Consider the following 120,246-nt stretch of genomic DNA (forward strand, 5'->3'; position numbering starts at 1 on the left):
TGTGAGGCAGCAGTGCTAACTTCTGCGCCCCCGTGCCGCCCTCATGTTACACAGGTTTCACCTACTGGTGGGGCTACAGTTATATGATACACTACAAGAAGTACTGTCCTTTGCTGCTGTCATTAGTATGCAGACTTCAGTACAGTAGTGGAATAAACAACTAGGTGGTCTGTTGAGTCGTTCAGATAAATTCGGACGTGTAGCCTCAATTATTTTTTTAAGCTTCCTAATGGTGCACACCAAAGTTAGAAAGTATAATTGTACGAATTAATCAAATAAAAAATGCTAGTCCTTAGATTACTTCAATTTGGAAGTGTGATTTAGCACTACATTACCCAATTCCACTAGTTTTCTATGTATTTCTGACAAACAGACTTTGGAGATAGCCAAGTTCTTTGCAGATGTCAATGCTGTTAATATACACCCTCTGGAACACAGCAATATGGGCAATGAACTGCAACACCCACTGGTAAGGCCAGCCCTGGACCCAGCAGTTGTTTAAAAGTTAATGTCCATATGGCACTCAATCGTAGAGCTGGGCAAGCAGTAACTGCAAGGTGGAATATTTTTTCTTAAAACATTCACCCAATGCAGTAGCAAAGATATCCTTTGGAAATTTCCGGTCCTCAGAAGATGTTCATCCCAAAAGCACCGTATGGGCGGCACGGTAATACAGTGTTTAGCACTGTTGCTTCTCAGCACCAGGGTCCCCCGTTCGATTCCCGGCTTGGGATTCACTGACTGTGCGGAATCTGAACGTTCTCACTGAGTCTGCGTGGGTTTCCTCCGGGTGCTCCAGTTTCCTCCTAGAAGTCCCATGAGACGTGCTTGTTAGGTGGACATTCTGAATTCTGCCTCCATGTACCCGAACAGGCGCCGGAGTGTGGCGACTGGGGATTTTCACAGTAACATCATTGCAGTGTTAATGTAAGCCTACTTGTGACACTAATAAAGATTATTAAAATGGGTGCCGACATGCTTTATATTAATTAATCCACCTCAAGAATTTGGGATGCAATCGAATGCCAAGGTAAATTAGTGGATGGCAAGTAAAGTCCTGCACGACCACATTTCCAAATGCCTGGCAAAAATTTGGGGTATGTTTTCAGTATTTAGTATCATCAAGGAAAATAATCTGAACTATGGTTTAATTTGAGCCATTTAGTTAGTTTATAAACTACAGGATGTAAAATTAATCTTTTCAATAACAAAGAACAAAGAAAAGTACAGCACAGGAACAGGCCCTTCGGCCCTCCAAGCCTGCGCCGACCATGCTGCCCATCTAAACTAAAATCTTCTACACTTCTGGGGTCCGTATCCCTCTATTCCTATCCTATTCATGTATTTGTCAAGCTGCCCCTTAAACGTCACTAGCGTCCTGGCTTCCACCACCTCCTCCGGCAGCGAGTTCCAGGCACCCTCTGTGTAAAAAATCTTGCCTCATACATCTCCTCTAAACCTTGCCCCTCAGACCTCAGCAGAAAAGTTAAATCACCACCAGTTAGCTCTCTCTCTCAAAAAGGGAGAGCAGCCTGAGGCCATCTGGGACGATTATTACTTTCATTTCACTCTAAAGTGCTTTGTTTGGTGTTGTTTCTTTCTTGTTGGTAAATATTGTTAAACAGATATAACTAAATCACTGTTCAAAGTCTTGTCTTCCTGCTTATTCATTTATTCTTGCTTATGAAAGCAATGTTGCATTTTTATCTACCTTGAAATGGGGATTAATGCATTTTCTAATTCAAGAATGTTCCTCTCAGTTCAACAGGTTATAGAGGCTCATTTGCTGAAGTTGCTATTGAAAATTCGGGACTGATGGCCTGACACCTCTGGCAGTCAAATAAGAATAAATTACTTGAACCATTACACACTTCCTCAAGGGAATTATCCAAACGGTTTATGTTTGACAATATATCAAGCGACATACTGATTGTTGTAATTTATACATGGTAAAAGAAAGAAAAGATGATTCCTGATCCAGGTTTGCTTGTGATGGTGATAGACTCGCTGCTGGTGAACATGGTTAAAGGTTGGCTTTATAATACATTTATTTTATATACCAACATCAGTAGATTAGAGAATTCCATAAAGAATCCCACTTGTTAAGGGACAGAAGGATTAGTTAGACACCAAGATAACTGGCGTGGAAAAAGGGATTATACTTTCTACAGGAGAAGGAATTTCCTTCATCCTGCCTGATTCATTAATGAGTAGGAACCTTATTGAATGATTATCAAATTATTTTGTAAGCTGCTAAGGATGCGTGAAGTTTAGAAGACCTCTGAACTAAATTTTGGGCAAGAACAGCATTGGAATGACTATCCCTGTATCTCCTTTCAGGTTCCGAGTGAGGTGTAGTGGGTCTATAGGTTTGAGGTGGCTCCAGACAGATAAATCTGGGAATAGAAATTTAGAGCTAATTCGTCCATCAGTGTCAGACAGGTATTCTGATACGTGAGCTTAGCAAGTCTGCAATATTAACCAGTCAGCTTTTCTCCCTGGATATAAACCTATAACAGTTGGAGAGGGCAGAAACTGGCATTCTCAACACTGCTCCAGAAAGTCCCATAAGCCAGTACCCTAATGTATAGGTTGGACCTGGCTGGACAAGCAGTGAGAAGTTTACCAACTTATGCTGGTAGGCTTGGTAACCATCGCCAGAAGAACTCTAGTTCCCAGTGGCAGGCCTATTCCTCCCAAATTCCATTAAGAAGTTGGGTTGGCTGGTCAATCAACAACACTCGCCAGGGGTATTATGCCGAGCTCAAAACCTTCACTCTAGGTCAAAGGTATCTGGAAAGGGTGTTTGCCTATAAAGATAGTTCCCATTCTGGCCAAACAAAAATTGAACTTTGCTTAGAATTTCTTTAATTTGGACTTTCTGATCATTTCAGCCATCTGACTGACACCCAAAAATTGCACATTTGGAATTTTGTTTCTATTTTCAAAATTGTTGTCATAACTTCTTATTATGCTCTCCTAAGTAGCATGCAATCATCTAAGGCTGGAAGAAGGTCAGTTCTCCATCACATTATTGTGACTTGTTTTTGGAATCGAGTGTTGTTCTCAAAGTGGGCCATGTCTATTTGACCTGAGAGCAGTCCTGCTTATCTGCTTACTGAACAAGTTGATTTTGGAGTTAAGAAAAGATGTAGCAGCTATATTGTTTATATCGGGGGAATTATAAGATGAAATGTTTATGTAAGTTGCACTCATCTGTATTTAGGTTAGAGTGGTATCTCTCACACCAGGTCCAGTAAAGATTTCAAACCAGACTATTCTGTTGCATTATTGAAGAGTTGTAAATTTGTCCCATTCTCTAATTGACTCAAACTGTCTTTGAAAGCGACATAAAAAGAGTGTGTTTGGAAGTTTGCATTTTGTACACATCTTGTTTTATAGTATTATGTACTTAAACAATGCTTATTAGTATTGTAATCTGTATTAAGCTTCAAAACATTTTCAAAAGTTGAAATGAGGAACAATTTTAGTTCTGAGTTTTCTGAACCAAGGTGCTATACAATAAGGAATATGCATGCAATCAAACATCACCGACCATTCTGTTTAAGATAGAACATATATACTGTAATGCCTTCCGATCTAGCCGCACCACAGAGCTTGCTGCTTGGCACATGATTGCTTCTTCTGTTTAGGCTCTTTCCATCAAAGCTGCTATCATCATCTCCTGCTTGCATGGCCAATTTTCGATTCCACCTTCTCTTCCAATTGCCAATCTCTCAAGTTTTTCTTCCCTCCTCAGATTACCAAATATAAAAAAGAAAGACTTAGTGTCTGTCATGACCAGCAGACATCACAAAGTTCTTTGCAGCTAATTAAATACGTTTGAAATGTAGTCACTGTCACAACATAGGAACCCCAGCAGCCAATTTGTGCGCAGCAAGCTCTCAAAAACAGCATGGTGAAAATGACCAGATAATCTATTCTTGTGATGCTAATTTAGGGGTAAATCACCAGAAAACTGGTGATAACTCCCCTGCTCTTTCTTGAAATAATGCCAGGGAATATTTTACATCCACATACAAAATATTTTACATACAACTGCCAATGCTCATTTTAGTCTTCCTGCCCAGTTCACTAGGGCCAAATCTGTCCTCATGCCTATGTAATTACCTTTGTTTAACTCCAGAACACTAGTGTGGGACTCCAGTTTCTCATCCTGCTATGATCACTCTTCCTAGGGGATCCTTAACTATGAGGTCATTAATTAATCTCTCCTCATTACACAATACCAGATCCAAAAATCCTGCCTCCTAGTTGGTTCCACAACATATTATTCCAAGAAGCATCCTCTAATGCATTCAATGAACTCTCTCTCCCTCTCTCAGCTACCCTAGCCGTGCCAATTTGATTAACCCATTATTTATGCATACTAAAATCACCCATGATAATTGCCGTACCTTTCTTACAAGTCCCCAGTATGTCCTGGTTTATACTGTGCCCCTCTGCGAAACTAATGTTTGGGGACCTATAGATTACTCCCACCAGGAATTTCTTGCCCTTGCTATTTCTTATTTCTTCCCAGACTGATTCCACATCTTGGTCTCCAGTGACTATATAATTTCTCACTACAGCACTGATCCCTTCCTTTACTAGCAAACATACACTACCTCCATTTCATTTCTGTCTATCCTTCCAAAATACTGAGTACCCTTGGATATTCAACTCCCAGACCTAGTCTCCATGTAACCATGTCTCAGCAATGGTTACATTGCTCATGTCTTAGACGGAATTAGTGCATTAAAGCATGTCTAGTTCGTGACTAGTTGAATGTTTATTGATTAACAATAACGTGTCAGATAACAATATGAAAACTACTAAAACCATTAACTATTAAATTACTATTCTAAAATTATCCAAGAACTACTACAAATGCAACTATCCACTACGACAACTATCTCCAGACTCCCCGAGGTTGCAGTGATAGGTGGTTGTTCTTTACTGCCACCTGCTGGTTGGAGGTCATATATGTTAATATATTTACATAATTGCTTATGCATATCATAACATCCCTTTCTTTTGGGAATGAACAATATTTACATGCATTATTTAAATTCAATACACAATATATATGATATGCATAATACTTCAATTATTTACATATTCAATGTCCATCACAAATTCAGTCTGTCTGACTTTCTTCTGTGTCTTGTCGACTTCTGAGCACTGTTTGAGCTTGTGAATTTGACTGGCATTCAGATGTTTCTGAAAATGGTTCTTGCTGTGTTTCTGTGCTTAGCACATCTTCAGCTTGTTCTGTTTCTGTGTGCTGAGGTAGCATTTGTTCAGGTGTCCTGAGATTGTTCCCTACATCATTTAGTGATTCTGAGACAATGGGTTGCTGAACCTTCAGCAAGGCTTTCCTGTTTCTTCGTAGAACTTGCCCTTGATCCGTGACGATGGACCTGATGGTTGTATTACCTTTGCATACTTCAATCATCCATCAGGATCTTCTATCCTGACTGTATCATTCTTTGCTAACAGCTGAAGACATCTTGTAGATCTTTCATAATATTTCTTCTGCCTCCTTTTTTGAAATGAAAGCTTCTTCATGAGTTTCCGATTGGTTGGCTGCTTTGAAATACGTGGTACGGTGGTTCTGAGTTGTTGATTCATTAACAATTGTGAAGGTGATAACCCATTAATCAATGGTGATGCTCTATCGCTAAGTAACACGAGATATGGATCTTCCTGGCTGTCCATTGCTTTTTTGTTGCTTCACAATGTGAACATCTTTTTCAGCCTTCCCATTGGATTGAGGATAAAGAGGATTCGATGTCATGTGCGAACTATGTCCATTCATGGCTGCTGAAACATGGGCCATTGTCGCTCATGACAACTTGTGGTGTGCCGTGACGAGCAAAAATATCCTTGGCATGTTTGATGACACACCTGGCTGACGAGCTGGATAGTTGTACCACTTAGAGAAATAGTCGATCACTAAGAGATATTCTTTTCCTACCGCGCTGAGGATCCGAGTTCGATTCCGGCCCCGGGTCACTGCCTGTGTGGAGTTTGCACATTCTCCCCATGTCTGCATGGTTTTCACCCCCACAACCCAAAAATGTACAGGCTAGGTGGATTGGCCATGGCAAATTGTCCCTTTTAAAAAAAAAAGTATTCTTTTCCTGCTTGATGAAAAAGATCTATTCCCACTTTCTGCCGTGGGATCGTTATTATTTTGCCCAGTTGCATTGGTTCTTTTCTTTGCCTCTACTGAAATTTCTGACAAGTTGCACAGTTTTCTACCATCCTCTGAATGTCTTGATTTATGCCTGGCCAGTATACCAGGGGCGCGATTCTCCGCTCCCGCGACTAAGTGCCCACGCCGTCGTGAACGCCGTCGAGTTTCACAACGGCGCGAAACGACCCTGATTGCGATCGATTCAGGGCCCGAAAATGGGCTAGGAGTGGGGCCGCGAGGAACCCGGGGGGGGGGCGTGGTGCGAAAGCAGCGCCATAAGCGCGCGACGCCCGAATGACACAGCGCAGCGCCATAATTGGCGCGATCCATGCATGGAAGGACCCAGGAGAGGGAGGAGAGATGGCTGAGCCCCGAGGAGCCGCACCGAGGTTCCGGGACACATAGAACATAGAAAAATACAGCACAGAACAGGTCCTTCGGCCCACGATGTTGTGCCGAACCTTTGTCCTCGATTAATCATAGATTATCATTGAATTTACAGTGCAGAAGGAGGCCATTCGGCCCATTGAGTCTGCACTGACTCTTGGAAAGAGCACCCTCCCCAAAGTCAAGACCTCCACCCAACACTCAGGGCAATTTATCATGGCCAATCCATCTAACCTGCACATCTTTGGACTGTGGGAGGAACCGGAGCACCCGGAGGAAACCCACGCAGACACGGGGAGGATGTGCAGACTCCGCACAGACTGACCCAAGCCGGAATCGAACCTGGGACCCTGGAGCTGTGAAGCAATTGTGTTATCCACAATGCTACCGTGCTGCCCTTAAGAACAAATAAATCTACACTATATCATTTTACCTTAATCCATGTACCTATCCAATAGCTGATTGAAGGTCCCTAATGTTTCCGACTCAACTACTTCCACAGGCAGTGCATTCCATGCCCCCACTACTCTCTGGGTAAAGAACCTACCTCTGACATCCCCCCCTATATCTTCCACCATTCACTTTCAATTTATGTCCCCTTGTAATGGTTTGTTCCACCCGGGAAAAAAAGTCTCTGACTGTCTACTCTATCTATTCCCCTGATCATCTTATAAACCTCTATCAAGTCGCCCCTCATCCTTCTCTGTTCTAATGAGAAAAGGCCCAGCACCCTCAACCTTTCCTCGTAAGACCTACTCTCCATTCCAGGCAACATCCTGGTAAATCTCCTTTGCACCTTTTCCAAAGCTTCCACATCCTTCCTAAAATGAGGCGACCAGAACTGTACACAGTACTCCAAATGTGGCCTTACCAAAGTTTTGTACAGCTGCATCATCACCTCACGGCTCTTAAATTCAATCCCTCTGTTAATGAATGCTAGCACACCATAGGCCTTCTTCACAACTCTATCCACTTGCGTGACAACTTTCAAAGATGTATGAACATAGACCCCAAGATCTCTCATCTCCTCCACATTGCCAAGAACCCTACCGTTAACCCTGTATTCCGCATTCATATTTGTCCTTCCAAAATGGACAACCTCACACTTTTCAGGGTTAAACTCGATCTGCCACTTCTCAGCCCAGCTCTGCATCCTATCTATGTCTCTTTGCAGCCGACAACAGCCCTCCTCACTATCCACAACTCCACCAATCTTCGTATCGTCTGCAAATTTACTGACCCACCCTTCAACTCCCTCATCCAAGTCATTAATGAAAATCACAAACAGCAGAGAACCCAGAACTGATCCCTGCGGTACGCCACTGGTAACTGGGATCCAGGCTGAATATTTGCCATCCACCACCACTCTCTGATTTCTATCGGTTAGCCAGTTCGTTATCCAACTGGCCAAATTTCCCACTCTCCCATGCCTCCTTACTTTCTGCAGAAGCCTACCATGGGGAACCTTATCAAATGCCTTACTAAAACCCATGAACGCCACAACCACTGCTTTACCTTCATCCACATGCTTGGTCACCTCCTCAAAGAATTCAATAAGACTTGTAAGGCAAGACCTACCCCTCACAAATCCGTGCTGACTATCCCTAATCAAGCAGTGTCTTTCCAGATGCTCAGAAATCCTATCATTCAGTACCCTTTCCATAACTTTGCCTACCACCGAAGTAAGACTAACTGGCCTGTAATTCCCAGGGTTATCCCTAGTCCCTTTTTTGAACAGGGGCACGACATTCGCCACTCTCCAATCCCCTGGTACCACCCCTGTTGTCAATGAGGACGAAAAGATCATTGCCAACGGCTCTGCAATTTCATCTCTTGCTTCCCATAGAATCCTTGGATATATCCCGTCAGGCCCGGGGGACTTGTCTATCCTCAAGTTTTTGAAAATGCCCAACACATCTTCCTTCCTAACAACTATTTCCTCGAGCTTACCAATCTGTTTTACGCTGTCCTCTCCAACAATATGGCCCCTCATTTGTAAATACAGAAGAAAAGTACTCGTTCAAGACCTCTCCTATCTCTTCAAACTCACGACACAATCTCCTGCTACTGTCCTTGATCGGACCTACCCTCACTCTAGTCATTCTCATATTTCTCACATATGTGTAAAAGGCCTTGGGGTTTTCCTTGATCCTACCCGCCAAAGATTGTTCATGCCCTCTCTTAGCTCTCCTAATCACTTTCTTCAGTTCCCTTCTGGCTATCTTGTATTCCTCCAATGCCCTGTCTGAACCTTGTTTCCTCAGCCTTACAAAAGTCTCCTTTTTCCTCTTAACAAGACATTCAACCTCTCTTGTCAACCATGGTTCCCTCACTCGACCATCTCTTCCCTGCCTGACAGGGACATACATATCAAGGACATGTAGTACCTGTTCTTTGAACAAGTTCCACATTTCACTTGTGTCCTTCCCTGACAGCCTATGTTCCCAACTTATGCACTTCAATTCTTGTCTGACAACATCGTATTTACCCTTCCCCCAATTGTAAACCTTGCCCTGTTGCACGTACCTATCCCTCTCCATTACTAAAGTGAAAGTCACAGAATTGTGGTCACTATCTCCAAAATGCTCCCCCACTAACAAATCTATCACTTGCCCTGGTTCATTACCCAGTACTAAATCCAATATTGCCCCTCCTCTGGTCGGACAATCTACATACTGTGTTAGAAAAGCTTCCTGGACACACTGCACAAACACCACCCCATCCAAACTATTTGATCTAAAGAGTTTCCACTCAATGTTTGGGAAGTTAAAGTCACCCATGACTACTACCCTGTGACTTCTGCACCTTTCCAAAATCTGTTTCCCAATCTGTTCCTCCACATCTCTGCTACTATTGGGGGGCCTATAGAAAACTCCTAACAAGGTGACTTCTCCTTTCCTATTTCTGACTTCAACCCATACTACCTCAGTAGACTGATACTCCTCGAACTGCCTTTCTGCAGCTGTTATACTATCTCTAATTAACAATGCCACCCCTCCCCACCTCTTTTACCACCCTCCCTAATCTTATTGAAACATCTATAACCAGGGACCTCCAACAACCATTTCTGCCCCTCTTCTATCCAAGTTTCTGTGATGGCTACCACATCGTAGTCCCAAGTACCGATCCATGCCTTAAGTTCACCCACCTTATTCCTGATGCTTCTTGCGTTGAAGTATACACACTTCAACCCATCTCCATGCCTGCAAGTACTCTCCTTTGTCAGTGTTCCCTTCCCCACTGCCTCATTACACGCTTTGGCGTCCTGAATATCGGCTACCTTAGTTGCTGGACTACAAATCCGGTTCCCATTCCCCTGCCAAATTAGTTTAATCCCTCCCGAAGAGTACTACAAAACCTCCCTCCCAGGATATTGGTGCCCCTCTGGTTCAGATGTAACCCGTCCTGCTTGTACAGGTCCCACCTTCCCCAGAATGCGCTCCAATTATCCAAATACCTGAAGCCCTCCCTCCTACACCATTCCTGCAGCCACGTGTTCAGCTGCACTCTCTCCCTATTCCTAGCCTCGCTATCACGTGGCACCGGCAACGAACCAGAGATGACAACTCTGTCTGTCCTGGTTTTTAACTTCCAGCCTAACTCCCTAAACCCGTTTATTACCTCCACACCCCTTTTCCTACCTACGTCGTTGGTACCAATGTGCACCACGACTACTGGCTGCTCCCCCTCCCCCTTAAGGATCCTGAAGACACGATCCGAGACATTCCTGGCCCTGGCACCCGGGAGGCAACATACCTTCTGGGAGTCTCGCTCGCGACCACAGAATCTCCTATCTGCTCCCCTAACCATTGAATCTCCTACAGCTATTGCTTTTCTATTCTCCCCCCTTCCCTTCTGAGCCCCAGAGCCAGACTCAGTGCCAGAGACCTGGCCGCTAGGGCCTTCCCCCGGTTGGTCATCCCCCCCCCCAACAGCATCCAAAACGGTATACTTGTTTTGAAGGGGAACGGCCACAAGGGATCCCTGCACTGTCTGCCTGTTTGTTTTTTTCCCCTGACTGTAACCCAGCTATTCTTGTCCTATACCTTGGGTGTGGTTACCTCCCTGTAACTCTTCTCTATCACCCCTCTGCCTCCCGGATGATCCGAAGTTCATCCAGCTTCTGCTCCAGTTCCCTAACACGGTCTTTGAGGAGCTGGAGTTGGGTGCACTTCCCGCAGGTATAGTCAGCGGGGACACCGGTGGTATCCCTCACTACCCACATCCTACAGGAGGAGCATGCAACTGGCCTAGCCTCCATCCCCTCTTACCTTACAGAATATAGCTGCCCTGTGGACCAACTGGATCTCCGCCCTCCGACTCTGCTCTCAGTCAGCTGCACTCTCGGTAAACTCCTGGCTCTCTTCTCACTCTTTGCGGAAATGTAGGAAACAAAATGAAAGGAGCACCTTACTCTGTCCTCACCTAACTCCCTCAGTCACCAAACTCTCACTATAGCACTCAAATGCACCAAATTCAGCACTCCCTCAGTCACCAAACTCTCACTATAGCACTCAAATGCACCAAATTCAGCACTCAGTGCAGAGGATCACTTTTATACTGTGAATCTAGCCTCTGAAAACTGGCCTAATCCAATTAACTAATTAACAAGCTCCAGCTGCAAGTACCTACAAGTAGAACCTTTGTTTAAAGCTGATTGAAAATTCACCTTCTAAACCAAACAGCAACTTTTAAGTGAATTAACTAAATAAAAGAAAGACTAGACTTTAGATAAAAATGAATCCTTATACTCCCTCAGTCACCAAACTCTCACTATAGCACTCAAATGCACCAAATTCAGCACGGACCTGGACACTCTCTTCAATAAGGTTGAAAACCGAAGGGCCACCCTCTGCCCAAGATGTGGGCATTGCCAGCCGTCCAGCACGGTGAGGCGTGAAGTTGGCACCGCTGTGGGGCATACCCCCTGGTCCGGGGAGCAGTGTAGGAAGAAGCTGCACAACCTCAGTCGGGCTGCCAGGGTAAGTGCCATGAGGGTGCCCCCGGGTCACAACCAACCCCCCTCGGGCACGAGTGGGGGGGGAGGGGGGGGTTCAGTGTGCACAACATTGTACTCGACACACATGAGCACCGGGACCCCCCCCCTGGAGAGATGCCATGGCGTAGCTCCAACTGTCTCCCCACCCAGCATTAATATAGCCTATATCTGCATGTCCTGATGATACCCGCCTAATTGTGATGCTTTATCCAACCCCCCCCTCCCCCAGGACAAAACAGCTCACAACCAACGTGAGCGTCTGAGAACCGGAGGGGGTTCTCCTGTGCTGCACCCCCTAAACGTTCACGGGCAGAGGGCCCTGGACCTCGCTGGGGGATCCGCCACCTGGGAGGTCGTGACATGCCAGGTCGGAGGCGCAGAAGCAAGTGAGACAACCCTGCATGTCCTCACCCCCCCCCCCCCAACCCGTTGTAGCCACCTGGGTTGGCCACTTCCCGACTTAAAATGGAGAACTGCAAAGGCTGAAGGGAAATTCAGCCAACACAGGCAAAGACTAGCAAGTGCAGAAATCATGTATATTGAAATCTGCAAAACAACCAGACAGCACGGAAACCAGCAGCCATCTGCATAGTACTGAGCGATTCCAGGGCACAATGGCAACAGTTAAGGTGAATAAAGCCAAGCCAGATTCCTCGGCGCCAGCAGGAGCCAAGACAAAGGAAGGCCAACGGACATTTAGGGACCGCCCAACGATCAGGGAACAACTCCAGTATTGGAGAAATCGATCCAAGTGATCGGAACGTAGTCCAATCACTTGGAACCAGGTACGGGGTCCGCCCCGAAGGGCGGGAAGCCCCTGGGGACTAGAAAGTAAAGCCCCCAAGTTCAAATCGTTCTTCTTTGGCAGGGTCATTCAGCAACTTGAACCAACCCTTGACAGTGACCTGCCTCGCTGCCTCCAACCAAGTAAGTCTCAAGTCAACGCACGCTACGAGATAGACGCTCCTAGCTACCAGTCCATACCAGCTTTTGAATCCTGCAGACTCAGGACCTGAACGAAAGGCCATTTGTTCCCCTGACCTGGTGGGCCAGTCCGAAGCTAAGTATAGGCCTTTTAGTGATAGGAATAGCCTAGAAAGTAGAGTTTATGCATGAGTAATGATTTACTGTGTATAATAAATGTGTTTTGATTTGAATCTTACTAATTGGTGCGTTGAGTTATTGATCATTACTTGAACTTGAACCTCGTGGCGGTATCATAAAGATACCTGGCGACTCTCGAGCAAAGGTTAAACAAACAGAGCAAATTACGATTTAAGAGCCAACCAAAAGTTAGCAACCCTGTCATCGCCCCCCTCACACCCTGGCCACTGCACCCCCGATCCTCTCCCCCCTCACTCTCTGGCCACTGCACCCTCTATCCCCTCCCCCCTCACACTCTGGCCACTGCACCCTCGATCCCCTCCCCCCTCACACTCTGGCCACTGCATCCTCGATCCCCTCCCCCTCACACTCTGGCCACTGCACTCTCGATCCCCTCCCCCCTCACACTCCATTTGTTCCCCTGCACCCCTGGTCCCCTCCCCCCCCCCTCACACACTGCCCCCACCACCATCATACACCCGGCCCAGCGTGTCTAACGAACCCCGTATCGTTGTGTCCCCCAGGGCCAGCCGCCGAACGTCCAGGGTCGTCTCGGCCAAGACACAGCCGACCATCTCCAACCTCAAGCGCACCCAGGGACACACGCCAGAGTGTGGCAGTCGGTCGGACAGGAGGGCCATCCTCTCAGTATGGGACGCTGGACGGGGACGTACATACGACGGACAGAGACAATACTGAGGGGCACAGGACGGACAGTGACAATGGCACACAGAGAACGGCCACACAGTCCACGGAATCACCTGGAGGGCAACATGACATGGGCCGCATACACCTTGCGCTGGGCCATGAGGGGGACCAGTACACACCAGACTTCCTAACGGACGATGACCTCGAGCTAGCGGCACTGCTGTCTCCCACACCATCCACCACTGCAGAGACACCTCGGTTGGGCAGATAAGTGATGAGGCTCCCGGGTCACGGTCTGGTGTGCACCACACAGCCGAGCCGGTACAGCAGGTGGAGTTTGGAGCAGCCGAGGGGCTGGATGGTCAGAGGGCAGCCCAGGCCCAGCAAACAGCTGCCGCCCAGATGGTTCCCGGGTTCCTGGATCTACTTGACCCACCCGGACAACCGATGCATGTGGACACCCAGGGACTGAATAACGGGATGAGAGCCATCTTCCAGGACCTGCACACACAGTTGGAGGAGTCCAATCACGTCCAGGAGCAGGGAGTGGTGCCGCTCATCGCAGACACCCAGGCCGACACCGCACGGGTGGGGTCCGCGGTGGAGGCAATGGGTGAAATGGTTTCGGCCATTGGTCAGGTTCTGCAAGGCGTTGGGCTTCATGTGCACGCGTCATCCATGGTCCAGGAGAGGGCTGCCCTCTCACAGGCAGCCATGCGCCAGAGCCAATACGACATTGCCGCCGCTCTCCGGGACCTGGCCGAGTCTCACCATGCCATGGCCCGGTCCCAGCAGGCGATGGCACAGTCCCAGCAGTCAGTCGCGGAGAGCATAGACCACCTGTGTACGTGATGGAGGCGTAGCGCGCTCACAGGTTGAGATAGCACAGTCCCTGGCAGGAATGTCGCACTCCCTGGGCTCCGTCTCTGCGAACATTTGGACCGTGGTTGATACCGCTGCAGGCCTCCAGGACTGGCAGCGCCAGATGTCGGTGGTGCGACGGGGCATGTCTCCGTTCGCACCTCCGTCCCACAGTGAGGCCCGGGGGCCACCGGGCCCCCCGAGGGAGGATGAGGTTCTGAGGCCCGTCCCGGTACCTCCAGCAAGGGACGTCCCGGTACACTCGGCCTCCCCCCGTTCCATCCCTGGCGCATCTGGTGGGCAGCGGGCAGGACAGGGTGGCACCACGCCATCTAGCATGTTCGCTGAGCAGCCTGGCCCATCGAAGCCGGACCACCACAGGAAACGCGTGCCGATGGGGAGTCATGTCGCAGGGCGTGATTCTCAGCAGTCCGCCTCCACTCCTGCTGTACCATCTGGGGAGGCACCTAGACGTAGTGGTATGGCCCGTAAGGCAAAGAAGTTAGGAACATAATAAGTTGGCACAGGTGCAGGGCACAGTTTAGTTGTCGGGGGTAGGACATCTGTATGTGAATGTCACAAATAAACTCACTGTTGCACTTAACTTGTAAGACTCTGTGCTATGTCCCGTGCCAGGGGGCTCGTGAGGGTGACCGAGTGGCGCTGTGGTTAACGAGCGGTTCAACGTCAGTGCCGGATGTGCTGTCCCTTTCCCCCCTGCCTCCCAAAATATGACACCGTAGTCCTCGGCACTCCGACAGCAGCTACCCCACACGGGCACGTGATGAAATGTCCGTTACGAAGGCTGTGACCACCCGAGTTCATGGTTCAGCTATAGCCATGAGTCAGACCTTGGCTGGCGAATCTGAGCTGTCATCGTTCAACATGGCTCTGATCACAACCGCTAACACAATCATCAATGTTGTGCAATCCCGTAGTGCCGCAGTGGTGCGGGAGTGCGGAGTGAGGGGGGGGGGGGGTTGGGTGCTGTGTGGTGCCTGTGTGCAGGACTGATGGTGCAAGTGGCAGTGTTCAGCGAATCCCTCCCCCACGGTGCGTGAGCCGTGCACGCTGTCCTCGACGGTGCTGTCGTGCGGCCTCCTGGACGTAACCAGCACCCGGGCAGTGTCTGGGTCCTGCGCCCCTCCCCTCACCCTGATGCACGCCATCCTCCACTTCCACCTCCTCCTCCCCTTCATTTGCATTAGCTCCGGTGCCGTCGGGTCCTCCCTCCAACTCCCCCACCAGGGCATTTCCCCTCTGCATGACAATGTTGTGCAGCGCACAGCAGCCCACAACTATGCGACTGACCCTGTCGGGCCAGTACTGCAGGGCCCCTCCGGAACGGTCCAGGCATCTGAATCGCATCTTCAGCAGGCCGAAGCACTGCTCCACCACACCCCTGGTTGCTGCCTGGGCCTCGTTATATAGGCTCTCCGCGTTGATCTGAGGCCTCCATATTGGCGTCATCAGCCATGACATCAACGGATAGCCCCTGTCGCCCAGCAACCAGCCCCTCAGCCGGGTGGGGCATCCATCGAACATTGCGGGGATGAACGACTGTGCCAGAATGTAGGCGTCATGCACACTCCCGGGGAACCTTGCACACATGTGCATGATCTTCATGTGGGGGGCGCAGACCACCTGAATGTTCATGGAGTATGCGCCCTTCCTGTTCATGAACACTTCCCTGTTGTCTGCAGGTGGGCGCATGGGGACGTGCACACCATCGATGAAACCCTGGACACCTTGGAGAATCCACGTGCCCGTACTTCCTGCTGTGTTCGGTCCTCGGGGAATTTAATGTACCTGTCCGCGATGGCGTACAAGGCGTCGGTCACAGCCCTGATGCACCTGTGGACCGATGCCTGTGAGATCCCGGATAGGTGCCCGCTCGGCACCTGGAAGGAACCGGTAGCGTAAAAGTTTAGGGCCACCGTCACCCTGACGGAGACTGGTATAGCATGTCCTCCACCCGTTAAAAGTGGTGTGAGGTGCGCCACGAGGTGGCATATATGTGCGACCGTCTCCCTGCTGAACCGAAGTCTCCTCCTGTATGTGATGTCCGGTAGGGCCTCGAACGACATTCTGTCACCGTACACCCTAGGCCTTGCTGGACGCCTGTGGCGCCCTGGCACCACTATCAGTGGCTCCTCCTCCTCCTCCTTCTCCTCCTCCCCCCCCAAGGACTTCGATATCAGTGCCCGCTTCCTGTGCATTCCACGCCGTCGGGGGGTCAATGTTCCCCTCGGCATCCCCCTGGACATTCCGGGCCTGGTGCCTGTGGCCTGCACGGCGATGACGGGCCATCTCCTCTGCTAGCAGCAACCGCTGCAATGGCAGCCACTGTGGGCCGTCTGAGTCTACGCTGCCGGATGGCCACCTGCAGTGCTGCAGCTCCAACCACGGCAGTGAACATCGCTGTCTGGTTGGCATACATGGTGACCTGCAGGAGGGTGGTGGGGGGGCAGAGAGACAACATGTTACACAGAGGTTCTTCCACACCTCGTCAGCCGGGCTGCATGGGATACCTGTGTGTCCCGGTGGCCTGGTCGCGCTGCAGATACGCAGCCAGCCTAACACCTGGTCACTGTGTGCGTCCAACGGTCAGTTCACACCGTCCTCCTCACCAGTGTGCCAGTCGCCTGTGCCCATCAGCGACACGACAACCTGCGGCCGTGTCCTCGTCACCGTCCTGCCATATCAGGGCGGCTGACATGTGGCATCCGCGGATGGACGACACCCTCCACACTCTCCCTCACCCCTCCTCCCACCTCCACTCCCTCCCTCACCCCCCTCCCACCTCCACTCCCTCCCTCACCCCTCCTCCCACCTCCACTCCCTCCCTCACCCCCCTCCCACCTCCACTCCCTCCCTCACCCCGCTCCCACCTCCACACTCTCCCTCACCGCCCTCCCACCTCCACTCACTCCCCCTCCCAACTCCACACTCTCCCTCACCCCCCTCCCACCTCCACTCCCTCCCTCACCCCCCCCCCACCCCCCACCCCCCACCCCCCCCCCACCCCCACCCCACCCACCCCCCGTTGGCCGCAGTGTTCTCGGGGAAGCCGACCCGGTCTGCAGGAGCTCCAGAATAGTCCGCTCACCTCCTCACTGCTCAGTGCTGGCTGACGACTTTATTTACCAGGTGTGAACGGCGACGGCGTGAACTGGGGTCACGCCGTCGGGACTTCGGCCCATCAAGGCCGGAGAATAGCGGGGGTAGCGGAGAATCGCCATTTTGGGTGTCTCGGGCGATTCTCTGGCCTTCGCCGCGCAGAACTCGACGGGGCCGATCTCGCCGCTTGGGTGAATCGCGGGAGGGCGTCGGACCGGCGTCGCGTGGAAAAATGGCGCGCCAGGCGATTCTCCCAACCGGCGCGGCATCGGAGAATCGCGTCCCATGTCTCTAGCTCTTAGTTTGCATTTTCAATGCCTAAGTGCCCCTCATGAATTTTCTATAGAATGATAGATCTTAAAGATTGTGGTATGCCAATCCTGTTTTGCCTGAGCAAATACCCATTGACTGCATTTAGTTCCGCTCGAATGTTGTGATATTTGGAACAGGATCCTTTTGGCCATCCCTCACTGAGATGTTTTCATAGATCATAGATCATAGAATTTACAGTGCAGAAGGAGGCCATTCAGCCCATCGAGTCTGCACTGGCTCGTGGAAAGAGCACCCTACCCAAGGTCAACACCTCCACCCTAACCCCATAACCCAGTTACCCCACCCAACACTAAGGGCAATTTTGGACACTAAGGGCAATTTATCATGGCCAATCCACCTAACCTGCACATCTTTGGACTGTGGGAGGAAACCGGAGCATCTGGAGGAAACCCACGCACACACGGGGAGGATGTGCAGACTCCGCACAGACAGTGACCCAAGCCGGAATCGAACCTGGAACCCTGGAGCTGTGAAGCAATTGTGCTATCCACAATGCTACCGTGCTGCCCTTTGTAGCATCCTTCTTGGTTTCTTCTTTGATCAACTTTGATTTTGCTTTGGTCATTGGAAGTGTCTCTGTCTTTATGTATATGGGGGTGGGGGGGGGGGGGGGGGAGGGGGGGGGGGGTTTGTTCTTTTCTTTCTGTATTTGATTGTTGATATTTTGTGAAAATTTGACTAAAAATGATTTTTTTTAAACGAAGTGTCTCTGTCACAAGATTTACTTGTACTTGGACATCCTCATCCGTCATCGTTCTTCCACCATATCCGTAGCTCATGAGAGTGCATCAGCGACTATAATTTTTCCTGGAGTATGAATAAAATTGAAGTCATCCTCTGGAGTTTATCCATCATTCTCTGTATTCGCGGTGATATCGCATTCAAGTTTTTCTTTATAATTGCTACTAGTGAAGGGCAGCATAGTGGCGCAGTGGTTAGCACTGCTGTCTCACACCGCCAAGGTCCCAGGTTCGATCCCGGCTCTGGGTCACTGTCCTTGTGGAGTTTGCACATTCTCCCCATGTTTCCGTGGATTTCACCCCCACAATATAAAGATGTGCAAGGTAGGTTGATTGAACATGCTAAATTGCCCCTTAATTGGAAAATAAATAAATTGGGTCCACTAAATTTATTAAATGAATAAATAATTGCTACTAGCGGTCTATGATCTATTTCAACCAAGAATGTTGGTAGGCCATATACATAATTGTGAAATTTTTCAAGCCATTGATCAGACCTAAACATTCTTTCTCTATTTGAGCTTATCTACACTCTGTGTTAGTCATTTGACCTAGAAGCATAAGCAATTTACTTCCAATTTTCATCACTGTCTTGCTGCAATAACACTGTTCCTAATAAATATTTCAACGCATTAGTCAAGATTTTCATCTTGCTTGTAGGGTCAAAGAGTGTCAGCACTGGAGCTGTTGTCAATGCTATCTTCAGAGTTTGCCACTCTTGCTCATGTTTTTCGGACCATTGGAAAATAGTAGCCTCTTTGACTATTTCCCACAAGCATGTCGTTTCTGCTGATAAATTAGGAATGAATTTACCTATGAAATTTATCATACCTAGCATCCTGAGAGCTTTTTTGCTTTGTTAGACGTGGCATGTTTAAAATCGCCTTAATTTTCAACTGGGCTGGTTGTACACCTCGAGCAGATAATATGTCTTCCAAAAATGTAATATCTTCAACATCAAACTGGCATTTGGCTTTATATAACCTGAGACCATTTTTTTAATGCTTCTTAATACTGTAATGAGCCTATTGTTGTGTTCTTCTTTTGTTGAACTCCAAATGATGATATCATCTACCTATACTCTGAACACCTGGAATTCCTTCTACAATGTGTTCCATTGTCCTTGCCCTATGAAGAATTTCAGATGCTGAAATAATATCAAATGGCATTCTGAGAAAACAGTAGCACCCGAATGGAGTATTAAATGTGCACAGCTTTGTGCTTTCCTCATCCAATTTAAGCTGCCAAAAACCCTGCGATGCATTTAGTTTGCTAACACCGCTCCTGACATCTCACTCATAATCTCTTCACGTTTCGGAATTGGATAATGTTCTCGCTTTGTATTTAAGTTGAGGTCTTTAGGATCCATGGAGATTCTCAAGTCTTTGTTTCGTTTCTTCACTCACACCGTATTGTTCACCCAATCTGTTGGCTCTTCAAATTTTTTTATCATCCCCTGATTTGTCATCCTCTCCAGTTCAGCTTTCAGCCGATCCTTTAATGGTGCTGGTACTCGCCTTGGAGCATGTATAATGGGTTGCGCATTCTCTTTCAGTTGGATCCGATAAGTGATGGCAAAACTCCAAATCCTTGGAATATTTCTGGAAACGCTTTAATGATTGAATCCACCAATGTATTGTGCGTGGTTAAAGTACATTCAGCTTTAACAATATATTCTCTTTACCAATTCAGGTGCTTCACATGCTTCCACACCCAGTAGTGATTCACGATCTGCTTCCACAATCGAAAATCTTACTTTATGAATCCTGTCCTTCACTTCACCGTCCATTTCACATACACCAAGAGTGTTGATTTGTTTACCATTATAATCTTGCAAAAGTACCGATTTAAATTTTCGGTTTAACTTTAATTTCTTGAATGTCTGACAAACGTATAAGATTAGCTCTCGCTCCCGTGTCGAGTTTAACAGTCACTAATGCTTGATTAATCATGAGAGAAACTATCCAGTTATCTTTATGAACAATCGCAATTTCATTACTATTACTGCAGATTTGGTTCAAAGATTTTTCAGTTTGCTTCGGTTTATAAACCTGTCTTCGCTAGATACAGCATTGATAAAAAACGTGTCTTCCAGATTTATCTCATCAACAACATTTATCGACGTGTGCACTTCTATTTTTTATTCGTAAAGCACTGTTTTGCAAAGTGATTCTAGCCTTTGTATTAGCACACACTTTTTCAAAACCTGGACATTGCCTTTGCACATGCCTGTTGCCGCATCGTTTGCACAAAATGGTGGCATCGGGTAATCATTTAAAATGGGCGCCACTGTTAAGACAATCTTTCACGACCATTGTCATTGCTGATACCGAACACAATCTGATCTGGGATCATGGAGGCTTGCAAACTTCCATGTTTGAGCCTTTAACCTCAAGTCTGTTTGGAAGCTGTTGAACAATTTGCCTGCCCGTTGTGAGCATGTTTGAAAAATGTACCATCCAAACATTTCGTTCTTTTTAGGTGTACAATGTTGATCAAATTTTTTTATGACTTCGTCAAAATTTTTCTTATCAGCTTCGCTATCAAATGTAAAGGTATTAAAGATTTTGATCACCTGTGAACCTGCTACAGTGAGTAGCAATGCTATTCTCTTCATCGGGCTGTGCCTGAAGATCTAGAGCTGCCATGTAGAATGTAAATTGCTGCTTAAAAGCGCGCTTATTCACATCTACAGTACCAGTAACTCGAAGCTGTGTGTCTTCACACCATCCATCATTGACTTTGATGACTAGTAGTGCATTGAGCTATATCTGTCAAATGCTCTTAGTGGTTAGTAGAAATTCTTCTTTGTTACCTTGGTCTTTCAGATCTTCAGATCACCAATCCTGGTACCATGTTACATTCTGGTGCTTGGCCGAACGGAATTAGTGCACTAGAGAACGTCTAGTTCATGACGAGTTGAATGTTTATTGATGAACAATACCATGGGTCAGATAACAATATGAAAACTACTAAAATCACTAACCATTAAATTACTATAATACAATTATCCAAGAGCTACTACAAATGCGACTATCCACGACGACGACTATCTCCAGACACCCTGAGGTTGCAGTGTCAGGTGTTTGTTCTTTACTGCCACCTGCTGGTTGGAGGTCATATCTGTTAATATTTACATAACTGCTTATGCAAATCATCACAAAATCATACCCCTTTTTCTCTATTTGCGCTATTAACTCATAATGCTTCAACTATCACCAGATGCCCCCCCACACATCTTGATTCCCCTCTACTACCTCAACTACCACCTGACCATCCTCCACCTTGGACCACTCCCTGTGACCCCCTGACAAGCACCTACTTCCTGATCCCCAACCCCTACCAATTGACTACCTCCCCCCCCCTGTATCCATATCCCCACCCTCTGACTATACTCTGACTATAACCCCGTACCCACAACCCATCTAACTACCTCCCCCGACCCATCCTTCACAGAAGATTCGACCCAACATGAATAGGCAGCACCAATGACTACATTTTCCAATGGAAAGCCCATGATGGGCCATCTGTTCCAGGGGTAAGTTGGATAACATTTAAGATTTTGCACTCACCTGACTGCTCAATACAGCCCCAATGCACAAAAGCAAAACCACCGATTTCCAGGCTCAAATTAACCTTCCTAATGGCCTTCCTCATATCCGACTGAATCATCCAACCAATTTTGGGCCTGTCTCCACCTCCAAACTATTTCCAAGGTCAGCGGCCACCACTACTATTGCACTCCCATTCACGGACTGAAAATGTGACCATCTGGGTCAGTTCTTCAGGAGTCACGTTCATGGAGACGGAAATTCTCCTGACCCTGGTCATCTGACATGAGAGCAAAAATGCATGGAGGTTACTTAAAATGTAAATGAATTTTCCAGATGCAAATTGATCACTTTCACCAGTTCAATGGAAGAGATTTAACAGACGATGGTTGCAGTCGTGGCAGGGTCATGAAGATGGAATATCAAGTAAAATCTTCTTGTGACCTAATTGTAACTTATATATTGATGGGTTATGAATCATTTCACCATTTTGTATAAATCCCCTCAGCTCCAACCAAATATGTGGACAATGAGAGGCACTGAAGCATGATCAAAACTAACTGGAGAGGGGTTGAGACCTTGGGCGGGATTCTCCGTTTCTGAGACTAAGTGTTGACGCTGACGCAGTATTCATGGAGTTTCACGACAACAAAACTGGTGCCGAACCTGAATCGATTCAGCACCAGTCTAGCATTGGTGCCACTTGGAACACAATCGATTCCAATGAAAAACAGTGATGGATTTGGAGGGTCCATGATTGACACTCGGGTGGCTGACAAGCTGCTGCCGCATATACACATTACAATCCCCACACACACTCATCCCAGCCGACAAATGCCCTGGTTGTGCTGGAGCGCGCCCATACAGCTGATGGGTCGGCTGGGGCCGGAGGGCATCTAGGCAGGTGGCTTGGGGGGGGGTGTGGGTACCTATACAACCCATGGCCCCAAGTTCAAAGTAGACTTACAGCGGCATGCGCAGTTGCATGGCTGCCTTTCCAGCTGCAGCAATTGTGTCCCGTGCCCATCCACCCCAACTCCACGGCCCACCTCCTGGCCACCCCCTGCTACTCCCTCAGCCCTGGCAAAAGCCCCCCGGCCTGCGGCACAACTGTGAGCAACCTATGGCGATGTTGGACACTTTCCGTACCCCCTCTCCCTCAACAGCCACGACGCTGGTTTCACAATTCTTAAAAGCAAAAGTGAACCACGCCATCGGGAACCCGCCGCATCAGAGGCAGAGCATGGCGGCGGCCCTGGAGAATACCGGGTCAGGCGCTCATGATATGTAAGCAGTCTCTATGTGCATTCTGGACCACATTGACACAGTAACTTCATTGCAGTATTAATGTAAGCCTATTTGTGACACTAATAAAGATTATTATTAGAAGACTGAGACACCAGAAAGATATCTGAAGTGATTTTCAGGTTTGTGAGATTTTACTAAACTCTTTGGAACGTGAATTAAGTAACTATGGAAATTGGTGGCTGGATCTTGGAGTTTGTGTAAAATAATAATAATCTTTATTGTCACAAGTAGGCTTACATTAACACTGCAATGAAGTTACTGTGAAAAGCCCCTCGTCGCCACATTCCGGCGCCTGTTCGGTTACACAGAGGGAGAATTCAGAATGTCCAAATTACCTAACAGCACGTCTATTGGGACTTGTGGAAAGAAACCGGAGCACCCGGAGGAAACCCACACAGACACAGGGAGAACGTGCAGACTCCGCACAGACAGTGACCCAAGCTGTGAATCGAACCTGGGACCCTGATGCTGTCAAGCAACAGTGCTAACCACTGTGCAGCCATGCTGCCCACAAGTCTGCTTCATGTTTATTCCTGAATACTCAAAAGGTTTAAAACACATCCTCTAAAATGCATCTTGTTGAGGACAACTGAAAGGTGAGGAGAAAGATTATCCCACAATCTCCCTCTCTCTCGGCAGTTAAACTGTATTGATGTGCTGTTTTAACAGAGGGTTTTTGAATAGCAAATTCAAACAAGCAAGTCTTTATTAAAAGTAAATCTGACAGATTAGAAGGTAATTATTGAGCTGATCACAAACTCTGTTCCCTGAACACTGACTCCATTCCCCTCTGGCCACTCTTTGAGGCTGAACAGACTATTTTCAACTTCCCCACCCAATGTGACCCTGTGCTGAGCTTCTGAACCTATATCCTCTCCTTCACCAAAACCACCTACTTCCGCCTTGCTAACATATTGATCTCTGCCTGCCTCAGCTTGTCAGCTGCTGAAACTCTTATCCATGCCTTTATCACCTCTAAACCCAACTTTTCCATTGCTCCCTGACCAGAATCCCATCTTGCAATCTCTGTAAAATTGAGTTCACACAAAAATGTGAATTTAATTAGCACCAAGATCTGTTCACCCATCACCACTGGGCTTGCAAACTTTCATTGGCTCCCGGTTCAACAACGCCTCAATTTTACAATTCTCAACCTTGTTTTCAGGTTCTTCTGTGACTGTACTCCTCGTCTCTTCGACTTTCTCCTACACCTTCAATTTTCTGTACTCATTGAATTCTGATCTTTTGAGCATTCCCAATTTCCTTCACCCCACCCTCGATGGTCCTGTCTTCAGCTGCCTAAACCCTTAGTTCTGGTTTCCCCTCCATAAACAACTCCACCTTTACACGTCTCTGGGCTTTTAAAAGCTTGGTCACTTATTCTAATATCCCTGTTGTAGCTTCATGTTGATTTTGTTTGATAATGCTAAGGTACTATATAAATATATGCAGGATTTTTAGATGGAATGCAGTAACAAATTACAATGGATCAGATAGAGCAAGCATAAAGAATGAATTAATAAACTGATGAAATGCTTTATTTTCACAAAGTGTCTCGAACGGAGTAATTAATCCACACTGAGCAATATATCAAGCCTTACTGCAGACAACTAGACGGTACTGACTTTATTTTAATTTGGACCTAGATGCAAGTACAGGAATTATATTTCACATAAATAAGTTTTAGTTCTTGTTCATCTCTATTCACCCCTAGTAAGAGTGACTACTCTTGATATCAAGGCCGCATTTGACCTAGTGTGACATTAAGGGCCCCGAGCAAAACTGAAGTAAATGGGAATCAAGGGGGAAACTCTCCACTGGTTGGTGTCATACCTGGCACAAAGGTAGGTGGTTGTGGTTGTTGGAGGTCAGTCATCTCAGCTCCAGGACATCACTGTAGGAGTTCCTACTGTAGGAGGTGGGCAGCACGGTAGCACAAGTGGATAGCACTGTGGCTTCACAGCACCAGGGTCCCAGGTTCGATTCCCCACTGGGTCACTGTCTGTGTGGAGTCTGCACGTTCTCCCCGTGTCTGCGTGGGTTTCCTCTGGGTACTTCCGTTTCCTCTCACAGTCCAAAGACGGTCATGTTAGGTAGATTGGCCATGCTAAATTGCCCTCAGTGTCCAAAAAGATTAGGAGGGGTTATTGGGTTACGGGAATAGGGTGGAAGTGAGGGCTTAAGTTGGTTGGTGCAGACTTGATGGGCTTCCTTCTGCACTGTATGTTCTATGTTCCTCATGGTAGTGCCCTAGGCCCAACCATCATCAGCTGCTTCATCAAAGATCTTCCTTCCATCATAAGGTCAGAAGTAGGGAATTTTGCTGATGATTGCACAATGTTCAGCACCATTCGCAACTCATCAGATAGCGAAGCAGTCCATGTCCAAATGCAGCAATACCTGGGGGCTGACAAATGGCAAGTAACATTTGCGCCACACAAGTGCCAGGCAATGACCATTTGCAACAAGAGTGAATCTGACCATTGTTCCTTGATATTCAATGACATTACCATCACTGAATCCCCCCTATCGACATCCTGTGGATTACCATTGACCTGAAACGAAACTGGACGAGCCACATAATTACTGTGGCTACAAGAGCAGGTAAGAGACTAGGAATCCTGCAGTGAGTCACTCACCTCCTAACTTCCCAAATCTTGCCAACAATCCATAAGGCACAAGTCAAGAGTTTGATGGAATACTCACCCCTTGCCTGGATCAGTGCAGCTCCAACAATCATCAGCAAACATCCCCACTTCTGACCTTATGATGGAAGGAAGATCATCGATGAAGCAGCTGATGATGGTTGGGCCTAGAGCACTACCATGAGGACACTCAAGAAGCTTGACAACAGGCAGCCCAGTAGTGCAGTGGTTAGCATTGCTGCCTCACGGCCGCAGGTCCCAGGCTCGACCCCGGATCTGGGTCACCTCCGTGTGGAGGTCTCAACTTCTCCCTGTGTTCGCGTGGGTTTCGTCCCCACAACCCAAAGATGTGCAGGGTAGGTGGATTGGCCATGCTAAATTGTCCCTTAACTGGAAAAGAAATGAATTGGGTACTCTAAATTTATATTTAAAAAAAGAAGCTTGACCCATCCAGGACAAAGCAACCCATTTGATTGGCACCCCATCCACAAACATTCCCTCCCTCCACCACCAATGCACAGTAGCAGTAGTGTGTGCCATTTACAAGATGCACTGCAGGAACTAACTCACCAAGGCTTCTTAGGCAGTACCTTCCAAACCCCCAACTTCTACTATCTAGAGGGACAAGACAGCAAATACATGGGAACACCACCACCTGGAAGTACCCCTCCAAGTCATTCACCATCCTGACTTAGAAATGTATTGCTGTTCCTTCACTGTTGCTGGGTCAAAATCCTGGAACTCCCTTACTAACAGGGTGTACCTACACCACATGATTTGCATTGGTTCAAGAAGGCAGCTCACCACCACCTTCTCAAGAGAGTTTAGGGATGGGCAATTAATGTCAGTCAAGTCAGTGAAGTCCTTATCCCTTGAATGAATTTTTAAAAAATGACTTCAGTGCAGAAGACATTTCCCTTTAGTAGGACAGTGCAGCACAGTATGATGGCACAGTGGCTCAGGCACATCCACTAGATTGAGAACAGTCACGTGCCTAAGGGCTTTCTGTATGATGAGGAGCTGGAGCCAGCTAGGATGTCTGATGTTCCACTTCAACGATGCTTGCAAAGGTGACATGAAAATGTTGATTATCGCACTTGGGACCACTAACTGATGGCTGAGGAAAATGGTGATGTCTCCTGTGGGTGTGGCAACAGTTGCCATTGGTGAAAACAACAACCCACAAAAACACTTGGTAGCTTCACGTGTGGCATTTGTGGTAGAACCTGTCTCACAAGCATTAACCTCTCCGGCCAGCAGCAAAGGTGAAGGCACATGAAGGCACCCCACCTGAAATAGATTTGTTTGCTGTTCTGTATTTTCAAAGATTGAAGGATGCCAGAACAAGACAAGATTGACCAGGACAAGAGAGCTAACTCCCCTACTCCTCTATGAAATCTTGCAAAGGAATCTTTTTCATCCACCGAAGAGAACGAACAGTTTACATCCCAGTCAAAAGATGGCACCTCTAATAGTTTGGTGCTCCAGCCTCGGGAGTGAAATGTGAACCCACAGCCTCTGAGTCAGAGGCAAAATGCTACAAACTGAGCCACAAAAAGACAAATCTTTCTGCAAGCTTACTTTCTGATGCATGGAAAGGTAAAAATGCAGATAAAAGTTATCTCAAACAAGTGCTGCAACTTTCTAATGTCCTGCTAAAACAAGGGACAGCAACCCACCTGAAGAGCCATTTAAAAAATAATTGACTAAAGTAGAAATTACTGGGAGGCGCATAAGGTGAAAGTTCTGCATTTCTAAACTGTCTTTGGTATAATGCATTATTTGCATCTATAATAAATAAAGTACATGTATCGCATTAATGGATCAACAGAGCATAATAAAATTAAAATAGACATAACTGAATTATTGCTTCTTTGAAACTTTTTTACTGTGATTTTGTCAATACAGTAATCTTTAAAACAGATGTCATCTTTTGATTTAAGATGTATAAACTTGAGACTATTTTGTCAACTACTGGTTGTGGATTATGAACTGAACTAACAGGATCGGGCTAGAAATCAGGGCCAGGTCTCCTCAACAGTTCTTATCTGTGGATTAGATTTACCGTCCTGCTTGTTTAAAAAGCAAAAGTTCGAGTGTTTTAATTTGGATTTCATGCTCCTAATGAACAAACTTTGTAGACAACACCTCGGACATGTCACAAGCCTCAGTGGGAGATATTTGCTCTTTTCAGCCACCTCTTTCTCCAATGTTTACCGTATCTTTAACGACCTTGTACAGGTAAGTGATATTATGGAGAAGTTTTTTGCGTTGCTGGGCGACGAATAAAAGTAGGTTTCTTGTCAACGGACTTGGGTGGGGTTACCAGTCGGCTGAAAGTTCAAAACCCGCAAATCGGTACCACAGCAACTTTGACAAGAACTTGTAACATGTTGTTCATTTCTCCTTAGTGCCACACACTCTTGGCAGCGTACATCGGCACACAGGTGAAATGACTTCAAACAGAATCTACCCGTCGCGACTCAAGGTAAAACGCTTTTATTTCAAAAATATTCGCGGAATTTTATTTTACAACTTTCAAAGATGGACAAGTTTTCCGTGTTGGAAGAGGTGTTACTGTTTCAATCAGAGCTGATATATGAATGAACATAATTATCAGTGGATTCCTTCACTATGGCAGACTTGCAACGCCATGTTATAAATGATCAATTCGGTGGATTGGCCGCTAAATTGCCCCATTAATGTCCAAATGTTAAGTGGGGATAAAGTAGGGGATTGGGACTCGGCGGAGTGCTCTTTCGGAGGATCGGGGCAGACTCGACGGGCCGAATGGCATCCTTCTGCACTGCAGGGATTCTATGACATTCAGTTAAGTTTAAAAAATATATTTTTATTACGAATTTCTTTCCCAATATAACACTTTCAGAAACCTACTTATCCAACAATTACAATTTCTACCCACCCCCTGACATCTGACCGTGGCCCACTCCCTGAAATAGGAAAGGAACAGCTGCCATCCTTCCACCCTCTCAAGATAGATTTGACCCTTTCTAAGTGTAAGAACTCCATTAGGTCGCTTAACCACACTGAGATACTGTGCGGAACCGGAGATCTTCACCTGAAAATAACTCACCTTCGGGCTATTAGTGAGGCGAAAGCATCTGCCTTTGCCTCAGTCTGCAGCACCTATAAGTCTGAAATCCAAAGATAGCCATCAAAGGGCGAGGTTCCAACTCAACCCCAAGAATTACTGACATGGTGCTGAAGAAGGAGACTCAAAAGCCCATAAGCCTAGAACAAGACCAGAACATGTGCTTGCGATGCACCGGACCCCCTGAACACCTCTCGCACCTCTCATCTACTTCCGAGAAAAAAACATTCATCTGTGCCCTGGTCAGATGTGCCCTATGACCCACCTTGAACTGAATCAGGCTGAGCCGAACACACGAGGAGGCGGAGTTGACTTTGTGTAGAGCCTCGCTCGCTCTCTCTCCCACATCCTTTTAACCTCAACCAGTGGAATGGATTGTTTTCCAGTCTCGGGAGTGGAACTAATTGACTAATTTGCTAGAGTTCTTCGAAGATGCAACAAGCAAAGTGGACAATGGGGATCCTGTAGATGTAGTATATCTGGACTTCCGAAAGGCGTTTGATAAGGTGCCACACAGCATGTTAGGATACAAGGTTAGATCACATGGAGTTAGGGGTAATTTATTAGCTTGGATAGACTGGCTGACGGACAGAAAACAGAGTTGGGTCTGTTGGATAAATGCGTCTTTTTCTGGATGGCAAGATGTAACTAGTGGGGTACCACAGGGTTCGGCTGTTGGCACCTAACTATATACACTCTATCTTAATGACTTGGGTACAGGGATAGAAGGTTCTACAGCCAAATTTGCAGACAACACAAAAATAGGTGGGACAGTAAGTTGAAATGAGGAAATAGGAACCTTACAAATGGATATAGATAGGTTAGGAGAGTGGGCCAAAATGTGGCAGATGGAGATTAACGTGGATAAGTGTGAGGTCATGTAGTTTGGTTGGAAAAATGGGAAGGCAATTTATTGGCCGGGATGCTCCCAGCCTGCGGCGGGACGGAGAATTGCCGGGGGGGGGGCGCGAGAATCCTGCCACGCCGCTCCGATACCAGGCCACCGATTCTCCAGCGACCGGAGAATCTGCACCAATCGCACCCGCGCAATCGCCGGTCGGGTGCCCTTGAAACGCCCCCCCGCGGCGATTCTCCACCCTCGACGGGCCGCGTGCCCGCCAAGTTCCTCTGAGTCCCGCCGGCGTGGTTTACATATAGTTCCACCTGGCAGGACCTCAGCGTTCTGGCTGCAGGGGCCGTCCTGGTGGGGGTGGGGGGGCAGGGGGATCCAACTCTGGGGGGGCCTTCATGGTGGCCAGGTACGCGACCGAGGCTACCGATTGGCGGGCGTGCTCATTCCGGGAGGGGCCTATGTTCCTCCGCGCCGGGCCCAAGTAGGGCTCCGCCATGGTGCGCGGGGGCCAGTGCGGAGACAGCAACCATGCGCATGCGCCGGCGTGGAGACGGCCGTACCCACGCCGACCGTCCAGGCCAGCTTACGGTGCTGGAGCAGCGCACGGCACTCAGGCGCCATTCTAGCCGCCGAAGAACAGGAGAGTTACTGGGCCTGGAGGCCCGTTGACGCCAGCGTCGCTCACGCCGGTTTTGACGCCGGCGTCAACAGTTGGCCGCGATATCGGAGTATTCCGGCCATTATTTAAATGGGAAGAGATTCAGGAATCTGATTATCCTCGTGCATGAGTCGCAGAAAACTAGCATGCATTTTCAGCAGGTAATAAAAAAAGCAAATGGAATGTTTGAATTTATAGCTAAAGGAATAGAATATAAAGGTAAGGAAGAGTTGTTGCAACTATACAAGGCATTGATGAGATCACACCGGGAGTATTGTGCACAGTTTTGGTCCCCTTATTTGAGAAAAGATGTACTGGCATTGGAGGCAGTTCAGAGGAGGTTCACTAGATTGACTCCAGCGATGGGGTATGTTGTATGAAGAGAGATTGAGCAGTTTAGGCCAATACTCTCTAGAGTTTAGAAGAATGAGGGGAGATCAAATTGAGGTATATAATTCACCATGTACATATCTGTATTACGCTGTTGCCCATGTGGGCTCCACCTATGGACCATTGTAAGGTATTACCTATGATGTAGCATGTTGGGGCCTGTGTGGGCTCCGCCCCTGGCTCCTCCCTTTGTGGGGAGGTTTAGGAACAGTCGCCCTGTAGGCGGCTCCCACTAACAGATCAGTCGCAGGCAGGCACTGCTCTAGTTGATTAAAGCCACAGTTTACTTCTACTCCTGGTTTCGTGTGGATTGATGGTCGCATCATAGACATACTTGCCAAAGGTGACAAATTCAATGTAAAACTGGAAAAGAAGAAGTCTGTACTCTCGATCTGGCTAAAACTTTGTTGGCATCTTATTTTCAAGATGTGTGATGAGTACTGTTCCTTCATCACTGATTGGGTCAATATATGTGAACCAATAACTTTCCATCTTAATGCATCATAATCTACCTTCACAGAAGCTTGTGACTGTTCTAAAAATGCAAGAATTTGTGTTTATATAGTGTTTTTTATGAACCCAGAATGTTTCAATGCAATTTATAGGCAATAAAATACATTCAAGGTGTCACTGTTGTAAAGTAGGATAACATGGCTGTACGATACCATGAAAGTATAATAAATTACCACACAATTTGTTTTAGATTGTGTTGGTTGAAAGATAAATATTGGCCAGGACATTAGGAGAATTATTCTTTTGCTCAAAAAGTGACATGTTTTTCTAAATCTATGCAAGGAAAGCAGAGGGTGCTTCAGCCAGTGTTATAACCCACACAAGACCTATGGGGTGGAGCAATCAGACTCCCCATGAATCACACCGAATACGATCTCTTCCGCTAAGGGGACGGGGAAGCCCGAGGACATTCATGATTGAGATCTGGTTAAAATTGACCAAGTTTCGAACCGACAGAGCAGACCAGCTGGGATCTGTTGTATATTATAAATATAATTGCATTGCAATAAACCAGGTTTTCTTTTGACCAATTCGGTTTGGATTTGTTTGTGACCTACTAAAGCCAGCATCATTAACAATGCAGCACTTCCTCCTAATTTGTCCAAACCAATGGAGTAGCATGATTCTTCAATGCTACAAAGCAACAAAGTCCCAACAAATATTTTTAGTTTTTAGTGTCAAATACCACTTGAAAATATCACAAAGTAATTTAACCTCCAACATTATTTTCCAAACTGACATAACATAATAGTCCAGGTTTTACATGGTAAAACAGTTGGATTTCTTGCCAATGCTCCTCTGAAACTGACAGTAACTTCAGTGGTCTGCACATATGCAGTAAAACATGGAAATCCAGAAGTTGTTGCCAGTGATTCTGTTCTCCACAATAGGATACGCTATTGATGTCTCACTAGCCTGCAATCAAGTCGGAACCACAGCACTGATGAGAACTGGCCCGTATATGCTATTTGTCTGTCTGTAAAAAGGCATTGAGAATGTTACACCTTGCTGAATCAAGTGTAACTGGATTTAAATCCAACGTTCATAATTATTACTGAACAACGTCACTGACTCTGAAAACCTAATTTTATGTTTGTCACACATTTTCATTACAATAAACAAGATCACATTTTTAAAATGTTACAGTTTGTTATTTCACCTTCTACCGTAATCCCTTGTATATGTCTTAATCATTTATTTCACTCTTCATAAAACGTGAATTGAAAATGACAAATTTAATTTACTTTACTTGCTGTTATGTTGTCTTTGAGATCACTTGAATATGATCGACTGCTTACACTGCTGTATCCCATCACTGTTAGAGGATACCTAGAGATTCCCGGAACATAGCTCTAGTTTCACACTTGCATGGGAAAGGGGGCATCCATATCACAGGGATTGCTGGATCTTTGTGAACAGCTTTCTTTAAGGTTGGCAACGAGCTCTGTCATCTCATCATTGCCCAGGACAACATATCCTGTAGCACCTACTGGATGAGGCTTGACGGAAATTGGGGACAATATATGGCTTCATTCTAGGGTTGCCAGGAGAGCAAGTGCTGCACTGAAACGTTAAGCTATATGACGAACTTCAGTCTCTAGAACAAGAGCTCACAACCGCCTGACTCAGTTGAGTTGTGGCTCTGAGCCATGGCTGACATTTAACATCAAAACCAGCAAGTATTAGTTTAGAGTTTGTCTGGTTTCGCTAACAGCTGTTTTTGCTGTTTTCAGTGGCTAGTTCTCAGTAGATGAGCAATTAGTGCCTCCGGCTTTAGATTATTTAAAGAAGGCATTCTCTGTTGACCGTTTGGCCACTTTTCAGACTTGGTCCCAGGGACCCTGTGGTTGGCAATATCCTTTTTGTAACTGAGTGCCTTGGATTCATCACTTGCAGCACAAAAAATCGTCAACTGTCCCAAACTGGCAGATATACATTGTCAAGAACAAAGAACAAAGAAAAATACAGCACAGGAACAGGTCCTTCGGCCCTCCAAGCCTGTGCCGACCATGCTGCCCGTCAAAACAAAAATCTTTTTTTTTTAAATGTGTTTATTCAAATTTTCCAACAAAATTTTTAACAACCCCCCACCCCCAATAACAAAAAGAAAGAAACGCAAACACAAGTCAAAAATTATACAAAACTTTTACATTGGGTTTCCCCGTATACAGTAACCCCCCCCATATGACATTCAAAGCTACTCACAGGGAAGCCCCCCACCCCCCCCCACCCACCCGAATTCCCCCCCCCCCGAAAGAGACTCCCCCCCTCCTCCACCCCCACCCTTGGGTTGCTGCTGCTGCTGACCTCCTAACGCTCCGCGAGATAGTCTAGGAACGGTTGCCACCGCCTGAAGAACCCCTGCACAGACCCTCGTAAGGCAAACTTTATTGACTCCAGCTTAATGAACCCTGCCATGTCATTTATCCAGGCTTCCACACTGGGGGGCTTCGCATCCTTCCATAATAGCAAGATCCTCCGCTGGGCTACCAGGGACGCAAAGGCCAGGATACCGGCCTCTTTCGCCTCCTGCACTCCCGGCTCATCCGTCACCCCAAATAGTGCCAACCCCCAGCTCGGCTTGACCTGGACTTTCACCACCTTGGACATAGTCCTCGCGAAACCCCTCCAAAACCCATACAGTGCCGGGCACAACCAGAACATGTGAACGTGATTCACCGGGCTTCCCGAGCACCTCCCACATCTGTCCTCCACCCCAAAGAACCTTATCAACCTCGCCCCTGTCATATGCGCTCTATGAATAACCTTAAATTGTATTAGGCTGAGCCTGGCACAAGAGGAGGAAGAGTTAACCCTACTCAGGGCATCAGCCCACAGACCCTCATCTATCTCCTCCCCAAGCTCCTCCTCCCACTTGCCCTTTAACTCCTCTACCGAGGCCGCCTCCTCTTCCTTCAGCTCCTGGTAGATCGTCGAAACCCTGCCTTCTCCAACCCATACACCTGAAATCACCCTGTCCTGAGTCCCCTGTGCCGGGAGCAGTGGGAATTCCCTCACCTGCCGCCTCACAAACGCCCTCACTTGCATATACCTGAAAGCATTTCCCGGGGTTAACCCAAACCTCTTCTCCAGCGCCCCCAGGCTCGCAAACGTCCCATCTATAAACAGGTCCCCCATTTTTCTAATCCCTGCCCGATGCCAGCTCCGAAATCCCCCATCCATCCTTCGCGGGACGAACCGATGGTTCTCCCGAATTGGGGACCAAACTGAGGCTCCCACCTCGCCCTTGTGTCGTCTCCACTGCCCCCAGATCTTCAACGTCGCCGCCACCACCGGACCCGTGGTGTACCTTGTCGGCGAGAGCGGCAGCGGTGCCGTCGCCAACGCCCTCAGGCTCGTGCCCACACAGGACGCCATCTCCAACCTCTTCCACGCCGCCCCCTCTCCCTCCATTACCCACTTACGGATCATCGCCACATTGGCTGCCCGATAATAGCCGCACAAATTCGGCAGAGCCAGCCCTCCCTGTCCCTACTACGCTCCAAAAACACCCTCTTTACCCTCGGGGTCTTATTTGCCCACACGACACCCATGATACTCCTACCTACCCGTTTGAAAAAGGACTTGGGAATCATAATGGGAAGGCACTGGAACACAAAGAGAAACCTCGGGAGGACCATCATTTTAACCGACTGCACCCTGCCTGCTAGTGAGAGTGGCAGCACATCCCAATTGTGTTTATGCAGGGCCCCCCAACTCCCAGCCACCTGGATCACTAAGTACTGAAAGCTCCTTTCCACCCTCTTCAACGGCAGGTCGTCTATCCCCATTCCCTGGTCCCCTGGATGCACCACAAAGAGCTCACTTTTCCCTACATTAAGCTTATACCCCGAGAAGTCCCCAAACTCCCTTAGGATCCGCATGACCTCCGCCATCCCCTCCACTGGAGCTGCCACATACAGCAACAGGTCGTCCACATACAGAGACACCCGATGTTCCTCTCCCCCTCGGACCAGACCCCTCCATTTCCTGGACTCCCTTAGTGCTATGGCCAGAGGCTCAATTGCCAATGCAAACAGCAAGGGGGACAGGGGGCACCCCTGCCTCATCCCTCGGTACAGCCGAAAGTACTCCGTCCTCCGCCGATTCGTAGCTACACTCGCCACCGGGGCTCTATATAGCAATCTGACCCAGCCGATGAACCCCTCCCCGAACCCACACCTCCGCAACACTTCCCAAAGATACTCCCACTCCACCCGGTCGAAGGCCTTCTCCGCGTCCACAGCTGCCACTACCTCCGCTTCTCCCTCCAACGAGGGCATCATAATCACATTGAGGAGCCTCCGCACATTAGTGTTTAGCTGCCTACCCTTCACAAATCCTGTCTGGCCCTCATGAATCACCCCTGGGGCACAGTCCTCAATTCTTGTAGCCAGCACTTTTGCCAGCAACTTAGCATCCACATTGAGGAGCGAGATCGGTCTATCCGACCCACATTGCAGTGGGTCCTTGTCCCGCTTCAGGATCAGAGAGATCAGCGCCTCGGACATTGTCGGGGGCAAGGTCCTCCCCTCCCTTGCCTTATTGAAAGTCCTCACTAGCAACGGGCCTAGCAGGTCCACGTATTTCCTGTAAAACTCGACCGGGAACCCATCTGGCCCCGGGGCCTTCCCCGCCTGCATGCTCCCCAATCCTTTAACCAGCTCCTTCAGCCCAATTGGCGCCCCTAGACCAGCCACCTCCTGCTCCTCCACCCTCGGGAACCTCAGCTGATCCAAAAATCGTCGCATCCCCTCTTCCCCCGCTGGGGGGTCAGATCTGTACAGATCCCCTTGGAAGTTCCTAAATACCTCATTTATTCTCACCGCACTCCGCACCGTATTCCCACCGCTATCCTTAACTCCACCTATCTCCCTCGCTGCCTCCCTCTTACGAAGCTGGTGTGCCAGCATCCGACTCGCCTTCTCCCCATACTCATACGTCGCCCCCTGCGCTTTCCTCCACTGTGCCTCTGCTTTCCCTGTGGTCAACAGGTCGAACTCCGTCTGGAGGTTCCGCCGCTCCCTGAGTAGTCCCTCTTCGGGGGCCTCTACATATCTCCTGTCCACCCTTAAGATCTCCCCCACCAGCCTCTCCCTCTCCCTGCTCTCTCTCTTCTCCCTGTGGGTCCTGCTGGAGATTAACTCTCCCCTGACCACCGCCTTCAGCGCCTCCCAGACTACCCCCATCTGCACCTCCCCGTTGTCATTGGCCTCCAAATATCTTTCAATGCACCCCCCGCACCCGCCCGCACACCTCCACACCTGCTCCCCCATAACACTCCCGTAAGTCAGCTGACTCCTGCTGACCCCGGCCTCTCCCGCCATTCCATCGACCCCCTCCAATGTGAGAATCCCCCCTCCCCCTCCCACAGCGGGCGCTGGTCCCTCTCCTCTCCTAACTCCAGCTCCACCAGTGCGGGGCGTGGTCTGAGATGGCTATGGCCAAATACTCCGTTCCCTCCACTTTCGGGACTAGCGCCCTACTCAAAATAAAAAAATCTATCCGGGAGTAGGCTTTGTGGACGTGGGAAAAGAATGAAAATTCCCTGGCCTGGGGCCTGACAAACCTCCATGGATCCACTCCCCCCCCATCTGGTCCATAAACCCCCTGAGCACCTTGGCCGCAGCCGGCCTCTTACCTGTCCTGGACCTAGAACGGTCCAGTGCTGGGTCCAGCACCGTGTTGAAATCACCCCCCATTATCAAGCTTCCTACCTCCAGGTCCGGAATCCGACCCAGCATGCGTTTCATAAATCCGGCATCATCCCAGTTCGGGGCATATACGTTTACCAGTACCAGTACCCGCACCCCCTGCAACCTACCGCTCACCATCACATATCGACCTCCATTATCTACTACAATATTCATTGCCTCAAATGACACCCGCTTCCCCACCAGTATTGCAACCCCTCTGTTCTTCGCACCCAACCCTGAATGAAAGACCTGCCCTACCCATCCCTTTCTCAGCCTAACCTGATCTGCCACCTTCAGATGTGTCTCCTGGAGCATAACCACGTCTGCCTTCAGTCCCTTTAAATGCGCGAACACACGGGCCCTCTTGACCGGCCCGTTCAGGCCCCTCACGTTCCAAGTTATCAGCCGAATTTGGGGCCTGCTCACCCCCACCCCCCCCAACCGACTAGCCATCTCCCTTTCTAGGCCAGCCACGTGCCCGTGCCACCCGCAGCCCCCAGACCCCCAGACGGCGGACACCCGCCCCGACCACCTCTCCTACTTCCAACTCCCCTTTGGCCAGTGCAGCAGCAACCCTATACCCCCCCCCTCCCCCCCTCCCCCTGCTAGATCCACATCTAGCCTTTTTGCTCCCCCCATAACACTCCCGTAAGTCAGCTGACTCTTGCTGACCCCGGCCTCTCCCGCCATTCCATCGACCCCCTCCAATTGAGAATCCCCCCTCCCCCTCCCTGGCAGTCAGTGTGCGCACCTCTCCAGCACCGCCCATCCCCCCTGGCCCCCACCCCCGTCCTTCCCTCGCGCGGGAAAAAGCCCGCGCTTTCCTGAGCCGGCCCCGCCCCCTCTGGCGCAGCTCCTTTTGCGGCCTTACCCCAATTCCCCATCCCCGGGCCTCCACTCCCCCTCTTCCCTCATGGGGGTCTGCCCCTCCAACACCGACGCCCACACTCTCCCACAGTCTCCCCATCCAATCCCTTCACCCATCCCCATCCAGCACCCAAACCAGAGGAACATTCCCTAAACGTAATAAACACTATATACACAGTAAACATCCCCACAACAAACCCTCAATTTGAGTCCAACTTTTCAGTCCGTATAAAACTCCATGCCTCATCAGGCGTTGCGAAATAGTGGTGCCGATCCTGGAACGTGACCCACAATCGCGCTGGCTGCAGCATACCGAACTTCACCCCCTTTCGATGGAGCACCGCCGTAGCCCAATTAAAACCCGCTCTCTTCTTAGCCACCTCTGCACTCCAGTCCTGGTAAATTTGGATCTCAGTGTTCTCCCACCTGCTGTCCTGCTCTTTCTTGGCCCATCTCAGGACACTCTCTGTCCATAAAGCGGTGAAACCTCACCACTACAGCCCTTGGTGGCTCGTTGGCCTTAGGTCTCCTTGCTAGGACCCGGTGAGCCCCATCTAGCTCCAGAGAACTCGGGAAGGCTCCCGCGCCCATCAGCGAATTGAGCATCGTGCTCACATATGCCCCAGCATCGGGCCCCTCCACTCCTTCGGGAAGACCCAGAATCCGAAGATTCTTCCTCCTCGACCTATTCTCCAGGTCCTCAAATCTTTCCGCCCACCTCTTGTGCAGCGCCTCGTGCGCCTCCACCTTCACCGCCAGGCCCAAGATCTCGTCCTCGTTCTCCGAGGCTTTTTGCCGCACCTCCCGGATCGCCGCCTCTTGGGCCTTCTGGGTCTCCACTAGCTTCTCAATCGCCGCCTTCATTGGCGCCAGCATCTCGGTTTTCAGCTCCTCAAAGCAGCGTCTAAGAAACCCCTGCTGCTCCTGCGACCACTGCGCCCATGCTGCTTGGTCTCCACCCGCCGCCATCTTGTTTTTTCTCCCTCTCACTTTTTGCTGCTCCAAGATCACTTTTTTCACTGCTCCACTCCTGGTCCAATCCATATAATGTCGGGGAGACCTTGCTGTCACCTTCCCACACTTGTAATTGCCGTTGGGGCCCCACTAGAGAGCCCAAATGTCCGCTCCCGGCGGGAGCTGCCGATCGTGCGACCTACCTAGACATAGCCGCAACCGGAAGTCAAAACTAAAATCTTCTACACTTCCTGAGTCCGTATCCCTCTATTCCCATCCTATTCATGTATTTGTCAAGATGCCCCTTAAATGTCACTATTGTCCCTGCTTTCACCACCTCCTCCGGCAGCGAGTTCCAGGCACCCACTACCCCTCTGAGTAAAAAACTTGCCTCGTACATCTACTCTAAACCTTGTCCCTCGCACCTTAAACTAAACCCCCTAGTAATTGACCCCTCGACCCTGGGAAAAAGCCTCTGACTATCCAGTCTGTCTATGCCCCTCATAATTTTGTAGACCTCAACCTCCGTTGTTCCAGTGAGAACAAACCGAGTTTATTCAACCGCTCCTCATAGCTAATGCCCTCCATACCAGGCAACATCTTGGTAAATCTCTTCTGCACCCTCTCTAAAGCCTCCACATCCTTCTGGTAGTGTGGCGACCAGAATTGAACACTATTCTCCAAGTGTGGCCTAACTAAGGTTCTGTACAGCTGCAACATGACTTGTCAATTCTTATACTCAATGCCCCGGCCAATGAAGGCAAGCGTGCTATATGCCTTCTTGACTACCTTCTCCACCTGTGTTGCCCCTTTCAGTGACCTGTGGACATGTACTCCTAGCTTTCTCTGACTTTCAATAGTCGTGAGGGTTCTACCATTCACTGTACATTCCTTACCTGCATTAGACCTTCCAAAATGCATTACCTCACATTTGTCCGGAGTAAACTCCATCTGCCATCTCTCCGCCCAAGTCTCCAAACGATCTAAATCCTGCCGTATCCTCTCACAGTCCTCATCGCTATCCGCAATTCCACCAACCTTTGTGTCGTCTGCAAACTTACTAATCAGACCAGTTACATTTTCTTCCAAATCATTTATATATAGTACGAACAGGAAAGGTCCCAGCACTGATCCCTGTGGAACACAACTAGTCACAGCCCTCCAATCAGAAAGGCACTCTTGCATTGCTACTCTCTGCCTTTTATGACTTAGCCAGTTCTGTATCCATCTTGCCAACTCACCCCTGATCCCGTGTGACTTCACCTTTTGTACCAGTCTGCCATGAGGGACCTTATCAAAGGCCTTACTGAAGTCCATATAGACAACATCCACTGCCCTACCTGCATCAATCACCTTTGTGACCTCTTCGAAAAACTCTATCAAGTTAGTGAGACACGACCTCCCCTCCATAGTTAGGGGGATAGATAGGAGATTCTGTGGGAATGAGAGAGACTCGCGGTTGGTGTGTTGCCTCCCAGGTACCAGGGTGCGTGATGTCTCGGATCGTGTTTTCGGGATCCTTAAGGGGGAGGGGGAGCAGCCCCAAGTCGTGGTCCACATGGGTACCAACAACATAGGTAGGAAAAGGGGTAGGGATGTAAGGCAGGAATTCAGGGAACTAGGGTGGGAACCTAGATCTAGGACAAACAGAGTTATTATCTCTGGGTTGTTACCCGTGCCACGTGATAGCGAGACGAGGAATAGGGAGAGAGAGGAGTTGAACACGTGGCTACAGGGATGGTGCAGGTGGGAGGGTTTCAGATTTCTGGATAATTGGGGCTCATTCTGGGGTCGGTAGGACCTCTTCAAACAAGATGGTCTGCACCTGGGCCACAGGGGTACCAATATCCCGGGGGGGGAATGTGCTAATGCTCTTCGGGAGGGTTTAAACTAGTTCAGCAGGGGCCTGGGAACCTGAATTGTAGCTCCAGTATACAGGAGGTTGAGAGTAGTGAGGTCATGAGTAAGGTTTCAAAGTTGCAGGAGTGTACCGGCAGGCAGGAAGGTAGTTTAACGTGTGTCTTCTTCAATGCCAGGAGCATCCGGAATAAGGTGGGTGAACTTGCGGCATGGGTTGGTACCTGGGACTTTGATGTTGTGGCCATTTCGGAGACATAGAGCAGGGACAGGAATGGTTGTTGCAGGTGCCGGGGTTTAGATATTTCAGTAAGCTCGGGGAAGGTGGTAAAAGAGGGGGAGGGGTGGCATTGTTAGTCAAGGACAGTATTACGGTGGCAGAAAGGACGTTTGATGAGGACTCGTCTACTGACGTAGTATGGGCTGAGGTTAGAAACAGGAAAGGAGAGGTCACCCTGCTAGGGGTTTTCTATAGGCCTCCGAAAAGTTCCAGAGATGTAGAGGAAAGGATTGCAAAGATGATTCTGGATAGGAGCGAAAGCAACAGGGTAGTTGTTATGGGGGACTTTAACTTTCCAAATATTGACTGGAAACGCTATAGTTCGAGTACTTTAGATGGGTCCGTTTTTAAACAAAGTGTGCAGGAGGGTTTCCTGACACAGTATGTCGGTAGGCCAATGAGAGGTGAGGCCATATTGGATTTGGTACTGGGTAATGAACCAGGACAGGTGTTAGATTTGGAGGTAGGTGAGCACTTTGGTGACAGTGACCACAATTCGATTACGTTTACTTTAGTGATGGAAAGGGATAGGTATATACCGCAAGGCAAGAGTTATATCTGGCGGAAAGATAATTATGATGCGATGAGGCAAGACTTAGAATGCATTGGATGGAGAGGAAAACTGCAGGGGATGGACACAATGGAAATGTGGAGCTTGTTCAAGGAACAGCTACTGCATGTCCTTGATAAGTATGTACCTGTCAGGCAGGGAGGAAGTGGTCGAGCAAGGGAATTGTGGTTTACTAAAGCAGTCAAAACACTTGTCAAGAGGAAGAAGGAGGCTTATGTAAAAATGAGACATGAAGGTTCAGTTAGGGTGCTCAAGAGTTACAAGTTAGCTAGGAAGGACCTAAAGAGAGAGCTAAGAAGAGCCAGGAGGGGACATGAGAAGTCTTTGGCAGGTAGGATCATAACCCGAAAGCTTTCTATAGATATGTGAGTAATAAACGAATGACTAGGGTAAGAGTAGGGCCAGTCAAGGACAGTCGTGGGATGTTGTGCTTGGAGTCCGAGGAGATAGGAGAGGTGCTAAATGAATATTTTTTGTCAGTATTCACACAGGAAAAAGACAATGTTGTCGAGGAGAATACTGAGATTCAGGCTACTAGACTAGAAGGGCTTGAGGTTCATAAGGAGGAGGTGTTAGCAATTCTGGAAAGTGTGAAAATAGATAAGTCCCCTGGGCCGGATGGGATTTATCCTAGGATTCTCTGGGAAGCTAGGGAGGAGATTGCAGAGCCTTTGGCTTTGATCTTTATGTCATCATTGTCTACAGAAATAGTGCCAGAAGACTGGAGGATAGCAAATGTTGTCCCCTTGTTCAAGAAGGGGAGTAGAGACAACTCAGGTAACGAGAGACCAGTGAGCCTTACTTCTGTTGTGGGCAAAATCTTGGAAAGGTTTATGAGAGATAGGATGTAGAATCATCTGGAAAGGAATAATTTGATTAGAGATAGTCAACACGGTTTTGTGAAGGGTAGGTCATGCCTCACAAACCTTATTGAGTTCTTCGAGAAGGTGACCAAACAGGTGGATGAGGGTAAAGCAGTTGATGTGATGTATATGGATTTCAGTAAAGCGTTTGATAAGGTTCCCCACGGTAGGCTACTACAGAACATACAGAGGCATGGAATTCAGGATGATTTAGCAGTTTGGATCAGAAATTGGCTAGCTGGAAGAAGACAAAGGGTGGTGTTTGATGGGAAATGTTCAAACTGGAGTCCAGTTACTAGTGGTGTACCACAAGGATCTGTTTTGGGGCCACTGCTGTTTGTCATTTTTATAAATGACCTGGAGGAGGGCGCAGAAGGATGGGTGATTAAATTTGCAGATGACATTAAAGTTGGTGGAGTTGTGGACAGTGCGGAAGGATGTTACAAGTTACAGAGGGACATAGATAAGCTGCAGTGCTGGGCTGAGAGGTGGCAAATGGAGTTTAATGCAGAAAAGTGTGAGGCGACTCATTTTGGAAGGAATAACAGGAAGTCAGAGTACTGGGCTTATGGTAAGATTCTTGGCAGTGTGGATGAGCAGAGAGATCTCAGTGTCCATGTACATAGATCCCTGAAAGTTGCCACCCAGGTTGAGAGGGTTGTTAAGAAGGCGTATTGTGTGTTAGCTTTTATTGGTTGAGGGACTGAGTTTCGGAGCCATGAGGTCATGTTGCAGCTGTACAAAACTCTGGTGCAGCCGCATTTGGAGTATTACATGCAATTCCGGTCGCCGCATTATAGGAAGGATGTGGAAGCATTGGAAAGGGTGCAGAGGAGATTTACCAGAATGTTGCCTGGTATGGAGGGAAGATCTTATGAGGAAAGGCTGAGGGACTTGAGGCTGTTTTCGTTAGAGAGAAGAAGGTTAAGAGGTGACTTAATTGAGGCATCCAAGATGATCAGAGGATTGGATAGGGTGGACAGTGAGAGCCTTTTTCCTCGGATGGTGATGTCTAGCACGAGGGGACATAGCTTTAAATTGAGGGGAGATAGAAAAAGACAGATGTCAGAGGTAGGTTCTTTACTCAGAGAGTATTAAGGGCGTGGAATGCCCTGCCTGCAACAGTAGTGGACTCGCCAACACGAAGGGCATTCAATGGTCATTGGATAGACATATGAACGATAAGGGAATAGTGTAGATGGGCTTTAGAGTGGTTTCACAGGTCGGCGCAACATCGAGGGCCGAAGGGCCTCTACTGCACTCTATTGTTCTATGTTCTATGTTCACAAAACCGTGCTGCCTCTCGCTAATACGTCCATTTGTTTCCAAATGGGAGTAGATCCTGTCTCGAAGAATTCTCTCCAGTAATTTCCCTACCACTGACGTAAGGCTCACCGGCCTGTAGTTCCCTGGATTATCCTTGCTACCCTTCTTAAACAAAGGAACAACATTGGCTATTCTCCAGTCTTCCGGGACATCACCTGAAGACAGTGAGGATCCATAGATTTCTGTCAAGGCCTCAACAATTTCCTTTCTCGCCTCCTTCAGTATTCTGGGGTAGATCCCATCAGGCCCTGGGGGCTTATCTACCTTAATATTTTTCAAGACGTCCAACACCTCGTCTTTTTGGACTCAATGTGACCCAGGATATCTACACACCCTTCTCCAGACTCAACATTCACCAATTCCTTCTCTTTGGTGAATACTGATGCAAAGTATTCATTTAGTACCTCACCCATTTCCTCTGGCTCCACACATAGATTCCCTTGCCTGTCCTTCAGTGGGCCAACCCTTTCCCTGGCTATCCTCTTTCTTTTTATGTACGTGTAAAAAGCCTTGGGATTTTCCTTAACCATATTTGCCAATGACTTTTCGTGACCCCTTTTAGCCCTCCTGACTGCTTGCTTAAGTTGTTTCCTACTTTCCTTATATTCCACACAGGCTTCGTCTGTTCCCAGCCTTCTAGCCCTGACAAATGCCTCCTTTTTCTTTTTGACAAGGCCTACAATATCTCTCGTTATCCAATGTTCCCGAAATTTGCTGTATTTATCCTTCTTCCGCACAGGAATATGCCAGTCCTGAATTCTTTTTAACTGACATTTGAAAGCCTCGCACATGTCAGATGTGCCCGTAACAGCCTCCCCGAACAGGCGCCGGAATGTGGCGACTAGGGGCTTTTCACAATAACTTCATTGAAGCCTACTTGTGACAATAAGCGATTTTTATTTCATTTCATGTTGATTTATCCTCAAACATCCGCCGCCAATCTCGGTTCTTTATTTCCCACCTAATATTGTTATAATTAGCCTTCCCCCAATTTAGCACATTCACCCTAGTACCACTCTTATCCTTGTCCACCAGCACTTTAAAACTTACTGAATTGTAGTCACTGTTCCCGAAATGCTCCCCTACTGAAACTTCTACCACCTGGCCGGGCTCATTCCCCAATACCAGGTCCAGTACAGCCCCTTCCCTAGTTGGGCCATCTACATATTGTTTTAAGAAGCCCTCCTGGATGCTCCTTACAAACTCTGCCCCATCCACACCCCTTTCACTGAGTGAGTCCCAGTCAATATTGGGGAAGTTGAAGTCTCCCATCACAACAACTCTGTTGCTTTTACTCCTTTCCAAAATCTGTCTACCTATCTGCTCCTCTGTCTCCCGCTGGCTGTTGGGAGGCCTGTAGTAAACCCCCAACATTGTAACTGCACCCTTCTTATTCTTGATCTTTACCCACATAGCCCCGCTGCCCTCTGAGGTGTCCTCCCCTAGTACAGCTGTGATATTCTCCCTAACCATTAGCGCAACTCCGCCACCCCTTTTACATCCCCCTCTATCCCGCCTGAAACATCTAAATCCTGGAACGTTTAGCTGCCAATCCTGTCCTTCCCTCAACCAGGTCTCTGGAATGGCAACAGCATCATAGTTTCAAGTACTAATCCAAGCTCTAAATTCATCTGCCTTACCCTTTATACTTCTTGCATTAAAACATAAGCACTTCAGGCCACCAGACCCGCTGTTTTCCGCAACATCTCCCTGTCTTCTCTTCCTCAGAGCCATACTGGCCCTATTCCCTAGTTCTCCCTCAATGTTTTCACCTTCTGACCTATTGCTCCGGTACCCACCCCCCTGCCATAGTAGTTTAAACCCTCCCGCGTGATATTAGCAAACCTCGCGGCCAGGATATTTATGCCTCTCGAGTTTAGATGCAACCCGTCCTTCTTGTACAGGTCACACCTGCCCCGGAAGAGCTCCCAGTGGTCCAGATAACAGAAACCCTCCCTCCTACACCAGCTGTTTAGCCACGTGTTTAGCTGCTCTTTCTTCCTATTTCTAGCCTCACTGGCGTGTGGCACAGGGAATAATCCTGAGATTACAACCCTAGAGGTCCTGTATTTTAACTTTCTGCCTAGCTCCCTGAACTCCTGCTGCAGGACCTCATGCCCCTTCCTGCCTATGTCGTTAGTAACAATATGTACAACAACCTCTGCCTGTTTACCCTCCCCCTTTAGGATGCCCGCTACCCGTTCTGAGACATCCTGGACCCTGGCACCAGGGAGGCAACATACCATCCTGGAGTCTCTTTCACATCCACAGAAGCGCCTATTTGTGCCCCTGACTATCGAGTCCCCTATGACTATTGCTCTTCTGCGCTTTGATCCTCCCTGCTGAACATCAGAGCCAGCCATGGTGCCACTGCTCTGGCTGCTGCTGTTTTCCCCTGATAGGCTATCCCCCCCGACAGTATCCAAAGCGGTATACCTGTTCGAGAGGGGGACAACCACAGGGGATTCCTGCACTGACTGTCTGCTAGGCAGACACAGCTCATCTAAAGTGCACTGAACCTGTCCAGGTATGGCTAAGCTTGTACTCAGTTGGATAGCACAATTCTCAGCATACATTGGCTCCTTGGCAGTTGCTTGGGATATAAAGGCGAAGGTCTAGAATTAGATCATCAACTTCTCCTCATTCTCAATTAGGACATAGCATGTGACAAAGGGTTATGATAAATAGAGGTGTGCTGACAGGCCTGGGTGCAAGCTTTGGACCTTCTGGCTGCAGTTGGAAAATATAAACCTATAGGCGTCTCAGGTCTGAAAGTCAATGAAGAAACTGGGCCAGGAAGGTAGTAACTTTTTTTCAGCCTCCCTTGCCTTGCTGCCCAGCCCCTCTTATCAAAGGAGATCTGAAAGCCAGCACACCTTTTTCTGGAGGCCTTAATCTTCCAATGAAACTGGTGATTTGAAGGGTGAAAGGAAAACCTTTGTCCTGCAACATTTTCCTGCCTCCTCCTATCCAACAACTATTGTAGATGCAAGCCCAGTACCATCTCTCCTTCAGGAGAAGCATTGGAAATCCCATAGCAATGTGTAGGAGGTGGAGATGTCACCAGATTTTACACCTATTAACATCCCAGGCTCAAATCCCAGGAAGAATGGCCCTTGAGTCTAATGAAAAATTGTCTTTTTTATACATTTTATACAGATTTTAATGCACAACTGTCCAAATGTTATTAATAGAGTCCAAAGAGCAGAGAGTTCCAAATGAAAACATATGTTCTGAATAATTCTGTTTCTCTCTCCACAGATGCTACCAGACCTGCTGAGTTTTTCCAGCACTGTGTTTTAGTTCAGTTTTTGGGTTATTTTCATCTCTTCCTCCTCCTCCTTTCTATATTAATCAAAATATAGGAGTGGTGTCCTCTGGGAAAGGCAAAATGGATGTAAATGTTTTTGTCAAATGATATCAGGATATTCCTAAATAATGCTAAATTTGTTGGACCTCAATTTAATTGATAAATGGAAATAATGTATTCAAATCTTAGGGTGAGACTTTGATCAAGTTAATCAAGTAGCACACCACCTGTCAGCCTGTACATTAGTGGGCAGCACAGTAGCATTGTGGATAGCACAATTGCTTCACAGCTCCAGGGTCCCAGATTTGATTCCGGCTTGGGTTACTGTCTGTGCGGAGTCTGCACATCCTCCCCGTGTGTGCGTGGGTTTCCTCCGGGTGCTCCGGTTTCCTCCCGCAGTCCAAAGGTGTGCAGGTTAGGTGGATTGGCCATGATAAATTGCCCTTAGTGTCCAAAATTGCCCTTAGTGTTGGGTGGGGTTACTGGGTTATGGGAATAGAGTGGAGGTGTTGACCTTGGGTAGGGTGCTCTTTCCAAGAGCTGGTGCAGACTCGATGGGCCGAATGGCCTCCTTCTGCACTGTAAATTCTATGATTCTATACCTGACAGATGCCAAGTGCTCCATCTTTTAATGTTAGTAAGGCCCAATGATCGGTTTCAGGCCATCCTCAGGCATGACGGGAGGGCACATTTTGCCCAATGTCAGGCCTATTCAACACTCTGATGTTCACTCTGATGTTCCCCGCTGTTACCAGACTCCTAAACGACCCTCTCATGGACTGATCTGATAAATTCTACATTCCTCTGTGCTTCACCCGATGCTTGTGTGTATATATTTACATTGTGTATTTTATGTTTGCCCGAAGTATTTTCTTTTCATGTACGGAATGCTATTTTTGAGCCGCGCACAGTACAATAGTTTTCATTGTTCCTCGGTATACGTGACAATAAACAAATCCAATCCAAACAAATCCAATCCAATTATATCAGGTTGTCCAGCAGAGGGCAACACAAATTGCTTTTACTCCTAATGCTTTTTAAAATTATCAAATTCAGCAATTTGAACTATTCTGCTGAAAACACCTCGATGCTGCCTGCTGATTTATTGTTCTCATAATGGTAAGTGCTTTTAACAAATGGTACACATGCTGGTGTCACCTCCTGATGCACGATCAATGACCACTAATGCGAGGTTGTAGTCCAACTGAAGGCTTTAATAAGCTAGCTGTTTCTCCCAGCAGCTCAGGTACAGAATGAAGGCTGCTGGGGCGGCACGGGCCCTTATACCCCGCCTATCAGGGCGGAGCTACCATACATCTTAACCAATAGCAAGCATACAGTTTCCACCAATGGTGCTCCAGCCTATCAGGTACCGTAATACCTCTAATACCACATTCACCCCCTGTTAAAAAAGAGTCTGGCGGGGGTGGTGGCCTGATACTACAAACATGGCAACGTGGTAGAATTAGTTATGGAGGTACCGGAATACCTCCGTACAGCGTTTTGTAACTATTTACAATTCTGATAGCTATTTACAATCGATGATGTAAATTTACAGTTTACAGTTTACAATTTAAAATGAAGCAATCAGTCGGTCGGGGGCCCTGTTTGTCCTCTGTGATCGTCGGAGCTTCGGCGGTGACTCCGGTGGAGGCAAGGGCATCTGTGACTCTGGGAGCGTGGCTTCGATCTCCATGGCAGCTTCGACACCCCTAGACGGCGCTGGTGGGGAAAACGGTTGACCTGGGAAGGGAGCGCCTGCGGGGTGCGTCGGTGGGTGGGGGAGGTGGGGGGGGGGCGGGGATAGACGGGGCCGGCGGAATGACCAATCCTCCTGTAAGGTGCCCTGGTGGAGGGGAGGGTGGGACTGGTGGCTGGGGTGTGCGTGGAGCTGGGGTGTGCGTGGAGCTGGGGTGTGCGTGGGGCTCCGGCGGGCGCCAGGACTCTTAGGGAGACCGTATTTTGTCGGCCGTCAACGTAGGCGTACTGGGGGTTAGCATGGAGCAGATGGACCCTCTCGACCAACGGGTCCGATTTGTGCGCCCGCACGTGTTTTCGGAGCAGGATGAGTCCGGGTGCTGCCAGCCAGGTCGGGAGAGGAGGACTTCCTAGGGAAGACAAGGAAGCGTTCGTGAGGTGTCTGGTTGGTGGTGGTATAAAGCAGTGACCGGATGGAGTGGAGGGCATCTGGGAGGACTTCCTGCCAGGGGGAGACTGGGAGGTTCCTGGACCGTAGGGCCAGTAGGACGGTCTTCCAGACCGTTCCGTTCTCCCTCTCTACCTGTTCATTACCCTGGGGGTTGTAACTGGTCGCCCTGCTTGAGGCGATGCCCTTGCTGAGCAGGAATTGACGCAGTTCATCGCTCATAAAGGAGGACCCCCTATCACTATGTATGTAAGTGGGGAACCCAAACAGTGAAAAGATGCAATGGAGGGCCTTGATGACGGTGGTTGCGGTCATGTCGGGGCAGGGGATGGCGAATGGGAACCGGGAGTACTCGTCAATCACGTTCAGGAAGTACGTGTTGCAGTCGGTGGAGGGGAGGGGGCCTTTGAAGTCCATGCTGAGGCGTTCAAAGGGACGGGAAGCCTTTATCAGGTGTGCTTTCTCTGGCCGGTAGAAGTACGATTTGCACTCCGCACAGATTTGGCAGTCCCTGGTGACTGTCCTGACCTCCTCGATGGAGTCGGGCAGATTGCGGGTCTTGACAAAATGTAAAAAGCGAGTGACCCCCGGGTGGCAGAGGCCCTCGTGGAGGGCTCGGAGGTGGTCCACTTGTGCGGTGGCACATGTTCCACTGGACAGGGCATTAGGAGGCTCATTTAGATTCCCGGGACGGGACAAGATCTCGTAGTTGTAGGTGGAGAGTTCGATCCTCCACCGCAAGATCTTGTCGTTTTTTATCTTGCCCCGCAATGCATTATCAAGCATGAAAGCCACCGACCGTTGGTCAGAGAGGAGAGTGAATCTCCTGCCGGCCAGGTAATGCCTCCAATGTCGCACAGCTTCTACTATGACCTGGGCCTCCTTTTCGACTGAGGAGTAGCGGATTTCGGAAGCATGAAGGGTACGTGAGAAGAAGGCCACTGGTCTGCCCGCTTGGTTGAGGGTGGCCGCCAGAGCTACGTCAGACGCATCGCTCTCGACCTGGAAGGGGAGGGACTCGTCGATGGCATGCATCGTGGCCTTTGCAATGTCTGCTTTGATGCGGCTTAAGGCCTGGCGGGCCTCTATCGACAGGGGAAAAGCTGTGGATTGGATCAGGGGACATGCCTTGTCCGCATAGTTGAGGACCCACTGGGCGTAGTAACTGAAAAACCCTAGGCAGCGCTTCAGGGCCTTGGAGCAGTGAGGGAGGGGGAACTCCATAAGGGGGCGCATGCGTTCAGGGTCGGGGTCTATAACTCCATTTCGCACTACGTAGCCGAGGATGGCTAGGCGGTCGGTGCTGAACACGCATTTATCGTTATTGTATGTAAGGTTAAGGAATTTTGCGGTCTGGAGGAATTTTCGGAGGTTGGTGTCGTGGTTCTGCTGGTCGTGGCCTCAGATGGTAACATTATCTAGAGACAGGTTTGTTGCCCGTAAACCGTACCGGTCAACCATTCGGTCCATCTCGCGCTGGAATACCGAGACCCCGTTAGTGACACCGAAGGGAACCCTTAAGAAGTGGTAGAACCGCCCATCTGCCTCGAAGGCAGTGTATTTGCGGTCACTAGTGCGGATGGGGAGCTGGTGGTAGGCGGACTTGAGATCCACAGTGGAGAAGACCTTATAATGCGCGATCCTGTTTACCAGGTCGGATATGCGGGGGAGAGGGTACGCGTCCAGCTGCGTAAACCTGTTGATGGTCTGACTGTAGTCGATGACCATCCTATGCTTCTCCCAGGTCTTTACCACCACTACTACAGCTCTCCAGGGGCTGTTACTGGCTTTAATGACCCCTTCATTCAGTAGCCTTTGGACCTCTGACCTGATAAAGATATGATCCTGGGCACTGTACTGTCTGCTCCTGGTGGCGACGGGTTTTCAATCCGGGGTGAGGTTCGCAAACAGTGAAGGCGGGTCGACCTTTAGGGTCGCGAGGCCACAGACAGTGAGGGGGGGTATTGGGCTGCCGAATTTGAAGGTTAGACTTTGGAGGTTACACTGGAAGCCTAAACCCAGGAGTGTAGCCGCGCAAAGGTGGGGAAGGACATAGAGAAGGAAATTTTTGAACTCCCTTCCCTGGACTGTGAGGTTTGCTACACAAAACCCCTTTATCTCCACTGAGTGTGAACCGGAGGCCAGGGAGATTTTTGGATTAACGGGGTGGATGAGGAGAGAACAGCGCCTTACCATGTCGGGGTGTATGAAGCTCTCCGTGCTCCCAGAGTCGATTAGGCAGGACGTCTCGTGCCCGTTGATAAATACAGTCGTTGTAGCAGTTGAGAGTGTTCGAGGCCGGGACTGATCCAGAGTCACCGAGGCTAATCGCAGCAAAGAACAAAGAACAAAGAACAAAGAAATGTACAGCACAGGAACAGGCCCTTCGGCCCTCCAAGCCCGTGCCGACCATACTGCCCGACTAAACTACAATCTTCTACACTTCCTGGGTCCGTATCCTTCTATTCCCATCCTATTCATATATTTGTCAAGATGCCCCTTAAATGTCCCTATCGTCCCTGCCTCCACTACCTCCTCCGGTAGTGAGTTCCAGGCACCCACTACCCTCTGCGTAAAAAACTTGCCTCGTACATCTACTCTAAACTTTGCCCCTCTCACCTTAAACCTATGCCCCCTAGTAATTGACCCCTCTACCCTGGGGAAAAGCCTCTGACTATCCACTCTGTCAATGCCCCTCATAATTTTGTATACCTCTGTCAGGTCGCCCCTCAACCTCCTTCGTTCCAGTGAGAACAAACCGAGTTTATTCAACCGCTCCTCATAGCTTATGCCCTCCATACCAGGCAACATTCTGGTAAATCTCTTCTGCACCCTCTCTAAAGCCTCCACATCCTTCTGGTAGTGTGGCGACCAGAATTGAACACTATACTCCAAGTGTGGCCTAACTAAGGTTCTATACAGCTGCAACATGACTTGCCAATTCTTATACTCAATGCCCCGGCCAATGAAGGCAAGCATGCCGTATGCCTTCTTGACTACCTTCTCCACCTGTGTAGCCCCTTTCAGTGATCTGTGGACCTGTACTCCTAGATCTCTTTGACTTTCAATACTCTTGAGGGTTCTACCATTCACTGTATATTCCCTACCTGCATTAGCCCTTCCAAAATGCATTACCTCACATTTGTCCAGGTTAAACTCCATCTGCCATCTCTCCGCCCAAGTCTCCAGACAATCTAAATCCTGCTGTATCCTCCGACAGTCCTCATCGCTATCCGCAATTCCACCAACCTTTGTGTCGTCTGCAAACTTACTAATCAGACCAGTTACATTTTCCTCCAAATCATTTATATATACTACAAAGAGCAAAGGTCCCAGCACTGATCCCTGTGGAACACCACTGGTCACAGCCCTCCAATTAGAAAAGCATCCCTCCATTGCTACCCTCTGCCTTCTATGGCCTAGCCAGTTCTGTATCCACCTTGCCAGTTCACCCCTGATGCAGTTGAGTGTTCTCGTCGGGCAGTGCGTGGTCAGCCGAGCTGGGGTCCTGGGGGTTCATCCAAGGTGGCAGCTCCCATTGGTCGCACATGGCTGGGGGTGCACAAAATGGCGGCGGCCATCCCTCTAACGTGGCGTCCACGGGACAAGATGGCGGCGCCCGGGGTCCGCACGTGGCCCTGGAGTAGGAAGATGGCGGCGACCGCTGGCCGCACGGGGACCGTGGAGTGGTTTGTGGTGGTGGTCCGCATTCGCCACTGGAGACCGCGGCAACCGCACGGGCCTGACATAGCCCCACGAAATGGCCCTTTTTGCCGCATCCCTTGCAGGTGGATGCGCGTGCTGGGTAGCGCTGGCGGGGGTGCTTGGCCTGCCCGCAAAAGTAGCAGCGGGGCCCCCCGGGGTTGCCAGGCCGCTTTGCAGCACAGGCTTGTGGGGGGATGGGTGATGTCTCGGGGTTGGCTGCGGAGGGGTTTCACGCTGCCCAGGGGGCTGCCGCGCGGTCGAGGACGTAAGCGCGGGCGTTCCTGGAGGCCACATCCAGGGAGCCTGCAAGGGCCCGTGCCTCCTTGAGACCCAGAGTGTCTTTTTCTAGTAGTCGCTGGCAGATTTGTGAGGATAGCATACCTGCCACGAAAGCGTCCCGGACGAAGAGTTCAGTGTGTTCGCTCGCCGAAACTTGCGGCAGCTACAATTTCTCCCCAACACCAGGAGTGCACGGTAGAATTCTTCCAGCGATTCCCCAGGGGTTTGTCGCCTTGTTGCTGGTAGGTGCCGGGCGTAGACCGGGTTTACCGGGCGAATATAATGTCCTTTTAGCAGCTCTATTACTGCGTCAAAGTCTTCCGCTTCCTCGATGAGGGTGGAAATCTCCGGGCTCACCCTTGAGTGCAGGACTTGCATTTTCTGTTCTCCCGTGGGTGTGTTTTCGGCCGTCCCGAGATACCCTTTAAAGCACGCCAGCCGGTGCTTGAAGATTGCCGCTGAGTTCGCCGCGTGGGGGCTGAGTTGCAGACACTCCGGCTTAATTCGGAGTTCTATCCTTTTAAATCTAGCTTATTAAATTGATGCACAGTCAATGACCACGAAAGCAAGGTTGTAGTCCAACTTTAATAAGCTAGATGTTTCCCCCAGCAGCTCAGGTACAGAATGAAGGCTGCTGGGGTGGCATGGGCTCTTATACCCCGCCTAGCAGGGCGGAGCTACCATACATCTTAACCAATAGCAAGCATACAGTTTCCACCAATGGTGCTCCAGCCTGTCAGATACCGTAATACCTCTACTACCACACCTCCAAAACGATCTTCTGAGACTCCACATTCTTTACTTTCAGCAATTGTATCCCTCGAGATTCTGAGGGCCAACAATGGGTGCAATTCTCCGGAAAAATTTCGAAGAGTGGTAGCGAGTGGGAATTGCCGCAAGCTTCCTGGGACTCGGCCCAGTGAGGCCAGCAACACTGTTCAACATTAATTGGTCCACTTAACGCAGCCTCATGGGCTTCTTGTTGCAAATGAAGGCTCGCCAGCTGATTCGACAGGACCGCGCTCGCCAGCCATCCGCTAACAAGGTAGAACAGCATTTAAGCTGTGCTTGCTCAGCCAACCCCAGCCAGCTCGCAATAAAGGCGCCCAGGAGACCTGCCCCAAGGACTTCAGTGCCGTAAGAAGGTCACCAGGCAGCACGAGCGAATAGACACCAATGCCACAAGGCCCCCCCCTCGCCCCCCCCCCGCCCCCCGCCAAGGGAGCACCCACACCCCAGCTAACCATGCAACCCTCAATCCTCCCTCCATCCCCTCCCACTTCAACCGCCCCCACCACTGTGAACCACGTGTGGCTAATGATGCCTTCTCTGTGTCTTCGCAGGAAAAGCTCTCCCATAATCGGCGGGAGAGGGCCCAGACTGGCGGTGGGTTGCCGGACTTAAGAATCCTCACCACCTTTGAGGAGCATGCCCTGGAGGTGATCAGTGTGGCCGAGGACAGGGTGGTCACCGAAGCGGAGGCTGACAGAAGCCACAGAGGTGAGGAACCACCAGGCTCCACCCGGAGGACCTGTCAAACGTGAATTGTTATTGCCTTACTGACTGACCCTACCCTCCCATTGTTCACTTATCCATTCTCCCGCAGGTCCACCTGCCGATAGCGCTGGCCCATCCCGGCGGAGGGTGGGGATGACCCTGTCCTGACTCCAAGGCGAAAACCTCGGTGGGGAACTCCGAGGATGCAACTGTTATAGTTGCGGCACAGCTGTCATCCCCACCCTCCACCAGCGCAGATACACACACCTCAGTGGGGCATGTTAGTGGACAGGCTTCTGGGGCACAATCTGGTGAGCACCACACTGCTGCTGATGCACATCAGGTGGAGGCAGGAACCCCCTGGCGAAACTGCAGTTGGAGGACTGCTGGATCCCAGGATCCAGGTCTGACGCTGAGCCTGTGGTACAAAGATAATGGAGATGAGAGGGTGCGTCTGGACATTCAAAGGGAGATGTCAGTGTCACTCCAGCAGAGGTATAGCCACATAGAACATAGAACATGCAGTGCAGAAGGAGGCCATTCGGCCCATTGAGTCTGCACCGACCCACTTAAACCCTCACTTACACCCTATCCCCGTAATCCAATAACCCCTCCTAACCTTTTTTGGTCACTAAGGCCAATTATTCATGGCCAATCCACCTAACCTGCACGTCTTTGGACTGTGGGAGAAAACCGGAGCACCCGGAGGAAGCCATCGCAGACACGGGGAGAACGTGAAGACTACGCACAGACAGTGACCCAGCGGGGAATCGAACCTGGGACCCTGGTGCTGTGAAGCCACACTGCTATCCACTTGTGAAAATGAAATGAAATGAAAATCGCTTATTGTCACAAGTAGGCGTCAAATGACCACTAAAGCGAGGTTGTCGTCCAACTTTAATAAGCTAGATGTTTCCCCCAGCAGCTCAGGTAGAGAATGAAGGCTGCTGGGGCGGCACGGGCTCTTATACCCCACCTAGCAGGGCGGAGCTAACATACATCTTAACCAATAGAAGCCCATGAGGCTGCATTAAGTGGACCAATTAATGTTGTGCTACCGTGCTGCCCTTGGAGGAGTCCCAGAGGCTGCGGGCGTAGGAGATGTCGCCGGCAATGTGTGACACCAAGACCAACACTGCTCGAGTGACAACCGCAGTGGAGAGGCTGGTGCACGACGTCGGCAACATGAGTGAAGGTGTCCAAGGCGTCGCTCAGTCGGTATCGGCTATGTCTGAGAGTCTCGGCAGAATGTCCGACTCGCTGGGGAATGTCCCCCAGTACCAGGCCGAACTTGATGAGATTCTGCGGTACATGTCCCGATCTCAGATGGGCATGGCAGCGGCTCTGCGGAGTTTGTCCCAGTTGCAGGTGGGTATGGCTGAAGCACTGCAGAGCATGTCCCAGTCACTGAGGAGCATCGCTGAGGGCGTTGGCACAATGGTGCAGACCATGGGGAAGCACCAGGGCTGGCAGAGCCAGATGTGCAGGAGCAGCTGGGGCTTAAACCAGCTGCCCCTCCATCCCAAGGTGAACACCAGGACCCTAACGGCCTCGGGAGGAAGAGGTGCCGAGTACCAACCTGGACCCATTGTGGAGTGGCGAAGGTGGCCATTAGCTCCCCCGAGTTCCACCCCTCTGATGAGGCAGTGTCTCGAGGTCAGCACATGGGACAGGATGGCACGGCTGGGTATGTGCCGTCGACTAGTGAACCGGGGCCCTTCGGCCTCAGAGCTCCCAGATAACATCCGGCAGGGGCATCGAAAGTCATGGGACGAGGTAGGCAGCTGGCAGCTTCCATCTCATATGTGCAACCTGGGGAAACAGCTAGAGGTAGAGCTAGGAGAACCTAGCACGTTGAGGATCACTGAGGGCCCCAGGGGAGGGGGTGGGTTGGGGTGGGGCCAGCACCATTGAGAGTGAGCTTTGTACAACACATTAAATACCATTTTGCACAACCATTATGATGCCTCTGTCACTTCCTTCTGCAAAGCGGGCTGACCACGGGTCCCTCTGCCCATCTCTCCAGGCACCCGCCTGCCCACGGGAGTCCACTTGGGTTGTGTGAAGTGCTCACTTAAACACGATTGCCAATTCCCTATTAGCAATAGCCTTCAACCGCCCGGTGGGGGTTGTAGGTGTTGCCCCCCCCCCTCCCCTAAAAAGCACTGGGGTGGAAATTCCAGCACCCCCGGGCTCTTTGCCTGTGAGAAAAGATGGCTACTTACCTCTTCGGCTTCCACAGGAGCCCTTCTGCCAGGTTAATGTTTTTCAAAAGTGCTCCAGGCGCCAGCGTGACCACTTGCTGGGGAGGCTACTGAATGACAGGAGGCCGTTGGATATGGGGTGTCTCCCGTTAATAGTATGGAAATGGAGATTAAGTGGTGATGATTGGTTTCTCGCCACGCTATAGCTAGATCCTGATTTTGCCAATGGGAGGGGGCCGGTTGCATCGCAAACTGTTTGGCACCTGGTGCAGATCTCGTTTTTGGCCTCTGCCACTATTCCCTGGCCCCGTTTCACTCGAGCGAGAGTACAACGAGATCAGAGAATCGCACCCAATGTGTTTGTTCTGCCTCAGAGATTCTTTAAAATGATTTTGTTGGATCAGACGAGCAGCCACAATCATCATGACTTTTGATTTGAGCTCTCCAATTTGACCCAAAGGTGCCTCCTTCACCACTGCACTTCCTGAATACCACTCGGCTTAGGCAATCTCCTTTCTGTTTCATGCATATGTACCTAAGTTGGCTTCAGTGTCTATCTGAAATGAAAATTGCTTATTGTCACAAGTAGGCTTCAAATGAAGTTACTGTGAAAAGCCCCTAGTCGCCACATTCCAGCGTCTGTTCGGGGAGGCTGGGACGGGAATTGAACCGTGCTGCTGGCCTGCCTTGGTCTGCTTTCAAAGCCAGCTCTTTAGCCCTGTGCTAAACAGCCCCTCAGTGAGAGGCTTCATTGATCTCATCAAAACTGCGTGGTGTGGTGGTTGGAAAAGTCCTATATAAAGGCAAGGCTTTCTTTTTGCTTACCTAACAAATGCTGCAGCACATTGCTGGCACAAACCTGAGTACAGAGACATTTTGTCCATACCTGATTCATGCAAATTAACATTTTTGAATCAAATCACAAAGCCTATTCTACTCGTTAACTGATGTGTTTTTCTCCTGTAGGATGCGGATATGACTTCAGTCTTGTCTGATGGATATTCTCAGTTCGGATCCGAAATGTCTTTAAATCATGATAAGCACAAAGGTACATTGTAGTCTATTATGTGTTCCAAATAAGGATTGTGAAATTAATTAATTTTAATTTGCCATCAAAGTGATTGTATACATTTTCAGAACCTGGAAATCTGAAAATGCAACGCTCTCCGGAAGATGTTAATTCCTTGCTCAGTTGGACCAAATTGTTATTCGTCAAAAGTGAATATTGGCAGCCTATTCAACTGTGATGAGAATCATAGCCAACCATGATCTGCCCTCATTCAACTTGTGAACATCTTCCAGCAGAGATCATTAGATAAATTGCATCTTTACAGTTCTGGGATCTAAACTGAATAGTGCTTAAGAGTGGGAAATCTGAGTCAGTTTTCCAGGAATGCTGAGACCAATTGTAACTCCCCTGCAGTAAGTGCTAACAGCAAAGTAAACCTCCCCAAACCTCACTTCAATCTGCTTTAACTGCTTACTGAACTATTGAAGCCTTTGAATTTCTGATGCTAGACATATTTATGGCCTTTCTGAGTATGGCAGTTGGTTAACTGTCAAGAGCTGAATTATGAGCTGGTTTGTGCAGTGAACTCCTGCACATTGGGAACTACATTAAGATTGCTTGAACTCATTTTAACAAGAGCTCTACAGTGAGGGATTCTGGATGGCCTCAATTTCAATATGGATCCCAGAGGAATAAGGGCATTTATTTCCACCAGTAACTCCTACAAACTAGTGACTGGGTTGATGGAAGAATCATGTTGGTAATTTTCACACAAGTGAAATACCTAAGGGATTTTTATGGAATTTATTTAATGGATTTATTGCCCCATGTTCCATACAGTATCGTGGCATAGGCTACAGTTTCATAGCATCACAGAACACATCCATTTGTCTAATTGAATCCAGCAATGCAGCAGAAGTGCAGTGCCTCTGACCATGAGTCCCAGCTCGCCTTTGAGTCTGTCAGTAAATGTATTCAGCAAACTTATTTGAACAGTTACAAAACATAAATAATCTGAGGAACATGCTCCCCAACTCACAGTTTTACAGTCTGTACAAGTTTTCCCCCCATTTTGGGTGGCACGGTGGCACAATGCTTAGATTCGATTCCAACCTTGGGTGACTGTGCAGAGTTTGCACATTCTCCCCGTGTGTGCGTGGGTTTCCTACGGGTGCTACGGTTTCCTCCCACAGTCCAAAGATGTACAGCTAAGGTGTATTGGCCATGCTAAATTGCCCCTAGGTCGGAATATGGGGATGGGGAGGAGCATTGGGCATGGGTGGGGTTCTTTCGGGGCGGGGGGGGGGGGGGGGGGGGTTGGTGCAGACTCAATGGGCCAAATGGCCTCCTTCTGCACTGCAGGGATTCTGTGAGTCTATGACTTTTCACTCTGTTTCCCTCTCTTCCCCTCCCTGTCCACAGCTTTGATATTGCTGATGTTAGAATCGATCATTAAGAGATAACAGCTGGGCACTTGGACAAGAAAGGTCATTGGGAAGGGTTAGCAGCTTTTATGGAAGGGAAATCATGTTTAACCAATTTATTGGAGTTCTTTGAATGAGTCACATGTCTGTTGATAAATGGGAGCCTGTAGACGTACTGCACATGGATTTCCAGAAAGCATTTGAGAAAGTGCCACATCAAAGGTTATTGAAAAAATAAAGCTTATGGTGTAAGGGGGTAACATATTGGCCTGGACTAAAGATTGACTGGCTGGCAGAAAACAAGAGGATATACACAAATGGGTCTTTGTCTGATTGGCAGGATGTGGTGAGACCCCACAGGGGTCTGTGCTGGGGACTCCACCTTTTACAATGTACATCAATGACTTAGATGAGGGAGTGAAGGCATGATAGCTCAATTTGCAGATGGCACAAAGATCGGGAGGAAAGTATGTTGTGAAGTAGACATATGGAGCTGGATTCTTCGCTGTCGGGGTTCGCCTTTGCGCCGGCAGCTTAGGGACTTCCCAATGGCGTGGGGCTGCCCACAATGGGAAACCCCATTGACCAGCTGGTTGTAGTGATCTGCATATCTGTGTATATACACAAGGTGTAAATGTAAATGCAATACAACTAAGCAATCACTAGAGGGAGCATGGGAGATGTATAAATACAGACAGATGGGAAGTCAGGGATGCATCACAGGAACGGCAGCTGGTGAGCAGGATACAGACAGGCAGCTCAGACGTAATATAGTATAAGCGCTGGAGAGAGAACAAACTCACAATAAAGCATTTACTTCAACTGTCAGACTATGAGCTTTATTCAGAGACAAGGAATAACACATGGTACCAGGTGACTTCAGAACACTTCCTAGAAGATTATACAAGATGCAGACAAAGAAAGATCAAAATGACAAGAAAACTCATACTGGACATTCGACGTGGGAAGACTTTGCTGATTTAATTAAATTTGTTGGAACTCCACTGCAGCTGAACACAATTTAAGTTATACCTGGAAAACTTTTAAACAAATGTTCGAAACCCTAGTAAGGAGTAGGCAATTCAATCCTTTGAGCCTGCTCCTCTCCTCCATTCATTATGACCATAGCTGACCATCCAACTAAGTAACCAGTTCCTGTTTTCCACCCATATCCTTTGGTCCCAAATCCTTTGATCTTTTTAGCCCCAACAGCCATTTCTAACTCCTTCTTGAAACATGCAATGTTTTGACCTCAACTGTTTCCTGTGGTAGAGAATTCCATAGGTTCACCATTCTCTGGGTGCAGAAATGTCTCCTGATCTCAATCCTAAATAGTCAACCCGGAGATTCTGACCCAATTCAGGACCCCCCCCCACCCACCATCGGAAACGTCCTGAGTCTACCCTGTCTATTCCTGTTAGAATTTGATAGGTTTCTGAGATTCCTCACAGATTCTTCTAAACTCTAGTGAATATAATCCTAACCAACTCAATCTCTCCTCATACATCAGTTCCACCATTCCAGAAATAACTCTGCTAAACCTCTATAGCAAGACCATCCTTCCTCAGATAAAGGAGATCAAAACTGCACACAATATTTCAGGTGTGGACTCATCAACGCCCTGTATAATTGCAGCAAGACATTCTGCTCTTGTACTTGAATCCTCTCGCTATAAAGTCAGCATACCATCTCCTGCCTTCACCACCTTCTGCACCTGCATGCTTACTTTCAGCGACTGGTGTACACGGACACCCAGGTCTCGTTGCACATTTCCCTCTCTCAATCTTTTGCCATTCAGATAATAATCTGTCTTCCTGATTTTGCTACCAGTGGATAGCCTCGGATTTATCCACAAGATACTGCATCTGCCATTCATTTGCCCACTCACTCAGCTTGTCCAAATCACACACTGAGGTATCTCTGCATCCTCCTCACAGCTCACCCTCTCACCCAGCTTTGTGTCATTCGCAAATTTGGAGATATTACATCTAGTTCCTTCATCTAAATCATTAATATACATTGTGAATAGCTGAGGTCCTGGCACTGTGGTGCCCACCAGCCATTTGGCTATATTCAAACTTAGTTTCCTGTCTGCCAACCAATTTTCTATCCATCTCAATAAACAACCCACAATCTCATGCACTTTAATTTTGCATATTAACCTCTTATGTGGGACATTGTCGAAAGCCTTCTGAAAGTCCAAATAAACTCCCACTCATCAACTCTACTGGTTACATCCTCAAATAATTCCAGTAGATTTAACAAGCATGATTTCCCTTTTGTAAATTTATGCTGACTCTGTCCGATCCTGCTACTGTTTTTCAAGTGCTCTGCTATTAAATTGTTTATAATGGACTATAGCATTTTCCTCCCCTGTCAACATCAGGCTGACTGGTCTATAATTCCCCATTATCTCTCTATATCCCTTTTTAAACAGTGGTGTTACATTAGCCACCTTCCAGTCCATAGGAGCTGTTCCAGAGTCTACAGAACTTTGGAAGATGAACACCAATGCATCCATTATTCCTGGGGCCACTTCCTTAAGTACACTGGGATTTAGATTATCAGGCTGTGGGATTTATCGCCTTCAGACCCATCAATTTCCCCAACACCATTTCCCTACTAATACTGACGTTCTTCAGTTCCTCACACTCACTAAACCCTGTGTTCCTCAATGTTTCTGGAATGTTACTTGTGTCCTCATTTGTGAAGACAGAACCAGTGTATGTATTTAGTTGGTCAGCTATTTGTTCCCCATTGTAAATTTCCTTGTTTCTGACTCTTTGCCTTCACCAATCTTTTTCTCTTTGCATACCTATAGAACATTTCACAGTCAATTTTCATGTTCCCTGCAAGCTTATCTCGTGCTCTATTTTCCCCTTCTTAATAAATCCCTTTGCTGAATTCTAAACTGCTCCCAATCCTTGGGTCTGCTGGGTTTTTTGGCCAATTTGTATGCCTCTTCCTTGGATCCAGCACTATCTCTGATTTCCCTTGACCACCTTTTCCATTTTAATTTTGCGCCAGGCAGGAATGAACAATTGTTGCAGTTCACCCACCCGTTCTTTGAATGTTTGCCATTCCCTATCCACTGTCATCCCTTTAAGTCACATTCCCCAATCCATCATAGCCATTTTGCACCTCATATCATTGTAGTTTCCTTTATTTAGATTCCGGACCATCGTCTCAGAATCAAATATGTCACTCTCCATCTAAGACTTCTATCATATTATGATCGCTCCTCCCAAAGGGGCCACGCACAGCTAGATTGCCAATTATCCCTTTCTCATCACACAATCCCCAGTCTAGGATGACCTGCACAGTCCTTGTGGAGATAAGACATGTCTGCCCATTGAAAACACCCTCCATCGCATTGTGTGGCACTACCGTTGACCTAAACGGGATAGATTCAGAACTGATCTAGCAGTTAAAAATTGGACATTGATGAGAAGCTGTCAACCATCAACAGCAGCAGCAGAATTGTATTCAACCATAATTGACCTCATCATCAGATTCAAGCCAGGTGAACAATCTTTGTTCAATAAGGCATGTCGGTGAACAAGCCAGATGTACCAGAAAATGAGGTGTGAAGCAACAACACATTACCGCAAGCATGCTAAACAGCAAAAGCAGCATGCTATAGGGGCTAGTTTAGCACAGGGCTAAATCGCTGGCTTTGAAAGCAGACCAAGGCAGGCCAGCAGCACTGTTCAATTCCCGTACCAGCCTCCCCGAACAGGCGCCGGAATGTGGCGACTAGGGGCTTTTCACAGTAACTTCATTTGAAGCCTACTTGTGACAACAAGCGATTTTCATTTCATTTCAGTTTTCATTTCTATAGTCAGCTAAGCAACCCCAAAATCAATGGATCAATGGATTCACGTAAAGCTCTGCAGCCCACGTGAATGGTGGTGACCAATTGAATTGCTAAGAGGAGGAGAAGGCTTGACGAACACTCCCATCCTCAATGGTGGGGAGCCCAGCACAAAAATGCGAAAGACAAGATTAGCCCTTCTGGCTGAAGACGGTTGCAAGTGGATACTCCACCTTGGCCTCCTCCTGAGGTCTCCAGCATCTTGGATTCCAATCTTCAACCAATTTTCACTTACCCCATGTGTAATCAAGAAATTGCTGAACACACTGGTTAGCACAAAGGCTATGAGCCCCAAGAATATCCTGGGTGTAGTGCTGAGGCGTGTGCTCTAGAACTAGCCACGTGTCGAACCAAGCTGCCTCAATACAACAACAATGTTGGCATCAACCAGACAATATGGAAAATGACAAAGTTATGTTCGGTTCACAAAATGCAGAACTACTGTAATCCAATTGGGTCAATTATTGCCCATCAGTCTACTCCTCATGACATGCCAATAACCATCTTCGAGATAAATCATTCAACTAAAACTGCATCTATCGTTTCAGATGGATGTAAAAGATCCCATGGGACTATTTTGAAGAGCAGGGGATTTATCCTCTGTACCTTGGTCAATATCCTATCCCTTAATCATGAAAACTGATTATCTAGTCATTATCACATTGCTGTTTTGGGGATCTTTCTGTGCACATATTGGTTGCTGCTTTTCCTACATTATAAGAGAAGGAATCATAAGATGGTGCCGGAGTGTGGCGATTCTCTGTGAGCTCTCCCTAACAGATCCCCTTTATACTTATCTTACAATCGTTCTAATCTTTTCATAATCAAAGTCCCCTCCTAATAGGTTTACTCACTCTTCCAATTTCTTCCATCGGTCAGGAGATACAAAAGTCTGAGAACAAGCGCGGACAGACTCAAAAACAGCTTCTTCCCCGCTGATACCAGACTCCTAAACGACCCTCTTATGGACTGACCTGATTAACACTACACCCCTGTATGCTTCACCCGATGCTGGTGTTAGGTAGTTACCTTGTGTACCTTGTGTTGCCCTATTATGTATTATCGTTTATTTCCTTTTCTTTCCATGTACTTAATGATCTGTTGAGTTGCTTGCAGAAAAATACTTTTCACTGCACCTTGGTACACGTGACAATAAACAAATCCAAATCCAAATCTGTAGAGTGGCTACACTTCAAAATTACTGTTTTGGTTGTGAAGTACTTTGGGTTGATGGCTATGAAATGTCGTACATAAATGCAAGTCCCTCTTCGTTTTTTTCCCCAATTCCCAAACTTTTCCACTCAAACCACTCAGCTCCTGGCCTCATTAAATCCTTGGTCTAAACTTGGACAAAGGAGCTGAATTCCAGAGGGGAGGGGAGAGTGACTGCGCTTGACATCAAGGTGGCATTTGACTGAGTTTGGCATCGAGGAGCTTTGTAAAACTGGAGTCAATGGGGGTGAAGGGAAAGTCTTTCCACTCATTACAATTATCTCTACCAAAAAGGAAGACTGTTGATCATCTCAAACCCAAGTCATCACTGCAGGTGTTCCTAAGGACAGTGTCTTAGAACCAACCATTTTCAGCTGTATCATCAAAGGTTTTCATTCCATAAGGTCAGAAATGGGGTGCTCACTGATGATTGCACAGCATTCTGTACTATTTGTGACAACTCAGATACTAAACCGCATGCAGCAAGACCTAGACAAGATTCAGGCTTTGGTGGAAAAGTGGAAAGTAACATGCATGCCACAGAAGTGCCAGGCAATGATCAGTTTCAACATAAGACCACCCCATTGCCAGTCAATGGTATTATCATTGTCAAGACCCCCACCATCAATATTCTGGGGGGTTACCTTTGATTAGAAACAAACTGGACCAGCCATGTGAATGCTGTGGCTGCAAAAGCAGATCAGGCACAGGGTATTCCGAGTGAATTACTCAGTTCCTGACTCCCACAGCCTTTCCACCATCATCTACAAGGAACAAGTCATGAGCAATACTTTGCACTTGCCTGGATGAGTACAGCTCCAACAACAAGAAGCTAGACACCATTCAGGACAAAGTCAGCCTGCTTGATTCGGCAAACTGTCCTTCACCATTCACTCCCTCCACCACTGATGCACAAGGCAGAAGTGTGTAACATCTACAAGATACACTGCAGCAACCCACCAAGGCCCGTTAGACAGCACCTTCCAAACTTGTGACCTCTATTAACAATGAGAACAAAGGCAGCATATGCATGACAACGCTATCATCTGCAAGTTCCCCTCCAAGTCACACACCATCCTGACTGGAAATATAGCACTGCTCCCTCATCGCTGCTTGCTCAAAAACCTGGAACTCTGCACCTAACGGCACTTTGGGTATACCTTCCCACAAAGATTGCCTCAGTTCAAGAAGGCAACTTATCATTTGGATTTGGATTTTGTTTATTGTCACGTGTACTGAGGTACAGTGAAAAGTATTTTTCTGCGAGCAGCTCAACAGATCATTAAGTACATGGAAAGAAAAGAAAAGAAAATACATAATAGAGCAACACAAGGTACACAATGTAACTACATAACACCAGCATTGGGTGAAGCATTGGGTGTAGTGTTAATGAGGTCAGTCCATAAGAGGGTCATTTAGGAGTCTGGTAACAGCGGGGAAGACGCTGTTTTCTGAGCCTGTTCGTGCGTGTTCTCAGACTTTTGCATCTCCTGCCCGAAGGAAGAAGTTGGAAGAGTGAGTAAGCCGGGTGGGAGGGGCTTTTGATTATGCTGCCCGCTTTCCCCAGGCAGCGGGAGGTGTAGATGGAGTCAATGGATCGGAGGCAGGTTCGTGTGATGGACTGGGCTGTGTTCACGACTCTCTGAAGTTGGTAAGTGTTAATGTGGACATGCCAAATTTCCTTAGTTTCCTGGATAATTATAGGTGCTGTTGTGCTTTCTTGGTGGTAGTGTCGACGTGGGTGGACCAGGACAGATTTTTGGAGATGTGTACCCCTAGGAATTTGAGACTGCTAACCATTTCCACCTCGGCCCCATTGATGCTGACAGGCGTTTGTGCAGTACTTTGCTTCCTGAAGTCAATGACCAGCTCTTTAGTTTTGCTGGCATTAAGGGATAGATTGTTGTTGTTACACCACTCCACTAGGTTCTCTATCTCCCTCCTGTATTCTGATTGGTCGTTATTCGAGATCCGGCCCACCATGGTTGTATCGTCAGCAAACTTGTAGATGAAGTTGGAACCAAATTTTGCCACAAAGTCGTGTGTGTACAGGGAGTATAGTAGGGGCCCCCGGTATTGAGGACTATTGTGGAGGAGGTGTTGTTGTTTATTCTTACTGATTGTGGTCTGTGGGTCAGAAAGTCGAGGATCCAGTTGCAGAGTGAGGAGCCAAGTCCTTTGTTTTGGAGCTTTGATATGAGCTCGGCTGGGATTATGTTGTTGAAGGCGGAGCTGGAATCAATAAATATCTGGGGCTTGTTTAGCACAGTGGGCTAAATAGCTGGCTTGTAAAGCAGAACAAGGCCATCAGCAGGGGTTCAATTCCCGTACCAGGCTCCCCGAACAGTCGCCAGAATGTGGCGACTAGGGGCTTTTCACAGTAACTTCATTTGAAGCCTACTTTGACAATAAGCAGTTTTCATTTCAAATAGAAGTGATGGAGGAGTCCTTGTTGTCGAGATGCGCTAGGGCCGAGTGTAGGGCCAGGGAGATGGCTTCTGCTGTGGACCGGTTGTGGTGGTATGCGAATTGCAGTAGATCAAGGTTTTCAGGGAGTATGGAGGTGATGCGCTTCATGACCAACCTCTCGAAGCACTTCATTACGACGGTCATCACTGTCTCAAGGATAATAAAGGCTGCCCTTTCCAGTGAGGCTCACTTCCCGTAAATAATCAAATAAAAATGTTTTTAAAACTGCAAGGAACTAGCTATTTATGACTTAAATCCTCACCATTTCATTAACTGTGAGGGATTTTGTGACTGCAGGCATGGCAATGCCAGATTTGCAGATGGCTGTCTTTTTTTTAGAGTACCCCATTATTTTTTCCAATTAAGGGACAATTTAGCGTGGCCAATCCACCTATCCTGCACATCTTTGGGTTGTGGGGGTGAAACCCACGCAGACACAGGGAGAATGTGCAAATTCCACACAGACAGTGACCCAGGGCCAGGATCAAACCCGGGTCCTCGGCTCCTTGAGGCAGCAGTGCTAACCACTACCACACCGTGCCGCCCTCGCAGATGGCTGTCTTAACACTTTTGTCCATGTTCCCTTTCACAAGGAATGCCCAAGATTGCTCCTTGGCCACCAGGGTTTCACAATACTGTGTTTGCTCATGAATTACTGTTGGACCACTAATGCAGAAGAGGAATGTTACAATTTAAAATTCAAACTACAATCATGTAGCACATTAATGGTACGGTGAAAGGACACTTTGCTGGTCAAGGGTGTTTCTCCCGAACTCTCCGAGCACATTGTACAGAAAAGAATAATCTGCTCTGTACTTCAATTCTGCTCAGTAAGAAGACTTTCTTCTTGATGAAGCATCGTCATAGTCAGCTTTAGGTTGAGATCTGTGAAGCTGATTTATTCAAGAACCCATCAGCAATGTAACCGGTCTTATGCCACTGTACTTCAAACATCAAAGTCACCATTCTCCAAACCCCTGGAGGCATTTTCAGTCTCTATACATGTACAGACATCTATGACTGTTTGAAAGAATCTACTGTGACAAATATTATTAATAGTTCCAGTTTATATTGTGCAATGAAATATGATGGCATCTTCTCTGGAAGTATAGCCTACTATGAACACTCATGGTCATAAGGATGGGGGACTAGAGGACTGGTGTTCATGGAACTTATCCTCCACCAAAACCTAACTCATTCAGTAAAGAACTGGAGAAAATAGAGTGAAAATCTGGTGTTACAATTAATTTGAGCTCGTTTTGACTTTAAAAAAAAGGGATCCTAATGGTAATATTCCCTCTTTCAATATTAATTTCAGCTAGCTAAATTAATGGAAATACTTTGTACAACTAACATTTTAATTCACCAATTATAGAGTGACTGTTAACTAACATAATTTTTGCAATTACTTTAAAATTGAAATGGGGTGGGGGTATGTTGACCCCTACATATTTACGATGTATAAATTTGAACATGTGAAAGCTGACCTATCATACAACCCATTTTTTTTTAGACTGCAGGAATTGCTGTCCCAGGAGATGCCTTTTAATCTCATGTGCAATCGTGCTGATTCTTGGGGCAATGGCAGTTGTTTTAGCCTGTGCAATCATATTTGGAATACCACCCAAACAGCCAAGTATGTAACCATAGTACAAATGTGTTCAGCTTGTTTAAAATAAATATTGTTACATTAAGAATGATCACCTGGTAATCATTACAACATAGAAGGTTCAGATGATATTAATCATGGGAGTGAAACTTGAGCAGTGTATTCCCCCCTCCTCCACAGAGATTAGATACAGCTTTGAAAGCAATTTCTTTCCTGTACGATGTGGTACACCCTTTGCAGTTTCATGCTGTTCTATTCGGGGTCCAATACTGCACAATCTCAATGGTGGCAGCATATATCGGAAGTATGAAAGTGTGAACACATGATTAATAATGATGGTGTCATTATTGAAGATTATTGTTGGGAGGTTATCTGCTATATATGAGCAGGAAACTCCTGGGTTCAGTATCTTGCTTGTGGTAAGGTACTGGACCTAGCTGGGCTGACAGTAATGGGCTATAATGTGTCACATATGACTATGTTTTGCATATGTTCTTCCACTTAAGAGACAGGCCTTGATTGATCACTTGTGTACATTACACACACGAATATGAACATTTGAAAGTATTTTATTGTGTCTCATAGCTTCGGTGCTTGGGATGACTGGATTCAATAAATTACATTTGTGTGCGCCCGTTATAGTATTTATTCTATTTATTTCCATTTGTAAAAGTCATAATGAATTACAATACTCATGATAACTTTCCCTCTGTTACATTCTGCTATTCAAAATCAAACTGTGCAATAACTAATTTGATGACCTTCCTTTGTGAGTGTGGGGTGCTGGTGCTCACTAAGCAAGGTCTCTCCATAACTAAATTGACTTAAAAACATAAGAAATAGGAGCAGGAATAGGTTTCTTGGCCCTTCAGCCTGCCACTCAAGACAATCATGTCTGATATTCAACCTCAACTCTACTTTCCTGCCCGCTCTCCATTTTTCTTGATTCCCTGCGTAATCAGAAAAAAATCTATTGATCTCTGCCTTGAACATATTCAACAATGGGGCATCCAAAGCCCTTTGGCGTAGACAATTCCAGATATTCACAAACATCTGAGCGATGAATTTCACCTCCTCCCAGTCCTAAATGAGTCCCCAGTTTTCCTGAGGCTGTGTCCCCATGTTCTAAATTCTTCAGCCAGGGGCTTTTAATTTCTGTGTCTACCTTATCCAGGTAATGCATTTATTGAAGGACTTTGGAAGTGTGTCCTTCTTATGTGGTAAACTGTAATCAACCAATTGATTGGCACCCCATCACACCTTAAACATTTGCTCCCTCCACCACTGATGCAAATGACAGCAGTGTGTAGGATCTATAAGATGCACTACAGCATCTCGTCAAGCCTCCTTCAACAGCACCCTCCAAAACTGCAACCTCTACCACCCAGAAGGATAAGACAGCAGATGCATAGGAACACCTGCACCTGTAAGTTACCTTCCAAACTGTGCACCACCCTGACTTGAATTATATCCTCATTCCTTCACTGTCGCTGGGCCCTGGAAATCCCTTCCATATGTGTTGGAGCAGTCTTGGCACAGGGTCTCACAAAGTCTCCCAATGTGTTTCAAAAATCCTCCTTCAGGCCACCAGCAGCAAGTGAACAGTAAAAGGTGTTTTGTCTTTAAACGGCACTTGAAATCCTCTGCAATAACCTGCTGATTCCCAATCAGTTGGTCTCTATAAGGAGCGGGCAATCGAAAGATCTTTTCACCAAGATGCCATGCGGTCTCCTTTTAGTGAGCGCTAGCAGTGGTGATCAGTTGCTTAATGATCCTACAGGCAACCATTCCTAGATTGTTCGTCAACCCCTTTGCCAAGACTGCATCCTGAGCTAAATATAGGTGAGCCCAGTATTGCAACTTAATACCCCATCCTATGTAATGTTCTTGTTGGATGGCCTGATTTATTACAAGAACACTTGTAGCTAAAACTAAAAACTATTTATAAACATTAACCATGGGTAAACTTACAAAACAATGGATTAATAACAGTAAAATCATACATGAGCAACCTCTCTCCCAGCTCTCCTGTCAGACTGAGGTCAGCTGGCTTTAACATTCACTTATACACCAGTGAGACTCCTAGTGGTCAGTCAGTGAATTACAACACAACGTGATATCACTACATCCTGGTTACCTCAGAGACTGTTTAGCACATAAAGTATTCAGAGAAAATTGACCCCATTACTCTTCTGAGCTTAATGCCAAGGAGTTAAAATAACAAAACCAAATAAGGAAACTGTCTGCTTCACAGGTGATGTGATTATACTTGCTGACAACAATAGTCTAAATGCTTTTTTATTTTTTCCATATCGCTTTGCTTTAGTAACCCGTCTGTGTAAGACCACCTCTGGCACGAATGGCTTTCTGTGTGATGACCGCAGAACCTGTCTCACTTCCACACACCTGTGCAATGGCAAAGTAGACTGCAGCAATGGAGAGGATGAATCAAACTTGTACTGTGGTATGTATTTCACTCCAGTATTCTCAATCCACATTTTCACATAGAATCACAGAATTGTTACAGTGCAGAAGAATCCATTAACCCATCCTGTCTGCATCAGCTCACCAAATGACATAGTGCCAGCCTCCTGCATTTCCCCCCGTACCCCTGCACATGGTTTCTATTCAAATAATCACCAAGTGCCCTCTCGAATGCCTCAATTAAACCTGCCTCCACCACACATCCCGGCAGTGCATTCCAGACTCGAACCACTCACCAAGTTTTTCTCATTTGCAAATCACTTTATGTCTGTGCTCTCTCGTTCTTGATTCTTTATATGAGTGGGAAGAGTTTCTCCCTATCCACTCTGTCCAGGTCCCCCTTGATTTTGAACCCTCCATCAAATCTCCTCTCCAAAGAGAGCAGTTCCAAGTTCTCCAACATATCCCCATAACTGAAGTTTCCCGCTCCTAGAACCACTGAAACAAGTACTCGGGCGGCACAGGAACACAGTGGCTAGCACTGTTGCTTCACAGCTCCAGGGTCCCAGGTTCAGTTCCTGGCTTGGGTCTCTGTCTGTGTGGAATCTACATGCCCCATGCCTGCGTGGGTTTCCTCTGGGTGCTCTGGTTTCCTCCCACAAGTCCCAAAAGACGTGCATGTTAGGTGAATTGGACATTCTGAATTCTCCCTCCGTGTATCCAAACAGGCACTGGAGTGTGGTGACGAGGGGACTTTCACAGTAACTTCATTGTTAATGTAAGCCTATTTGTGACAACATCAAACAACATCCTGACAAAAGAAACACCTTTTAACAGAAGCACATTAGGTTTACATTCACTACTGAGAACATTTATAATTCTGAATTCACCAAATGATCAAGAGATAGTCGTTTCATGGCAGAGAGATCCACAATACACTTGCTCCGTCTGGCTTCAGCTCCAACACTGAAAACAAAACTAAAACACACCTTCAGCCTGCTCAAAAACGAAAGTAAAAAGCTGACAGACAGCCCAGCTCCACCCACTCTCTGACATCACTACAGTAGTAAAAACCCATTTCTTAAAGGTACTCTCACTACAGATATTTATATACACACCCATTTATAAACACCCATTTCATAAAGGTACTCTCACTTGACACCTCCCCCCCCCCCCAAAAGAAAATCAACCATCAACTTCAAGATGGTTTCATTTTTCACCTTTTCACTATCCTTTAAGAAATGCACACAGTAAATATACCTTTTCGTTTCAAAAAGCAACACACGCAAACAGGTACAGTAATATAGTCCACTTTTTTTCCGTTTTTCTTCCTCCAACTGAAATCCTTCACGATTGACAGTCTCTTTGAACAAGAAGGTCTCCGCACAATCCGTCCATTTCTCTACGCCTCGGCATTTCTCTTTAAAGTCAGATACTGTAGTTAAATCTGATCACAGAGTCCCTTGTAATTCTCCAACACAGGAGCATTGATTATCACAGCTTTCAGGCAGTCAAATCCCTGTTGATACGCTGCTGTCCATTGAAATTTTCGACGTTTCTTCAGCAAGTCCATCAGTGGAGCAATCATGCTACAAAACCTTTTCACAAATGTTCAATCAAATCCACTGATGCCAAGAAATCGCATTATTTCCCTTCATCTTGAGGGTATCGGAGATTCCTCAAGGAAAGTGACTTGGGCTTTTCCAATTCCACTATTGGCTAGATTTATCACCAAACCCGCCTCCTGAAATCGATCGAATAACTCCATCAGATGTTTTAAATGTTCTTTCCATGTCTGGCTGAAAATTACCAGATCATCGATGTATACCGCACAATTGGGTAATCCTGAAACAACTTTTGTTAGTTAACCGTTGAAATGTGGCTGAGGCGTTTTTCATGCCAAATGGCATAACTTTGAATTGGTATATACCATCTGGAGTCACAAAAGCTGAAATATCCTTCACCCTTTCGGATAAAGGGTAACCTTTAAGTAAATCCAGTTTGGAAATAAAAGCTGATTGTCCCACTTTCTCAATGCAATCTTCCAAACTTGGGATAGGATAAGAGTCTGTTCTTCTAACTGCATTAACCTTTCAATAGTCCACACACACCCATTGGTTACTGCCCGGTTTAGGCACCATCACTATGGGTGAGCTTCATTGGCTGCAACCCACTTCAATTATGCCATTTTTAAACATATTCTCAATCTCTTAACCTGTGCCAATTTTAAAGGGTTAAGTCTGTATGGATGTTGTTTGATTGGAACAGCATTTCCCACAACCACATCATCTATAGCCATTTTAGTACGTCCCAATTTATCTCCACAAACTTGTCCACGTGATATCAATAACTCTTTCAAGTCAGTCCGTTTTTCCTCTGGAAGGTAACTCAACAATTTATCCCAATTTTTAAGAACATCCTCGTTTTCCAATTTAATTTGAGGTATGTCAAATTCACAGTCATCTGGATTTGGTTCGTCACTTTGAGTTAGAATCATTAAAACCTCCTCCTTTTTCTCTCCTTCCCTTTCAAAGTACCTTTTAAGCATATTCACATGACACACTCGGTGAGTTTTCCTTCTATCTGGTGTTTTAACCATATAATTCACCTCACTTAATTTCCTTTCAATCTGATAAGGTCGACAAAACCTAGCTTTTAAAGGTTCACCTACCACTGGTAACAACACTAAAACGTTATCTCCACTGGTAAAACTACAAACTTTGGATTTCTTGTCTGCCACCCGTTTCATCACATTTTGTGCAACTTTTAAATGTTGTCTAGCCAATTCACCTGCTCTATTTAATCGTTCCCTAAAATTTGACATGTAATCCAATAATGAAATTTCCAATTTCTCACTCACCAATTTTTCCTTAATCAATTTAAGTGGTCCTCTTACCTCATGACAAAAATTAGTTCAAAGGGACTAAATTTGGTTGACTCATTAGGTGCATCCCTAATTGCAAACAGTACGAATGGAATTCCTTTATTCCAATCCTCTGGATAATCTTGACACTAAGCCCTCAACATTGTCTTTAATGCCTGATGCCACCTTTCTAACGCTCCCTGCGATTTGTTGCTAACTTTTGGTTGGCTCTTCGTAAATGTTGCTCGTTGTGTCTTTACTTAATTTGCTCTGTTTTATAACCTTTGCTCTAGAGTCGCCAGGTATCTTTATGATACCGCCACGAGGTTCAAGTTCAAGTACTGATCAATAACTCAATACACCAGTTAGTACGTTTCAAATCAAAACACATTTATTATACACAGTCAATCACTACTCATGTATAAAACTCTACTTACTGGACTATCCCTAACACTAAAAGGCCTATACTTAGCTTTGGAACTGGCCCACCAGGTCAGGGGAACAAATGGCCTTTCGTTCGATTCTGAGTCTGCAGGCTTCAAAGCTGGTATAGACTGGTAGCTAGGAGCGCATATCTCGTAGCGTGCGTTGACTGGAGACTTGCTTGGTTGGTGCAGCTGCTAGGCAGGTCACGGTCAAGGGATGTTTCAAGCTGCTGAGAGACCCTGCCAAGAAGGACGAATTGAACTTGGGGACTCTATTTTATAGTCCCCAGGGGCTTCGCGCCCTTTTGGGTGGACCCCGTACCTGGTTCCAAGTGATTGGACTAAGTTCTGATCACTTGGATCGATTTCTCCAATACTGGAGCTGTTCCCTGATGGCTGGGCGGTTCCTAAGTGTCCTTTGGCCTTCCTTTGTCTTGGCTCCTGCTGGCGCCGAGGCGTCTGGCTTGGCCTTGTTTACCTTAACAGTTTCCAATTGTTCCCGGGGATCGCTCATCAGTATGTAGATGGTTGTTAGTTTCAGTGCTATCTGGGTTCCTGCAAGTTCTGATTACAGGAAACTTTGAACCTGCTTGTTTTTCCTGCGTTGGCTGAATTTCCCTGCATTCTTAGTGGATCTCCATTTTAAAGTCGGGAAGTGGCCAACCCAGGTGGCTACACCCCCTCCTTGTGATCACTAACGTGAAGCATGAAGGATCACATAACTGCATCGTCTTCACTCCCTGACCCAGCGAGCACTCTTCCATGGCCTCTACACTGACCATAACTATGCAAGAAAATTTTAACTGACAATTCTAAGTGGCGCTATGTCACAACAGGGACATGCAGTACAACATATTTTTTTAAAACAGTACCTCTAACTATCTTCCATAAACTACACTCACTTAAATATTCAATCATACTAACTTCCTAACAATACAACAATAATAGCAGCATTCACATTTCCCTCTGGCTTGGCGGTCAAGCACAGAGTTGTACAATCTTTCAGTTGCAAATGAGACATATTTCTTTATTTACAAATGACGCAAAACAAATGTCCTTTATTGTAGATCAAGGGGCTTGGGGGCCTGGGGAAGACCGAAAATAGGGGATCTTATCCTGTATACCGGAGTGCGAGAGCGGTAGGCTCTCCTTCGCCATTTTCTCATGTGGATAGTCTGCACGATGCTGCAGAATATCGCCAATGCTAAAAGGGATTCAATGACATATGAAAGGGAGTACCACGTTATAAACCTATCACACCATAATGGTGTGTTGTTACTTGTCACTGGGCTCTGGGTGCTATGGGGAAGTGAATCATTGATGGCCGGCAGGGTTGGGGTCAGGGGCTTCGCGTTCGCGCGTAACCGAATACAAATTATAATGATAACGAAAAACACGTATGATGTCTTCATTGTTCTCTTCTCTCTTCTCTTCTCTTCCTTTTCGTCTCTTCTCTCTTCCTGGAGCTTCTGGAATTCTGTGGATCAAGCATAGTTTCTGTTACTATCTTGTTCAACATCTTGTTCGTTAGCATGTCTGTCTTTTAGTGCCAATTTCCCTTTATAATTGGTCACCATGTGTGACTCCCTCATTAAAAAAAAAAATGTTTTAAACCGAATATTTGGACTAGACATTTAAGGAAATACTGCCGTACTGCGAGCCGTCGTGCAGCCTGTGTGATCCATCTCAGTGTCTGAGGATGTAAATAGCATAGGGAAGCAACCGAAGGGCTGCCAAAACCAAACAAAAGAATTTTGAACGTAACGAGCCAAAATGGGGTGCGTATGGGCCGCGGCGGGTAAGAAATGGGTGGAATCCCCGGGTAGGACGGTGACCAATGCCATACGTGCTCTACCTGAGCATAGCTGACCAGAGGGGGTCCTCAGGCAGGGCGGGGACCAATGCCGTTTCTCCACTGCCTGAGCAACCGGCAAGAACGGGTAAGAATGTGGTCGTCGTGGGGGGCTGCCTCTCGAATTAGGAGAGCAACTATGAGTCGGGTTCTGTCGACAGACTAGTTCCTCTGAACTACTGTCTGGGACAAACTTGTACCTTTTACAATTTTCTGTCAACAGACTAGTTCCTCTGAACTATTGCCTGGGACAAACTTGTACCTTTAACAGCCGGGGGGCGTTAAAGGAGTGGTCACGTGGGGCCGTGAAAACTTTCAAGTTTACACACAACACTTAACGATAACATTAACAAACAAACATTCAACAAACATGGTGCAGGTTCCATCAGAAAGGACACCGTTTCTCCCAAGCGATTCCTTTTAAAACATCATCTGGACACCTCAGTTATCAGTTGCGAACAGGGTCGCAAAGGGGTTCTCGTTTTGGGAGTCAGACTCAATGTCATCATCTTCTCCCGGATGCCATACTCTTGAATGGATGAGGGTTCATCACGTCGTTTCGGACGAGCCTGTACGAATTGTCACAGTGCCAAATAGTTGTGTCTAATTCTGTGGAGATGGAGTCGGGGTCATCATCGTAGGGTGGTGGTCTTTGGTGAGGTTTGTTAAGGAATGTGATCAGGAAGGGATCACTCGAATCGTGTTCAGTTTCACTGGGTGTGGGGCCTGTTGCATGGGGATAGTAGGGAGGCGTGCTGTGGTTATTGGCTGTGTCACAGTCGCTGTCGCTGCTGTCTGTGGGCGTTCCGGGGTGGAGTCTAGAGTTCGGGGGTGGAGTCGAGGTCGAGTCCGTGGATGGGGTAGACGTGTTGGGGGAGGGTAGGGATACGTTGGCTGTGGGCGGGGCATGGTCTGCTGCGTCGAGCATGACGTGGTGTGCGTGGTTAGACTGCGAGCCATATGCCTTGAGCTGGTTAATATGAAACCACGCGGTCTTCCCATAAGACCATAAGGCATAGGAGCGGAAGTAAGGCCATTCGGCCCATCGAGTCCATTCCACCATTCAATCATGGCTGATTTCAACTCCATTTACCCGCTCTCTCTCCATAGCCCTTAATTCCTTGAGAAATCAAGAATTTATCAACTTCTGTCTTAAAGACACAGAACGTCCAGGCCTCCACCGCCCTCTGTGGCAATGAATTCCATAGACCCACTACTCTCTGGCTGAAGAAATTTCTCCTCATCTCTGTTCTAAAGTGACTCCCTTTTATTCTAAGGCTGTGCCCTCGGGTCCTAGTCTCCCCAGCTAATGGAAACAACTTCCCTACGTCCACCCTATCTAAGCCATTCATTATCTTATAAGTTTCTATTAGGTCTCCCCTCAACCTCCTAAACTCCAATGAATATAATCCCAGGATCCTCAGACGTTCATCGTATGTTAGGCCTACCATTCCTGGGATCATCCATGTGAATCTCCGCTGGACCCGCTCCAGTGCCAGTATGTCCTTCCTGGGGTGTGGGGCCCAAAATTGCTCACAGTATTCTAAATGGGGCCGAACTAATGTTTTATAAAACTTCAGAAGTACATCCCTGCTTTTATATTCCAAGCCTCTTGAGATAAATGACAACATTGCATTTGCTTTCTTAATTACGGACTCAACCTGCAAGTTTACCTTTAGAGAATCCTGGACTAGGACTCCCAAGTCCCTTTGCACTTCAGCATTATGAATTTTGTCACCGTTTAGAAAATAGTCCATGCCTCCATTCTTTTTTCCAAAGTGCAAGACCTCGCACTTGCCCACGTTGAATTTCATCAGCCATTTCTTGGACCACCCTCCTAAACTGTCTAAATCTTTCTGCAGCCTCCCCACCTCCTCAATACTACCTGCCCCTCCCCTATCTTTGTATCATCGGCAAACTTAGCCAGAATGCCCCCAGTCCCGTCATCTAGATTGTTAATATATAAAGGGAACAGCTGTGGCCCCAACACTGAACCCTGCGGGACACCACTCATCACCGGTTGCCATTCCGAAAAATAACCTTTTATCCCAACTCTCTGCCTTCTGCCTGACAGCCAATCGCGATCCATGTTAGTACCTTGCCTCGAATACCATGGGCCCTTATTTTACTCAGCAGTCTCCCGTGAGGCACCTTATCAAAAGCCTTTTGGAAGTCAAGATAGATAACATCCATTGGCTCTCCTTGGTCTAACCTATTTGTTATCGCTTCAAAGAACTCTAACAGGTTTGTCAGGCGCGATCTCCCCTTACTAAATCCATGCTGACTTGTCCTAATCCGACCCTGCACTTCCAAGAATTTAGAAATCTCATCCTTAATGATAGATTCTAGAATCTTGTCAACAACTGAGGTTAGGCTAATTGGCCTATAATTTTCCATCTTTTTTCTTGTTCCCTTCTTGAACAGGGGGGTTACAACAGCGATTTTCCAATCCTCTGGGACTTTCCCTGAGTCCAGTGACTTTTGAAAGATCATACCTAACGCCTCCACTATTTCTTCAGCTATCTCCTTTCGAACTCTAGGATGTAGCCCATCTGGGCCCGGAGATTTATCAATTTTTAGACCTCTTAGTTTCTCTAGCACTTTCTCCTTTGTGATGGCTACCATATTCAACTCTGCCCCCTGACTCTCCTGAATTGTTGGGATATAACTCATGTCTTCTACTGTGAAGACTGACGCAAAGTACTTATTTAGTTCCTCAGCTATTTCCTTGTCTCCCATCACTAGATTACCAGCGTCATTTTGGAGCGGCCCAATGTCTACTTTTGCCTCCCATTTGTTTTTAATGTAATTAAAGAAACTTTTACTATCATTCCTAATGTTATTGGCTAGCCTCCTTTCATATTTGATCCTCTCTTTCCTTATTTCTCTCTTTGTTATCCTCTGTTTGTTTTTGTAGCCTTCCCAATCTTCTGACTTCCCACTACTCTTTGCCACATTATAGGCTTTCTCTTTTGCTTTGATGCATTCCCTAACTTCCTTTGTCAGCCATGGCTGCCTAATCCCCCCTCTGACAACCATTCTTTTCTTCGGGATGAACCTCTGTACTGTGTCCTCAATTACTCCCAGAAACTCCTGCCATTGCTGTTCTACTGTCTTTCCCAGTAGGCTCTGCTCTCAGACAATTTTCGTCAGTTCCTCCCTCATGCCCCTGTAGTTACCTTTATTTAACTGTAACACCTTTACATCTGATTCTACCTTCTTTCTTTCAAATTGGAGATTGAATTCTACCATATTATGATCACTGCCTCCTAAGTGTTCCCTTACTTTAAGATCTTTAATCAAGTCTGGCTCATTACATAACACTAAGTCCAGAATGGCCTGTGCCCTCGTGGGCTCCATCACAAGCTGTTCCAAAAAGCCCTCCTGTAAACATTCAACAAATTACCTTTCCTTGGGTCCACTGGCAGCATTATTTACCCAGTCCACCTGCATATTGAAGTCCCCCATGATCACTGTGACCTTGCCTTTCTGACATGCACTTTCTATTTCGTGGTGCATTTTGTGCCCCTGGTCCTGACCACTGTTAGGAGGCCTGTACATAACTCCCATTATGGTTTTTTTTGCCTTTGTGGTTCCTCAACTCTACCCACACAGTCTCCACATCATCTGACCCTATGTCGTTTAGTGCTATTGATTTAATTTCATTCCTAATTAACAAGGCAACCCCGCCCCCTCTGCCCTCCTCTCTGTCTTTTCGATAGGTTGTGAATCCCTGGATGTTTAAATGCCAGTCCTGAACCCCCTGCAACCACGTCTCTGTGATGCCTACCACATCATACCTGCCAGTCACAATCTGGGCCACAAGCTCATCTACCTTGTTCCGTACACTGCACGCATTTAAATATAGCACCTTTAATTCTCTATTGACCATCCCTTTTTGTTTTCTTAGTGTGGTGGACCTTGATTTACTGAGCCTTTCCATACATGGTGTCATATTTTGTGGGATGGGGTCTATCGTAACCTCTCCTGAGTTCTGTCTTTTCGTGCTTTTTTGTATTCCTAAGCAACTACGCTTCCACTGATTACTTCACCTCTTGGTTCCCTGACTTTCCCTTCCACCCCAATCTCTAATTTAAAGTCCTATTGACCACCCTATTTACTCTTTTTGCCAGAACACTGGTCCCAGCTCGGTTCAGGTGGAGACCATCCCAATGGTATAGGTCCCCCCTGTCCCAAAACTGATGCCAGTGTCCCATGAAAAGGAACCCTTCTTTCCCACACCACTCTTTCAGCCATGTGTTCCCGTTGGGGTACTTAATCTTATAAATGGAGGGGCTTACTATGTCCGCAACGGAGTACGGACCCGAATACTTAGGTGACAGGAACGTGCTGGGGTTGTAAATGGATAGCATGACCTGCTGTCCTACATCAAACTCAGTCGCATGCACTGTCTTGTCGAAACAGACCTTGCTCTGTTTCTTCCTGGTGCCTAATTTTACTGCGGCTGCTAGCTGAGCCGTTTTGACATTCTCTACTAATTGTTTCACTGCATTCTCGTGTGTGAGGGCCATCACTTTGGGGCTGGTCAAGTCAAGTCCTAATAAAAATTCTGTGCCTTTCATGGGTCATGAGAGTGTGTATCCTGTGGATGGCGAAACAGTGTTACGCAAAAACATGAGTGCAAAAGGGAGGACTGAATCCCAAGTGGTGCTGTTTTGTTGGACCATTTTCCTGAGGGTTGCTTTTAGGGTCCGATTCATTCGCTCCACGATACCACTTGACTGCGGGTGGTATGCGATGTGGAATTTTTGGATAATGCCAAATATCGTGAGGACGTTCTTCATGACACATCCCGTAAAATGGGAACCTTGGTCGGATTCAATGCTGCGGGGGAGTCCCCATCTCGTAAAGATGTGGTGGGTTAAAATCATAGCTGTAGTCTTTGCCGTGTTTGTTCTAGATGGGAATGCTTCTACCCATTTTGTAAACGTGTCTATAACAACGAACACATACTTGTGACCATTCCTGCAAGGGGGCAATGGTCCTAGAAAATCAATCTGGAGGTTAGTCCAGGGGCCATTAATGGGGCGGGTGTGGCTAAGCTGATCTTTCTTCACATATCTGTCCGGATTGTTTTGGACACAGATAAGGCAATTTTCAACATAGTCCTTTAAATTCGGCCACCAACAGAGCTGCCTGAGGTGGGCTGTAGTGGGGTCAATTCCCTGATGCCCATGACTATCATGGAACAAAAAAATAAGCTGATTCCTGTCCTGTTCAGGAACCACATAAAGGGTGTCTTTTAGGACCACACCGTCATGTGGGGTCAGTGCATTTTTAAAATTATCGTATGGGGCTGGAAATTTTCCTTTTAAAATCTCCCTGAGATTACTATGTTGCTTCTGGGCCTGCACTAAATCTTCGATATTTGTCTGTGAGACCTGGACTGCATTCACTGGGGCGCTTTCGGGGGGGGTTCCAAATATACCCATGTCTGGAACCTGCTTTAGCCAGTGCGTCGGCTTTTACATTTTCAGGTGGGTTGGAACAGTGGTGACTTCGTACTTTAGTAACACCAAATATCCTGTCCTGTGCTTTGTCCAAAATGTGCCGGAGCAATGGGGCTGAGGGAGGGGTTTTCCGTCTGCGGAAACAAATCCTCTTCCTTTCCACAGGGGAAGGAATTCTGTGAGGCTGTTACAGGACTAGAGGCTGTCCGAGTATATGTCTGCTGGGCTGGGGAAGGAACCTGGGTGATCTACAATGTATGCAATGGCTGCTAGTTCTGCTGCCTGCGCGCCTAAGTGTCCTGGCAGTTTTAACGAGATTTCTTCTAGGGCACGTCCCTGCACGTCCTCAACATAGATGCCGCATCCTGTAATGCGCTTCCCGTTTAATATAGTGGAAGAACCATCCACATATATTCTCAAGGGTGCGCACGTGTCTGTGTGCTGGGGGCTCTGGGGTGAACTACCTATCTTTTTGGGGGGTGTTTTCATGATAAAGGGGCCTGTGTTGTGGTGCGGTGAGATGATTTCACATTCCTGGGGGGTGCCTGGGTACTGAAGGTTGTCGGCTAGGAAAGTGTGGGTCTTGGTCCTTTTAACAGTGATGTCCCACCCCTGCAAAAGGAGGGTCCAATTGGCAGCTCTGATCTGGCTTACTGTACCGTCCTTAAGTTGTCCGTCTAGTAAAAGTTGGGTGGGGGTGTGTTCCGTGAGGATTGTGATGGGGTTTAGTCCGGTGATATATGAAAAGTATTGAACTGCCCAGAAAACTGCGAGCAGGTGCCTTCCACAGGCCGAAAATCCCTGCTCCACAGGATCTAAAACTCTGGAGGCGTAAGCCACGGGTCTTAACTGTTCGTGCCGTTCCTGGACGGGCACGGCCGAAAGGGTACGATCTGTGCGAGCTATCTCTATAGCATAGGGGGAAAGCGGGTCTGGAACCTGTAGTGCGGGGGCTGCAATGAGTGCGCGCTTTAAAGCATCGACAGCATCTGTGTGCCGTGGAAGCCATTCCCAAGAACATAGAACATAGAACAAGGGGCTCCTTTCTTTAGGAGTTCCGAGAGGGGTGCTGCTTTGGTGGCCAAACCGTCAAAAAGGTTTCGGCAGTAGCCAACCAGTCCTAAAAATGACTGGAGGGCGGAAACATTCTGGGGAAGTGGCAATGTGACAATCGAGTCAATTCTTTTATGCTCGATCTCGCGTTTACCATGCGTGATAATCGTTCTCAAATATACTACTTTGTTTTCCAAAATTTGGGCCTTCCTGGGGTTCACTTTACATCTAATTCGCTGTAGGAGTTCCAGGAGTTCGGACAGAAGCTCGATGTGCTCTGCCTTGGTGTCTGTCTGCAGTAATAGGGCATCTACATACTGGACCAGACATTCGAGGCGAGAAAATTTTGATAAACCATTGGCCAGCTGTCGGTGGAAAATGGAGGGGGAGTTGTGGAATCCTTGTGGAAGGCATGTCCATGTGTACTGCTGACCTTTAAAAGTGAAGGCAAGTTTGTACTGGCACGCTTTTGCCAATGGAATGGACCAGAATCTGTTACTGATGTCCAAAACAGTAAAATATCGTGAGTTGAGTCCCTGCTTGAGCATGGTCTCAGGACTTGTGGCTACCGTGGGGGTTGCTGCGGGGGTGACCTTGTTGAGTTCCCGGTAATCGATGGTCAGTTGCCATGATCCATCGGGCTTTCCCACTGGCCAAATCGGGGCATTATTAGTACAGGCTACTGATCTAAGTACACCTTGTTCTAATAAACTATCAATAACTTTTGAGATTTCTCCCTCTGCCTCTTGGGGAAATCCATATTGCTTCTGGGGTCTAGGGTCAGGTCCTGTTATTTGAACCGAACCAGCCATCCTGCTGCAGTCATGTTTATGACTTGCAAATGCAGTCCTGTTTTTCTGGAGAGCTGCCCTAACCTGTTTGTCTGCGCTAATCATGGTCAGGTCAAACCAAAAATCGCCGACTGCGCTAATCTTAATAGCATACTCACCTACTGTGAGCTTTGCGGGGGCTCTTGCTGACTTTGTCATTTTCCAGACACATTGATTTACTGGGTCAAATGACAGGTTGTGGGAGTTCATGAAATCGATGCCCAAAATGTGTTCTGCAGTGTGGGGCAGATCAACCAAAACTAGGGGGTGTTTTGTTGTAATGTTGCCAATTTGACTGGGTACAGGGGCTGTGATGTGTCCCTGTTGTGAGTGGCCTGTGAAGCCGCTGAGGGTGATTGTGGCTGTAGTGGGCCACGTGTCTTTTTGGAACACGGTGGAGGAATTAATTGTGGTGCGGGACCCTCCTGTGTCCCAGAGAAATTCGATGGGCTATCCCCGTATTTTTGCTGCAACGACTGGTCAGCCGGACCTATCCCAAAGGGTGTTGCAGACCCAGGTGGGGGAGCCCGAACACCGTCAGTCAGTTCCATTCATGTCTGTCTGGTCTGAACGGGTGCTTACACTATGTATGGGCTTTGTCCTGTTTCTATTCAGAGTGCCTGCCTGCTGGGCTCTCTGTGGCTTTCGTGGGGCATTGCATTCTCGTGCAAAGTGACCTAATTGTCCACAGTTGTAACACTCCTGTGGTTTCTGTGGGGGGCTGTTCATGCCTTCATTCACCCATGCAGGGTTCTGGTGCGCTTTAACTGCTTGAATATCTGCCTCTGCCTGCTGTTCTTCGGGTTTTCTAATCGTGGGTTTGTTGTGGACAGATTGCTCCCAGGAGCGGGACAACCGTTTTTAAAACCCACTTTTCGTTGTGCGTTTCTTCCGAGGGGTCATAATTAGTACAAGCTTTTTGTCCTGCCTCTGTGGCATGGGAGATAAGGGTGCGGGTCCAATTGGCCATGTTGTCTGGGGACAAATGGGCGCGGTCTAAGTTTCCGAAAACGGCTGTAAAATGGATCCATAGGCGTCCAGCAAATGCTGTGGCGTGTTCTGTTTTCTTCTGCCTGCACTTATTCAGGCCTTCTACTGGGTCACCTCTGTTATAACCGATCGTGTCTAGGATCGCCGTGTGCATCTCTGCAAGGGTGCCTCCTCCTACATTCTGTGGGTCGGGAAGGGCTGCTACAACAGAAGGGTCTAAGCTTAAAACTGTGAGCTTCACTTGCTCACGCTCATCCAGGCCGTACATGGTCACCTGCTGCTTCACTCTAGCAAAGAAGTGGTGGGGGTCTGAGGTGGGGAGGAACGGTGTGATCTTTTTGCACACGTCCCGTAATTGGGTCACGGTTAAGGGGGGGATTTAAAGGAATTCCACGTTTCCGTCCGATGTGACTGTGCGGTGTGTAGTTACTGGATTCATGGGTGCCTGATCTATCTGCTCTGTGGGGGGTTGGGGTGCTTTTCTCCTTTGGGGCTTTCCTTGCGCACATGTTCCCTGTACATATCTATGCGCGGTTTCGTTTAGTTCTTGCCAATCAGGGCCGTCTTCTTCATCTAATTGGGATCCAAAGGTGCTTTGAAACTCATTTTGCACTGAAAGCAAAGACTGCAGTTCCGCAATCTGCTTCCGGCATTTTGCATGATCCACTGAGCTTTGTCTGTGCTCCGTGGTGGCAGCATGGAGTGCTCTTAATGCTGCTTTTAGATCGCTGCCCTGCCTTTGCAATGCCTCTACCTGTTTCTCTGTCTCTTCTCTTACCAGGACTGCACATTGCGTGTCCTGATAGGCCTTATCGTATTGGGTTTGTAAGCTGCTCAGATGCGCTAGACAAGAGTGGTATGCCCACTTGGCATCATCCACCTCTCTGTCTTTTGCTGCCAACTTCCTTCTCAATTCTACATTCTCTCTCTCGATCTCACTAACATTGACCTTGCTCATTCGATGTCTCTCTTCTATCTTTGCGGAGCATCCGAACGACCTCCTCTGTGCCTCACAATTGTGCCAGACAGGACACAATTGCCATCGGCTTGCGAGCTTTCCCTAAGCTCTTCTTATGGATTTCACTCAGGTTCTCCCACCAAGTATGTCCTATACTCCCGGGACCTGCTTCCTCATTTGAACAAAAGTCACTCCAAGGTACCTTTTCCTTTGAGGTACCTTCTAATCTGAACTTCCCAAATGGGACACTGACCTACTCTGCTGCTGGTCGCTGTGACCACAAATTCTTGAGGGTTCATGAGGCATTCCATTGCCTTCATTGCCATTTTTCCTATCTGAATGCCCTCTTTTAAAATTTGGAATGAGGGGCACTAAGGCGGTGCTGTAAACACGGGTACGGCGTTCGCTATGTTCCAGAATACAAACTCCCGACAGTTTTTCGCAACAAAATCTATCAGTTTTACCTTATAGCCCTGTTAGTTACGCATGCATTAACACGCTTCCGAATTATGAGGATTGATCAGAACTGCTTGAACACTTGTGAACGTTTCTGTTCCCAATTGGACTCTCAATTCAAATTTTGGGTTCTCTCGGAGTGGTTAGGCCACTTCTAAGTCGACTCCCGTCAGATGTCGCCAGTAAATGTTGCTAACTTTTGGTTGGCTCTTAGTAAATGTTGCTCGTTGTGTCTTTACTTAATTTGCTCTGTTTTATAACCTTTGCTCTAGAGTCGCCAGGTATCTTTATGATACCGCCACGAGGTTCAAGTTCAAGTACTGATCAATAACTCAATACACCAGTTAGTACGTTTCAAATCAAAACACATTTATTATACACAGTCAATCACTACTCATGCATAAAACTCTACTTACTAGACTATCTCTAACACTAAAAGGCCTATACTTAGCTTTGGAACTGGCCCACCAGGTCAGGGGAACAAATGGCCTTTCATTTGATTCTGAGTCTGCAGGCTTCAAAGCTGGTATAGACTGGTAGCTAAGAGCGCATATCTCGTAGCGTGCGTTGACTGGATACTTACTTGGTTGGTGCAGCTACTAGGCAGGTCACGGTCAAGGGTTGTATCGAGCTGCTGAGAGACCCTGCCAAGAAGGATGAATTGAACTTGGGGACTCTATTTCCAATTGATCCCGGGGATCGCTCATCAGTATGTAGATGGTTGTTAGTTTCAGTGTTGCCTGGGTTCCTGCAAGTTCTGATTACAGGAAACTTTGCACCTGCTTGTTTTTCCTGCGTTGGCTGAATTTCCCTGCATTCATAGCGGATCTCCATTTTAAAGTCGGGAAGTGGCCAACCCAAGTGGCTACAGATTCTGGATGATACGCAGTTGATATAAATTGTTTTATTCCTAAGCTATCCATAACGTCTTTGAATAACCTCGAGGTAAAATTTGATCCTTGATCCGATTGTATTTCTGTGGGTAGTCCATATCTGGTAAAGAATTCAAGTAACTCCTCCACAATATTTTTAGCTATAATATTACGCACTGGAATGGCCTCTGGAAACCCAGTAGACACATCCATTATCGTCAAAAGATATTGATTCCCACTTTTCGTTTTAGGAAGCGGACCTACGCAATCAATTAGGACCCTTGTAAAAGGTTTCTCAAATGCTGGAATGGGTATTAAGGGTGCTGGTTTTATCACTGCTTGAGGTTTCCCTATCACGTGACATGTGTGACATGATTGACAAAAATTATCTACATCTTTATGTAGTCCAGGCCAAGAAAAATGTTTCTGGATTTTAGTTTGAGATTTCCTTATTCCCAAATGACCTCCCACTGGTACCTCATGTGCAACTCACAACACCTCCTTTCTATACCCTACCGGCAATACTACTTGATGAACCTCTGCCCACTTTTCATCTGCCTGCATATGTAAAGGTCTCCATTTTCTCATCAAGACATCACTATTACGGTAATAACACTCTGGTATACACTCAGATTCCTCTTCCGTATATGCTTTCTGATACATCCATTGTATTTCTATATCTTTCTGATGTAACTCTGCCAATTTTTCTGAACTAGTGTTCAATTATATAAGGTAAGGTAGATCCGCCTCATCCTCCACCTGTTCTTGTTCTTTTTCAACCATCTGATCAAAAATCGTTTCTGATAATTGCACCTCAACGTCATCTTCAACGTCATCTTCACTCTTTGATTTCTCCTCTTGTCTTAACCTGTGACTTTGCGACCTTGTTACTACACAATCCGGACAAATCCCAGGATATTCGTCCTTCAACACTTTAGTTGTCTGATTTTCCACTGGCTTATCAACCACAATAGGCATCGCTTCCACCTGCGACCCAGCTATATCATTGCCCAAGGTAAACTGTATTCCTGGACAAGATAGTTTCTCTATTACTTCTCCTACACTTCACCACTCTTCACTGGACTTTCCAACCTTACCTTATGTAATTGAACACTACTCCTCTCACCCTGAATTCCACATATTACCACCTTTTCTGGCAACATTCTTTCCAGGCTACATAACTCCTCATCTCTTACCATTAAAGATTGACTAGCTCCCGTATCTCTTAAAATTGTGACTTCTTTACCTCCTGATACACATGAGTAAACTTTACCCACACAAGTAAATTCTTTAAATACATCTGGCACCTTCTTATCAATCACCTCTTGATCAGGCTGTACAATCCTTTGCACCTCCTTCGCTTCACTTGGGCTTTCCTTTACCACTTTAACAAACCCCTCTGTCTTATCCTGTTTTACCACATCAGCCTTCCCAGTGCTTTTCTTCAACCACCAACACTGTGACTTTACATGGCCTAGTTTATTACAGTGAAAACATTTGAAACTTTTCATGTCTTTTCCACCCTCCTGGATTTATTTTTTAATCTGAGGTACACTCTCCTTATTATCTCCCATCAGATCACCTTTACCGTTACCACTTGAGTATTTCTCATGTCCCCAGTTTCTATCCCTCACAGACTGAAACTGATGTCGGAAACCAAGCTTTGATTTATGAACTAATTCATAATCATCTGCCATTTCTGCTGCTAATCTCGCAGTTTTAACCCTCTGCTCTTCCACATGAGTTCTCACTACATCAGGAATTGAATTTTTAAACTCCTCCAAAAGTATAATTTCTCTGAGAGCTTCATAGATTTGGTCTATTTTCAAAGCCCTTATCCACCTATCAAAATTACTCTGTTTGATCCTTTCAAACTCCATGTATGTTTGACCCAATTCTTTCCTTAAATTTCTAAACCTTTGTCTGTGGGCTTCAGGCACCAGTTCATATGCATCTAAGATGGATTTTTTTCACCTCCTCATATGTCTCAGATACCTCCTCCGGAAGTGATGTAAACACTTCACTAGCCCTACCTACCAGCTTTGTTTGAATCAGTAATACTCACATGTCCTGTGGCCATTTCATTTGCTTAGCTACCTTCTCAAATGAAATGAAAAAGGCATCTACCTCCTTCTCATCAAACCTTGGCAATGCTTGGACATATTTAAATAGATTCCCACCAAGCCTTCGACTTTGACGCTCTTTCTCACTATCCTCATCACTACCATCCAACTGTACGTTTCCCTTTACGTCTGCCAATTTTAGCTGACTGTCATGTTTCATGGCCATTTTCTGAAGTTCAAACTCTCTCTCTTTATCTTTTTCCCTGATCTGTATCTCCCTTTTTCTTTCTTTTTGTCCTGCTCGGGCTATTCTTTCTTTTCTTCTTTCTTCTCTCTCCTTTTCTTTTTCTTCTCTCTGTCTTTCTTTTTCCTCTCTATCCCTTTCAAATTGAAGCTGCTTTAATTCTTTCTCATGTTCCATTTGCTTAATTTGCAACTGAATTTTTGCCATTTCCAATGAGTCAAACTGTATCTCAGGCAACTTTAAATGCTTAGCCACTGCCATAATTACCTCATCTTTTTGCATTTTGTCAGGTAATTTTAACTGGAATGTTTTTGCCAAATCTAACAGTCTGCTTGTCGTCTCTGTCCGTAAGGTACTGCGTGTGACGTCTCCACCCCCAAAAACTTCAGAGCCTCTGAAACATCCATTGTCCACAACACACTCCCCACTTAAACTAGAATACCACACCTGAAAAGCAACCACAATATGCTCACCCCTCACTGGCTTGAAGTTCACTAAGCATATCCAATAGATATCCCGGACGAGCCCCCAATTTGTTATGGGCCAGGGTTTAGAGAAACCCAAAGTGTACATTGGAGTTCCCCATGACCCACAACTTTTAATAGATTGTGGTATGGGGAGCACACTGCCCACTCGACAGGTGTGGTACAACAGAAATGGAAAAGTATTTTTTAAAGCAAAACAATGTTTATTCTATGAACTCAAGTTAACCTTTTTAAAACATACAGTGAACATCTGAGGAACCATCAATTCAAATACAACCCCCAAAGACTACAACACTAAGTAACCCTTCATAACTTCCCAAACAACAGCCAGACAAAAGAAAAACCTTTTAACAGAAGCACATTAGGTTTACATTCACTACTGAGAACATTTAAAATTCTGAATTCACCAAATGATCAAGAGATAGTCTTTTCATGGCAGAGAGATCAGCAGTATACTTGCTCTGTCTGGCTTCAGCTCCAACACCGAAAACTAAACTCAAACAGATCCTGCAGCCTGCTCAAAAATGTAAGTAAAAAGCTGACAGGCAGCCCAGCTCCACCCACTCTCTGACATCACTGCAGTAGTAAACACCCATTTCTTAAAGGTACTCTCACTACAGATATTTATACACACACCCATTTATAAACACCCATTTCTTAAAAGTACTCTCACATGACAATATTCTCATCATTTACTTGGTGCTCTCACCTGTAGATTTGCAGCCTTAATAGTGAATATACCGCTTGACTATCTTCTGCTATTAAAGTTTTAACAGGAAATAAATAGCACTGTGCTTTAATATTGTGTGGCATTGAACACTCTTTTAGTGTTCTGTTTTCTTAACTGTGAGCTTGTCTTGTGTATCTGATCTATCTTTCCCTGTCTGAATTTGTATCTCTCCCTTTGTACCTGAACCTTTACTGCCTTATTTTTCACTCACATTTTAATCTATTTTATATGTAAGTAGTGATTTGGTGGTACAGAATAGAATTGCTGAAAAAATACATTTTGTTGAAGGTTGGGCCTGGGTCATTTGCTCGCCATGCATGCTTGCTGCTGAAATGAGTCACATCAAGGACTTCCTGTGGGATAATGGCTACCCTAATCAGATCATTTTGTTCTGTATATCGTGCAAACTCATGAACAGGCCTATGGCCATCACATCTGGCCCTGAAAAGTACTGATTACCCTGGAAGGGCAAGGTATCTCAAAGATTTGAGCAATAGGTGAAATGAGCTGTTACACGTTGCTACTATGTAGTAACAACATGTGCAGAATTCGCCACTAACAGAACAAAGCCAAAAGGCCATTCTGCCTATCACAGAAATGAGTAATGTGGTGTATGAATTTCTCTGGCAGTGTGGTGCTAGGTACATAGGCCATACGTCCCAAAGACTGATGGATCGTATCAAACAGCATGTCCCTTCCTCTGTTCGCAACAGGCATGATAAAGACCATTACGAACAGAACCAGCCTGTGCCTGTAAAACTCAAAACAGGATCCAACATCAGATGCAATTTTGCAATTGGACATTTGTTAATAATCCTCAGTGCTAACAATTACACTGACAACCAATTTAAGATTATCAGTTGGACTCGCAGTGTGGCATTTTTGCATGTACTGTAGCAACATATATTAAAATAGAAGGCCCTGTTATTTGCAGCCAGGAAAGACACATACATGCAGCCAGGAAGGACACATACACACATTGTGCCTATTGCAGCTAAACAAAATAAGTGGTAACCATTTGCTGGTCCATTCCTCAGGGCAATGCCTTGATCAATCAGAGTCAAACTGCCTCATTTGAATTTTCAAATATTGTTTGGAAATTAACTGTCAGTCATCATTAACTGGTGAATTCTCCATGGTACTACCTCTACCAATCAGAGTTCACTTGACAACCAATCAGCACTCTCTTCTCATACAGAATCAAGTTGTTGTTTCTCCCACATTGGTATTCTTGCGATTGTCCTGATGAGTATAAGATGAAAAGCTTTGACAAAATGTATATTTTGTATTGCTGTGCGCTCCCTCCGTATTTCTGCCTGGACTTCTCTTTGCCCTCATGTGGGTCTGAATTTGTCACTGTTGCCTGTGTGTCTAAACTCTTTATTTCTGAGTGTTTGCCTCCTATGGGGTGCAGCTGCTTGTGATATTTATTACCCTAAATCCACAATAGTAACACAGAGAAGCCTCTAGAACCAATTCAAATGTGTTAAACTAATAGAATGGGAAACATAGAGAATAGGAGCAGGAGGAGGCCATTTGGACCTTCAAGCCTGCTGTCAGAACTAAGGAATAGAGAACACAAAGGGAAAGTAGAAGAAGTTCACATTTTAAATTTGCAAAATTATGAAGCAATAAACATTTGATACAAGATGGCCACTGTTGTGTTTGAATATTACAACTAATCATTGACTAATTTGGCAGCCCAAATGTAGTTTCTCTTAATTAATAGTTGATATGATCAGACTATTATGAACTATTATGGAAGCTTGGAGACTCTCCCGGAGAGAGAGGTTTTAAATAGTACTGTGTTTACGTGGACAGACTTAACTTGCACAGGAGGGCTGAGAGTAGTTGTGATAGTATGGTTGCCTATGCCATGATGTGTATATTGACTGGGATGTAAAGAGTTAACAAGTTAATCATAAAGCTTCTTACCTCTAGAGGGAACCACAGAACAGTCATATATATATATCATGTGACATCTGGGTTTCTGGGTAGAAGATGGTTAGGCATGAAAGAGATTAGTTGTGTATTTGAGAGTTCTGTAGTTAGAGATAGCATAGTTAATTCAGTAACCTTATACTTTAGGAATACGTACAAATCTTATTTAGTAGTGTTAATAAATTCGTTTTGTTCATTAACAAAGCTTGTTGTTCTTTGTTCAACACTACGCATCCAAGCCATCCAGTTAAAGCAAAAGAGAAAACAACACAGCCTAGTGTGCATCACTGTGTACCTCTATCCACTACAATATCAGAAATGCTACATAAAGTATACTCAGATTAACCTGTATAGCTTTTTGTTATATACCGGACTGGTAACCTGGAGATCGTGGCAAGTTGTGAAAACAACTGAATAAATCTAACAATTTGCAGGCTAGCTTTAAAAAAAACTGGTTTGTCAATGCCCTCCATGGAAGGGAATCTACGTACCCAGGCCTGACCTACATGTGACTACAGTGCCACACTATGTGACTGACACATAATTGCCTCAGATCAACTAAGGATAGATACTGTTCGTGTTTCCCTACATCACTATACCAAATAATTTAGAAATATTGAGAGATAAAGATTGATGGAAACTCTAGAAAAATGGTGGCCAGGTTTGGAGGGTGAGAGCATGACATTGCATGGACAGGATTCCCTCTGGTTTCCCACCCAACTCTACATGGGGTGGTCAAGGCCTTAGATGGGATGTTTTCCCTCACCCCAATTGAGGCCCTTGGGAGATGGTGGGGGCATCTCCATCAGAAGCCAGCTCTTAGGTTCTGGCAGCTCCAGGCAGTACCTCAGCCTCCCACTGCAGCACTGTTGCTGGCAGGACTGGAGAGCTGCAGCCAATCTGATTGGCCAGCTTTTCTCCAAGGCCGGACTTCCTCCTGGGTGAGGGGCAGAAGTCCTGCCATATGAACGTTCGTTAGAGCGTAAAATGGCAACGGGGCTCTCGTGCCAGTGGGGATAGCTGGCCTATATTTTTACTATTTCTCCAGGGTTTCTGCTAATCTTCTGCTGAAAGTCTACTGGCAGATTGGGAAAACCTCCATAGAAATTCTACTCCATTCCCTGAAATTTTATGAAAAATGTATAGAAGGAGCTTTGACCATTACACACCTTGTTTTCCGTGCTTTACCTTTTCTGAACAGGAGACCTACCTCATAGCCTCCCCAAATATTTAGTTTTTATGTGTGGCAACCAGAGATCCTGGACCTATATAGACAGGAAATGTGATGGAAAAAATCATTGTGGAGACTGCTCCGATGAATCAGGTAATCTAACCCTTTCAATGTTCTCGCACACTATAATTTTATGACCGGTTCATTACTATAGGATGTGGAATTAATCCATGCTCACAATGGTAGTCCATATAATGATATGAAAATTCTCCAAATATGTATTGGCTTCTGTCCTAACGTTCCATAAGTCTTCCTGGTACATATTCCAAGTGGACAGGCACTTTTTGCCAAGCCTTTGCCAATTGCTGTACTGAATTAGGTGTAAAGGCAAGTGTGGCCTTTGTGCCATTGTGTGGGGAAGATCCTTGTCACTGCTTAAGTATCCTAACGAAATGTACAAATGTTGTATTGAACCCAGCTCACAGAAGAACAATACCTGTGCTACTTGTGGGCAGCCTGCTGCCCGGCAGCCACATGTGACCCACGAGACATTTGTTGATCACTGCCCACACATACAGTTGCCACATTCCAGTTGATTTCTGTCCATGTAGTTTTTGAAGTGATATGTACTTAAAACAAGGGCAAGTGAAGTGAGGTGCATGCTGATTGCACTCAACATTGACTGAGTGCGCTCCCTCTGTCCAATTTTGAAGTTGATGACAGTTCTATTGATATATAAATGATTACACATTTTCTAAATTATTATGAAATATTCAGCACTTATTTAATGTATTTGATTTTATTCATGGGGTCATGTTTAGTAAACAAGCCTGATTTCAATCATGCGGCCCACTGAAATGAAGGAGGGCCTCTCGTGGCCACTCATTAGCCGAGGCTGCCCATCGCCGGCCTGTGCAGTCTGCTGCGAGGCTGTTTCTACTGTGCTCTGGTCTGGACTCCAACAGATAAGGAGACCATGTGATGCCAGTGTTTCAAAGCTAAAAAACTACTTTATTTTCAGGTCAGTCCAGATTTCAGAAGGTATCATGATACATAGCCCAGCTAGCAAACATTTCTGTATACATTCAGGTTGTTGGTTTTTTAGCAATCATTGGCTTCGCCCAAGTACAAGTGCTAAAAGAGCACATACCCTTGCACCTTCCTACAAGCCAGCTGTATTCCTGAATCTAAAAGGATTTATTTTACTGTATGCCCAGCTTGTCAGCAAGCAGAACTTAAAGATAATGGAGCTGTGCTTGAATGCTGTTAAGTTCTGGTTACTACAACTCCACAAACAGCATTCAAACCCTGGAAAGTTTGAGGACTGAGTTCTGGGAAAAGTTAGGAAAAAAAGTGAATGCAAGTAGGATATATGGTAGTAAGTAAACCTGAGTATTATGTTCAACATAGATCAAGACTGCAGAACACAAATACTCACTGGTAAAATGCAAGTTTAAGGCTAATGTCAGGAAGCAATTGACTACAAAATGATTAATACCTAAAGTGATAATCAGAGAAAGCAAGAATCTTTCAAGAGGCACTTCGATTTCATCATGACAGTGATGTAGGTTTCCATGGAAGGAAAGATTTGGTGAACCAAACAAATATCTTACTTAACCTTGGAAAATTTACTGCAATCTATATAGCTTCTAAGTTAATAAATGATTGTGTAGAACTGAAATACCACGATTTCAAAAGGGAACATGCCAGTAAATCCACCACCCTCTGCTGAGTGTTCGTACATAGAGGCCTGGAAATTGATTAGCCCCTGATAAACGGTGCGGGGATCACAACATATGACTAACACATATCAGTTGCTACTGATGTGGGCATTATGTAAACTTATGCTGTATGTTCATTTAAATAATTGCAGCTTGCAGTCAGCGAAACACATTGTTGAGTCACTGCATGCGAGACCGAGGGGCACAAAATCGTGAGAGGCCAGTGTGAGTTCAAGCTAGCCTGCTCTACTTAAAGCCAGCCTGCATCTCTTAAAGGGGAGGTGCATTTTGGTTGGAGCAGGTGCTGAAAGTTATTGTAAAACCATGTTTCATCTGGGAACGGCTAAATGATGGCACAATGTTGCAGAATGTGAGCTGCAAGATTTTGGGATGCTGCACTGGAGGCTTTAATGCAGGAGATGGAGAGCAAGAGTGGTATTTTAAAAAATCTTTTCTTGGTATGTGGGCATCGTTGGTAAGGGCAGTATTTGGGGTCCATCCCTAATTGTATTTGAAAAGGTATCTTCTTGAACCACTGCAGTCCATTTGGTGCAGTTTCACCCACAGTGCTATTGGGAGGAGAGTTCCAAGATTTTGATCCTGAAACAATGAAGGGCGATATCGTTCCAAGTTGGAATAGCATGTGGCTTGTAGCTGGTGGTGTTCCAATGCATCTGCTGCCCTTGTCCTTTTAGGTATCAGAGGTTGCCGGTTTGGAAAATGTTTGGCATGTTGCTACCGTGTATCATGTAGGTACACACTGCTGCTACTGTGCGTTGTTGGTGGAGGGAATGAATAGTCTAGATGGAGGATGGGGTGCCAATCAAGTAGTCTTCTTTGCCCTGGATAGTTTTGAGGTTCGAGAGTGTTGTTGGAGCTGCTTCATTCATCCAGCAAGTGTAGGTTATTCCATCACACTCCTGATACGTGCCTTGTGAGCAGGCTTTGGGGAGGCAGGAGGTGAGTTATTCCCAGCCTCAATATTTATATGGCTAGTCCAGTTCAGTTTTTGGTCAATGGTATCCCCCAGGGTGTTGCGAGCAGACGATTCAGTGCCAAACTCTCCCCAGTAAACAATCCTAGCAGCCACAGAATAGGACCAGAAAATGCTGGAGTCGGTAAAGGCAAATGAAGCCAGGCAGCAAGAACATCAATGGGAGGGCCGATAGCATTCAAGCCAAGAGCCTAATAGAACGAATGCAGCTAGAACATATACAATTTCTTCTAACTGACATTGAGCAAGGTGATAGGAAATATTCACTTGTTTAAAAAAAAAATACATGGTTAGGTTTAAACCATTAACGAGCATCATAGAACAATGGATTTAAAAATGATAAAATTTGAACATTTTGTTTGTTTTAAAGAATTGCAGTGCCCTTCTTGTTCTGGATGGAAATGTGTCACCGTCTTCTTCAGTGACTGTGACTGCATACCTAAGAGTCGCTGCAAAGACAACATTCAGGACTGCAGTGACATGAGCGATGAAAAGAACTGTACAATGTGACAGCTGAATGGATTTCTCCCATTAACCTTGATATTTTTGTCTACAATGCTGCATGGATGATATATATTCATTTCTGAACATTGTGCTACCATAAAGTAAAGAGTAAACATACATAGCAGATCATATTAGCTTAGATGCTACCTTTTTGTCAAATGGACCAGTTTCTAACACTAAAGATTAGTGTAATGAAATGCATAATTCAACTGGATTTATTTTAATTTATGAGCAATTTTGTCAAATTTATATTGAAAATCATACGTTTGCATGCAGTTTCTGCACCATATTCCAATCGGAGTGGCTAGACTGTGGAACTGGAACCACACTGAGCAGTTGAAATGAATAGGTATAGATTAATTTAAGGGGAAGATAGATTAATTTAGATAGATTTAAATGAGTAAAGATGTGAGGTTCGAGTGGAGCATAAAAACTGGTTAGGTTGAATGGTCTGTGCTTCTATCCCATGTCATCCTGTATAAATTCCTATGTCTACATTTATTAAGGAAACTACCCATGCCACACTGAAATTACGTGCTCCCAACATATGAACTAGGAGTGGAAATAGATCATATTGCCCCTCCAACCTAGTTTTTCATTCAATAAGATTATGGCTGAACTTGGGCCTCAATTCCACTTTTTACTGCCTGATCTCCATACCTCTCGATCCCCTTACAGCCCAAAAAATCTATCTCAACCTTGTATGTATGCCTAAACATTCATAGCCCTCCAGAGTAAAGAATTCCAAAGATTCTTCGCTCCAAGTGAAGAAATTCCTCTTCATCTCAGTCTTAAACGATCAATCCCTTATTCTAATATTATGCCACCCAAGTCCGGTCAGGCAAAACAACGGGCGAGATTCTCCGTTGCCCAATGCCAAAATCGTGTTCGACGATCGGGCGGAGAATAGGCTCCGACGGCAAAATCGGGTCCAGCGCTGGTTTGATGGTCAGCCATGCTCCGTCCCTAAGAAATGGTGTCATCCTGTCACGTGCCGTCGCAACGGCGTTGGTGCATCATCGGCCGGCCGTCCCGTGATGCTCCGCCCCCGATGGGCCAAGTTCCCGATGGCATGGGATACGTGTGGTCTCAGCCATGCGGGAATCCGGTGTGGCGGCTGTGGACTGTGTCCAGTGCCACCACATTCGGCAAGGATCTGTGCCGCTGGCCAGGGGGGCTTCGGGAGGGCTGGGGGAACTGGTGAGGGGGTGCGCTGGGCGGTTCTGGGTGGCAAGTCGAGTCTGCGCACGGCCAGCATCATGTTACATGGCGCAACCGCTGCAGGTTGTCAGCCATGCGCGGCCGAGGACCCAGCCATTCTCCGGCCGTTTCCGGCACGGGAGGTATGAGATTCAGCCGGTGCTGCTGTTAGCCCCTCACCGATCATGAAATCGGTGAAAGGTTGGCTGATTTTTTGGTCGTAGAAGACCACACATGCTCCGCTGGCACCGGCACTTAGCCGCTTAAACGGAGAACCTAGCCCAACCGCTGTCAACCCTTTTGAGCCCCTTTAGAATCTTATGAATTTTATTCTCATCCTTTTAAACTCCAAAGAGCATAGATTTAACCTATTCAACCTTTCATCATAGGACAACCCTCCCCTCCCAAGAACTAATCGACTGAATCTTTATTGTACCACCTCCAAGGCAAGTGTATCCTTCCTTAGATAATGAGATCAAAACTATCCACTACTCCAGGTGTACTGTCACCAAACCCCTGTACAATTGTAACTAGACTCCCGTCCCCTTGTTACACCCTTGCAGTAAATGGTAAAGTCATTGTTAGCTGTACCTGCAAACTCTGTATGAGGACACTCAAATATCTCTGAACAGGGCAGCACGGTGGCGCAATGGGTTAGCCCTGTTGCCTCACGCTGCCGAGGTCCCAGGTTCGATCCTGGCTCTGGGTCACTGTCCGTGTGGAGTTTGAACATTCTCCCCGTGTTTGCGTGGGTTTTGCCCCCACAACCCAAAGATGTGAAGGCTAGGTGGATTGGCCACGCTAAAGTGCCCCTTAATTGGAAAAAATGAATTGGGTACTCTAAATTTATAAAAATCTGAACATCAACATTTAAAAGTTCTTCACCATTTAAAGACTAAATGTTACCGCGCCTACTGTTCCCCATTCCCTACATTTCCTCGCATCAAACTCCATTTGTCACCTTACTGACATTTAACATGATCCTTTTGCAGCCTCCTTCAGTCCTCCTCATTGTGTCCATAATTAACATGAGTTTTGCCTATGTGGACATGCCAATTTGTTATGACAAAATCTGGCTGTTTGGTGACTTTGTGACTAGTCAATGAACTAGTCAATGACAGCTTGCTATCCCACCTAGGTTTGTATCATAAGCAAACCAAGATATATTGGGCGGGATTCTCCGATGGCGAGTCAGAGTGTCCGCGCGGTCGTGAACGCGTTGCGTTGCACGATGGCGGAACGGGCCGCCAGCAGCATCGATTCAGGCCCCGAAAAGGCGCCAGCAACGGGGCCACGGGAAACGCAGTGGGCGTGGCACCAGAGCGGCGCCGTCAGCGCACGGCGCCGCGTAACTTTATGTGCGTGATCCAATGACCTGGAGACACTGCTGGATGCAGTGGAAGAGCAGAGGGCGACCCTGTGCCCAAGACGTGGCCACCGGCACTTAGCCAACACAGTCAGGCGCAACTGGCGTGATGTGGGCATCGCCGTTAGCGCTGAGGGCACGCCCTACTTTCTGGAGAGCAGTGCCGGAAAGACAGCCCACAACTGTCGTGAGTGCACAAGAACCGGAGGGGGATCACCTGTTCTGTGCCCCCTCACCGTCCATGAGCAGAGGGCTCTGGATCTCGCTGGGGGAGCCGCCACCCGGGAGGTAGCGCCATGCCAGATCGGAGGCACATCGCCAAGTGAGACACCCGTGCCTGGCTACACACCCTCAGCCCCTCACCTCCCCCCCGCCCCCCCTCACACTGCACCCCCCCACACTGCCCCCTCCACCCCCTAACCCCCCCCTCACACCGCACCCCCTCACACTGCCCCCCCCACCCCTAACACCCCTCACACTGCACCCCCTCACACTGCCCCCTCCACCCCTAACACCCCCTCACACTCTACCCCCTCATACTGCCCCCTCCACCCCCAACCCCCCTCACACTCCACCCCCTCACACTGGCCCCTCCTCCCCCTAACCCCCCTCACACTCCACCCCCTCACACTGCGCCCTCCACCCCCTAACCCCCCTCACTCTCCACCCCCTCACACTGCCCTCTCCACCCCCAAACCCCCCTCACCCTCCATCCCCTCATACTGCCCCCTCCACCCCCTAACCCCCCTCACTCCACCCCCTCACACTGCCCTCTCCACCCCCTAACCCCCTCACACTCCACCCCCTCACACTGCACCCTCCAACCCCTAACCCCTTCACACTCCACCCCCTCACACTGCCCCCTCCACCCCCTAACACCCCTCACACTCCACCCCCTCACACTGCCCCCTCCACCCCCTAACCCCCCCTCACACTGCCCCCTCCACCCCCTACCGCCCTCACACTCCACCCCCTCACACTGCACCCTCCAACCCCTAACCCCCCTCACACTCCACCCCCTCACACTGCCCCCTCCACCCCCTTACCCCCTCACACTCCACACCCTCACACTGCCACCTCCAACCCCTAACCCCCACCTCACACTCCACCCCCTCACACTGCCCCCTCCACCCCCTAACCCCCTCACACTCCACCCCCTCACACTGGCTCCTCCAACCCCTAACCCCCCCTCACACTCCACCTCCTCACACTGCCCCCTCCATCTCCTAACCTCCCTCACACTCCACCCTCACACTGCGCCCTCCACCCCCTATCCCCCTCACACTCCACCCCCTCACACTGCCCCCTCCACCCCCTAACCCCCCTCACAGTCCACCCCCTCACACTGCCCCCTCCACCCCCTAATCCCCCTCAAACTCCACCCCCTCACACTGCCCCCTCCACCCCCTAACCCCCTCACACTCCACCCCCTCACACTGCCCCCTCCACCCCCTAATCCCCCTCACACTCCACCCCCTCACACTGCCCCCTCCACCCCCTAACCCCCTCACACTCCACCCCCTCACACTGGCTCCTCCAACCCCTAACCCCCCCTCACACTCTACCTCCTCACACTGCCCCCTCCACCTCCTAACCTCCCTCACACTCCACCCCTCACACTGCGCCCTCCATACCCTATCCCCCTCACACTCCACCCCCTCACACTGCCCCCTCCACCCCCTAACCCCCCTCACAGTCCACCCCCTCACACTACCCCCTCCACCCCCTAATCCCCCTCACACTCCACCCCCTCACACTGCCTCCTCCACACCCTCTGCGTGTCTAACGATACATGCTTTATAGTGTATTCCAGTGCCAGCCGACGATCATCCCGGCACGTCTCAGACAAGCCACCGCCGTCCAGGTCCATGTCCATCCACCCACAGGGACGCACGCCAGGGAGTGGAAGGAAGACAGACAGGAGGGCCCTCGTCCGAGGCCGGGGCACAGGAAACGGACGCACAAACGACACTGACGAACAGAGCATGGACAGTTAGGACACTGACGGCCATGAAACGGACGAAGAGAGGACAGAGAGCCAGGACAGTGACGGACAGAGGACGGGGACTCGGGACAGTGACGCACAGAGGAAGGCCGACCAGATGATGGACAGACCTGAAACGTCCCCTCACATGGGCCGGAGACAATGTCCATCGGTCCAAGGCTCGACCCAGGAAACCCCAGACCTTGTGTCACTGCTGTCACCCACACCCTCCACCACCGCAGATACCCTCACCTCGATTGGGCACATTAGTGATGAGGCTTCTGGGACACTGACAGTGCGCACCACACAGGTAAACCGTTACAGCAGGAGGAGGTAGGAGCAGCCGAGGGGCTGGACGGTCCGAGGGCAGCCCAGCCCCAGCACCCAGCTGCCGCCCAGACGTTTCCCGGGTTCCTGGACTTACTAGTAGTATATTACATGTATTACGGCACTGCCCGTATAGCAGAGGTACATGGGTAAATCCCTGCCTGCTGGCTCCGCCCAGTAGCGGTGTATAAATGTGTGTGCTCGCCGGGGCTGCAGCCATTCTGGTTCCGGAGGCTACAGGAGGCACAACACCTTTGCTCAATAAAGCCTTGATTATTCCACTACTCTCATCCTTGTGGTAATTGATAGTGCATCAATTTATTGAGGAAAGATTTTTTTCAACGATGGATCTCCGCATCAAGCCTGATCGCCTGCAGCTGAGCCCTCAAGCAGCCAACGCTACGTCCACCTTGGATCACTGGCCAGCCTGCTTCGAAAGCTACATCCGAACATCCGGCTAATTCATTAGAAGTGGCCTCCCGTAATGTCCAGTCCGACGCCCCCGACTGCGCGGCACCCTCGTGGGCATCGTGGGCCCCACCAGCTGCCGACTCCAGCTCACCGCAAGCCTGCGCCGCGCGGCAGCCAGCCAACTCTGGGGGGCCGCAAGTGCTAGTTCTGCGGGCAAAACAAACACCCCAGGCAGCGCTGCCTGGCGCGGAGCACGACCTGCAACGGCTGTGGGAAGAAGGGACACTTTGTTTCTGTTTGCCAGGCCTGGTCGGTCGCCTCTGTTTCCAGGCCCGGCGTTCCTACACCCCCCATGTGCGACCCACAGGCGCCGCCATTTTCCCCTTCGCAAGCCATGTGCGGCCCGTGGGTGCCGCCATCTTCTTCACCGCAAGCCACGTGCGGCCCGTGGGCGCTGCCATCTTTGATGTTGCCCGCCATGTGCGTCCCATGGGCGCCGCCATCTTTGGCGCCATTTTGGACAGCGTCTCAGGACCCCTACTCGTCTAGCCGTTCATCGCGTGCCGCTACCTCCACCACCTATAATTATGAGATCTTGTATCGCCCGGGGATGCTCAACGAGCCCCCTGATGCCCTATCCTGCGGTACATGTGCTAGCGCACAAACCGACTCCGGGCTCTCCACTATGACCTCTGCCACCCGGGGGTCCCCCGGTTCTTCCATTTCATCAAGGCCCGCAACCTGCTCTACTCCATTGGGGAGGTCAGGACCGTCACCAGAGACTGCCAGGTCTGCGCAGAGTGCAAGCCGCACTTCTACCGGCCAGATCGAGCGCACCTGGTGAAGGCCTCCCGCCCCTTTGAGCGCCTCAGCATGGACTTCAAAGGGCCCCTCCCCTCCACCGACCACTACACGTACTTTCTGAATGTGATTGATGAGTACTCCCGGTTCCCTTTCGCCATCCCATGCCCCGATATGACTTCTGCCACGGTAATTAAAGCCCTGCACAGCATCTTCTCTCTGTTTTGTTTCCCCACCTATATCCACAGCGATCGGGGATCCTCTTTTCTGAGCGATGAGCTGCGTCAGTTCCTGCCTTGAGCAGGCCGACCAGCTACAACCCCCGGGTAAACGGGCAGGTGGAGAGGGAGAACAGGACGGTCTGGAAGGCCCAGTAAGTGGGCGCATCCTGGATGAGAGGTAAAATGTCAGGGCTCACCCGTGAATAAAAGACTTGGAGCTTCTGCGAGTCCGCGGGTTCCTCAGCGGATGTTCGGAGGTAGCTTTCGAAGCAGGCTAGCCAGTGCTCAAAGGTGGACGTAGCGTTGGCTGCTTGTGGGCTCAGCTGCAGCCGATCAGGCTTGATGCGGAGATCCATCGTTGAAAAAAATCTTTGCTCAATAAATTGATGCACCGTCAATTATCACAAGGACGAGAGTAGTGGAATAATCAAGGCTTTATTGAGCAAAGATGTTGAGCCTCCTGTAGCCTCTGGAACCAGAATGGCTGCAGCACCGGCGAGCACACACATTTATAGGCCGCCTACTGGGCGGAGCCAGCAGGCAGGGATTTACCCATGTACCTCTGCTATACTGCCTTACCGTAATACATGTAATACTACTTAGTGGTGACTACCACAGTGACGAAGACAAGGACAACACGCTCCCGGAGTCACAGGTGACCAAGTCAGTGCCCACATCACCACCAGGACTGAGGCGATCACAGCGGGTGAATGTGGTAGTCACTACTAGTGTTATATTACATGTATTATGGCACTGCCCGTATAGTAGAGGTACATGGGTAAATCCCTGCCTGCTGGCTCCGCCCAGTAGGTGGTGTATAAATGTGTGTGCTCGCCGGTGCTGCAGCCATTCTGGTTCCAGCTACAGGAGGCACAACACCTTTGCTCAACAAAGCCTCGATTATTCCACTACTCTCGTCTTTGTGGTAATTGATAGTGCATCCCACCACACAGCTAAACCGGTACAGCAGGTGGAGGTAGGAGCAGCTGAGGGGCTGGACTGTCGGAGGCAACCCAGCCCCAGCACCCTGCTGCCGCCCAGACGTTTCCCGGGTTCCTGGACTTACCAGATCCACCCACAGACCCGATGCATTTGGAAACCCCAGGGAGTGGACAATGGGATGACGGCTGCCTTCCAGCATCTGTAGACGCAGCTGGAGGAGTCCATCTGCGTTCTGGAGCAGAGATTGATGCCGGTCATGGCTGCCACCCAGGCCGACACCGCATGGGTCGCGTCCGCGGTGGAGGCAATGGGGGCAATGGTTTTGGCCATGGGTCAGGTTCTGCAAGGCGTGGGGCTTCATGTGCATGCGTCATCCGTGGCCCAGGACAGGGCTGCCCTCTCACAGGCAGCCATGTCCCAGAGCCAGCTAGACATTGCCGCCGCGCACCGGGGTATGGCCGAGTCTCAGCAGGCCATGGGCCAGTCTCAGCAGGCCATGGCCCAGTCTCAACAGGCCATCGCTGAGAGCATAGGCAGCCTTACGCATATGCTGGATGGCGTCGCACAAGCCCAGAGGGAGGTTGCACAGTCCCTGACAGGGATGGCGCACTCCCTGAGCTCCATCGCTGTGAACGTTCAGACCCTGGTCGATGCCACAGTGGGCCTCCAGGACTGGCAGCGCCAGGTGGCGATGGTGCCACAGCGCTTGTCTCCGCTCGCACCACCGTCCCATAATGAGGCCCAGGGGCCACCAGGCTCCCCGAGGGAGGAGGAGGTTCTGGGGCCCGTCCCAGTGACTCCTGCAAGGGAGGTCCCGGAACTCCATGGATCCTCGGACTCCCCCCCGCCCTGTCTCTGGTGCATCTGATGGGCTGTGGGCACAACAGGGTGGCACTATGCCATCCAGCACGCCCGCTGAGCAGCCTGGCCCATCCAAGCCGGGCTGCCCCAGGAAACGCACACCAACGGAGAGCCAAGTCGCAGGGCAGGAGTCTCAGCAGTCCGCCTCCATTCCTGCTGTACCTTCTGGGGAAACACCAAGGCATAGTGGTAGGGCCCGTAAGGCAAAGAAGTTTGACACGTAGTAAGTTGGCACGGGTGGAGGGTGCAGCTTAGTTATAGGGGCTAGCGCACTTGTATGTGAATGTCATGATTAAAGTCACTGTTACACCAAACCTAGATGCCTCTGTGCTATGTCCGGTGCCTGAGGGGTTGTGAAGGGGACCAAGTGGCGCTGGGGTCGAAGGTCAGTACAACGGTGAGGTTGGGTGTGTGTTCACCCCCCCCTCCCCAACCCCCCGTCATCCTCGGAACACCGACGCCAGCTAGCCAACATGGCCATCTGATGGAGTGTCCATGACGCATACAGGGACCACCCAGGTGGAGGGTGTAGCTGTGGCCATGAGTCAGACATTGGCTAACGATCCTGAGCTCACAGCTCATTGCAGAGCGGGTTGTCATCATTCAACATGGCACTGATCACACCCGTTTGCACAAGCAATTGTGTGAGACCATCCCGTTGTGCCGCAGGTGTAAGGTGCTGTGCATGTGGTGGTGTGGGAGCGAGGGTTGTCAGATGGTGCGGGAGGTGGGGGGTGCTGGGTGGTGCGTTTGGGCGGAACGGTGGTGCAAGTGCCTTGCTCAGCGATGCCCTCCCCCGAGTTGGTGAAACATGCGGCGATGAACGCTTCGCGTGCTCGCTCGCCAGGCCGGTGGCGTCGTGCAGCTTCCCGGCCATATCCAGCCCCCATGTCACATCTATGCCTCCCCCACCTCCCCATCCTCCTCCTCCTCATGTTCAGATGTGTCGCCCTCATTGAGCTCCCCCTGTGCCTCCTCCTCCAGGACATCGCCCCTCTGCTGGGCGATGTTGTGCAGGACGCAGCAGACTACGATGATGCGACCGACCCTCTCTGAATGGTACTGGAGGACCCCTCCAGAGCAGTCCAGGCACCTGAAGCACATCTTCAGGAGGCCAAATCACCTCTCGACAACACCCCTTGTTGCTGCATGGGCCTCATTGTAGCGGGTCTCCGCGTTGGTCTGTGGCCTCCGTATAGGCGTCATCAGCCACGACCGCAACGGATAACCCCTGTCGCCGAGCAACCAGCCCCTCAGCGGGGGGGGGGGGTCCCCTCGAACATGACGGGAATGAAAGATTGCACCAGTATAAAGGCGCCATGCACACTGCCGGGGTACTGGGCGCACACGTGCATAATCTTCACGCGGTGGTCGCAGACCACCTGAATGTTCATGGAGTAGGTCCCCTTTCTGTTCATGAACACGTCCCTGTTCTCCGACGCTGGACGCATGGCGACGTGCACACCCCATCAATCACCCCCTGGACCATTGGTATCCTGGCCACGGAGGCGAATCCCGCTGCCCGGGCATCCTGGTGTGCGCAGTCCTCTGGAAACTGGATGTACCAGTCAGCGATGGCATACAGGGCGCCGGGGACTGCTCGGATGCACCAGTGCACTGATGCCTGGGAGATACTGTACAGGTCCCCGTTCGGCGCCTGGAATGACCCCGTCATGTAAAGGTTGAGGGCAACCGTCACCTTGACACCCACCGGGATAGCCTGTCCTCCCCCTGTTCCACGTGGTGCCAGGTGTGCCATGAGGTGGCATATATGAGCAACGGTCTCCCTACTCATTCGGAGTCTCCTCCTGCATGCCTTGTCTGGCAGGTCCTCGAAGGACATGCGGTGACGGTACACCCAAGGCCTCATGGGGCGCCTACAGCGCCTTGGCACTATCACCTGCTCCTCCTCGTCCCCCTGCGCCCCTTCAAGATCTGTATCCTCGTTCTGCGCATCCCCCCATTGTTGTGGTCGTCGTCGGCCTCCGCCTCCTCCTGCACCTGTTGGGCGGGCGGACCTGCAGCCTGAGCGGGTGGCATGGGGCCCTCTGCAGCCAGTCCCTCTGCTGCAGCCGCCGCTGCCGCAGATGCTCTGAGCCGATGCTCTGCGTCGACGCTGCCAAAGGGCCACTGCAGGGCAGCAGCTCCCGACATGGCGGCAAACATCGCTGGCTGGTGCTCAAACATTACGATCTGCAGGACGGGGAGGGGGGGTGGATACAACATGTTTAATGATGGCGCATTGACACCTCGACAGCCAGGTGCCATGGGATTCATGTGTGCCCCGGTGGGCTGGCGTCGCTACAGACACGCTGGCACCCTGATCCCTGCCCACAGTGTCCGTCCCCCGCCCAGTTTTGCCCGTCCCTCCTCATTGTGCCACTGCGGGCTGGCCATGCCCTCACGGGGGCCTTGACCCTTCCCAGAGATGGTCTCCGTCAGCTGGGTGTTGTGGCATCTGTGGGGGAGGGGGCTGGACGCACCCAAGGTCAAGGCGTGTGGCCGAGCGGGATGGCGGCGCCAGTGGCCTTTGCCCATCAGCATGACCTCAACTTGCAGGCGTGGCTTTGCCACCGTCCAGCCATGGCAGGCCGGCTGGCATGTCGCTCCCACGGAAAACTCTCCCACCCCCTCCCCCCGAGCATGGCGGCACCCTTCCCCCTCCCCCCCCCGAACATGGCTGCACCGTTCCCCCCCTCCCGAACATGTCTGCACCCTTTCCCCCCCCTCCTTCCCCCCCCCCCCCGAACATGGTGGCACCCTTCCCCAACCCCCCCCCCCCTCACCAGCACCGGCTGTGGACGCCACAACATGCTGCCTCTGAAAACACCGGCCGCTCCCCTCCTCACCCCGCTGGCTGCCAAAATTATTTTGCATGTGTGAACTGCGACGGCGTGACCTGGGGTTCACGCCGTCGGGACTTCGGCCCATCCGGGCTGCTGAATAGCGAGGGGCCCGGAGAATCGCCAAACTTAGCCCCTCGGGCGATTCTCCGGGCGGCGCGGCGCCGACCTCGATGACGCTGTTCTCGCAGGTTGGGAGAATGGCGGAACGGCGTCGGACCAGCAACGTGCGAAAATCCGGCGGGAACGCCGATTCTCCCAAATGGCGCGGCATGGGAGAATCCCGCCCATTACTTTTCCTGGTGGCAGTACGGTTGTACTTCAGTTATGATCTCCCAGCTCCTCCGCTTGGACTGAAGACCGACTCCTATGATGCGACCTAACCTATCTCTGCCTGACAAGTTACTGCAGGTTTCTCAAAGTATCATAACAATAATGACAATATCTTATTTTAAAATTGCATCCGAAAGTCCTGGTCCAATTGCCCCGCAGGCTCTAATCTTCATTCACTGAAGACACCCCTGTGTAACTGCATGGATACCGTTATATTAATGCCATTATTGACTTTGTCATCACATTTTAGCCACACTTTGTGTTAACATTCTTCCATTATACTTTTGTGTGTCCATAATTAATGAGTTTTGTCTATGTGGACTTGTCTGTTTGTTATGACAAAATCTGGCTGTTTGGTGACTTTGTAACTAGTCAATGAACATCATCTCAAAATTTTCAGAGCCTCCGAAATTAATGCAAACAGAATCCTGCACTTACTTTCAGCCCCTCACATCTAAATAAAAGCTTAAAAATGTCATCCCGTTTGTGACTTTCAATTTGCAGCTTTATGTTCAATCCTGAGGTCTGACTCAGCGGTTGATCCAGATGCCATTTTGCGGTTTATGCATCTGATGGCAGCCTTAGCGGTCTGACCCCAGGTTGTGCCACACCCACCCACTCCCCTGATACACCACAACTATGTCAGCTAATCCAAAGGCTTGTGATATTAGATAGCTGCTCCATCAGCAGTTCCCCAGCAAAAAGCCACACCTTTTTGCAACACCTCCCACACTCATGACCAACAGCATCCAGGATAAGAGCAACAGGAGAATGAGTACAGAATCAAATCCATATTCGTCACCAATCACTCACTGGTCTAACTTAGCCATGTGACCATTCCTTCATCATTTGGTCAAAATTGCGAACCCCCTACCTAACAGCATTATGGGACTATCTTCACCACATCAGCTGCAGCGGATCAAGAAGAAAGCCTCACTCTCATCAGGGATTGGAAATAAATGTTGACTTTGCCAAGTCTACCTATAAGCTGTGAAGCGAGAAGTACCTAACTCATACTTACTTGGACTGAGCATTAATGACAGGGACCCTTGTTCAATTCCGGCTTTGGGCAATTGTTTGGAGTTTGCACTTTCTCCCAGTGTCTGCGTGTCCATTGATGTGCAGGTTAGGTGGATTGGCCATGATAAAATTGCCCCTTACGTCCAGGGATGTGCAGGTTAGGTGGGGTTATGGAGATTGGGTGGGGGAGTGGAACTAGTTAGGGTGTTCCTTCAGGGGGGTCGGTGCAGACCCGATGGGCTGAATGGCCTCATTTTGCACTATCGGGATTCTCCTGTTTCCCCAGCAGCATGTTTCTTGGAGGTGCGCTTTTCGCTGGCAGTAGGATTTTCTACTCCCGCAGCTTGTCAATGAGATTTTCCATTGAAGTCAACCCACATCATCGGGAAACCTGTGGGTGGGGGTGCACTGCCAGCAGGAATAAAGAATCCCAACGGCTGGAGAATTCTGGCACCAGTGTTCCTTCCTACTATTCCCAGAAACTGCTGATGGCCTGATCTCCGTATCCAGTCCCACATTAGATGATTAAAACAGCCCGCCCTCTCGGGCACTGTCCCCTTCAAGTCTCCTGTCATCACCCTCTTCTCAAAAAACATTGACCCTCTCAGCCAAGCAAACTACCTCTTATCAACTTCCCATTCCTAAATTCTTAAACATGATTTCATCGCATGCCCTGGGGCCCCTAAAACCTACCTTGCAGTCCATCGCAAGCATGTTGAAGCACTTCCTCTTCTGTCCACTGCAGCACATGTCGCTGCAGGGACTAAAGAATATTGGGCGGGATTCTCCGAAAACTGGCACGATGTCCGGGACCCGGCGCCAAAAACGGCGTGGATCACTCCGGCGTCGGGCTTCCCCCCCCAAACAACGCAAATTCTCGGGCCCCGAATGGGCTAGCAGCGGCGTGACGCCATTCACGATGGCGTCCCCCGACGTGGACGGTGACGCCGTGCGGCGTCATTGACGCCACATGGCGTGACGGCTCAAAAGACGCGCCCCCCCAACCCGAAAGACCTGACAAGATGGCCGCCCGCCATGCAGCCCCGAGGTTCCAGGACCGCGACATCGAGGCGCTCCTGGACGCAGTGGAGGAGAAGAGGGAGTCTCTGTATCCCGGGCACGGCCGCAGCGTCGCCCCAAGCCTCAGCCGGCGTCTGTGGAGGGAGGTGGCAGAGGCCGTCAGCGCTGTGGCTCTGACACCACGGACAGGCACCCAGTGCCACAAGAAGGTGATGTTGCTAACTTTTGATTGGTTCAATTGGCTCTGTGTTATAACCTTTGCTCTAGAGTCACCAGGTATCTTTATGATACCGCCACGAGGTTCAAGTTCAAGTAATGATCAATAACTCAATACACCAATAAGTAAGATTCAAATCAAAACACATTTATTATACACAGTAAATCACTACTCATGCATAAACTCTACTTTCTAAGCTATTTCTATCACTAACAGTCCAATACTTAGCTTCGGACCGGCCCACCAGGTCAGACGAACAAATGGCCTTTCGTTCGGGTTCTGAGTCTGCGGGATTCAAAAGCTGGTATGGACTGGTAGCTAGGAGCGCCTATCTCGTAGCGAGCGTTGACTTGAGACTTACGTTCTTTGGAGGCAGCTGGACAGGTCACTGTCAAGGGTTGGTTCGCGTTGCTGAGTGACCCTGTCAAGAAGGACGATTTGAACTTGGGGGCTTTACTTTATAGTCCCCAGGGGCTTCCCACCTTTCGAGGCGGACCCCGTACCTGGTTTCAAGTGATTGGACTTTGTTCCAATCGCTTGGTTCGATTTCTCCAATACTGGAGCGGTTCCCTGATCGTTGGGCGGTCTTTAAGTGTCCGTTAACCTCTTTTGTGTTGGCTCCTGCTGGCGCCGAGGAGTCTGGCTTGGCCTTGTTTACCTCAAATGTTTTGATTGTTCCCGGGGATCGCTCATTAGTATGTAGATGGCTGCTACATTACTATGCAGATGGCTGCTTGTGTCGATGCTGTCTGGGCTTTTGCAGAGTCTAATACACAGTAAACTTGCACCTGCTAGTTTTTGCCTGTGTTGGCTGAATTTCCCTTCAGCCTTTAGTTCTCCATTTTAAGTCGGGAAGTGGCCAGCTCAGGTGGCTACAGTGAACAACCTCGTCAGGGCAGCCAGGGTGAGTTCCCCCGCCCCCACCTCCCTGCTGATGTGCGGCACCGCCCCAGGTGAAACCAACCCTCACCGCTGCACTATACGCGCAACCGATGGCGTGCATTCATATACCTGTCCAACACAGTTGCCTTTTACCCCTGCCACCCACCCGCCCCCCCACAGGAGAAGCGCGCACACAACAATAGGAAGCATGAGAGGACTGGAGGGGGCCCTGCTGATGAGAGGACTCACTGTACATGAGGAAAGGGCCCTGGAACTGGCTGGCAGACCTGAGGACCGGGAGGTTGCTGATGCAGAGGTCGGGGGCCCACCAGCAAGTGAGCCACCGACAGCCTGTCCCCATATTCCCTCTCCCCCATATCCCCCCTCCCCCATATCCCCCATATCCCCCCTCCCCCATATCCTCCTCCCCATATCCCCCCTCCCCCATTTCCCCTCTCCCCGTATCACCATATCCCCCTCCCCGTATCCCCCTCCCCATATCCCCCCACCCCATATCCCCCCTCCCCTATATCCCCCCACCCCATATCCCCCATTTCCCCCCTGATCCCTCCTATCCCCCTCCCCTATATCCCCCTCCCCATATCCCCCATACCCCCCTCCCCATATCCCCCCTCCCCATATCCCCGTCCCCCATATCCCCCATATCCCCCTCCCCCAAATCCCCCATATCCCCCCTCCCCCGTATCCCCCATATCCCCCTCCCCCATATCCCCCCTCCCCATATCCCCCATATCCCCCCTCCCCCATATCCCCCCTCCCCATAGCCCCCCTCCCCATATCCCCCATATCCCCCCCTCCCCCATATTCCCCCTCCCCATATCCCCCATATCCCTCCTCCCCCATATCCCCTCTCCCCCATATCACCTGATCACCGCCTGCGTGTCTAACCATGCATGCTTCAATGTGTATCGCAGGAGCAAACGTCGAGGCATCCATCCCCGCAGATGCCGACCACCCGCAGGATGCCCCAGGGCGACCACGGGATACGGAGAGACCCGGACCCTCTGGCACGCGACGCCCGCAGGATGCCCCAGGGTTTCCATGGGATACAGAGAGACCCGGACCCTCTGGTGCTCGACGCCCGCAGGATGCCCCAGGGCGACCACGGGAGATGGAGAGACCCGGACCCTCTGGCACGCGACGCCCGCAGGATGCCCCAGGGCGACCACAGGAGATGGAGAGACCTGGAGCAACAGGGAGACGATGCCCCCGTCACGTGCGGGTGCGACGACGCAGGCGTGTGCCACCCAGCGACGAGGGGGGCAGCCACATGCCCCCGTCGCAGCCGAGCCACGAAACCACTACCCAGGACAGCTCTACCCAGGACACCACTACCCAGGACACCCCTACCCAGGACATCCCTACCCAGGACACCACTACCCAGGACACCCCTACCCAGGACACCCCTACCCTGGAGACCCCTACCCAGGACACCCCTACCCAGGACAGCCCTACCCACGACACCACTACCCAGGACACCCCTACCCAGGACAGCCCTACCCACGACACCACTACCCAGGACACCCCTACCCAGGACACCCCTACCCTGGAGACCCCTACCCAGGACACCCCTACCCAGCACAGCCCTACCCAGGACACCACTACCCAGGACACCCCTACCCAGGACACCCCTACCCAGGACACCCCTACCCTGGAGACCCCTACCCAGGACACCCCTACCCAGGACAGCCCTACCCACGACACCACTACCCAGGACACCCCTACCCTGGAGACCCCTACCCAGGACACCCCTACCCAGGACAGCCCTACCCACAACACCACTACCCAGGACACCCCTACCCCGGACACCCCTACCCTGGAGACCCATACCCAGGACACCCCTACCCTGGAGACCCCTACCCAGGACACCCCTACCCCGGAGATCCCTACCCAGGACACCCCTAGCCAGGAGACCTCTACCCAGGACACCCCTACCCAGAAGACCCCTACCCAGGAAACCGAAATACAGGACAGTGACACAGAGTGGATGGGCGGAGACGAACCGCCACCCCAAAGTACCATGGACTCAGAGTCGGACGATGCACACGACACAACGCCACTGCTGTCTCCAACACCCTCCACCATCGCAGAGACACTCACCTCGGTTGGGCATTTTAGTGATGAGGCGTCTGGTACACTCACTGGTGCGCACAACACAGCCGTCCCGGCACAGCAGGTGGAGGTAGGAGCAGCAGAGGGGCCGGGAGGTCGGAGGGCATCCTGGCGCAAGCGAACATCTGCCGCCCAGATGGATCCCGGGTTCCTGGAGTTACCACACCCACACATAGCCCCGATGCAGCCACCAAACCTGGGATGAGCGAAGGGGGTGACGGTTTCAGCAGGCAATGGCCCAGTCTCTGCAGGCAATGGCCCAGTCTCTGCAGGCCATAGCCCAGTCTCTGCAGGCCATAGCCCAGTCCCAGCAGTCCATAGCCCAGTCTCTGCAGGCCATAGCCCAGTCTCAGCAGGCCATGGCCCAGTCTCAGCAGTCCATGGCCCAGTCTCAGCAGTCCATGGCCCAGTTTCAGCAGGCCATGGCCCAGTCTCAGCAGTCCATAGCCCAGTCTCTGCAGGCCATGGCCCAGTTTCAGCAGGCAATGGCCCAGTCTCTGCAGGCCGTAGCCCAGTCTCTGCAGGCCATGGCCCAGTTTCAGCAGGCAATGGCCCAGTCCCTGCAGTCCATGGCCCAGTCTCTGCAGGCCATGGCCCAGTTTCAGCAGGCAATGGCCCAATCCCTGCAGGCCATGGCCCAGTCTCAGCAAGCCATCGCTGAGGGCATCGGCGCCATTGCCCATGTGCTAGCCGACGTCGCACAGTCACAGACAGGGATGGCCAACTCCCTGAGCTCCATGGCTGCAAACCTGCAGACCCCTGTCGATACCAGCACGGACCTCCAGGACTGGCAGCGCCAGGTGTCGGAGGGGCGTCGGATGGCCGGTCCCTTCGCACCCCCGACCCATGTAGAGGCCTGGGGGCCATTGGGCACCCCGAGGGAGGAGGAGTTGCTGCCGCCCGTCCCTGGTCCCCCTGTAGGGGAGGACCAGGAACACTGCAGCACCTCGGACTCCCCCCCCTTCCGTCCCAGGTGCATCGGGTGGGCAACGGGCAGGACAGGCTGGCAGCTCGCCATCTCAGTCGCCTGGGCCGCAGCCTGGCCCATCTAGGCCAGGACGCCCCAGGAAACGGCCGCCAAAGGGATCCCAAGTCAGAGGGCAGGAATCGCAGGTGAGTCTGCCCCCTTCCCCCTGGGTCGCCCTCACCATCCCCCCCGGGCAGAGGTCGGGACCATGCGCCGCAGTGTCACAGCCGCATGCAGGGATGGTCCGGGTGGATGGTGGTATTGTGGCCATGGGTCAGACATCGTCCAACAATGTGGAGCCAGGAGCTCATTGCAGAGCGGGTTGTCATCATCCTCCATGGCCTGCAATAGACACGCGCCCACCGGCAACTGTGTGAGCGCGGCCGTTGTGCCGCAGGTGGATCTGCAATGGACGGATGGTGTGCATGCGGGTGGTGTGGGTGTGGTTGGGGCGGGGTGAGGGTGCTGGGTGGGTGGATGGGTGGGGGATGAGGATGTTCGGCTGTTGCCATTGTGTGCGGTATGTGGCCATACTCGGCGATTCCCACGCCCCCTAGTCAGTGAGGCGGGCGGCTATCAGCCTGTCCCGTGCCCGCTGGCCCAGCCGGTAACGGTGAACAGCCACCCGCCTGTGTCTACCCCGTCTGCCCTGACCATTGCCCCCATCCCCCTCATCCGGGAGGACTGCGCCTCTTCCTGCTGCTCCTCCACTCCCTCCTCCTCTGCCTGCGGCACATCGCCCCTCTGCTGGGCTATGTTGTGCAGGACGCAGCACACCACAATGATGCGGCCGACCCTATCTGATGGATACTGGAGGGCGCCCCCTGAGAGGTCCAGGCACCTGAAACGCATTTTGAGCACGCCAAAGCACCTCTCTATCACACCCCTTGTCGCTACATGGGCATCATTGTAGCTGTTCTCCGCCTCATTCTGTGGCCTCCGTATTGGCATCAACAGCCACGACTGCAACGGGTAATCCCTGTCACCCAGCAACCAGCCCCTCAGCCGGGGGTGGCGTCCCTCGTACATGCCGGGGATGGAAGACCGCGACAACACGTATGAGTCATGTACACTTCCCGGGTACGGGCGCAGACGTGCAGCATAATCATGCGGTGATCGCAGACCACCTGGATGTTCATGGAATAGGTCCCCTTCCTATTGGTGAACACGGCCCTGTTATCTGCAGGTGGCCGCACGGCGACGTGCATCCCATCGATCGCGCCCTGGACCATGGGAAACCCGGCCACGGCAGAGAAGCCCACGGCCCGGGCACCCTGGCTGGCCCGGCCCACAGGGAAGCGGATGTCGCGGTCCGCAATGGCATTTAGGGCGTCTGTCACTGCCCGGCTGCATCGGTGCATCGATGTTTGCGAGGTGCCAGACAGGTCCCCACCTGGCGTCTGGAATGACCCCATGGCATAAAAGTTCAGGGCCACCGTAACCTTGACGGACACGGGGAGAGGGTGTACCCCCCCCAGTGCCACGCGGTGCCAGGTGTGCCAGCAGGTGGCAGATGTGTGCCACAGTTTCCCGGCTCATCCGGAGTCTCCTCCTGCATTCCCGGTCCGTGAGGTCATGGTACGACAGCCGGGGCCGGTACACACGAGGCCTCCTCGGGTGCCTCCGTTGCCGTGGCACCGCGTTGTCCTCCTCCCCTCCTCGTGTTCCTCCTCCACTACGTGCTCCCCCTGTTCCTCCTCCTCCTCATCCTGTCGGGCGGGTGTCCCTCCAGCCTGGGCGGCTGCCGCCTGCCCCTCTGCGGCATGCTCCTCGGCAGCAGCCTGCGCCGCCTCTCTGGCATGCTCCTCCTCCTCCTCCAGGGCAACATGGAGAATAGCGGCTGCCGCCACGGCAGCCAACATCACTGGTTGATCAGAAAACATGACGGCCTGCGGGGAGGGGGGAAATGACGACATGTCATCATTGCCCATACCCCTCCTCCCCCCAGCCAGGTGGCATGGGCTGCATTGTCGCGACTGTTGGAGGATGGCAGCTGGCCAGGCGGACAAACTCCCTTGCCCTTGCACCCCCCCGTACCCGGCACTCACACCCCCGTACCCGGCACTCACCCCCCCGTACCCGGCACTCACCTGCCCCCCGTACCCGGCACTCATTCCCCCTCCCCCTCCCCAGCACTCAGACCCACGTACCCGGCACTCACCCCCCATACCCGGCACTCACCCCCCCGTACCCGGCACTCACCCCCCCGTCCCCGGCACTCACCCCCCCGTACCCGGCACTCACCCCCCCCGTACCCGGCACTCACCCCCCCATACCCGGCACTCACCCCCCCGTACCCGGCACTCACCCCCCCGTCCCCGGCACTCACCCCCCCGTACCCGGCACTCACCCCCCCCGTACCCGGCACTCACCCCCCCATACCCGGCACTCACCCCCCATACCCGGCACTCACCCCCCCGTACCCGGCACTCACCCCCCCGTCCCCGGCACTCACCCCCCCGTACCCGGCACTCACCCCCCCGTACCCGGCACTCACCCCCCCATACCCGGCACTCACCCCCCCGTCCCCGGCACTCACCCCCCATACCCGGCACTCACCCCCCCCATACCCGGCACTCAACCCCCATACCCGGCACTCATCCCCCCGTACCGGCAGTCATCCGCCCGTACCCGGCAGTCATCCCCCCTTACCCGGCACTTACCCCCCCGTACCCGGCACTCACCCCCCCGTCCCCGGCACTCACCCCCCCCCGTCCCCGGCACTCATCCCCCCACCCCCCTCGACGGCACTCACCCCCCACTTCCCTGACGCTTACCCCCCCCGTACATGACACTCTTCCCCCCGTACCCGGCACTCACCCTCCCGTACCCGGCACTCACCCCCCCGTACCCGGCACTCATCCCCCCTCCCCAGCACTCAGACCCACGTTCCCGGCACTCACCCCCCCGTACCCGGCACTCACCCCCGCGTACCCGGCACTCACCCCCCCCAACCCGGCACTCATGCCCCCGTACACTGCACTCTTCCCCACGTACCCGGCACTCATCGCCCCGTACCCGGCACTCATCACCCCGTACCCGGCACTCACCCCCCCGTACCCGGCACTCACCCCCGCGTACCCGGCACTCACCCCCCCCAACCCGGCACTCATGCCCCCGTACACTGCACTCTTCCCCACGTACCCGGCACTCATCGCCCCGTACCCGGCACTCATCACCCCGTACCCGGCACTCATCCCCCCCGTACCCAGCACTCATCCCCCCGTACGCGGCACTGATCCCCCCGTACGCGGCACTCACCCCCCGAACCCGGCACTCACCCCCCCGTATCCGGCACTCATCCCCGGTACCCGGCACTCATCCCCCCGTACAGGGCACTCTTCCCCCCGTACCCGACACTCACCCCCCCCCCCCCTGTACCCGGCACTCATCCCCCCCTCCCCAGCACTCACCCACCCCGTACCCGGCACTCATCCCTCCGTACCCGGCACTCATCCCCCCGTTCCCGGCACTCACCCCCCCGTTCCCGGCACGCATCCCCCCGTACCCAGCACTCACCCCCCCTACCCGGCACTCACCCCCCCGTACCCGCCACTCATCCCCCCGTCCCCGGCACCCCACCCCTTTATCCCGCACTCACCCCCTCGGTAGCTGGCACTCATCCCCCCATACCCGGCAACCACCCTCCCCCCATACCCGGCACTCATCCCCCGTACCCGGCACTCATCCCCCCGTACCCGGCACTCACTCCCCCGTACCCGGCACTCACCTCCCGCACCCGGGACTCATTCCCCGTACCCGGCACTCACCCCCCCGTACCCGGCACTCATCCCCCCATACCCGGCACTCATTCCCCGTACCCGGCACTCATCCCCCGTACTCGGCACTCATCCCACAAACCCGGCACTCCTCCCCCCACACCCGGCACTCACCCCCCCGTACCCGGCACTCACCCCCGCGTACCCGGCACTCACCCCCCCCAACCCGGCACTCATGCCCCCGTACCCGGCACTCTTCCCCACGTACCCGGCACTCATCGCCCCGTACCCGGCACTCTTCCCCGTTACCCGGCACTTATCCCCCCGTACCCGGCACTCATCACCCCGTACCCGGCACTCACCCCCTGTACCCGGCACTCATCCCCAGTACCCGGCACTCATCCCCCCGTACCCGGCACTCAGCCCCCCGTACCCGGCACTCACCCCCCTGTACCCGGCACTCATCCCCGGTACCCGGCACTCATCCCCCCCGTACCCGGCACTCATCCCCCCGTACCCGGCACTCATCCCCCTGTACCCGGCACTCACCCCCCTGTACCCGGCACTCATCCCTGGTACCGGCACTCATCCCCCTGTACCTGGCACTCACCCCCCTGTACCCGGCCCTCATCCCCCGTACCCGGCACTCATCCCGCCGTACCCAGCACGCATCCCCCCGTACCCAGCACTCCCCCCCCTGTACCCGGCACTCATCCCCCCGTACCCGGCACTCACCCCCCCCCGTACCCGGCACTCATCCCCCCGTACCCAGCACTCATCCCCCCGTACCCGGCACTCAGCCCCCCCCATACCCGGCACTCACCCCCCCGTACCCGCCACTCATCCCCCCCCCCCGGCCCCCCCCCCGTACCCCGCACTCACTGCCTCGGTACCTGGCACTCATCCCCCCATACTCGGCAACCCCACCCCCGTACTCGGCACTCATCCCCCCGTACCCTGCACTCATCCCCCAGACCCGGCACTCATTCCCCGTACCCGGCACTCATTCCCCGTACCCGGCACTCATCACCCTTACCCGGCACTCATTCCCCGTACCCGGCACTCATCCCCCCGTACTCCGCACTCATCCCCACGTCCCCGGCACTCACCCCCCCCCAACCCGGCACTCATGCCCCCGTACACTGCACTCTTCCCCACGTACCCGGCACTCATCGCCCCATACCCGGCACTCTTCCCCGGTACCCGGCACTCATCCCCCCGTACCCGGCACTCATCACCCCGTACCCGGCACTCATCCCCCCCGTACCCAGCACTCACCCCCCGAACCCGGCACTCATCCCCGGTACCCGGCACTCATCCCCCTGTACCCGGCACTCATCCCCGGTACCCGGCACTCATTCCCCCGTACCCGGCACTCATCCCCCCGTACCCGGCACTCATCCCCCCGTACCCGGCACACATCCCCCCGTATCCGGCACTCATCCTCGCGTACCTTGCACTCACCCCCCCCCCCCCGTACCCGGCACTCATCCCCCCGTACCCGGCACTCATCCCCCCTGTACCCGGCACACATCCCCCCGTATCCGGCACTCATTACCGGTACCCGGCACTCATCCCCCTGTACCCAGCACTCTTCCCCCCATCTTCCCCGGCACTCTCCCGAAGCCCACCCCCCCTGCTGCACACACACCCACACACCTCTCCCCCACACACACAGACTGCGGCCACGCCATCACCTCTCCTGCGGCCACCCCCCAGGCCGTGACCTACCTCCACGCTGGAATATGGTCAGCCCCGGAGTGCATTGTCTCCCGCCCGCCCCTGCCATTCGCCGAGGCGGCGCTGACTTTTCACCCTTCGGAGAATTCGGCGGGCGGCGGGGGCGGGATTTATGCCCCCCCACAGCGATTCTCCGACCCGGCGGGGTGTCGGAGAATCCTGCCCATTTTGTTTATTGAACGGTCAGCAGTAACAAATATTTGAAAATGAAGTATGTAACATTCCACATATCACACAAACTATTAAACAAGGAAGCGTCACTGTTCCATATTGGTGCCAATATAAAACTATATCAGCTCTTTTTCATAAAAACCAAACCTAGGTAAAATCATTGCAAGTTACTCAACAGAAACAGAGTACAAACCTGAGGATGTGTTATCATTACCTCCTCCTGAGGGGCAGAAATCCCACCTGCAGAAACGTAATGTTCAATGAGCGTGAAACGGTTGCTGGGCAGTTCGAGTCGATGAGGACATTTTCTCCAACGACTCTGCAGTTGGCGGGAAGGGAACCCCTGCCTTCCAAAATATTCAGGCCCGTGTATAAATCATGCCAGGATAGTAATGCAACAGCTATGATCGAAAGTCACCAATGTCACCCTATTTGTGGTAAACTCTTTCTTGACTCACCTGCAGC

The 120,246-nt window shown here is 49.4% G+C and overlaps 2 protein-coding genes across 8 annotated transcripts in view; both read left to right on the forward strand.

The window, feature by feature from the left end:
* LOC140429293 (ankyrin repeat family A protein 2-like) overlaps positions 1–3,375 on the forward strand; it is a 47,266-nt gene extending 43,891 nt beyond the window's left edge. For all 6 annotated transcript variants that reach the window (XM_072516104.1, XM_072516108.1, XM_072516109.1 and 3 more), the window contains one exon: positions 1,761–3,375. In XM_072516104.1, the coding sequence (XP_072372205.1) occupies positions 1,761–1,816 (56 nt within the window). In that variant the 3' untranslated portion in view covers positions 1,817–3,375. The remainder of the gene's footprint in view (positions 1–1,760) is intronic.
* A 24,856-nt stretch (positions 3,376–28,231) lies between these two features.
* On the forward strand, positions 28,232–96,827 carry LOC140429995 (low-density lipoprotein receptor class A domain-containing protein 1-like). 2 transcript variants are annotated; one of them, XM_072517570.1, is made up of 6 exons: positions 28,232–28,386; positions 57,946–58,027; positions 68,481–68,603; positions 70,903–71,040; positions 93,435–93,557; positions 96,490–96,827. In XM_072517570.1, exons 1-6 carry the CDS (start codon positions 28,351–28,353, stop codon positions 96,627–96,629), a joined length of 642 nt encoding a protein of 213 aa, XP_072373671.1. In that variant the 5' UTR covers positions 28,232–28,350; the 3' UTR covers positions 96,630–96,827. The 2 variants fall into 2 exon arrangements, with proteins under 2 accessions (XP_072373671.1, XP_072373672.1); XM_072517571.1 differs by lacking the exon at positions 68,481–68,603.
* Positions 96,828–120,246: the final 23,419 nt, after the last annotated feature.

Source organism: Scyliorhinus torazame, chromosome 9 (genome assembly GCF_047496885.1).
Source record: "Scyliorhinus torazame isolate Kashiwa2021f chromosome 9, sScyTor2.1, whole genome shotgun sequence".
NCBI classification, from domain to species: Eukaryota; Metazoa; Chordata; class Chondrichthyes; order Carcharhiniformes; family Scyliorhinidae; genus Scyliorhinus; species Scyliorhinus torazame.

Excerpts from the sequence above, each read along its gene's own strand:
- LOC140429995 (XM_072517570.1), top strand. The coding sequence starts at position 28,351 with ATGACTTCAAACAGAATCTACCCGTCGCGACTCAAG. Across the intron at positions 28,387-57,945 it reads TCTACCCGTCGCGACTCAAG|GATGCGGATATGACTTCAGT; the intron begins GTAAAACGCTTT and ends TTTCTCCTGTAG. Across the intron at positions 68,604-70,902 it reads AATACCACCCAAACAGCCAA|TAACCCGTCTGTGTAAGACC; the intron begins GTATGTAACCAT and ends GCTTTGCTTTAG.